This window comes from Chelonia mydas, chromosome 2 (assembly GCF_015237465.2).
Source record: "Chelonia mydas isolate rCheMyd1 chromosome 2, rCheMyd1.pri.v2, whole genome shotgun sequence".
NCBI classification, from domain to species: Eukaryota; Metazoa; Chordata; order Testudines; family Cheloniidae; genus Chelonia; species Chelonia mydas.
In genome coordinates this window covers 182893991-183015886 of record NC_057850.1, presented here as the reverse complement: position 1 = coordinate 183015886, position 121896 = coordinate 182893991, and the positions used below count along the sequence as shown (strand labels likewise).

The 121896-nt window shown below is 39.1% G+C and overlaps 1 protein-coding gene and 1 long non-coding RNA gene across 4 annotated transcripts; both read right to left on the bottom strand.

Annotated features, from left to right (window-relative positions):
* Positions 1–991: 991 nt before the first annotated feature.
* LARS2 (leucyl-tRNA synthetase 2, mitochondrial) lies at positions 992–107887 on the bottom strand. 3 transcript variants are annotated; one of them, XM_037890242.2, is made up of 21 exons: positions 107768–107887; positions 104941–105187; positions 100952–101080; positions 87025–87116; positions 83028–83088; positions 68069–68158; positions 65040–65183; positions 54902–55009; positions 51084–51243; positions 41731–41835; positions 37874–37989; positions 36654–36937; positions 33080–33178; positions 29797–29934; positions 27637–27740; positions 26392–26574; positions 20603–20772; positions 19960–20037; positions 17799–17910; positions 6368–6495; positions 992–2257 (listed from the first exon to the last, which is right to left on the bottom strand). In XM_037890242.2, the coding sequence occupies exons 2-21, from the start codon at positions 105163–105165 to the stop codon at positions 2078–2080; spliced, it is 2706 nt and encodes a 901-aa protein (XP_037746170.1). In that variant the 5' UTR covers positions 105166–105187; positions 107768–107887; the 3' UTR covers positions 992–2077. The 3 variants fall into 3 exon arrangements, with proteins under 3 accessions (XP_037746170.1, XP_037746171.1, XP_043396710.1); XM_037890243.2 differs by lacking the exon at positions 107768–107887 and adding an exon at positions 105702–105824; XM_043540775.1 differs by lacking the exon at positions 41731–41835 and having other exon boundaries at positions 107768–107886.
* Positions 8769–15405, bottom strand: LOC119565378. Its single transcript, XR_005223978.2, has 2 exons — positions 12239–15405; positions 8769–11168 (listed from the first exon to the last, which is right to left on the bottom strand). It is a non-coding gene; the product is annotated as an uncharacterized LOC119565378 (long non-coding RNA).
* Positions 107888–121896: the final 14009 nt, after the last annotated feature.

Genomic DNA, 121896 nt, shown 5'->3' with positions numbered 1-121896 from the left:
AATATGCCAACTGTGCCATATTCCCTTGGTGTTTCACTGTTGAAAAGGACTGTTGAAAGAGAAAGCATTCATCAGTATGGCCCAGTGAACAGGGCAAGCAGCTGGGAACTAGAAGAGTTAGTTTCTGGAATTAAAAATCAGAGACCCAAATCCTATTTGCTAAGGTTGAGATCGGTTAAGATTGGAACTAGTGTGGGATTCTAACTGGATCTATCTGGTTCTAGCCACTTGCGTGACTGACTAGATAATGAACTTGTTTATGACTATTAAACAGGATGATTTTTCTGGTTTCTTTTCAATTTAGGAGACAGACTGTCTGGTTGATGAGTTGGCTCCAGGGTTAACAGACCTTTTTAGATGGCTAGCTGATTTTTTTGGCTGGCTTCCTAGCTGCAAAGATGCCCCCTGCGTGGCTGGTTTAAAAGGCCACTTCATTCACTGCCTGTAAAGAACAAAGGTCATCACACAGTAAACCCTGTAATTTTCTTTTTTAAGAAAACCATTCCAAATGACTGCAGTGCAGACTTGAGGATTCAAATTCCCTCTCTTCCTTTTGTTAAACAGTGTAAACATTTCCTTGTGCATATAACAGTGACGTACCAAAAAAATGGCTGCACTGATGCATGAGAATTACTCTGTATTTTATTAAACAATCTCATTGACTTCAGATTCCCTTAGGAACACAATTGTTTATTTGCACATAATGAAATCCACAGTAAAACAAGAGTTGCCATTTGGGTCCTCATGTGAGAGCTCACCTTGAACCAAGAAAGGATGCTATGTTTGCCTTCACCAGCCCTGCATTACTAGTATCTAAGTAATTATTTTGTACAATGCATCTGACGTGCTCTGAGATTTGTTTTCTACAGATAGCACATTCTATTCTATTCTATTCAGAAGAAACTTTCTGTAGTTTGTAAAATCTGAATAAGATAAATGTAAGGTGATGGAAACAATATAGCAAGCAAAAAGGACACAGATTAAACCAGAGTGTATGAAAAGTATTTTTTTATATTCTTAATTTGTCTGTCAAACATGTCGGAAGTGCACTGTCAGAGCTGCATAAGGAAACATCCACCCTGATGGCCTTCATTAGGGGTTCTCAACCTTTTTATTTTTGAAGCCCCCCAAAACATGCTATAAAAATGCCACTTGTTTTCTGCTTATCAAAGCAAGGGCCAGCATTAGGTGGTAGCAAGCAGTGCAATTGCCTGGGGTCCCATGCCACAGGGGCCCCCCCAAAGCTAAGTTGCTCTGGCTTTGGCTTCAGCTCCCGGTGGCAGGGCTCAGGGCCCCGAGCTTCAGCCCCATGCGGTGGGACTTCCGCTTTCTGCCCTGGGCCCAGTGAGTCTAACACTGGCCCTGCTTGGCGAACCCCCTGAAACCTGTCCGGAGCCCTCTGGGGGGCCTCAAACCCCTGGTTGAGAACCACTGGCCTACACTACCCTAACCACAATCCAGTGCTAACTGATTTCATATTAGTGAACCCAAATGTGATCTCTATCTAGGAAGCAGAGATGACTGGAGACATATTATGGTTTTTTGAACGTGTTGTGGAGCAAGTACTCACTACAGTAGTTTGGCTCTTCAATCACATTTTCCAAAAACACTGATAGAAACAAAGTCAATTTCCTAGTAAGATACATTCTAGAGATTGACCCAGATACCCATGAACTTTAGGACACTTGAATACTGATGCAGACATTGTAGGTTGGGCCCATCTCTAATGCCCTCTTAACTGTAGTTTCAGATATTTTTCCCAAATATCTTTTTCTTTTGCCCGCTCTTCCTTACACTGCTGCCTCCTGTAGCATCCTAGCTCAGCCTGACCATATGGTGAAGTAGCTTCCTTCATTGACCAAACAGGAAACCCCAATACCTTGGCTTTTCTCTATGTTTAAATGAAGATTGACTTGACAAGGATCAGCAGCAATACAGTTTTAGCCAATAAATATTTTTCCTTTTTCTCCATTGTGAAATAGATCTAAATAAGCATAATTGGTATTTTCAATGGGCTTCATTTTGACATTCCATCAGCCACTCACAGGCTAGCAGCCTTAGACGACACATATTCCCACTATTCTTGCACTAGGAAGTTGATGAGGGCAGTTCTTGGAGACAGAAAGGCCTTTTTGATAGGACGTCCCTGGAGGTGTTTGATTCCCAGCTCGCTTTGAAGAATTAGTTCATGGACTTCCTCAGCGTTCCGGGCTACTTGGCGAGGCATACTAACTTTGCCACAAGCTTTGTTATTGATCTGGAAAACAGAGACATGACAGCAAGAAAGGACTGAAGTTACTAAATTGATCCAAAGGACTTCATATCTACACTCCAATCCACCCAGTTACACTTGTAGGAAACAATGATATCAAACCTTCTCTCTTTCTTTATTGACTAGAAAGAAAAAACAAATAACCCCCTAGGTACCATATAGAAAGAGAAAACTCTGATTCACAGTTTATGCTCAAGGAAACTTGAAAGAATGGCAATGTGAAGTTCTCCTTTTCGAAGGCTTCTAGTGTCAGCAGAATATACAACTCTGATATATTAAATGTTTGAGACTTGCATAAGCCGAACAAGGAGACAGCAAATCTAACTGTTTGGCAGATGGAAATTTTTGACAGTTTGCTTTAGACTCTTTTTAAGTACTTGAATGATAAACCACAGAGATTAAACCACAACATTATTTTAAAATAAAACTTGTGACAGAGGAGATACCTCCGAAAGAGATTATTCACAAACTATTTTTAAAAAATGACATCCGTTTATTAACAAGACGATTATCCATAAAGCTAACAGCAACTGCTAGGAACACATCCCCTACGAAGGTAATGCTTTCATTTGTTTGGTTGCTTTACAAAACAACTTGCGTACTGGCTCCCTAGCAGCAGAGAAAAATCGCACACTACTGCAGAATAACATCTACCTAGAGATTTATTTAAAATTATAAAAGGCACCTCCGGGGATGCCTTTCACCCTTTCAACACTGCAGATCATTTCAGCCAATAAAACAGATAAAAGGAAGGAGAGCGGACATCCCTCCTGAACTTCTCCTCCCAATTTAAAACCAAGAGATTCATGACCACAAAAGCTGTCAGATTTGTATGTAACATCTTAATATAATTAATGAAATCAACCTCAATCCTAAATTATATCAAGTAAGGTTATTAGATATTTTTATTCAGTTTAACCAAATTACTTCCCAGTAGGAATGTGGAAGGCCACTTAGGTGATGCAGATCTTTGCCCTTTGGATCAAAAAGTAACATTTTCCATGGAGTTTGGACAGAAGCTACTATTTCTTTTTGCCCGGCTCTTAAAAGGAACTGCTCTCTGTTTTCTAATTCACCTACTTCCCTTAGCTCAGAGAAGGCTTTAACATAAGAGATATTAAATCAATGTGTGCTGCTTCAGGCACACAGACTATTCCATCTCTCTAAAAGACGGGAATTCAGGTTAGGCTGAGGGCACATGTTACTGGGCCCACTCTGGGAATTTTTTACACCACCATTCGTTTTTAAATGGAATATAGAGGGTTCAATAATGCTGACCATTGACAAAAAGACTCACCATGCAACGTGCTCGAAAACAAAGAACAGCCTGGCATTTTGCTGGCTAGCATAAACAACAGAATGAGAAAGGGAAACAAAAGTTGTAATGGTCCCCCAGGTCCCCCCTGCTTAGGCTTCTTTTCTAAACCAAACATGGCCAGTTTTTTTTTTTTAAACTTTTCCTCATAGGTCAGATTTTCTAAACCGTTTAGCATCTTTGTTGCTCTCCTTTGGACTCTCTCCAATTTATCCACATCTTTCTTAAAGTATGGTGCCCAGAATTGGAAGCAGTACTCCAGCTGAGGGTCTCACCAGTGCCAAGTACAGCAGGACAGTTACCTGCTGTGTCTTAGATACATCACTCCTCTTAATACATCCAGAATGATATTAGCCTTTTTCACAACTGCATCATCGTTGACTCATATTCAATTTGTGATCCACTATCACCCCCAGATCCTTTTCAGCAGTACCATCACCTAGCCAGTTATTCCCCATTTTATAGTTGTGCATTCGATTTTTACATCCTAAATCCAGTACTTTGCACTGATCTTGAAGGTGAGGTGTGTATTTGTTTATATTTTTTGTAATTTTCAGCAAAGTCCTTTTGATTGTTTTTGAGTTACAGATGAATGAAAAAGCCATACTTTTGCCATTGTAAACAATTTTAATTACTTTTTTTTAAAAAATAGGACTACAGCAAAAACTGTAGTCTGAAGTTTTTGCCCACTTGGCATTAGGGACTTTCCTTTGCTTGGAGAACAAAATGAGAAACCATAAGCAACTGAAAAGATTCTTCTAAGCACTTGCTAAGGATTTTAGCAGAACCAAAGGCACCATATATCACATTCTGCCCATCTGGATCAACCAGGGACTCAGGCAAGGATAAGAGATTTTGGTCTCAGTCTGTTAACAGAACAATTTGCATGAGGAAGACTATAACCAAAGTCTTCATTGTCTTTTTCAATGTGAAGATACAGTTGTCACAATGCAAAATGATAATAAAACTGTCCACAGCTAAACTATAATGGCAAAAACTGGGAAACTCATGCATCCTGTTCACCCAAATGAGGTGAGGACTTAAGCATATTTATGACCACTCACATGCTACCACTGCTCTGGCAATTTTCCTCCTCCTCCTTTTTTGAAAATAAACAAGGATTTTTAATCCATCCCCAAAATTAATACCAGTGTAAGTCTGTATAGTTAACAACAGACAGGCATTTTACAGAAGTTAAAGATTCCAACAGTAACATTAACTCAGCTGCACTGTAAATATAGCTAGTACTTTCTCATTCTGTTGTTCAGGTTAAATGTGTAGTGGAACAAATTATTGTTCATGTTGCAAAATTTATATCATAAAATACGAACAATGTGCCATGTGACCTTGTTAGAATTTTCACCTGTGCATTTCCTGACTTTTTTGTGAAAACAGTTGTAGAACCTTAATGTCACTTTCATAATATTTTTCTATTTTACATACACACACCCAAATAAAATCTTTGATTACCTGATCACATACTATTTATTTTAAAGGTCCTGGCTCCTTCAGTGCACATGATGGACAGAAACACAAGAGAACATCTTTACATATAGAACGTGTGTGTGTGTGTGTGTGTGTGTGTGTGTGTGTGTGTGTGTGTGTGTGTGTGTGTGTGTGTGTGTGTGTGTGTGTGTGTGTGTATCATGTAAAAGGATGCTCTCTTTCGTGCACTGAGTGAGGCAGGGGTCCTGTAGATCAAATAGTCTGTGACTATATAATTAACAGTTATCGTAATGCATGTGGACAAACGGCTCTAATTATAGTTACACAGGCACCAGAAGAGCTAAGCCTGGGACTCATGGCATCCCCCTCTCTCCAGGGTCCAAGCTCTGCAACTGTTCCCCTAAAGGCTAAAGAGACAGTTGCTGCTGCTATCCCCCAATCTGGAGTTAAAGCTTTGTTGGGTCTGGGAGCATGCTGAGTGCAGTCAGGAGGTTCCAGAGATTTTAGTAGCAAGCTATATTGATCGTGTGCAAATGGGAATTTCCAGAGGCTTGTAACTTGGACAACGCTGGATGGATTTTCCTGGGGACAGCAAAAGGCATTTCTCTCTCTGACCCTAGGACTACTTCCTTACCAAATTCCAAGTGCTTGCTGCAAAACATGAAGGTGCTATAAGTCTGCAAAGCACAACTAGAAAAAAATTTAACACTGGGAGAACTACTTTATTTCCTCATTCCTGGAAACAGTTAATCATGTTTTGCTGAGATCTGCAAAGAATGTCAGCCTGAGGTAGAGACCAAACATGGAAAATTTTAGCCCAGACAAAGTTTGGCTACGTTACAAGCAACTCAAAACAGGGTCTTACAATGGTAAATGTTAGGTAACCTTAACAATAGGCAGAGTAGCCAGTTTTGCCTATAAATATACACTTTTTATATAGATACATCATCATCAATGGATTAATAGATTAAAAATATGTAGGGGCCCCTTAGCTGATATGTTCATAGTTTTTGCTTGAGACTTACTCAGCTTTGCTCTGACGTCCCTGTCCTCAACTGTGCATAAGCCAAACCTCTTAGAGTAGTAGTATCCACAATCATACAGGTATCTTCATACTTTTTTATTCTTGGTTTCTCTTGCAAGACCACTTCATTTATTCATTCGAGCAGTCTTCCAAATTAACCAGCACAATTCTAACTTTAGCTTTCATTCTTTCTAACCTAGCATTGAGTCAATCAGCAATGTAAAACCTCAACTGTAGTCCTCAAGAACAAAACTAGCAGCTAATAATGCATTCATTGACCACTGCTGAAACTCAGCTTGTAAACTCTTACCAGGACAGACATCTCTATGATATCTGGTTGCTGGAGGTATTCTGGGTCCACTTTGGGCCAGGATTGATGCAGCACATCATCATCCCACTTATGATACGTACAAAGTTTATTCTGCACATGTGCCAAACCTACAACATAAAATTGATAAACTGCTGATCGTACTTTAACTCGAACATTAAATCTTTTGAGTTTCATAAATATGTCAAAAGACTGCTTAATTTAAATCTTGTCTAAAGCAAGTCAACTGGGAGGAAATAATATGGTTTAGTTTAGCATACAGCATATTATAAACAGAAAGATACATAGCATTCAGAGCTTTGAAGGGGATTTTCTTATATAATATACAGGGATTCAAATGTGAATGCTTTTCAGATTATGGTTAGAGCTCCAAAACTTTTGCTACTTTGTCATAAGGCACAGATATAGATGGCCAAAACTTACTCTGTTTTAATTTAAATTGATACTACATTGTTACATACAACAAACTTTAATCTTTAATCTTATAGCTAGGGCCCTACCAATTTCACGGCCATGAAAAATGCATCAAAGACCATGAATAAGCCCTTCCATGTGAAATCCGATCTCTCCCTGCTGCTATGAGTGCCTGGGCCAGGGGGCTCCTAGCTCTGGCCATCCCTTGCACAGCCGCTCTCGGGGGAAGATTAGATCCACCTCCACCTCTGGGAACCTCCTGCACCTTCAGGAAGCTCTGTGGTTGCTGCTTTCAGAATCCAGCTCTGCAGGCAGCACAGAAGTGAGGGTGGCAATACCGTGACCCTCCCACAACAGGTTTGTGACCCCTGCACTATCCCCTTTTGGGTCAGGACCCCCAAGGTTACAACAACGTGAAATTTCAGATTTAAACATCTGAAAATGTGAAATCTACAAATTTTCAAATCCTGTGGCTGTGAAATTGACCATAATGGACCGTGAATTTGGTAGAGCCCTATTTATAGCCAGTCAATTCTCTGCACTCTTCACAACTGCAACTAGCTTTTGTTTAAATCATTGCTTAATCTCAATCTCACACCATATTCAATACGATACTCTTCACATTTAAATCACTAACCCCCACTGTGGCTCTGTTTCCCAATCTGTAAAATGTTGTATACCATTATTTGCAAGGCTATGTAAAGATTTCTGTAAAGTGTTTTGAGACTCTCAAATGAAAGTCTCTACAGAATTTAAGTATAAACATTATTGCACTCTTTCACACTCTCTGAAATGTGTTACATTTTTATTTTGTCTACTGCTACAGGTTAACTTTCTACAAATGCTTCCCTTTTTATCAGATAGACTTCACTCTCTCACAAAATACAAGGCAACCAATTCCAGCTCTTCAGTGTAAGTCATCAGTAGATAGAAGGAAACAGTACTGAAATCACTCTTGCATGGAATGAACACTTTAATATGGAAATACAATGATTTAGTTTACTCCTGTTGCAGGATGACATAAAAACACCGATTTCAGTGAACTTGAACATCTACAAAAATATTTGAACATGAAACTGATGCTTCCAGTTGCCATTGTAATTATTTATGTTTCTTATAAAATCAAGGAATTTTCAGATTAAAAATACATCATGTATTTCAATGAGATAACAAAATTCTAAATGTTTTCTTAAACTAAAATTCCAGTCAGAATTGCAAATCCATAGCAACTGATCAGATGTGTAGTTGAAAATGCGCATATCTTGTCAACATACAGTTACAAACTCAAGGTGAAAAAGAGGTCAAAGACATGTATGTCTCTTCAGTGACTCAAACAATAGAGTAAGGAAAAACAATAGTCTTAAGATGCATTGCCCCATGAGATTTGTTCAGAATCAGCTTTATGAAGCAATTAAAAAAAAACTTCACAGAGACAAAGACAGAATCCATGGTATTCCATGCATAACGAATACATTTATCATAGTGATTAGGTAAGGCAAATGTACTGAATAAGAGCAAATGAAGGGAGAGTGGGAGTTTAACTCTCCCAAAATTAAAGTCTATCAGAAAAATGTTGCAGACAAACCATTTCTCTAAGTGACACAAATACTCTAGCTATTTCCTTAATGACTCAGGAGGTGCGTGGATTGGTGGGAGTTATTTCTGATCGCAAGCAAGAACATGCAAGCATTTCCTAAGTGTGACAATGGAGGCTCCAATCTTGTTAAGTAAATACTTTACTGGGGGCAAAATAAGAATGGATTTTTCTGTAACAGGAGTACTGAAACCAAGAAAGCAAAACTAAAGAAATCAAACAGTAGAAATCTTCATGGTGATGATTCATTTTCTCATTGACCTTAAAGAAAATAGCTGCTACAGATTCATCTCTTTTTGGCTTTTGCATGTAGAGATGAGCTCACTTCTTTCCAAATGATCACTTGCTTTGCAGAAAAACATGCATACAGGCCAGGCCACTCCTTATTTTCCTGTTTAAATGGCTTCTTCATACTATTGCAAAAACACCTTCTAAAGATCTGAGACAAGACCTAAAGAGGCAGAAACTGGGTCACCCATAAACCCTGTGGAGGCTGTCAGTCCTCATAAAATAAGCAAAAAGGAAAAGATTCTTCAGCAGATACAGAATATTAACATCGCAAAAAAAGTGTCACTTTTTTAATAGATCCTTTCACTACAAGATATGTCACCAGTTAGAAAGATTGAGCTCGTCTATATTTTAAAAAAATGTGAAAAAAATCAACAGGGCTGGTTTCAGAAAATGCAGTTAGACAGGAAACCAAAATGAAGGTTTCACTTACCTTGCCTGGTTGGTTTCCTGTCTTAACTCACATTCTGTAAGCTCCAGAACACAGAAAATGCAAGAATCATAATTTGTTATATAATTTCAGAACAAAACAAATAAGAATGGAGCTTTCATCGTCACAATCTGGAATTGCTTGTACATTTTTAAAAACTAGCCATCAAAAATAGAAATACAAAATCATAGGGTTAGGAGGGACCGCAAGGGTCATCTAGTGTAACCCCCTGCCATGATGCAGGATTTGTTGTGTCTAAACCGCCCAAGACAGACAGCTATCCAGCCTCCTTTTGAAATAACTCATTCTGCTGTACTATATTAAAAAATATTATTTGAACCAATCATTTGGCATTTCTACCAGACTTATCTTTTGAAATTATTAATTTTAACACTTATCTTTGGTCTTGCTTATATTGGGTTCTCATAGGTGGAGAAGTTACCTGATGAAATACACATTACAAAGAAACATGTAATTTGCTTATATTTTCACAGCCTGTCTTGTTCTGTTGGCTATGCAGTCTACTGCAGGAGAAGTTCCTAAATCCCAAATGTCCTTCTATTTCGTAATTATTTATGTAGGGCCATAAATGTGCATAGATCTTTATAGGCTGGTAAAAGGCAACATCCCTGCCTAAGGGATGCCCAACGCCCTGATCCTGCCTCTGGATCCGCCTGGGTGGTATGCACTCTTACCTCATACAGAGCCATGGAGGCACAAGGGTCCAGCCCTGCAGCTCTAATTACAGGAACAGGGTTCAAGTTAAAACACAACATTGTAAAAGGCAGAAACAAACACTGTTGAGTGTGAAAGAGTGGTTTATGGGGAGGGGAGGACATGGTTTAAAGCAGCAAGATCATGTGAATGCTTTGATTAGTAGTGTAAGAGTCATGAGAATTTAATAAGAATATTACTTCCCATAAAATACTGGTTTTGGTGTAGAAATATAAAGATTATTGCCCACATGGAAAATTTGTTTTGAGGAAGGGCTAAAAAGGGAGGGGGAAGCAAGGCAGCTCACAGATCACATTAGCATGGTGGACCCAAGCTTAAAGGACACATGAAAGAAGGCATAGAGACAAGCATGGTAGAATGAAACAATGGATGCAACTACGCTAGAAAAAATGGTACCTGTACTTTTCCAGCAGTGCTACAGCTGCACTGGTGCTGGAATATGAGTACAAATGTTTCTAGTATACATAAGGGCAAAGAGGGCAACGAGGCATGTAGTGTGGGATGGGGGAGAGGGAGGAGTCAAAAGAAGTTTGCACAGACAGGTAGGCAGATGGTAGCGCTGTGAAGGCAAGGAAGAGGGGTGACTGAATGTGACAAGGGAGGTGAGAGGAAGCCAGTAGAGGGATTTGAAGTGGATGTGACCAGAGTTTAAGGCAAGGGGTTTTAGGCAGAGATATGGAAATATTACAAAGGGGCAGCGCAGAGTGATCATATATAAATGTGATGCAAGTATTTATTATTCAAGGGTTATTTTAGCAATCTCTGGGTTTGGCAGAGACAAAACAATGAGAATCTGCATTGAGTAAAAATACCCTCACACAGACAAGTGAAGCATTCTCAAGCAGCTCTGTACAGCCATTTACAATATTTAGCAGATTTTCATGTTTTATTATTATCCTATTTGCCTCTGCAATCAATTCCAAGTGTATTGTCATCACTCTACTTTGCTCTTGGTATATTTCTGTACTGGGATTTTAAATGGACCTTCCCATTAAATAAAATCAAACCAGAGGAATCTCAGGATGCACATTTGGCAGTACAGGAGGTACATGTCTGCAGAACACATGTGCTATGCTTTGCAACAGCAGAGCAATTAAGTCAATACTACCATAGTTGTTTCCAAACAGCTAGGAGCAAAGCTGTGAAATGTTACTAGTACCACACAAGTGGGTATTCCAAGGCTAAACTTACACTTAGCTGAATACAATTCCATCGGGGATCATTTTGTATGTCTCACAGCAGGAACCCATGAACACCAAACAACTTTATGGGATGCAGGCCTAGAAACTAGAGCCAGAGTTTTGGAATGTTCTCCCATTTAGCTTAGAATCATAGAATCATAGAATATCAGGGTTGGAAGGGACCCCAGAAGGTCATCTAGTCCAACCCCCTGCTCAAAGCAGGACCAAGTCCCAGTTAAATCATCCCAGCCAGGGCTTTGTCAAGCCTGACCTTAAAAACCTCTAAGGAAGGAGATTCTACCACCTCCCTAGGTAACGCATTCCAGTGTTTCACCACCCTCTTAGTGAAAAAGTTTTTCCTAATATCCAATCTAAACCTCCCCCATTGCAACTTGAGACCATTACTCCTCGTTCTGTCATCTGCTACCATTGAGAACAGTCTAGAGCCATCCTCTTTGGAACCCCCTTTCAGGTAGTTGAAAGCAGCTATCAAATCCCCCCTCATTCTTCTCTTCTGCAGACTAAACAATCCCAGCTCCCTCAGCCTCTCCTCATAAGTCATGTGCTCTAGACCCCTAATCATTTTTGTTGCCCTTCGCTGGACTCTTTCCAATTTATCCACATCCTTCTTGTAGTGTGGGGCCCAAAACTGGACACAGTACTCCAGATGAGGCCTCACCAGTGTCGAATAGAGGGGAACGATCACGTCCCTCGATCTGCTCGCTATGCCCCTACTTATACATCCCAAAATGCCATTGGCCTTCTTGGCAACAAGGGCACACTGCTGACTCATATCCAGCTTCTTGTCTACTGTCACCCCTAGGTCCTTTTCCGCAGAACTGCTGCCTAGCCATTCGGTCCCTAGTCTGTAGCGGTGCATTGGATTCTTCCATCCTAAGTGCAGGACCCTGCACTTATCCTTATTGAACCTCATCAGATTTCTTTTGGCCCAATCCTCCAATTTGTCTAGGTCCTTCTGTATCCTATCCCTCCCCTCCAGCGTATCTACCACTCCTCCCAGTTTAGTATCATCCGCAAATTTGCTGAGAGTGCAATCCACACCATCCTCCAGATCATTAATGAAGATATTGAACAAAACCGGCCCCAGGACCGACCCCTGGGGCACTCCACTTGACACCGGCTGCCAACTAGACATGGAGCCATTGATCACTACCCGTTGAGCCCGACAATCTAGCCAGCTTTCTACCCACCTTACTCCAACTGCATCCCTCTGAACAAGGCTGACCATGTTTTTTCCTTCTCAGTTCATACAGATTTATTATTCTTGGTCTGACAAGAAACTGGTGGCAAGGGATTTTTATACTGGATCAGGATTCTTTTGATATTTGGCCATGTTGCTTATTGGGACTTCTGCTTTTAGATTTTTGTGGGGACTTTGAAAATGCACTCAAAGGCCTTCGGGTTTTGTGAGCCATGAAAATACAAGTGCACTGCTAAACAAAGAACATTTCACACACTGCACCTAAACTAGCTTTGCACAGTTACTATTATTGACCTAGCTTGTAAGGTGCATTGTCCTAGGCCATCCTGAGTCATTCTTTCCTGCACAGGATAAATGACTCAGGAATCCTCTGCTCTAGCACGACAACTCCACTCCATTCTCTCTGCGTGGGATGGAACTGTGTCCTGTACTTCTGTGAGACTCTTCTAGGGCATTTATAAAGGGTCAAAATCTGGTGAGAAAGCTCTAAAAGGAGCATAGATCAGATGATGAAGACCAAATATATCAATGGTAAGTATGTGGTTTGTGCAAGGACAAAGCAAAATTACCAGTCCTTTTAGAAACTTTAACGTAATTTTTACTTAGCCCTTATTCTTCAGGTAAAACTCTGTCAGCAGCCAGTGGAGGTGTTCCCTGAGCAAGGACTGAGTGAAAACTGAATCAGGATTTCAGGAATGAGACGATTGTAATGACTCAATTTGTTGCCAAGACAATTATCACATCATACATACCAGTAATTATGCTCAATTTCAATAAATCATGAAAAACTGATGAAGTGACCATGCTTGTTTAACACATATCACATGGCACTTTCACCATTTCATGACAGAAGTAGGTCTAGCACAAATGAAACTTCTAAAAACAAGCAGCTCCACATCCTTGCCTGGATGAGAAAATACCGGGTAAGCACAAACACACAAAAAGAGTCTCAAATTTAGCAGTGGTGCACGTATACTCCTCAGATACAAGGTTTCAGGAAGGAAATAGATTTCCTCATCCTGTTAGTGTTCACAGGCTGCCAAAATGTATGTCAGCCTGATGAACTCTTCCCACACTGAGGGGCTACATTAATTGTTGTTGGTTTGGGGGTTTTTTTGGTTAAACTATAGCGTAGTGTATACTGTGTAACAGAATTAAGCTGACACAAAGACACTGGAAACAGTTCCTGCCCTAAGCTGGAGAAAGGGCCACTTCCCAAAAAAGTAAGATACAAAAATATCGAAGTACAATAACTACTCAGTTATTATTGTTCAACTGCTGAAAGGTAATACATTTATCAGACAGCATTCAAACAGCCTTTCCCTATACTCAAACTGGAAAATGTACTGCTCAGGCCTAAGTAGATTTCTCTGCTTATCCAAAGTTCTGCTTGAAATATATAAACAAAATGGTCACATATAAACCAACAATGAAGCAGTTTTCAGTCACTGAAGTGCAGAAATTATTGGGTTTTGATTCTATTTTACAAAAAATGTTCCTTTCTTGTGCATTATAATCTATAAAAAAGAAGGGTTACAATACAAGGTTAAATATTACACCAAAAGGATCCTGTGGCATCAAACCCAGAGTGCTGATTTTGAGTGCTTTGTCATTGGACCATAAGAACCGGAAGGTGGTGGACTAAAAGCTAAATTATAAATCATCTTTGAGGTGATGCCTAAAAAACCCTTGATAATAGCTAGGCAGTTGATGTCTCATCACACTATTCACAACTGTTTCCACGTTAGCTTGCGCTCTCCCTGCCGATTTGTTGTTTTTTCCTGTTGTCATGTACTTAGATTGTAAGAGATTTGGGGGCACGGACTGTCTTTTCATGATGTGTGTATACGGTGTCACGCACAATGGGGCCCTGATTGGGGAGTCTTGGTGCTACTGAAATACAAAAGAGAGAAAAATGCTGCTAGAGAAATTATTAGAGGATTATTGATATAAAGATATTTTCTTTGTATATTTTGAAGTCTGATATTGACAATAAAGTTATAACTTTATAAGGCTTTAATGTTTTGAATCTTAATGTCAACGGTCATTAAATAATTATTGTCTGACCCCCATAACTTCCTGCAACTGTGAACATTTAAATACATAAAAATAGAAAAAAAAAGCTTAAAAGTATTCAATATCTGTTGAAATTATATATTAAAAAAGGATTTTGCCAAGCTTACCCACAGTCAGTGATGAGAAGCAGCTTAAAAGATTAATGAGATTATACTACTAAAATGTAATACAGCCTAGAAGGCGGCTTATTTACACTGCAAAGTACTATGCAAAACACCCCAACTGTGCTCTCTCCCATTTTTAAAGGCTGTAATGCATTAAATGGTAGGTATATTACCCAATAAACACTCCCCAGTTACAAAATACTATTAACAAAATCCTTTCTTCTCAAGGATAGTTCAAATAAAGGAGTGTAACAAGATGCAGTGTAAACAGAAGAATCTGTTTTCCTGTTCAATGTTGTTCTTAGCCAACAGGAAAAATATCTATTTAATTATTAAGACTTGTCTATCTTTAGAAAAAAATTTTTTCTTAAATTCATTACTGAAAGGAACAAAAAGTAAATTAAAGGGACTGTATCAGATATTTTAGGGCCAAAATTTAGATAGCAAATATATAACTTTATTATTATTTGTATTACGATAGCACCTCCAACTAAGATTGGGGCTCAACTATGGTAGGAACTGTACAAACACAAAGTAAGAGACACAGACCATGCCTTGAAGAGAATACAAGCAAAATACAGGAGACAAAGAGTGGAGAAAGGAAATACTATCATCCCTATTTTATAGATGTGAAACCAAGGCACAGAGAGAATTACCCCTATTTTGCAGATGGAGAACTGAAGCACAGACAGAGATTAAGTGGAGGATTTAAAAATCTTAATATTAATGTTTTCTATCTTTTTAAAAACAGTGAAAAGATTGGTTTAACTGTCAAATCCAAAATCTTATTAAACACTTCTTTTCCAGTAGGTATGATTATAACTGTAATGATAAGGTATACAGATATCAGGTAAAAGATACAGTCAACACAAATAACTTATAACTTTACAAATTATGCTGATATACAAGTGACACAGTGTGATTATATTTAAAATCTTAAAGCTACAGTTCTTGAAATAATCCAAGAATTTAACTCCCCTACCTCGTATACAATGGGATTGAAGAACATGCCTAAATTGCTGATGACTAAGGTTTAGAAGATCAGGAATGCAGACTCATATGTTTGAGAACATTAACCTGCTTCCCTGTTGTTGAATAACTTGGCTCTAGATGGATACTTTTCATAGATGTCTTGATTGAGTAACGACAAATGTTGGATCCTCTCCAAGTAACACAATTTATATACTATATAAAGCAGACAATAGTAACACACACTTGATCTCTCTTGTGATAAAATAGCTTAACTATAGAGTGTAATGATGATCAGGATGATACAGAAAGCTTCTCATGTTCAGTCCATACGCTTCTGAGTTTAGCAATCTAAACAAACTCTCTGTGTAGTTGTAGGCTAACTTCATTTGTGCATGAGGTGGAGTCTCTGGACAACACAACTGCAACCTCAAATATATGTAGCAAGAGAAGAGACCACAAGTCCATTAATTAGTGTTCTTGCTCTGTATTCTCATATCATATATAGGCCAGATCCTGAAAAATGCTGAGCATCCACAACTCCTAATGACTTTAAATGAGAACTGAGGGCACTCCGTATTTTGCAGGCTCAGGTCCTATGTTTGATCAGAGAGAGATCTGAGCCAAGACATGTTGGCAGTTTTTGTCATTTTACCAAACGTATTTCATAATTCTCTATTCATTAATATTATTTGTATTTCAGCAGTGCCTAGAGGCCTCAGTTAGTGTTCCTGCCCTCATTACGCTAGGCACTGTATGCACATATAATAAAAACTCCAAACAGTTGGAAGATCGGATTGTGGCAATTATAGTAATTTCTGTGCAAAGAGAAAAATGAAATTTGGTTGATGGTTTACAGGCAAGAGAAAACTTCCACATAAACAAATAGTTCAGTATCTATTACCTGTAAATCATCAACTAAAATTAATATTTCTCCTCAAGAATCCTTTTCTCTGGCAGTTAGTATTACAATGCTATATGTGGCTCTGAAAAATAAGCTATTTACAGTAGCACCTCAGAGTTATGAACACCAGAGTTACAGATTGACCAATCACACACCTCATTTGGAACCGGAAGTACGTAATCAGGCAGCAGCAGAGACCAAAAAAAAAAAAAAAAGAAAAAGAAAAAAGCAAATACAGTACAGTACTGTGTTAAATGTACACTACTAAAACTATAAGGACAGAGTTTTAAAAAAAGATTTGACAAGGTAAGGAAATTATTTCTGTGCTTGTTTCATTTAAATTAAGATGGTTAAAAGCAGCATTTTTCTTCTGCATAGCAAAGTTTCAAAACTGTTTTAAGTCAATGTGCAGTTGTAAACTTTTGAAAGAACCACCATAACATTTTGTTCAGAGTTACGAACATTTCTGAGTTATGAACAACCTCCATTCCCGAGCTGTTCTTAACTCTTGAGGCTCTACTGTAGTAGCTCTGCTGAGTCAAACAACTACAGCATGAAGATCTTTGCTTCTGAATGTTGCTTCATAAAATGCTATGCCCAAAGTAACACAGTCCATCATGGCCAACTTCAAAAGGGAATATATTCCCATTTTCTCACATATATCTTGGCATTTCTATCAACAAATCATTGACATGATTGCTGCTGACTTCTGAATTTTGGTATGTACATCCCTCACCCTACTGATGGCAACCCTAGCAGGGTTGTAAAGGTTTGGCCAACGTAGGGGTTCAGCCGAGGTAAGTCTTAAGCAAGGTTTTATCTCAAGTCCCCTAAAGGAATTAACTCACATCAACGTGTCCCTAGTTGTCCAGGGTATGTTACAATAGTAGTACTATGAATCCACAACCCTCCATGCTGCTTGGCACATAGCCCCATAGACAGGGGCCCTCTTAGCCCAAACTCATCACAGGGAGTAGGGACCACTCCTATGGTACAAACCCTTCTTTTAAAAGATCTGTTTCCTCCCCCAGGCCCAGCTATCAGCCTTTTCCTCCATGACAGCCTGTACAAGCCCTTCTGAGTGTGGCAGGTCCTTTTTCCTCTCACCCAAAGAAACGTAACCTTTTCCTCACCCATCACATCACCCCCTACAAAAACTACAATGTGACCATAGATATAAATCATGAAAGCAGAAAGGTGCAGAGTGATCGATCTGTAAGACTCAGGTTAGTGTAGGAATTATATGGATGAGGGGGAATGACAGGCATGAGGACATTACTTAACCTGACTCCCTGGGGTGGGAAAGTTGTGTGTTTGGCAGTTATGGTGACTGACTGAGGTCTTGATCTGCAGGCTATTAAGTGCCTAGGAGGTGCATTGTTTTTAAGCTGCTTCTTGCAAACTTATCTACAGTTATTATTATGTAACGTCCTTGGAAATTATTTCCCCAACCTTATCTTTTCTGCAAGGTAATAAAAAGCATTTTATGCAAATACCTTTCCATAGCTCTGAGGCTATGTGCGGGGCCATAGGTGCAACCATAATACAAAGAGTAGCCAAAGCATCTTCAAATTCTGCACTGTGGAGAATGAGAGGTTGAGAGGCTTGCTATGGAAAAGGGGAAGAAAAAGAAACAGGAATTGTAAGTATAAATGTTCCAATAAAAAGGCAGTTTGTAATGGAGAGAATGAAATAATAAAAACATAAATCAATGCCTAAGTCCAGAAAAAGTCCCATTTTACAATGAATCAGAAGCTTAAAAAAGGTATGGAGGATGAAAATGGAAACCATTCCAAATTCTTGCTCCCAGAGTGCACCACTGGAAAGAGCTGCGCACACACAGAGGACCCTTACACAGAGCTCAGGCACCAGCACTCTTATGAAATGGCTACAAACTTGCACCCGGAAAAGGATCAGTGTGACTGGACCCTGTGGGTGTAGGGGGTCTGACCATATGGAAGCCGTTGCAGGATGGGGGTACTGGAATGTGTTTTCCCACCCACCTCCCGAAGTGCGGTGTCCAATAAGTTCACAATTCATCTCAAAAAAACCTGTCACACTATTAAGCCAGACCAGCAATGTAAGCATGGCATGTAACCAATGTAACTGAGATAGGGCTCATCAGTATAGGATCCTGGCCTGGTCTAGATAAAGCTGGTATAGAGTTAAAGAGATCTAAAAAAAAATGTGGGAGTGAAAAACATAGGAAAATCTTTTGTGGTTCAAGTCTTTGTTGTTTTTGTAATAGTTCTTTATAAAGTTCTTGTGAAAGGTGTCAGACCACAGCATATGAAACTGAATTCCCCTGTTTTTCATTTATCTCTAGAAAAGGTAGAACACAGGTGGAAGCTGTGCAAGCTTTCCCCTATTCTGCCCTGCCAGCATGCTTCCACTCTGAGCTGGAGGAACCATCTCCAATGATGAGGATAGTTCAGTTTCTATGTATATTCAATTCTTCATCTTTGTCTGAGGCTTGCCTAAATTTAGTACTTGGTTTTTTCCTCAAATTTTAATTTTCACACATATCCACACTTCCTGGTTTCAGCTGGGATTGAAAGAGGAAGTACTGAAATGTTACAAGGAAACTTGTGCTTGAAAGATACCCACCCTTATTTCTTGACCATAGAATTTAGAGTAGTGTTCAAGTATTTGGATGTTTGTCTGAAGTGATATGAATCTCAGATATGGAGAAAAAACCTCACATTTTCAATCCCATGAACTATGTAGTCTCTAGGATTTTTGCTATTTCAATACAGTATTTGCATATGTCGTATGGGGATTTGTTGAGTTGTAATTTAACCAACAACTGGCTTAGAATCACAAGTTAAAATCTAATTACAAATAATTGCAATCAAAGATGAAAAATATCAATGTTTAATTTGACTTCTAAATTAGGTCACTGTAAAATTAAACAGAATTAATTCCTCAGTCAAGTACAGCACAATAATAAAGGCAACAGTTATTATATCTGACCTATCACCACTTGGCTGATCTGCAGTATGATGGTCCAAATTAGGAGTGCCAAATTAAAGTTATTTTATAAAATAAGAGAATTTCCAGGCTCTCTTAACATCAAAAACTCTAGTGGTGAAAGTAATCTCAGAGGAATAAAAGGGATTTGTGATTTTGCCTGCCAGTAGTAACAATATTTCTTTTTTATTTATTGGAATGATTATAGTAACTAATTTCTTTTAAAAGACTAACTTCTAATTTAAAACAAAACTGAATGTAGAACTCAAAGGGGCATCCTTTGAAATTACTGGACACAGATGTAAATGATGAAACAATCAGATGGTTTGGATCCTTCCTATGTATGTGTGTATGTATCTCTGCATAGGTCCACAAATGGAATGGAAGATATTAAAATTAAATAACCCACTTAGTTAAAAAGTTTTAATGTTAGTCAGATTCCTCTTTAAGCTATTCATGGCAATATATAGTATACCTGATACTAGTGTGCACTTCATTTTAATTGATGTACGATGCAAGTTTATGGGGCCATAAAAGCAATAGTTGTAATAATGGTAGTAAATATTTATAATATGGTATAAGATACACAAAGGCCCTGAGATGCTCCTATTTTGGATGTACAGTTGTATGTCCAGAGATTGAAAAAGAGGTTATTGCATAAGCTCTTTTAGATGAGGTCATACTTACTGAGAGTACGTTAGTGAGGCCCATCAGTCGAGAGATTGCAGCATTAAACAAGTAATCTTTTGTGAAGTAACTTGTTACCTAGTTATACAAAAAATGTTCACTTTCATTAGTTACTTACAATTTCCATATGCTGAGCATTTCGCTTTTTTGAAAAAAAACAACATTAACAATCAGCCGCAAGTTGCAATGTGCATACACATAGAATCATAGAACTGGAAGGGGCCTCAAGAGGTCATCTAGTCCAGTCCCCTGCACTTGTGACAGGACTAAGTATTACCCTTCTCTCAAAACAATATCACAATATATTTATTATACACACACACACTATATGCAATATGCGGAGGTGATATTCCTGTGATAAATTAAATTATGAAGAACCTTGCTTATCCAGACCTCACTTACCTACAGAAGAGTCATGCCCCATGTGGTTTTAGGTAAGTGAAGTCACTTGTGATTATGGACTCCCACTCTCCCCAGGCTTACACAGAGAAAATTTCCCAATTAAAATAGTTTATGATGGAATAACTGAAGACAAACTTTTTGATCTGATAACACAAGAAGTCAGGCACACTGCTGGTGCATCATATAACAACACTAGTAATCTATCTAGTCATTTTCAAAATAGTTAAGATTTCCTTTTAACCTCAGAGACCACAAGGTTCTTCTGCTCCCAGATCTTTTTGGCTTCAGCCTTCTCCTTCTCGTTCAACAGCTGAGGATTGGGCACAATGCTGGAAGTCCTGGCTTCTATAAGTTTGGTTGCTAGGGACCAGAGGCGTGACTGCCATCTTCGTACACCAGGGACAGCATCAGCTGAGTTTAATGACAGATTTCAGAAAGAGGGAGACTTGAGTTATAATGAATGAAGACAACACATCAAAAAGAAACAAAGAAAATTGTACCACAGAGTTCCATACTATTGAACATTGAAGGGGAAATTACATGTTGCAAGAAAAACCTCAGTGTAATTGAAAATAGATTTAAAAAATTGTTAGGTTGCTTTAATGAAGACAAATCAACCCTACTGGAAATCAAGAATATTTTCTAAGTACCATTTCAATGTATTATCCTAACTGTATAATACAATCCACTATCAAGCTAATGTAAGAATAACCTCAGCTGACCTGTCAACTACTCAGGAAAACAGTCTTTTTTTATATGCTTTCATCTGCAAGAAAGATGGGACAAACTCCTAAATGGAGATGTTCCTTTTAAACTTTGTTCTATAGTGATGACAGAAATTATATATAGATACTGTCATATCAATATATAGTGACGGTCATGGTAATGAAAGACAAAGGGCCAGATTACTTGGGATCATCTATTTAGCACCCAGCTCAGTTTAGGGAGCAGGGACTGCAAAGGGCGGCTATCAGCCACCTTTATGTCCTCCCTAATCCTTGGGGTCACCAGTCCAGGCTCTTAAATTGTCTCAGCCTCCAAGGCTTCTCCTCCAGCTGGGGACGGTTTGAGTACAACAGTGCTCAGGCGGCACGTCTATACTTGAGAGGAGGGGAGGGAAGGAGGAGGAAAGTGGCGGGGAATGAGTGGGTGGCACAAGAGCTGCTACACCACCTAGGGATTGCCCATCCTGAGGTGATCCCCAAATGGCTGGTTACAATAGATTTAAGGCTGCTTTACTTCAGTGGAAAAGTGTAAAGCAGCTTTAATGAGGCCAAGTATCTGACCCAGTGTTATTACATAATATTGTGCAGTTTCTTGCCAAAAATAAGCCAATGCTGTGTTTACCAGTGTGGCTCCTTCAGGACGAATGTACATTATTTTGTTACTGTAAGGAGAAGACAGGCTTTCGCCAGTGTTTACAGAAGGCTTATTAAACTGTTTTCATTATCTTTCCTTCCCATTTTCTTTTAGAAAATTTTTTAACTGTTTCTCCAATATTCCCTCAACAAGAGGTGACTCTCAAAAAATTCACTCTCAAGAGGTGACTCTATCTTTCTTTATACTTCTCTGCATTTGACAAGAGACTTGTCTGAATGGCAAAATGCTTTTTTCCTAGCATTGTATAAGATGTCTGTGCTAGTACTTATGAAAGAATGTGTGTATAATAACACCACCAAACTGTAATAATACTTTCATAGAATCATAGAATATCAGGGTTGGAAGGGACCTCAGGAGGTCATCTAGTCCAACCCCGTGCTCAAAGCAGGACCAATCCCCAACTAAATCATCCCAGCCAGGGCTTTGTCAAGCCTGACCTTAAAAATATCTAAGGAAGGAGATTCCACCACCTCCCTAGGTAACGCATTCCAGTGTTTCATCACCCTCCTAGTGAAAAAGTTTTTCCTAATATCCAACCTAAACCTCCCCCACTGCAATTTGAGACCATTACTCCTTGTTCTGTCATCAGCTACCACTGAGAACAGTCTAGATCCATCCTCTTTGGAACCCCCTTTCAGGTAGTTGAAAGCAACTATCAAATCCCCCCTCATTCTTCTCTTCCTCAGACTAAACAATCCCAGTTCCCTCAGCTTCTCCTCATAAGTCATGTGTTCCAGTCCCCTAATCATTTTTGTTGTCCTCCGCTGGACGTTTTCCAATTTTTCCACATCCTTCTTGTAGTGTGGGGCCCAAAACTGGACACAGTACTTTGCAAAATAACACCTTTTATCCAAGGATTGCATAGCACTTACAAAAGGGGGATAAAGTTTCATTATTCTCATTTTCAAGAAGGGGAAACAGCAAAAAGGCTCCGTGTAACATTGGATGACTCACTTAGAGCCTGATTTCAATAAGATTACTCACAGAGTAAGGCATTACTAAATGTTAGCAAGGGCAAGAGAATCCACGAGAGGTGAGAATAGAACCCTTTGACCCTCAGTCTTGTGCTTTCAGGAAAGGATCGTGATAGGAATCTAACATAAAAAATGTTATCAATCCCACCCCCAAAAGTTTGTTAGAAATGTGCTAGTTTGTGTGATATATGGGGGGGGGGGGAAGGGGAGGAGAAGTAGCTCCCTTTGATGGACACCCAGCCAGCCAGTTAGCTGTGAAATCCCTCTTGGTCTGTTCTCTGCTTGCTTTACCTGTAAAGCGTTAACAAGCCCACAGGTAACAGAAAAGGAGTGGGCACCTGACCAAAAGAGCGAATGAGAAGGTAGAACTTCTTAAAATTGGGAAAGAAACTTTCCCTTTGTCTGTTGTTCTTTGGCTGCAGGGATGGAACCACCATGTCAAGGCTGAATACCCACTCTGTCACTCTGAGTGCAGAAGTGGGGGCCTGCAAGGATTTTAAAAATTAATACTTGCCACTCCAGGCTTGTATTACACTCCCAAGGTTACAGCTTTTCTCTGACCTTGGCTTGGTAATCGCTGCCACCACCAAAATGCAAAAAAACCCAAACCCTTTGAACCCAGGAAGGAGCACTTGGGAATTCCTCCTTGTGGGGTACCCTGAAGCCCTTTCACCCTCCTCCGGGGAAGAGCTGAGAAAAAAAAAACAAAGGAAATTAGCTGTGGCTACCAGCTAATCAAACAACATGCACAAACCTCTCAGGACACCAAAAATCCAATCCTGTCCTTAAAAAAGGTAAAAAATTTTAAAAACAAACAAACAAAAAGAAAATACATCTGGGCTTTTGCTTTATTTTAAAAGAGCAATTCCAAAAATCAAGCACCCAAAATAGCTTTCTTGGGGGTTCAGCTTAAAGCTTACAAGCAAACAAAAGATCTGAGGTTAGCACAGAGGAGATCCACAAGCCAAAATAAGAAATGAACCTGATAGCGTCGAGCTAAACATTCCCTATCCAAATTATTTCTTCTGGGTATGGAAAATACTTTTTCGTACCTGGTTCAAGCCTTACACAGCATTCCTGCTTATAGCATTGCTGCTCCGTCCCTGCCGCCCAGAGAACAACAGACAAAAGGAAAGTTTCTTTCCCAATTTTAAAAAGTTCTACCTTCCCATTGGCTCTTTTGGTCAGGTGTCTACTTCTTTTCTTTTACCTGTGGGCTTGTTAACCCTTTACAGCAAGCAGAGAACTGACCAAGAGGGATTTTACAGCTAACTGGCTAGATGTCCATCAAAGGGAGCTACTCCTCCTCACCACCCCATGCATCACAGTTTGGTACAGAGTGAATAAAAAAGGTAAGGATACAGACTAGCCTGAACAGGTACAGGCTGCACTATAAGATGCTGATCAAACAAAGAATGAAGAGGTAGAACAAATCATTTAAAAACATTGATTTTTTAAAACAATGTATTTAGATGTTTTATTGAAGTCCTGCGTGACGAGAAAGTTGCTTTAAAATGCATGCATTTTCCTGTGTACACCAAATAATATGAAGAAAGGCAAACAGAAATCAGAAATTAAAATTAAGACTGCATTGGGGCTGCACGTTCATTTAGAAAAGGCAGAGCCCCATAAGCAAGTCATATTTAAGGGGTGAAACTAGACAGACACTTGTATATGTTTTGTATGTTTGTAGGACCCATTATTTATCCTAGTTTCATCAGTTATGCAACTCAACAGCATACAATCTAAGTGTCTTTATCAGCATCTTTCAAATGGTATTCAGAACCCGTTTGACAAGCTGTGTTGCATAAATGTCTACAATAAATGAAAGCAGCTTAAAGCTCCAAATGGATTCTCCCATCATGAAAACAAGAGAGACTATATTAAAAAGGAGGAAGTGACCTAATCTTAAAATAGCTGCTTTTTAAGTCACTGGTAAGAAGAGAGATTCAGAGACTGGGGCTGTGCACCCTCTTACTGTTTATAAAGAAATTAATACAACAGAAGGTATTTTTTTACACACACCTGATCTTAGCTTTTAAGAGGTTTGTAAGGGAAGAAAGGAGAGAGGTGCTTCCTAAACAAGTCTGTAGCCTAATTAACACTGTCTTGCAAAATTAGCTTCTTAAAAATAGTTCTCAATTTACAAAGTGGACATGTAGCCTAGTTCTGTGGCATCACTATTTTCATAAACTACAAAGATCATAATTCAAATAAGCTAAAACAGAAGGAAAAGACTGATAAAAGGTTGCCTAGTTTTTTCTCTCTGCTTCCATTTCCCACAGTGTACAGAATGTCCTCATAATAATAGAACATTTCTGCAGGCTTTTTTCTGCCTAAGACTAATATTCTAGTGTGCAGCGAAGAGGCCATATTGTTGTAGATCCTTGCTTTCAACATCCTTACAGAGATGTATGCATGCAGTGGTGTAGCCGTGTCTTATCCCCAGGATATTAGAGAGACAAAATGGGTGAGGTAATATCTTTTATTAGACCAACTTCTGCTGGTGAGACACAAGCTTTTGAGCTACACAGAACTCTTCCTCAGGTCTAGGAAAGGTACTCAGAGTGTCACAGCTAAATACAAAGTCGAACAGATAGTTTAGCATAAGCTGTTAACACATATTCTAAGGGACCATTCAAGGTCTCAGAGAGATGTATGTAAAGTTTCCTATCTAGTTCTGCTGCACTACTTCCTATATCTTCTTGGGTAGACTATCAAGGAGCAAAAACTTAAGATTTTTCTCATATGGCACTACAGCAAGTGCATACATCTAAACACTTATCATTTCTAGCCTCTGATAAAAAGCTTGAGGCAGAGGCTATCATTACTACTGAAGAAATTATAGAACCACATCAAAATTCTTTTAACATAGGAACATCTTCCTTAATATTGCCTCAGAGCCTATGCAGTAGCCTCATGTTGGAACACCCTTTATAGAAAAGATTCTTCAGTTCTATAGAAATCTTCCCAATGTAAAACAGTCTTTTCAATATGAAGCCTGGAACAGAATGACCTAATCTAATTTTTGATTATATGTGAAAGTCTGAAGAACCCATTATCAGAAATTAATGACTCCTAGAGAGGTCAATCAGATGGTCCTATTTACTTGCTCCCATAAGAGAAGAACAGGGAACAATTAGTGAAACTGAAGGCAACATATGTAAGGATGATTAAAAGGAATACTTTTTCAAAACATGGCATGATTAACTTGTGGAACTCACTGCTACCAAATATTGAAGCCAGTAGTTTACCAGGATTCAGAAAAGGATTAGACATTTCTATAGATATTGAGAACATCTATAATTATATGAGGTAGGACAATATTTCTGAGAAGTAATATAAACCCTCATGCTTTAGGACTTAAACCAACCACTAACCAAGGGAAGACTGCAATGTCCTCTGAAGCATCTGGTACTCGTCACTCTGAGAGAGAGGAATGTGACCCAGCATGAGACCAGAGGTCCACCTATGTTCCTATTATTAATGTTAAATACATACATAACTAACAAAAGTATCTTTTATCCCAACAAAGGTCCCGTTTTAGAAAGACAGCCAGTGTAATCTTCTTATTACATCAGCTGTTCACATTCAATTCTCCAAATCCCAAACAGCAAACTGTATTTCAAACAGAAATAAACCAAGAGGAGGAAAGAATCCAAACAACTTTACTTACTTTTTGCATCCCACAAGATGTCTTGTTCTGGAGGGGCGGCAAACAGAATGTACAGTCGCATAGTGTCAATGCCATACTGCTCTACTAATTCCTCAGGATCTATCCCATTATGCTTGGATTTACTCATTTTTTCCCATGTAACCTGCAGCTTCTCTTTGGTTTTTATGTGAACTGGTTCAGTCCCTAAATATATAGAACATATACAATAATAACTAATTTAGTTCTACAAACATCTGAAACAGCAGAACTTAATACTAGGTTATTTCTAATCCCTTCTCTGATAGCGTCATATAACTGAAAGAAAAAAAAACAAATTATGAGAGTAAGACAAAAAACTTTTTTACTTTCATCTCTTTACTGAAGTAACATTATAATGTTTCCATCACACAGGAGAAAATTTCTTCCGTTTTATAAAGCTAAATCCAGTATTCATGGAAGCTAAATCTAGTGCATCAGGATTTTTGCATTAGTGTAGCTATCTCAATGCAAACCTCCTCCGCAGATGTGCTGTACTGGTGTAAAATGCCACTTGCACTGGAGCAAATTTACCTTGATTCCATCTTTGGATGTTTATAGACAGCAAGTTTGCAGGTTTCAGCTAGGGTAAATCACATCGCTGCAAGCACCACTTTATCCATCTACATGGGGAGTTTGCAGTGGTGTACATCTACACCAATGCAGATTTCCCTAATGCACACAAATTCTGTCTTTTATACAAGGTACAAGTATAGCACAGGCAGTAGCAAACGTATGTGTTCTTAAACTGCTCTGCAAGGATCGTATGTAAGCATTGGAGAGAAGTTCATTCTATGCCCATTCTGTCTAGATCTTATCTGTTCAGATTGCCAACAATGGTGTCGACTCTGCTAATGGTTTTGTAATGCAGACATCAGCGTACTATGAATGGACTCCTTTCACATGGGCTAGTGAATGGCCTCCATAAAATACTCACTTTTAGTCATTTTTGGACATAGACCAGACTTAAGTAAAAACAAATATAGCAGAAATACTGTGTTTGGTAATGGTTACAGGCATTTGGAGTAGTATTTTCTCTGTATGTGTATTCAGCATTAAGCATGTGAGTCCAGAACACACACAAAAGTCAATCTCCGGTTTAATGATTACAAGAATTCACTCCTCACTGATGAATTTTCCATGCACTATGACTTGTACATCCTTTTTCACTGAACTAGCCCTTGACTTTTCTGGATGCACCTGTGCTGGTCATCCCATACGGTCTCTTACCAGTGAGATCAATTTCCTCTCTCTTCAGATATTGGCTTGTTGTTGTTAGTTTGTATGTCTGACTCTTGATAAGACCTTGAACCAAGAGTTTATAAAAAGGCTCCCTGAGGATGAAAGGAAAAGGAAACCTGTCTGTTGAAAATAGCTGTCAAAAGCACATTTTACAGTAAGCTTTAGAGGCTGAACTCAGTTAGACAATTATTTAATGAAAGAAGAATGTCACACTGACAACTGAAATAGTTGTCACCTGCAAAAGTCAAAGGATATTTTAAAGAGAAACTTTAATGGGGGGGGGGGGGAGGGGGATATTTATGAAAAAAGCGATCTGACCAGTCACTTTCTGCATCCATTTTTCTGTCACTCAAATATTCATGTTTGAACAAATGCCTTCTCTTTTACAAACCTAGGTCCTCTTTTTGAGTGTTCCCACAGCACAGGAACATAGGATTTACAATAGTGGATCAGAGAGAGTCCAGTGTCGTATTTCTGGCAGTCGCCAGCACCAGTCAGCTCAGAGGAAGGTACAAGAATCCCACAGTAGGCATATGTGGGATAAGGGTAAACTTAGAAACCTCTACGTGTTAGTTACATAATCCCTACTATTAACCTTGGTTTTGACAACTACCTAATTTAACAGAATAACACTTTGAGTGTCTTTATGAGCACTTTCCAAGTTGTATTTCATAGCCCACCTGACAAACTCAATTGCCTTCAATAAATTAAAGGCACTTAAAGTGCAAAAGCTGCAACCAGATTCTGCCATCATAAGAACAAGAGAACATCTTAAAAAAAGATGTGATCTAATCCTAAAATAATTGTTTTCCAAGCTAATCATAAGATGAGAGTTCATAAACTGAGTCTTTGCTCTTTATTTCAGGAGAGCAAGTCCTCCCAGACCATCAATTAAAACAGTTAAAAAAAATTACAAAAAGGTGAAAAATGAAATAATTAATTTTCTCCCCCAATATGTATGCCTTTCTTTTGAATTTAAAACAGACATTTAAATAACTACCATATTTTACCAAATATGGGAACATTAACTAAATAATCAGAGTATCAAACCCTGGGTAACTGTCTCAACTGGAAGTAATATTTCAGGGAACGCTTGTCTTTTCGTGACACAGTGTTAGTTCAGGCCATGTTGATAAAAGTTAAATGTAGGAATGTGCATTTGCAGTTTGTTTACAGGGCGAGAGGCTCAAAGATGTAGTACAAAATACTTTACCATATACGGGGAAAAAGAAAAAAGGAAACATATTTGAGTGTAGTGGGAGACTACAGGAGGATGGAGAAATGCCCAAAATCAGAAATGCTCATCCTTGTGAAAGGATCTGGGGGAGAAGGCAGTGCTTATAAACAAATGCAAATCAGTACTGAATTTCGATGAAGTGAGCTATAGCTCATGAAAGCTTATGCTCAAATAAATTTGTTAGTCTCTAAGGTGCCACAAGTACTCCTCGTTCTTTCTGCTGATACAGACTAACACGGCTGCTACTCTGAAACCTGAATTTCTCCTGTTGCTCAAAAGGGTTTCACCCTAGGAACAATGTTGGGATGACTCCATCTGCTGGTTAAAGGAAATACAATTTAAAATTGCTATCAGGTAAAAATAGTTCCTTTGATTTAAAAAAACAAAAACATTTCCAAAGGATTTAGGCAGAATACTACGTTATCCGGAACTATTTTATACTTTTAGCCCCAATCCTGCAAAGACTTATGCAAGTGCTTAACTCTCCACAATGAATACTAATAAATAGTTACATTTAAATTAACGAGACTAGTCACAGTGCATAAAGTTAAGCATGATCAAATTAATGGCTCTACTCACAGTGCATAAAGTTAAACGTGTGTAATTCTCTGCAGGATGAGGGCCTAAGGCAAAATTTTACTACTAGTGCCCTGAGCCAGTGAATATTCACGAGACATATATGTACACAAACAACAAATGCAATATAGACTGTAAGAAACTGATCATTTAGCTAAACTTGAGAAGGAAGAAAATTCAGGCTCAGAGAATGAAATGTAAAATATACCATTGAAAATAATATTGGTACCTCAGCTTCTTCTAGCTCTATAAAATTTCATTGATGCCTGTGGGTGCCAGATGCAGTCTGCGACTGATGCTTGAATTATTTTTCATAGAAATCTAATAATGCTTACTTGTGTTTGGTCATCTTTTGATCATAGCAAAAATGGCTCAAGAATCTAGCATAGTATAAATGCATAACTGCATGCTCCTTTCCCCCAATGTACAAATCCACAGGCATCCAGTAGTCGGCCAAGGCTTTATTAAAGGGCCTAAAACACAAAGTAACAGAAAGCATACATTAAGTACAAAGCAAAAGGAAAAAACAGCTTTACTGGAACAGCTCCAATAAGACGTGACTGGAAATAGATGTTCACTGTGAGCTGCATGTGCATCTTAAACTACATTCTGTTAATTTTGCTATTGGCTTAATTCCTTATTTTTAAAAAGCAATGTTTGACTTGATTAAATTGCAGAAATCTGTGTGAGAATTTTTAAAAGCTATAGAGAAAGATCCACTAGAATATGATTTACATATAATATCTTAGATGTATGACTATGACTTCACATGTATCACCTAAAACTAAAAAAATGCTATGGAAATATCTGCCTGATTTCTATGGAACTTTCATAACTCGGTTGTGGTTATCTGTTCTAGTCTTTTGTAGTTACAAATTGATATTTTGTGGGGGAAAATATATAAAAATGTATATATATGGCTATATATTACTCTCCAAAATATATAACAATAAACCAATTTAAAATATGTCGGAATGATTTCATTTATTTATTTAAAATTGAAGGTTTGTGTTGCCACCATTAGAGGGCAGCATGACATTTATTATAGTGTTTAAAAAGCATATTCAGAATATTCATTTAGGGCATCATAAACTGAAATCTCAAAGATACTGTTTTGGTTTACATCACTTCAAATAACAATGTCTCTTCAGGGCACGTTTTATAGTCCCACTCTTTAGCAAATGTACCTATTGGACTACCTCAACTTGTATCAAAACTGTGATTTTATTGCGTTATACATTAGTTATGCTTCCTTAATTAGAGATGAGACTGGAATAAAACCCTGGATCAGACTTCACATGTCTATAATGTAACTAGTCACAAACCCAAATCTCAACACTGTAGTACATAAAGTTTCAAAAGGCAGATCTGAGCTTTTCTTAAGTTCATTGTGTCCAGATTTGATGTTTGGAGTTTGACGAATAAAAATAAGGGCTTGCCTACATGTTGTTTAACTCAGGCCTTATCTAAACTACAAATGTGTTGGGTGTACAGTTATATCTGCATAGCCCCCTGGTGTAGACGCAGCAGATGCCAACAGAGGAAGTTTTCCATTGGCATAGTAACACCACCTCCCGGAATGATATTAGCTCTGCTGACAGAAACATTCTACTGTTGGCACAGCTGCATCTACACTGGGGTTTTTGTCACATCATAGCTACATTGGCTAGGGTGGTACGGTTTTTTCACACCTCTGACTGACACAGCTATGCTGATAAAACTTTGTATAGCATAGACCTGGCCTAAAGATATGATTTTAACTGATTTAGTTAAACCTGTGCAAAATGCTAAGTGTGCACTCTTATTTCAGTATAAATCAGGCTTATTTCAATTTAATTCACGTCCACTGAGAACACGGTTAAGCTGAAGAGAAATGAGAGTGTCCACGAAGGGGTTTGCACTGGTTTAACTAAACCAGTTAAAGTTCATGTGTAGTCAAGGACTTAGTTTGAGCTATTAATCCTGTTCAGAATGTTGTTTTGGGTCCAGTTCTATTTAAAATATATTATTTCTATAATTTAATTAATTTACTCCAAAGATGTTAATTAATGGTATATCAATATACACCCAGACTGAGCTCAGGGCACAAGCACCACCTGTAAGAGAAAGACAACTAGGACCAATAAATGGAACCCTCTTCATATCCCCAAGTCTTTATAACCAAAACTCTTCAACAACTCCTTTTCCTCCCCCACCACGAGAAGCAAGTGGATATCTTTGCATCTCATGTCAGATAAAAATCACCTAACCAAAACAAACATGTAAATGTTTTTAATGATTGAGTTTGTCTTAGAAAAAGACCCACTGACCAGGTCTTTTTTTTATTATTATTATTATTTAAAGTAGACAACAATTTTTAACAAAATGTGTCTCTCCCGTACCCCATGGAGGTCAGATTCTAAATCAGAAACCTTGGCATGTAAAACAAGACAGATCCCAACAGCCGGGTTTGCCTATCACAGGATCATCACATACTGTACTACAATTCGCTGGACACACTGAAGCCATTCTATCAGACGCTTTCCGTATATATCTGTGTGAAGACTTAGTAACCCAAACAGTGATACTTCTTATCTAATTTATGGCTAGCCTTTTGCCTACAGAACGGCTCATAAAATATTCGAGAGACAGTAATCATAGGCTGGCTGTCCAGCAACTGCAGACAGCAATCTAATCTGAACAGTGTATAGAAAATACATTTTGGACTGTTGAGTCAGCCTTTGTGCAGCCTGCTTTAATGGTGGGTGTGACAGAACCTCCAGGGCACAATCAGCTTTGCTAGCATTATAGAAGATGGAGTAAGTAAACAGATAAATAACTCTGTCTATCTCTCACGCTGCCCTATTTTATAGTCATTAATGCATAGCATATATAGTGTTTCCTTTTGTAATACTGTATTTAACTGAAGTAGTAACATGGCAATAGGCCACTATGATGATACTTTATTTAAGCTCTGGACCTAAATTAGCACGACTCTGGCTAGCACAGATTGGTGGTTTTCTTAATTTCGGTCTCTGGGGGGAAATTGCTTGATTCCTCACTTCTTTCCTTCTTCATCAGCTCTTGCCAGCTGAATGCGTTGCTCTAAATCCCAGAAGAAGCCAGTTAGCTATATTCTTAAGATAATGGCAGAATGTAAGCACACCAGTGACAACAAAGAGAAAATTAAAGGCTCTGTCCACATTACAGAAGTTACACTGGCTGTTTCTGCCTTAGTTGAGGGAAAAGCACCTTATGTCCATACACATAAGAGACTTGTCTACTGCTGGAGAGGACGCAATCAGCTTAAGGAGTAAAAGCTGTGGATCACCAGCTGAGTTTGCAGTCTCAGCCCTTTCATGTCCCGTTAGGGGCTGATAGCCTTATTCCATAGTTCAGAACAGCTCCCAAGGCTACTCTAACCTGAATAGGGCCAGTCAGCATGCAGAGAATCAGGAACTCATAAAGAGGTTCCCAGACAGCCTCCCATCCTGCTGCACCCAGCAGACGGTAGAACTACTAGAGTATCTGGCTGTTTGTTTTTTCTTTTCTTTCTACTTCTGCTATGTAAAAAAGGTCCAGGTTACATGAACACCCATATGACCATGGGCCTGCTTGCAACCTGCCTGGATGCCTTACCTATCAGAGTTATGAGGATCAGTGTATCTCAAGTAATACCAAGATGAATCAACAAATGTATCCATGGTGTCTGTTTCCCTCTTTGCAGGTCCTTTGCACCTGGGGAATAGAAAAATTTCTCAGCACTCCTAGATGAAAAAAAAAAATCACATGCTGATTTTTTTCACATCTTGAAGAAATAAAACAAATCCTATGGAAGTCCAAGAGAAAGGAAAAAGTATTTTGCCATTAAATAGAAGGGTAGAAAGATACTCAAAAACCAGCACATTCGTCTGGTACTATCAGATAAATCATTTATGACCACTTCCAGTAGAAAGAGTAGGGTAGACTTCATTTCACTTGTTCTGGTTTTATAAAATGGTCTGTTTTTCCTGATTATTTCCACTTATTCCCAGGAAAAACAAATTTAGTTTAAGTCCAATTTTCATTGAGAAGGATCACGTCTTTCCCAGTCATTGTAATATTTTAATTCATGATTACTGCTGGAACAAATCAATATTAGCTAGGTAGTATATTGAAGGTACAGACTAAAACAGATTCAAAATGAGAAGTTAAAAGCTGGAACAGTTTTTCCTTCCCCCATGAATAGAAATAATTTACTTATGGAAATGAACAGCAGGAGGAAACTTTTTTAAAACTGTGTTTGCATTTATTGCAACTACTCAGTATTTAAGAATGTATCTGCTAAAAAATGATTATAAATTTATAATACAAATGAAATTTTGCAACCTGCTGCAAACCTGTGTGCACTATATATAACACAAAGAATGTCAACTGGCTGTTTAACACGTACAAAATTGTAACTTTAATCTGTTACTGTGCTTGGAAGCTTTAGCTAGCACAGCACGAGTCTGCCTGCCTGCTTGATAGTGTAAACCATAGACAGCATATTAAACAAGCTCTTCAACAGCAACATCGGCTTCCTAGTCACTGCTCAGTGTGGTGAGTCTTTGGTCTATAAAGCCTTTATGTGACTTGGGTCCTGACTACCTAAGATACCACCTCTCTCGCTGCGTATTTGCTACAGTATTTCTGGTCACCTGAGGCATGTGAGATGCATGTATTTAGAGGTAAGTATCAGAGGACTTATGTTTGAGTGAGATTAATAGAAAATCTTTCCTTTCCTTTCTCAGATGACTTAGACCAAGTTTGCTACCCTGAAATGCATGGTGCAAGGCAAGGGGTTGGATTGCTGTGGTGGTGTCAGGTTAGCAGCCCAGAATTTTCACTTGGTTACTGCTATCTCATGCTCCAGAATCTAAACTTCCATTAAAAAAGTCTCTAGCCTTTACAACTGTGGAGTTAACTTTCAAAATGTGAACCAAATGTGAGTTGATACAATCACATCTGCCTGAGTTTACAAACAGTCAAACATTCATCTCAACAGGATGCTAATTCTGAAGCCAATGATAATTCAGCGTCAACTTTTTAACTGAGCAAAACAAATAAGACAGCAGAGAGGCAATTACACGAATATCTGCATAATTCACCCTGAGTTGTGCCTCATTCTGGCAACATGAGTAGGTGAGCTTGGGTGGCAGGCATAGCTTAGGGAAGTACCACCACTTATTTTCTCTCCAGTCTGATCTCTGTGCAAGGCCCATCTCTTTTAACAAGCTTTTACTTGTAGGAGATAACTGCAGTGGAGGCATCTTGTTTCTAGTTGACTTTTTAGTTTAAAGCGTCAATTATATTAAATACTGCACGTGTGCCAAGAGACTAGGATAATATATTTATCACAAAATAAATAAATATTGTATTATACTATAACAGAATTGTCTCAGCCTATCAACTTCTGGGATACTTTACATAACAGTTATGCAATTCCCTGCACCCTAGTTGGCGACGGCTCATTAACTAGATACGTTTATGGAGGACAGGTCACCCAATGGTTATTAGCCAAGATGATCAGGGACACAACCCCAAGCTCTGGGTGTCCCTAAACCTCTGATGGCCAGAAGCTGGGAATGGATGACAGAAGATGGATCACTAGGTAAGTTTCCCTGTTCTATTCATTCCTCTGAAGCATTTGGTTATCAGACGACAGGATACTGGGCTAGATGGATCATTGGTCTGACCCAGTTTGGCCTTCTTATGTTCTTAACATAGTGACAGCATGCAAGCCACTATACTCTGGCTACTGATAGCCTACAGCTAGCCATGCAGACAGCAGGTATTTGCATATTCACTGAATAATTCTTAACTACTGTGAAGTCATTACGCACAGCCTTCCACTCATGATTGGTTACAGTTTCAGAACTCCACATCTGTATGCCCACAACCACAGCCACCTCAGCTTCCCATCTCTATTCATCCTGTTAATCCACCTAATCCCAGCTATTAAATTCTGCATGTAGATGGAGTATACAGTCTAGAGGAGATCAGAACTAGTGTTCCCTCTTCACAACAAATGCATTTCAACATTTATATCAGTGGAAAGCCTGGAGTGCAGGCAACAAAGATTTCAGTAGGAGTCAAGGATTTCAGACTAGAAGACATTGCTGAGAGCATTACTTTAATATTACAATTCATCTAGTCAGACTGCCTTGAAATATCCATACTCCTTAAGAAGTTACTGTGCAGTGTTTAAAAAAGCCTACCTGAAATGACATTTTCTCTGCAGAAATATGTAGATGTATGTCTTTCCTTTACTTAAAATGTATACCCTTAACAAGTCAAACAAGTTTCCAGTGAGCCACAGAATTGCCCTGTGTAAGCCACCTAATTACAAATGAGAATCATGCTAATATTCTAACCTTCCAAAGTAAGAGATTTACAGTTTCTGTGTTATGAAGAGAGCCTTAACATCACTTTATGTCCCTGGTTCTCCTGCATGACAGCCTGACAATGCCCTACTCGATAGCCTGACAATGCCCTGCTTGCTGGACCAGCTCTGCTGACAGCAGGGTTTCACTATATGCCTGGAAAGGAAAGGGTTTCTCTCAGGGATTCCTCGGGTTCTCTTTCCTCCCCCTGCAGAAGCTGAGCACAAACTCCAACGTACCCGACACTCAACCAGCTCTGGAGACATCTTGCTTTCTCTAATGAATCTGTATCTTTCTAAATCTGAACTACATGCTTCTTCTTAAAGAGCTGGGAAACAAACTGTATGATCAAAATCTGAACCATGAGTGCATACACCTATTAACTACTTCAACCTGAATTATTTGCTGACATGTAAAATGCACCAGGCATGTAAATCTTTATAAGATTCTACTGCAATAGCACCATCTTATCTCTGTTGTTGGACTTGTTAATTAATTGATCAATATGTTAGTTTCCTTAACAAAAGCAAATGAAAACTCAATATACCCTACAATCTTTGCTTTAACTTTGTTGTTGAAAGAGAAAAAAGTCTTGCAATCGATGAAGTAAACGGTACTATAAAGAACTAGAGGAAGAAGGTGAAAAAACTATTTTATTTTTCTCATTTTCTTTCCTCTACCTTAAAAACACTCAACTTTTCCTCCACTAGGTATTTATCAAGAAAAAGAGCTTATATTAAGAAACAGTAAGAGGCCATATTACGACAAGAAGAATTATAGCAAGTGGACAGTATATAATATTTGCTCACCTTGGACATGAACAGTTCATCCACTCTGGGACAGTTTCTAGAGGGGAGGCTCCCTTTCCTGTAAAGGAGGTTATATTGGGCAATTCCACAGGTAAATCCTCATAAGGCACAGGGATTGTGCCACAGGTCTGACAGTGGATTATGGGTATAGGTGTTCCCCAGTACCGCTGTCGCGATATTAACCAATCTCTTAACTTGTCACTTGTTAGGTCTCCACCTACTCCTTTATTTTTGGCCAGCTGGGTTAGGGCTTTTAAAGCTTCCTGCCTAGTCATGCCTGTGAACTGATAAAAAGAAAGACAGACATTTGATATATGCTACTATTGACAATGCTGTAGTAGCACCATTATATTATTTTTCATATGCATTGTACACAAACCTAACACTCAAACTCTGATGGGACGGAGGTTCCAAGCGTTTTTAAGGTTCCCCATTTTTCTTCTGCTTCACACCCATTCATCTTCCAGGCTTCCCATATGTCAGTCACCAACCTTCTGGTCATGAGGATTAGATAAGTCTCCCTTGAAAGCCTATCAAGGTCACTCCCTTGATGGGCTGAATGGGTCATTGCTGAGGAAGGGCTTGTTCGGCACTCCTGGCCTCTGTTGGCCAGTTATCTGCAGTTCAGGTGGATTCTCCTTACTGCAAGGCATCCAGTATATTAGTACTCCAAGGCAGACATTGCAAGAGTATAGGTGGTAAATCAGACCTTCCCTCACATATTCATTCTGGGTGATTTTATACTTCACTTCTTCATATATTTTAAACACTCAATATCCCTCCCAAGTTAGACAGACACAAAACTTGTCTCCTATTGAACAACAATCTGCCCTTCCTCAGATTAATACTTGCAGATTCTCAAGAACTGTTCAGTGTTAGTTTAGAGTTACATCCTTACACAGCCATGAAGCTGTCAAATGGCCTGTAATATAATTTCCAGTGAATACAACCAAGGGGACTAATATATTAACATTTAACCTGAAAAAAGAACAAATGTGTAAATGAAAAACAGAAAAAAACATCAAGCCATTTTTATGACGGAATTTATTATTCCTTCTCTATTGTAAAATTTAGACTATTATAGCATTTTTCTTCTTTCATGTATGTAAAGTTTGGAAGACTAAGCCTCGAAAACAAAATATTTGGTATTTTCCAGGTAGTGGGTTTTCATAGGCACTATCACTGTACTTTAGAAAGGAATGCAGTACAAGTGCACCAACCTCTCCGGAGTTGACTATGGTCTCCAAACCATCTGGTAGTGTTTCAATGACTTCAGAGAAAGAGAGACCTAGATTCTGGGCGACAGCAGCATCTTCTGGATTAGTATTAGGAATTCCTATCCATGGAAGGGGGAAAAAATCAGTTCCATAATTGGCTAACTTGGCTGCTCCTCGTCATTTTTTTGAGGAAAATATTTTCATCTATTGGCACTTATTTACTTTTTTCCAATGGCTTTAAAAAGACATTGGCAAGTTAAATTTTGCCAACATTTCACAAAATTTATAAAAACAAGCTTGTGAAATTTGAGTGACAACAGTTATAACAAAACATTATCTTATAGTGTTTACAACCCAAAAATCATTATCACTGTGCTAGCTCAGGAGAACCTGAAAGTGATTGGGTCTGAAATTGACTAAAAATAAAACTGAAATTGACGAATCTGTTTTCATTTACCAAATTGAGAGAAATGCAAAAGCTAAGCAAATAGCATAAATACATACTAAGTTAGTTGTTTTAAAAAATTTCAATTTTAATAACTGAAGGTGTTACTAAAAATAAAGGTAAAGTTTTTTAAAAAAGAAAATGACTTAACTTGACGAAGTCCTTCAACATTGCTGCCCCCTCTTTTTAAAATCTCGTCATTTACTATCAGAAAGTCATCTCCAGTAATTCCAATTCAGAGTAATGTCAACCTTCCATTCAGAATAAAGCTAGAGAAAGTATTTCTTACTGCTGCCAGAATAAGCCATTCCGTCAGAATATTTAAGGCCACCGATGACACCTTTTCCCACTGTGCCTTATTACCTGGGACAGTCACACATTTTGAATACAAGTCTTTTCTAACCCCCACAGAATTCTTTTTATTGCTGCAACTTACCAATATCAAAAAGTAATTTATTATTTTAAAATAATCCTTGTTCACAATGTTACCGCCTGACAGCTGCAATCTGTCCAGCAACTGCTGTGTTTCACCTACAAGGATTGCATTCTGGGGGTTAGCTAAGAAATCCCCATTTTTATCATATATATTTATATTCAAATATTAATTATATGTTGTTTGACATACTATATAACATGATGATGTATATCTTTCTACATTAGTTTGTTTTCATTTTGGGGGGGTCATTTGTTCTATTTTTTAAAGAAGCTTGCATTACTAGGTTGGCCTTCATCAGCCAGAACAGCAGATTTATTGACCAACCCAAATGTCAGGTTATCTTTTTTCCTTCCTATTCTTGGAAACAACTTTTGATATTACAGATCTAGAGGCTCTCAAAACAAAACAAAACAAACAAAAAAAACCCAAACACCTCCCCCAACCACCTTAGAATTATCACAATACAAACTTGAATTCAAAAGACTGTTTAACATACACCCTTACTCAGCCACAAAACTGCCCATTGTGTTAAATATTTCAGCTGTGTCGATATATGGAAATACAGAAGCAGATAACTAATGCAAAACAAAAACAAACAAACAAAAAGGAAACCAAAATGTGGAATCACTATGAAACTCCACAGCAGAAGCTCCCTATTGCCATTCTTAAACCCCTATTAAAGTATGGTATATCGGTATCTTACTAAGAACCCCCTTCAGTCCACCACAGGTGGTTTTACCATATGCTGCACAAATAGAGGAAAGCAGCTCCCACATTTTAGTCTATTTTTCTTTAAAGAAGAGGACAATGCCACTGTCCTTTATCAAAACTCAACAGTTGGCATCCAGCATTTCCTGGGAAGAGCTGGGAGGTATCCAGCATACGTAAGACCAAAGTACACGCCAGTGAACAAAATAAAGGCTTGTCATCAAAAGTAATATTAGGAAATCTCAATTATTTGGCCTCTCCTATTCCAGAAATAGTTTTGATATACTTTGGCTCCCAAAAATATAATGGCGTATTAGTTACGTACTCCTTGGAGATTAAAGTGGAACTACTTGACAAAAATGTTGAAAGGAACTGTGTTATATCAAATCATCACTAGGAGTCAATAAAGAAGATGACACATGGAAGTCATATTAATACTGATGGTATACCACACCCAAACTAATAAAGATGCAGTAAAATATCCGATCAATACTCAGACAATATTATTAAATTAATTTTTTATTGAATTTAGTTCTTACAAAAGCTCCAGATTAACAGCCTGGAGATTGACTTTCTTTATCTAAAGAAAATTTCAAGATAACTTATTCATTCAAAATTTATGTTTGAAGCGATTTGTGTGTACAAAGCAACTCAAATACATACACAAACAAGTATGTGCTAAAATTCTGAATGTGCAAATTTGGAGACTCTTGAAAATCTGGACTCTAAATAAAACAGCCAAGTTTGCTAAACATCTTGAAGAGGATGAATACCTTAAAAAAGTTACAAGACTTTGTAACCCTGGCTGGCTTTGCAAAGGCTGAGAGGGGGACACCGAAAAGGAAGGCATTGACTGACTGTGAGTGAGAAAGATGGAAAACACAGGAGAAAGACAATACATGGAATCTTTAAGGTTTTAAAAAACACTTTTAGGACTAAGACGAGCTAGGTTTTGTTTGTTTTTTTTAATCTCAAGGAAATTGAAAAGATCCAAGACACACTTTGTTTTGTTCCCTTCTGTCTTCCCTCCTCAATGTCCTCCCCCACACTTGTTCATATACATCTTCCAAACATGTATTAAGCTTTTACAGCTCTGTAAGACTATCTAAAACATTTTTTTGTGAAGGAAAATAAGACGAAGGTAAAAACAACCTAAAAAAATTTCTCACTTTAACAGTTCACATCAGTCACCTACATTTCACTGATTCTAAACTGGGCATAATAATACAGTCTATTATATGATTGGGCTAACGAGTTCCAACCCATGCTGTGAAACTCATAATATCACAGCTTGTAGGCTAGTCATATCACTTGATTTATTCAATCCATTTTTTCTAATAACTGTTCTGTTAAAGAATTTCTAAGAAAATTCAGCAGTTTATGAGAACATAATGAACTTAAAAACTGATTTAAAAAGAACCCACAGAAAGGAACTCTATATTTTATTATTGATTTTTTGTTCAATCAGACCTCTGAAGTAGCCCTTGTTTTCCAGAAAGCTGCACATTTGGGCTAATATTCCACATTTGCCACCCAGCCTGGTCCTGCCTGGTAGGGTAGCACACATAGGATGTAAAAGCAGCAAGGTGCAAAGAAAAAAGCAGAAGAGAGTCTAGGAGAAGTAGCAAGGCAAGACAGAGCTGAGAGCCCTGGGGACGGTACATTCAGATTCCCAGTTTTGAGATCACTGACCATGATCAAACACAATTACTGTATATTCTGTATTTTATTGATATCAAAACAAATACAACTAGATAAAGCCAAATTTGGATTGATGGTTTGATACATTATTGAAGTAAGGCAATTTTTAAGTTATCTTGTTTGGGGGGTTCTATTGTATGTAGGCATAGCAAAACTATACTGTTATGAGTTTGGGTCTTTGGCAAATATTTTTTAAATTAAACATTGATGCGGTTCTGTTTTGGTATGTGTGAGAAATAGACACTCAGATTCACATGTCTTGTATTATAATTCTTAAGAGAAAATGTGGAGGTCTTCAAGCTTGGGGGTCTCACTACAGTCAGCTTTTAATTTTATTAATTTTTTACAATATATTGTAATGAAAGAGAAGAATATTACCCTGTCTCTTTGTATTCAGACCTGTAACAAATTCTGCGTAGCTACCTTTTCTTTCCCTTAATTAAGAAGAATATGGCCTCTAAAGGCCCTAAGACAGCCATTATCTTCAAAGGTTTACAGCAGCAGTTCTGGTACTCCAAAATAGTAACTGAAAAACCTCAATGTTGCTCTTGTATTTTAAATGTCACTTACCTATTTTAGTATCAATATAGTTCTCAAAATCTGATTTTGCAGAGATTACTATAGGAACCTCCTGTCTGGTAAGTAAATTCACTGCTGTCACTGATGTAAGACAGTCTGCAAATACATGTAAAGATCACAATAATTAAAATATGACACCAACAGTGCTAAGAATCTCACTTATTAATATGAAAATTTCTGTGCTTTGCATCCTAATTTTTTATGAAGTAACTCACTGAATCAAAGTACTTTCTTTATTTAAAGGGAGAGGCTCAAGTTAGAATCTAGTCAATTTCAAAATATGAATTTAAAGCTGTTAAAAGCTTCTATAGGTCCCGCTGCCAAATTTTGTGATTTAAAAAACTGTTTTTCTGCTTCCTGATGGCATGTGAAAGATCCCCACAAATAAGAGAAACTAACTCAAAATACAGTAGAAACAGAGGAACAGAGAATGTGCAAAGAACTGATAATGTACAAAGTGAACCAAGTGAAATACATTATTTTTCTGCAGTTTCTTTCAGGGTCACTCATTTTAAACATTTCTTGAAACAACAGTAGGTACAACAATTTCAGACCAAAGCATTATTTTGGCTGACAGTGTCCCTTTAAAATAATAAATTCTAGGGCTGTCAATTAATCACAGTTAACCCACGCGATTAACTCAAAAAAATTAATCACGATTTACAAAATTAATCATGATTAATCACACTTATAACAATAGAATACCAATTGAAATATATTAAATCTTTGTGGATGTTTTTCTACATTTTAAATATTGATTTCAATTACAACACAGAATACAAAGTGTACAGTGCTCACTTTATATTATTATTTTTGATTACAAATATATGCACTATAAAAATGATAAAAAATATTTTTCAATTCACCTCATACAAGTACTGAAGTGCAATCTCTTTATCGTGAAAGTGTAACTTACAAATGCAGATTTTTTTTTGGTTACATAACTGCACTCAAAAACAAAATAGTGTAAAACTTTAGCGCCTACAAGTCCACTCAGTCCTACTTGTTATTCTGCCAATCGCTAAGACAAACAAGTGTATTTATATTGACGGGAGATACAGCTGCCTGCTTCTTATTTACGTCACCTGAAAGTAACATTGTAAACAAGAGGCAGGCAGCATTATCTCCTGCAAATTGTAAACGACCTTGTTTGTTTGAGTGATTGGCTGACCAAGAAGTAGGACTGAGTGGACTTGTAGGAGCTAATGTTTTACACTGTTTTATTTTTGAATGCAGTTTTTTTGTACATAATTCTACATTTGTAAGTTCAACTTTCATGGTAAAGAGATTGCACTACAGTACTTGTATGAGGTGAATTGAAAAATACAATTTTTTTGTTTTTTTACAGTGCAAATATTTGCAATCAAAAATAAATATAAAGTGAGCACTGTATACTTTGTATTCTGTGTTGTAACTGAAATGAATATATTTGAAAATGTAGTAAAGATCCAAAAATATTCAAAATAAATGGTATTCTATTGTTGTTTAACAGCACGATTAATCGCACAACTAATCACAATTAATTTTTTTAATCACTTGACGGCCCTAATAAATTCCAGTCAATCTGATATCTTGCAGAAGAAATAGGTATTGCAGCATGGAGGGATCTGACAAATAGATTTTGGAGCTCTCTCATATCTTTTTACTGAGATAGTTGAACTAAGTTATCCTTCAGAGGTCAAGGGTTTTACCAGAGTAACTCCTACCATCCATCCCTCACAATGAGAGATGTCACAGGAAGTTGCTCACTTTCCCTCCCAGGCAGCAGAATAAGCAACACACAAAAGGCCTGGTTGAAACCAGAAATTTGGTATCTAAGAAAAATTTCTCAAGCAGAATAAGGGATTATCACGAACTCATATGAACTAGCATTAGGTTGGGGCCAGAAACAAGAGAAAAGACAGTTGTTACCTTTTCCGTAACTGGTGTTCTTCGAGATGTGTTGCTTATGTCCATTCCACAACCCACCCTCCTTCCCCACTGTCGGGGGGGGAGGGGGCAATCCCCCTTATACCGCACCATGCGGGCGCCACTCCAGAGGGTGCCAGAGCCAGTCCCCTACGGATACTGATGAGGGAAAAACTTCCGGCACTGGTGCATGTCGCAAGCACACACACCTAATATGGAATGGACATGAGCAACACATCTCGAAGAACACCAGTTACGGAAAAGGTAACTGTCTTTTCTTCTTCGAGGGTTTGTTCAGGTCTATTCCATATTAGGTGACTCCCAAGCAGTGCCAATAGAGGTGGGTAGGAATTTACGGACGTGTAGATCGCAAAACAGCTCTGCCAAACCCAGCGTCATCTCTGGCCTGTTGAGTAATGGCATAATGAGCCGTGAATGTGTGCACTGAGGACCACGTTAAGGCTTTACAGATATCCTGGATAGGGATATGTGCCAGGAAGGTCGCTGAAGATGCCTGAGCTTTCGTTGAGTGGGCTCTGACAATTGGTAGTGGGGGAACCCCTGCCAGGTGGTAACAGGTCCTTTATACATTAGGTGATTCAGTTGGAAATCCTCTGCGAGGACACCGGAAGGCCCTTCATCCTGTCTGCTATAGTGATGAAGAGCTGAGTTGATTTACGGAACATTGATTTATGGTATGTTCTATGTTGATTTATGGTAGGTTTTAAGTAAAAAGCCAAGGCCCTTCGGACATCCAGAGAGTGAAGACCCTCTCTTCACTGGTCTCGTGCTGTTTGGGACAGAATACCGGAAGATGTCCTGGTTTAAATGGAAGGTGGATATCAACTTCGGCAGGAAGGCTGGGTGGGGCTGCAGCTGAACTTTGTCTTTGTAGAAGACCATGTACGGTGATTCTGAGGTCAAGGCTTTTATCTCAGAGACCCATCTCTCTGACATCAACATCACCGCCACCAGGAACATGACCTTCCATGACAGGTGGGAAAAGGAGCAGGGACCGAGCGGCTCAAAGGGCGGGCCGGTGAGCCTAGAGAGGAACAAGTTAAGATCCCACTGTGGGACAGGAGCCCATACCCACAAGAAGAGTCTCTTGAGCCCCCTCAAGAATCTGACCGTTATGTCATGGGAAAACACTGTCTGTCCTTGGATCGGCGGGTGAAAAGTGGAGATGGACGCTAGATGCACTCTGATACAAGGGTTCTCAAACTGGGAGTCATGACCCCTCAGGGGTTCACGAGGTTATTACATGGGAGGTTGCGAGCGGTCAGCCTCCACCCCAAACCCTGCTTCACCTCCAGCATTTATAACAGCGTTAAATATTTTTTTACAGTGTTTTTAATTTATAAGGGGGGGTCACACTCAGGTTTGCTGTGTGAAAGGGGTCACCAATACAAAAGTTTGAGAACCACTGCTCCAATTGAAGAGTGCGCCAGCCCCTCGTTCCTCAAATGGAGCAGGTAGTCCAGGACAGCCTGTATGGAAGAACGCGAGGGAGAGATGCCACGTTCGGACCCCCAGAGGAAAACCTCATCCACTTGGCCAGCTAAGTCAGTCTAGTTGAGGGTTTCCTACTCCCCAGGAGGACCTGTTGGATGACTTCCGAACAGGCCCGCTCCTCTGGGTTCAGCCACACAGCATCCACGCCGAGAGGTGGATGGACTCGAAGTTGGGGTGTAGGAGCTGACCGTGGTCCTTTGACAGCAAGTCTGGTCAGTTGGCCAGGGAGGGGCCGCTGACAAGTTCATGAGCGTGCCGAACCAATGCTGGTGAGGCCATGCCGGGGCGATCACGAAAACCTGCGCTTTGTCTCTCTTGTTCTTTGCCAGGACCCTGATTATGAGTGGAATCAGAGGAAATGTGTACATCAGGCTCCTTGACCATGACAGGAGGAAGATGTCGGAGAGGGATCCCCTGCTCAGACCTTGCCAAGAACAGAACGGATGGCACTTCCTGTTTCCACTTGGGGAGTTCCCCACCTCTGGAAGATCATGCAGGCTACCTCCGGGTGGAGAAACCACTTGTGAGAGGAGAAGTCCTTGCTAAGCTGGTCCGCCAGTGTATTCTTGACACTGGGAAGGAGACAAGCTTCCAGGTGGATTTCGTGGCTGATGCAGAAGTCCCATAGACAGAGTGCCTCCTGACAGGGGGCTGACAAGTGCGCTCCCCCTTGCCTGTTGATGTAGAACATCGAGGCTGTGTTGTCCAACAGGACTCGTACCACCTTGCCCAACAGGTGGGGCAAGAAGACTGCACACCAGCTGGACTGCTTGGAGCTCTTTGATGTTTATGTGCAACTTCGCCTCCTCCGGGGATCACATCCCCCTGTGTCTGGAGGTCGCTGAGATGCGCACCCCAGCCCAGGTCTGAGGTGTCCAACTCCAACTCAATGGAGTGAAGGGGGTTGTTGAACGGAACCCCCTCCAGGACTGTCTGAGGTCGGTCCACCATCACAGTGAGGTAAGTAACACCTGGGGAATGGTAATGATCTTTTCCAGGGGGTCTCGGGACTGGGAATAGATCATCCCCAGCCATTGTTGCAAGGGCCGCAGCCTGAGCGTGGCATGGCAGACCACGTAAGTGCACGCTGCCGTGTGACCCAGCAGACACAGACACACCCTGGTTGTAGTCAGAGGGAAGGCGGAGACTTCTGCAATGAGGTTTGCCAACGCGTGGAACCTTTCCAGCAGCAGGAATGTTCTGGAGCAGGTCGAGGACCTGCTCCGATGAACTCTATCCTCTGCGCCGGCACTAGCATTGACTTTTTGTCGTTAACCAATAGGTCCAGGGATCGGCATGTGGCTTGAAGCACCGTGACATCCCTTTGACTTCACTAGGACCAGGATGTTACTCCAGTTCCTCTATGTATAGATATACCCAAATATATAAGTAAATGGCACGAGTGCATAGCTATACTATAGTAGAGGCGTGTGGCACTCTACCTCAAAATAGTACCCTGGAACCCCCATATTGACCACTTTGATATAATTATGATATGTTTTGTACACAGTATGCCTTGTGAGGTATCATTTTAAAAGTCTCAATCCGTTGAACATTACTATCCTGTTGGATTGTATGTACTATCATTGTATGTGAAGCTATGAAGTATTGCTATGTGTTTGTTACTGAAATATGGGGTAAGTGGAAAATGCCCACAAATAGCTTTTCAGTGGCAACAAAGAACAACTGACATGACAGATTTACATCAGGACCAGCCAGACATGTGTTGATTGCCCATCAATAAGAATCCACTCTCCCAGAGACTCCTCAGAGAGGGCATGTACCCAATGGGGGTTACCTAGCCCCCAAGTCGCAAAGGCTGGTGCATGTCCACTTTCCTTTAACGAAGTGGCAAACTAATCGATGAGCTTGCACGGTTCAAGGGACGGTCTTGGGCTGCGTAAAACAGTACATTTCTGGGGTGCAAGTCTGGGGAAATTGGCTGGGGCCTCTCGCTGTATAATTCATGAGTGGCATACAGAGCATTCATGCACCTTAGCTGGGTGTGTCCCTGCATGTTGTTGACTGCGTGATCACAGCACCTGGAGGGGTTTTGCTGCTTGTCATTAGCACACTGTAAGAGACAGCCCAGGGAGGAGAATTAAGGGACACAGTGGTCCCACAGTCCAGACTGTATCCAGAGGGTGTGTCACAAGGTGTGTAACTATTTCCATTTTAAAGGTTCTTTTCAATTGCTTATAACTTTCTCAAACTTCATTCTGGCTGAAATTTTCTATATCTGGTCTCGTGGGAGGGTGAATTCCTTTGGGCAACTTGAAGCAACAATGATTCAACTATCTGTGTGTAGGAAATGTGTAAAAAATACACTTTTGCCATTATAAAAAGTAACATGTGATCTTTACTGCACAGCTTTTGTGCTCCAGTCGTCTGGCATAGGAATATAAAAATTGGCAAGGATATAATCCCTAGAATGCAGCTGTGCCTTTCCCTGGGCCAATGAAAATCTGTTTTGATTTAGCTGAGTTATAAGAGCTTAACATGCATGTCTCACAGGCACAGTAGTTTTTAATAATACAACAGAATCCCTCTGATATCCCAGCTCCAGTTTCTCCTGGCTCCCATGGAAAAGGCTCTGGATAACCAATACCTTCCAGTTTCTTCTGATTCCGTATGAAAAATATCAAGGTTGTAAAAATGAACCATTCAAGTCAGGAAGTACCTTAACTCTGCTCCCTGCGCATTTACATTATGGCACTATCTTTAATTACATGTCACTTTTTTTTTTCTGTAGGATTCCTTCCTCATTCCCTGCAGAAGTTGGAGGGTATGAAGTTAATGAGGCAGAGCAATGAAGATAAAAATAATTCTTGAACAGCTGCCTCATTCTCTAAGCCATGTATTCTGTCATTGAACGAGGTGGAAAAAGCAGCATGCAGTTATGTTAAAGACATTGAGCAAGATTCTCTGGTCAGTTCTGTCCCTGTGCACAATGGTGCAAAAGGTATGGAATCAGGCTCCATCTTTCCTGTTGGGGATATCCCCCATGTGGGCAAGTCTCCAATAGCTATAAACCTGGCATAGCCAATTCCTATATCAGTGTCCCTATAGCATTCATTTCAGTGAGCATGTCACAGGTGGGGAAGATTTCAGTGGAGCAGTCATGTTAGTCTGTATCCACAAAAAGAAAAAGAGGACTTGTGGCACCTTAGAGACTAACAAATTTATTTGCGCATAAGCTTTCTTGAGTTACAGCTCACTTCATCGGATGCATTCAGTGGAAAATACAGTGGGGAGATTTATATAGACAGAGAACATGAAACAATGGGTGTTACCATACAACTATTACCAGCAGGAGAGCGGGGGTGGGTGGGGGTGGGGACTTTTGTAGTGATAATCAAGGTGGGCCATTTCCAGCAGTTGACAAGAACGTCTGAGGAACAGCGGGGGTGGAGGGGTGGAATAAACATGGGGAAATAGTTTTACTTTGTGTAATGACGCATCCACTCCCAGTCTTTATTCAAGTTAATTGTATCCAGTTTGCAAATTAATTTCAATTCAGCAGTCTCTCATTGGAGTCTGTTTTTGAAGTTTTTTTGTTGAAGAATTGCCACTTTTAGGTCTGTAATCGAGTGACCAAAGAGATTGAAGTGTTCTCCCACTGGTTTTTGAATGTTATAATTCTTGACATCTGATTTGTGTCCATTTATTCTTTTACGTAGAAACAGTCCAGTTTGGCCAATGTACATGGCAGAGGGGCATTGCTGACACATGATGGCATATATCACATTGGTAGATATGCAGGTGAACAAGCCTCTGATAGTGTGGCTGATGTGATTAGGCCCTATGATGGTGTCCCCTGAATAGATATGTGGACACAGTTGGCAACGGGCTTTGTTGCAAAGATAGGTTCCTGGATTAGTGTTTTTGTTGTGTGGTTGCTGGTGAGTATTTGATTCAGGTTGGGGGCTGTCTGTAAACAAGGATTGGCCTGTCTCCCAAGATCTGTGAGAGTGATGGGTCGTCCTTCAGGATAGGTTGTAGATCCTTGATGATGCGTTGGAGAGGTTTTTGTTGGGGGCTGAAGGTGATGGCTAGTGGCGTTCTGTTATTTTCTTTGTTGGGCCTGTCTTGTAGTAGGTAACTTCTGGGTACTCTTCTGGCTCTGTCAATCTGTTTCTTCACTTCAGCAGGTGGGTATTGTAGCTGTAAGAACGCTTGATAGAGATCTTGTAGGTGTTTGTCTCTGTCTGAGGGGTTGGAGCAAATGCGGTTGTATCGTAGAGCTTGGCTGTAGACAATGGATCGTGTGGTGTGGTCTGGATGAAAGCTGGAGGCATGTAGGTAGGCATAGTGGTCAGTAGGTTTCCGGTATAGGGTAGTGTTTATGTGACCATCGCTTATTAGCACCATAGTGTCCAGGAAGGAAGTCCGAAAACCAGTCGGAGAACACTTCAAGCTCTCTGGTCACTCGATTACAGACCTAAAAGTGGCAATTCTTCAAAAAAAAAAACAAACTTCTAAAACAGACTCCAACGAGAGACTGCTGAATTGGAATTAATTTGCAAACTGGATACAATTAACTTAGGCTTGAATAAAGACTGGGAGAGGATGGGTCATTACACAAAGTAAAACTATTTCCCCATGTTTATTCCGCCTCCCCCTGCTGTTCCTCAGACGTTCTTGTCAACTGCTGGAAATGGCCCACCTTGATCATCAGTACAAAAGGTTTTCCTCCTCCCGCCGCTCTCCTGCTGGTAATAGCTCACCTTACCTGATCACTCTCGTTACAGTGTGTATGGTAACACCCATTGTTTCATGTTCTCTGTGTATATAAATCTCCCCACTGTATTTTCCACTGAATGCATCCGATGAAGTGAACTGTAGCTCACAAAAGCTTATGCTCAAATAAATTTGTTAGTCTCTAAGGTGGGGAAGAGTAGCTGAAATGCACTGTGCTCCAACTACCCACAGCAGGCAGATGGCCCCTTAGGGACTATTGTGAGCTGTGGCAATTTAGAGTAGCCCTAAATCTATACCCAAGCCAGACATCAGGAAGAGAGTCAAGGAGATACAACTGGTTCTCTGATGGTCTCCCTTATCTGCTCCACTAAGCATAAAAGGAGCAAAGCAGAGGATTTGACCTTATATTACAAACACATGTACACAAGGTAGTTGTATTTTTATTAAGTTGAAAAAATATTAAGTATTAGCAGAATGAAATGGAAATAAAATATGTATATTTTCTACTTAATCTGCTTTAAGGCATCCTGTTACATTTGGAAACTCACAATGATATGAGTAACAAAATAATGGGCCATACCTCTACTTAGCCCAGGTGAGTTCAGTGTCTGTTAGGAAGTCAGTTACAACTCTCTTACCCCGGAGGAGAGTCTGTGCCAGCTCCAGAATAAGTCAAGGCCAGCCATGGGGCTGCTCTAACTTACTCCATTGGGATGTTATGCCAGCTGAGGATCAGCGTGACAAAGCATATCTTAGCCATGCTCCCTCCAGACTCCCAACTTTTCCCACATGTCCCCTACATTCCAGGGATTGGGTAGAGCAGAATGGGGAGGTATCTGTGGCTGACTCTGCCAGCTTTATGCCAATGAAGAGGCAACGCTCCACCCGGAGAATTTTCCACTGGGCAACTACAGCCACAGTCTGGAGCTTTCTACCATTTTATGGGAGAAAGGGCCGAGAACAGAAACAGGAATATGTTCCACTGTTTTCATGCAACCAATTGACTTCTTTAAAGGTTTTACAACCATTATAATACTAAGACTGATATTCCAGCTATTGTCATCACACTGTCCTTGAAGTCAGGGTGACGTGCAAAGAATCAAAAGGAATTGTTCCTCCTCAACAGGAATTTTCATGCTCACTTTTTTTTTTTTTTTTTAAGATTAATCTCTAAAACTATCACAGTTTCAGAATAAAATAAAATATGAACAAAAACTCACCTTTGCCTGGGATAAACTCACTCTGCAACACTTCCCTCAGACTACTATTTCCATGCAGTAGTCTATGATTAGGTAAAACATATAAGTGGGAAGCTCCATAAATGGCTTCAGGTGTATAGGTATAGGCAGCTAGCTTCTCTCCTGTTTCTTGGCCATTAACCTGATAAAGAGCAGAAAGTATTCCAGAGCAGGTTTATTGCTAATTTTCTCCATTAAAAGGCCATTTTTAACTTTTCCTTCTGCTGTGACAATTGGTCTATAACTTTTGCCTGCTTAGGAATAAACCATGGAAAGTAGATCAAATTATTTTCAATAAAGAATGTTATAAACAAGTGCAAGAGAAACAGACAGACAGACAAAATTAGTCCAAACAGAAAGTCACACACATATTGATATAATCCAAGGACTGTTCAAATTATGTTTGTTAAAAACATATGACGTAGAGCTGGAAGTTAGTGCACCAAAACTGCTGTATTGGATATTAGGACTAATGGTGTGCAAAATAATGTGGGTCTGGGCTATTCCATCAATCACTCCTTACTAAAAGAAACAGACTTTAGGGGGAAAGAAAATACAGAAAGAACTGACAACGTGAAATAACAGAAATGGTGGTTACTGAAGCAAGCTTCACCTTCATGGCTTCCACTCCCATGATCTCCTGGGACCTCGGGCCTTCATTACCCTAATCCTGAGATGTCCTGACCAGACTGGGCAAGAGAAAGGGACCCAGATAACATCGCTACCTCTACTGGCTCCAGCTGGCTCCCAAACACCACTTGGGAAGAAAGGGATTGGACTTCAACAGCAGCAGCAGAAGCAGCAACAACTCTAGCCCATCACAACTAACTTCCCTTTTACCCAAAAGGATAGTTATTAATACCATCTAAGAGACTGTCAAACAAGGGTGTTTTTCCTTCTAAAAACTCTCTAGCTAAATGGAACGGGAATAAGGGATACTGTTAATACATAATACTTTAGATTTCAAATGCTTTAGCTATTTTTCCTTCTTTTCTGTATCTTTAATAAAAGGTTATAAGGATTTTTAATGATTGCTGTGGTACTAAGCTGGCCGAGGTCTCTGTGTACCAAACCCATGACCTTGTTTAACACGGTTTATTGTTGGACAGGGACTGGGGTTATGTTAACACCTTTGGCCTATATAGTCTATCTAACTTAATACAATACCACGCCTTCCTTTCTATTCACATTAAAGGCCCAGTTAATCTATCAGATACACAAGGATAACTCCCAATATCACAGCCAGCTGTGTATCTGAGGGCAGCCTTAGAGGCTAACTCTCCAGAGCTCTAATCCTGACTCAGACACCATCTCTCTCTGTGGCCTTGGAAAAGAGAATCTTCGTGCCTCTGTTTCCCCATTTGTAAAATAGGGATAATCATACTTAAGAACCTCTTTGGGTATTTAGCCTTATCCAATGCCTACACAAGTCAATGGAAGCCTTTCCATTCACTTCAATTAGCACTGTATTCAGACCCATTGTGAGATCATCATAATTAATGTTTGCAAATCACTTTGATGTATTATAAGGAAATGACTAACGACTTTATGCACAGTAAGCATTATTTAGGGACTGGTGTATTCCGTGGCTACAGAATTTACCATGAAAATCTATTCCTTGCCACAGCCTTGTGCTCCAGAAGCTAAACTTCCATTTAAAAAACAAAAAAAAATTATGGCTATGCCCCTAGTGGTAATGAAGATAATCTTGTTTTTCTGAGTCTGCAGGCATCCTGTGACAATAGTTCTGACAGAAATTGCCCCATTATTCATCTAAATGAGGTGCTGAATCTGAAATCCAAACAGAATTTTAAACTGTTTCCATCTCCAGCCTCCCCACTGACATTTCTACAATGAAGTTAAATGATGCAGATTTTTGCACTTACAACACATAATGAAAACTGGAAAAGATGGCAAAATACAAAATAAATTAAGTGTAATATGTGACTAACACTGGGGACACTGTACTGATATTTATTTTCATATTTTATTAATTAAAAACCTCCTTTTTAAAATTTAAATGAAGCTACTGCAGAATTGCTACAGAAGTTTGGTCCAGGTAAATGCTCTAGCACATGGAGCCCTCAGAGGAGATTTTCATATGCACATCGAGGCATACATTTACAGAAGCCTCTAACTAAGGTAGCCTCTTTTTCAGAAGTGCAGAGCCCCTTTAAGGTATTTCAGTTTGGGCTCCCAGAAATTAAAACAAACACCTAAAGTCATTAGTCATTTATGAAATGTTAGGTCATAGCAATTAGGCACCTAACTCTTACCGAAGTGATTGGGAGCTAGGTACCTAACACCATTTGTACCTTTGAAAATCTCTCACTTGATCATCATCATCGAGTCATTTCACTTTTGCATCTTTCCAAAAGGATGTCAAATATTCTCTTTTTTCTGTGAACAGAGCACAGGGCAAAGTGTACCTGTACTTTTCTTAAGTTCTCCTTACCTACCTACCTATTTTATCCAGCACTTTTCTTTAGGTTCCTCAGTATCTAGTTTGCATTAAACATAGTACTTACAATAAATAGTACTTTCAATATAAAGAGGCTCAATTTAGCACAGATTTCCCAAGAGTGGAGTTCTTCCATTGCCAGTGGAAGAAAAGAAAAAACAAACAAATCTCTTACCCCTGTTGCTCTACTGATATCTACAGGTTTGAGGGGTATATATGTGCAACCTCAACAACCCCTGTTGCTTTAAAAAGTTTCTGTGGTCATGCGGGTTGGCAGGACTCAATGTTAGGAAGAAAAACAAATATTAAGCAAAGAAAGCTTCTGTACCTAAAGCATTTAACCAAAAATAGTTTTAAAGACTCAGCTGCAAAATACTACTGGCTTTTCTTTAGTCCTACTAAGAACTAAAATAGTTTCGTATGGTTTTTGTCCCAAGAGCTAACAACCACATTAGTAAAAACACTTATACTTGATGCAGCTGGCTTTTCTTGGGAATGGCTGGAGTTGAAAGTTAGATATGTATAACTTCTCAGCACTCTTCAGTGGACTTTGTGGACCCTAGGACACACAGACAGAACTGAACAGCTACAGGGTTCCAAACTGCTGAACTCAAACAACAAATTTTGGTGAAGGATTTCAGTTTCTTGCTTTTTATACTAATGAGAAGCTACTAAAATGTTACTAAAAAAAAAAAAGGAGCACTTGTGGCACCTTAGAGACTAACAAATTTGAGCATAAGCTTTCGTGAGCTACAGCTCACTTCATCGGATGCATACTACCTTTCTCCCATGAATAAATTCCAGTACAATGAAGAACAGGAGCTTTTAAAATGTGACTCATGAAGCTGATATGATCATTACCAGAACCCTCAGAAACATAGCTCAACATACCTGTCCTCTTTATTTTATCTTAACCCTACATATCTGTTTTTTACTCCATCCAGTGGTTAAATGTAGTCTCATGACATTAGATTTCCATTAAACCTGATATACTTAAGTAATCTCACATCTTAATTTGCTTTGGGTTAGAATTGTGAATTCTGATCAGCCATAGATTTGGGTTATTAAGTAAAAGTTCACTTACAAAAATACTAAGGTCTGCCACAATCTTTCTGCAGGAAATCTTCAATGAACTTTGAATGTTATAGTGCAGTAAGAATAAAAATGATGCAAAGTGTTACATTCAATAAACACATCTATATAAACACACACATAAACAATATGTAATAGTATCCTTAACTTTCAAAAGTCTTCTAGATATTAAGAGAAATCCCATTATGCATTTCAGTCATTTTGCATAATCCACACAAAGAAAGGGATGGTCAAATTTCTGACTCACCTTTAACATGAAGTCAAGATAACATCCAACACAATCACCTATCCAGTTTGCTTGCATTTCCTTTATACCATACCACTCAGGGAGATCAGACAAAGAATCAAGCATGGCCTGGCACAATATAAAGGAGGAGGTGTTAAGAACTATAGCTTATATTAAAACACATACATTAACACTTTCAAATTTAGTTCTATAAAGAGGCACAGTAGTAGAGCTGCAGGAGTAAAAACATGAACAAGGTGTTCTTGCACTATAGCTCCCCTCAATTTCATATCTTTCAAGAACTAGTGGAACATGGCAAAGGCCATAAAAGTGGTGAATCCAATTGTTTGAGACATAGCTTCCTTATGGCAGTCTTAAACAGCGAACACAGGAACACTAGGAAGAAAAAGTAAACAAGGAAAGATACCACTTTAAATCTGTGTTAATTGTAGTCCTGATCCTGAAAACATGCATGTGATTGGTCCTGTTGAGCACAACAGGACTGTTCATATGCATGTGTGTTTGCAGGACTGAATGCTATATTTGGACTAGTTCTCTAGCCAATAGCCTAGAAATTGTATTCAGATAGGTCACATTTATTTATCCTAAATTTTTCAAACTCAACTAGTTGTCATACTATAACAATGAGACTGACGCTGTCCATCAGTTTTACATACCTTATGAGATTTTTGTAATTTTATTTATATTTTACCTAGCACAACAGGCCCAATTCTGAATGGGACGGACCTCTGGTTGCTATTGCAATACAAATAATATTAACTGACAATAATGGTGTATATTAAATGTAAAATGTTATGTTAATACAATATTACAGATAAGATTCTACCCACATAACAAAGAAGAAATTCACAGCGATGGTTCCCACATTATCCATTATTTTCTTCCCATCCATAATGTAGCAGTTTGCATTAATGTAACTTGTATGCAGTTTGTGTACATTTATATAGTCAGTTATAGACATATTGCTTTCTTAGTGTGTGCGCTCAGGCACACAAACAGCATGGCAGCATTCTGATTGCTGTTGGAAGCATTGTGTTAAATCTCAGAGTAACAGCCGTGTTAGTCTGTATTCGCAAAAAGAAAAGGAGTACTTGTGGCACCTTAGAGACTAACCAATTTATTTGAGCATAAGCTTTTGTGAACTACAGCTCACTTCATCGGATGCATCCGATTACAGCTCACTTCATCGGATGCATTCGATGAAGTGAGCTGTAGCTCACGAAAGCTTATGCTCAAATAAATTGGTTAGTCTCTAAGGTGCCACAAGTACTCCTTTTCTTTTTTGTGTTAAATCTGCTCATTTTGTCTACAGAATTTGCAAAGGTTTTTTTAATTAAAGAAACACAAAGAATTTAAACAAAGGGGGGTATAATGGAAACCCCATCTCAATCTATACTTCATAAGATTTGACATTTTTGCTAAGAGTATTCCAGCACTGTCCAAATCTTTTACCTTGGCAGAAATACAGCTGGAGGCATGAGTCAGACAGAAAGACAGTTGATACAATGTTCAGTAGTTAATTTCTAAGTAGAGGAAGTCAATATGCTGTATCACTTATCCTTAAATTGCACAGCTCCAACATGAAACATGAAAGCCTTTTATTATTTTGTTAATTTACAATTACCAGGGAACATGGATCATTCATACTATATGTCACTAATTAGGCTCCACTTCACAGAATATAATTACTGAACACACAATTTGCTCTTTTCAATTATTATATTTTAATTATACTAAAAATGTCAAAAATTATATACTTAAAACATGCTACAAATGCTAGTTGCTGGCTACTGATGTTTTTACTATGATTCACTCTATGATTCACAATATAATACATTTTCGTCATCCACACTCCATAGCTAAATACTGTTTTGGATTATTATTCCTTATTAGATTAACCTTCTTTTACATCCTCAACTAACCACTTCCTTTTCTGCTGATTTATAGCTATAAGAATGCCAAGCTGCTGCTGCTTTTAAAAAAAGTTATGTAATAACTTTAGTGAAATATAAACCAACAATTCCTTTTACTATTCCATGTACTGTTCTAAATGTTCATGTTAAGACTATTTACCTTGCTTAGTGTCCTGTTCCAAAGAATACTGGGCTCTATCTACAGTGAATACTGAGTGCTTACATATAATAACCCAATGCAAGGAATGCGGAGTACAAACCAATGAGTGGATAATTTCTTTTAAAATAATTATATATAAATACATTTTAAGAGTGTGCAAGTAGGTCAACAGACACAGGACAGGCTAGACAGATACTGTTCTCTTCAAAATCCACTGCATGACTATTAGGATTTTCTTTATAATTTTAACATAGCCCCTAACTCATGTCCATTCCACGCACACAAACAGTCAACCTGAGTGTGGTAGAGATTTTAACTTGTGTTGGCTGGCCCATCAGAAAATATAAACTACAGATCAGGTTAGCACAATTCCTCAGATGATAATCACTTTGTGCACCTAATCCAATCACACTGTGCAGCCTGTTGCAGTGTGGATGGCCTCTGTGGGTACATCTACAATGCAATAAAAGACCCATGGCAAGAACACAGCTGACTTGGGCTTGCAGGACTTGTGCTGCAGGCTATACAACTGCAGTGTAGAGGTTTCAGGCTGAAGCCTGGGCTCTGAGACCCTCCTCTCTCACAGGGTCTTAGAGTCTGGGATTCAGCCCAAGCCCGAACATCTACACTGCAGTATTATAGCCCTGCAGCCTGCGAGGCCAAGTCATCTAACCTAGCTCTGAGACTCAGTGCTGTGGGGTTTTTATTGCAGCATAAACATACTCTGTGGTATGTCTACACTGCAACGTAAGTTCCGGGTTAGTGGGACTCAAGTCAGCAGACCCTTGGTTTGAGAACCCTGTGCTTGAGCATCTACACTGATTGCCAACGAAAGGTTAAGAGTTTTTTAACCCAAGCCCAAACCTGGGGCTCCAATGGTCGCACTGCAGTACACAGATCTGAGTCCAAGCTACTGTATCCCAGACATCCCAAAGTCCTCCTGAAATGTGGCTGCTTTAGCCCCTTGTTCATGGTGCAGTGTGGGAAAATTTGACTGTCCACACCGCATGTTACAGGAAATTTGGACAGCCCGCCAACACAGCCTGATGAGTTGTCATTTTGGTCTGTATACTCCCAGCTACTGGAGCCAGCAATATGGAGGTATCGCTATTTCAGAAACTTCTCTTGCTCGGGCTTTTGCTCCTGTTTCAGGATGTGGGCAGCACTTCCAAGTGATGCTGCTGGTCAGTTTGGCAGCATTTTCTGACCCACCAAAGGCACTTGACAGAACTAATGATGCAGCAGCAGCAGGAAGAGGAGGAGAAGAACGACGACAGACATGGTAGACTTGAAGTGGGTGATGCTGCTCATGACACTCAGTATAGCCACTGATGCCCCCCGACATAGAACACTACACTGCAAAGCATTAGGGCTCAAACCCTGGGTCCCACATTGACTTGGGCTTGGACCCTCCACTCTTGCAGAGTCCTAGGACCCTGAGTCTAAGCCAGAGTCTGAGATATGTGTGTGTAGACGAAAGGGGGGTTAGAGCTTGAGCATAAGTCTGAGCTCTGGCTTGCACTGCAGTGGAGACATACCTTCTCACTCAATCTAGACTAACTTGAGTGTAAATAACTAGAGTTAACTCTGCAGTGAATACATAGCCTTATACACTTTGTGAGCACAGAAAATTCTTCACATAAGTGTGTGCCTGCACGGTGCTCCGCACCACTGAAAATCAAGACACTTATTTGGGTGCCTGAAATATGGATTTAGGAGTCGAACTTCAGGTACCCAAGTTTGAAAATTCTGGTCCCTCACTTTGTTTTCAAACAGGGAAGATACAATTTGGAACCATAGAGAAAATATAAATAAATGTGGCCAAAAGCTAGTTCTGTAATTAGATTAGACACCAAAAACAGCAGGGAAAATAAAGGCATCCCCTGGCAGAGCAAAGTCTGAAACAAAAAATTGAATAAAATCAAATGCAATAAAGTGACAAACAGAACGGACGCAAGGAGAAAGGTTAAGTGACCTAAGACAAATAAGGGTGTAACAAAAGTTTAAACTTCACTCTGGCAATACACACACTAACAAAATGAACAAAGAAATACAAATCAGGAGTCAGGGTATGTCTACACTAGAAACGCTGCTGTTGCGCTGCTGCATAGACACTGATTACAACAACAGAAGGGGTTCTTCCATCGCTATAGTAAATCCATCTCTCCAAGAGGCAGTAACTAGGTTGACGGAAGAATTCTTCCATTGATCTAGCAATGTCTACACAGGGGCTCAGGTCAGCTTAATTACGTCATACCAGGTGTGAAATTTTTCACAGTAAGCAATGTAGATAAATTGACCTAACTTTGTAATATAGACCAGCCCAAACATAAGTAAGGTACCAAAGAACCAAACAAAGATTAAAGAATGATCACATTCATAACCAAGAAAACGACAGAAATAAATCTACATTTGTGGGGGGAGAAAAAGGAAATAGTAAAGAATATCAGTACCAGATCAGAAAAAGTGACTGAGATATGAGAGCATCTTCCAGGGGTGGACATGATCTGAATATTTTTGAGGAAAGTGGTGAGAAAGGTAGGGGAATGATTTGGCAGACATTTTTTAAATCTTTCTCAGAAATACTTGTGATTTGTAAATAAGCTAATTTAACACATATATAAGAAAGCTAAGAGATCAAATAAACTACACACTTGAATCTCTAACCAGCCGCAGAGAAGATCCTGGAAACTCTAGTCAGAGACAGAATGCAGAAACACTTAAAATGCTATCAATTTATTAACATGTTTCATACATTTGTAATCTTCCCACCCTCCACCACAACACACACACACACAAAATCACAAATATGTATATATTACATATATTTGTGTGTTTTAAATATATATATAAAGCTATACAATTTCATTTAAAGAGGCAATTGTCTAACTTGTTTAGACCTGAAACTTTCCTGATATTATGGTTGATATAATCCAGTGTGGAATTTCCTGTAGATTGTAAAATATCTCTTTAAACTTTAAATATCATTAACTCTGTTATGTTATTCTTACTGCTGATACTTAAAAAAAATCACTGCCCATTTTGTTGGGATTCCTTAAATAACATGGAACCATTTTCTGCCCTCAGAAATAAGTGTACAGCTCCCACTGAAGCCAACAGCTTCGTAGAATTTGTTAACTAGCTACTAGCTAACACTAGAGAAACAACCAACAGTAGTAGGTCCAGCACACAGAGAAATAAACATAACAGCTATCATACTGACTTCTGCAAAAAATGAAAAACAGAAAATACTATTTGCCAAATGGAGAAGGATAAAACTGGCAGGGAAATAAACTCCATCTTCACATTTAAGAAGAAGCTTTTAAAAGAGAAACTTGAAGAAAATAAGTAGCAGATTCTCTTTCTAGATGGAACTCTCCCTCCCTTTGGTTGGCCTAGAAGGAAGGAAATTTACAATACAGATACAGCATCACAAGAAAAATAACTCTCTAACACCAGGAAGGAGGAGTACAGTAAATGAGATGTGAGTAAAACAGAAGGTAAATGAGATCAAAACGTTAGAATAGTGCAAGTCCAAGGAAGGTTATGGAAGTCAGAAGGGCAGATTTAAAGGTCAGTGAGAATATCATCCTTTGAGATGGTCCCACTTTCAAGTAAGAGAGTAGCACCATTCTGTGACTTTCTGAAGGTTAAAAGGTACCAATTTTAAGCAGATCTAAAAGAAGGAATTGTAATAATTGACATGGGAAATGCAAGGCATGAATAACAATCTTCAATAGAAACAAAATCAAAGTAAAGCCAGGTCAAATTTTGGTAGTCTAGCCAAGAATTATACGGTAATAGAGCCTATACATAGCGATCTATTCAAATAAATTCAGGGTACAGAGACTTAAAACAAACTTTTTCCCAATAGTTTCCGAACAAAGAAGAGATCCCTCCTCTGTTGCACTAAAAGGGATGAGCTGGAGTGGGGTGACAGATTTTAAAATAAAGAAAACTGAATCTCTATCTGACTTTAGGGAAATATGAATTTTATGACAGATGGATGCCTGATATCATATCCTTACCGATACAAAGAGTTTCAATACTTCAATGACAGTAAATGAAGTAAACAGACACTTCCTACCCTATGAGGAAATCAAAACTTAACATGTAAGATGTAAAACCAAAACTTTATTCTACTTACAGATGACACTTATGAAACTGGATGATTGAACTGCTCCACGAATATAAGAGAGGATAACACAAAGAAGTGGGCAAATGATTTTACTTCAAAAGTATTCAATTTATTAACAAACAAAAATGTCTTACACTTAAACACAAAATAGTGGGGAAAAGTGCTGGGTTTGAAATCACATTAGTAGGAAGCCATGGGTATACTCAAGATCTGTTAAATTTAAGCTGGCAAAATTTAAGTTCTTACCTACATTTACCCATACTCCCAATACAGTAACTGAATATAATTCAAGTATTATGGTGCAACAGAAAGTCATTTGCTATAATTTAACACACAACAATATGGTGGCAAATAAAGATAACATTACATATATTTCATCTATTTGATACTCTACTGAAGTATTTCCAACTCGTCTTTTTTTTTTCTTACAGAACTGGATTTTTAATTATTTTTCCCAATCTCTTATTATTTTATTCCTCTACCTTCAATTGCTTCTTTCTACACTACTATAGGTCACACTTAAATCTTATTTCCCAAGTGTGAAGTATCCTGAAAAAATATATATATATACACACAAGGAGAAAAAACATTGGTACTGTACTGCTTCAAAATCTCACTAGCAAGGGCCTCAATTCTCAGCAGTTTTTGCCTCTTTCTATATTCTGTAACTGGCTGTCAATAAACACTGCTGCCTGACCAGATACAACTGAGATAAATAAAAGACAAGATAATTAAGTTCCTAAAATAGTCAGCTCTCTCTCTCTTTATGTCACTGAAGAGAATTTTTTCCCATATTCTTTAGTCACAAATGTACCACTTGGAGAAAACTGGAAAAAACAGTCATATTCATTCTACAAATCCGACTTCAAGCACTGCAATAGATTAGTTGTTTCTATTTAAAAAAATTAATCCTGAAAGTCCATTGCTTTAGTTACTATTATAGTAGGAATTTAGATCTATAGTGTTGTAGCATTTAATGCTATACTTTATTTATATTAAGCCTGAAAGAACTGCCTGGCCTGGATGCCTACAAGTAATTCCTGTGTTGCTGTGTGGGGGATATAGGTTCACTCCTTGCGTTAACAAGTGCCAAGAGAGCTGTGGAGACAGTGCTCTGGGCCCCTGTATGGGAGACAGTGCTTTACATGACTCAAGAGTAAGGGCTCCAAAGGGATTTGTATCCACCCCATTCAGCCAGAGGGATGGTAAATCTGACAGAACCTTAAGTGCGGGAAGCAGAAAATTCCAGAGTCTGAAAAATTAAAGATTAAAAGGCAACTTTTTTATTCTCCTCATGACTGAGCCTTTATCTTACATTATGCACTTTAGCTGAGATACTGCCAAGATCCCTTCTCCACTAAAAGGCAGTATTTGGTTTTATTTTATTGTGGAGTAAGGAGGCAGACATTCTGCACAGTACCACAGAAATAAAACAAGAAAAATATTCAAGAAACAAGAAATCAGGACACACAAGACTAGTTATATACTGCAATACTTTTCTATGGCATAACAAACCATTAATACAAGTTAATCAGAATTTGCTTTTAATCTGAGCATTCTCTCCTTGTAAGGATTTTGTGTTAATTATTAATCCCACCTGTGCTCATCACTCACAAATTTCACTTTTTTCAGCATGAAATGCTGTTCTAAATACTGGCAAATAAAATCATACAGTAGGAAATAAACATTTTTTTTTTAAATCTGTGATATTTTTCAAGATTTCCTTTGTCCTTGATATTAACAGCACAATCAAAGGTTTTCCATGGAGCACAGAATTCTAATTCTAAACGCAAATCAATATGGGATTTAACAACACTGAAATATTTCCTTCTGTTGCCTCACTCAAATTAGACAGTTCCTCAGTTGCCTTTTTCTTCATATCTGAGATGTAATTTATGCACTTTAACAAACCATATGCATCCATGAATACATTCACAGTGACACCCACTTAGCTCTCTACCTCAAAAAGAGGCAAACGGAGGGACAGCAGTGGAACTCCCATGATTCCACAGTGTGTGGATGTTGGTAGGGCTGAATGCCTAACCTCTGGCCAGAAGGTACAAACTCCCGTGTGCTGGAATCCTTCTTTGAGGGGTTTCCTTACACAGTGCTGAGAAAGGGACTGTTAGGTGTAAGGGCAAGCCAAGGGAGAAGCTGAAACTGAGCTGGTAGGTCCCTTCACTGACCATTTCTCCATCCATGGGTTGGGTAGGAAGCTATGCCTAAAACTTCATAATGTACTATCCAGCTACTCAACCTATATACCACAGGAAGGATGTGCCTCTAAATATCTGTTTAAAAAACATGCACTCAGAGAGATCAATTCTCAGAGTTAGCTATAAACTTAACTGTGGCAGGATTTTGTGGTTCCTGCCAATTTCCACACTTTTAAAATAAGTATAAACATATTACTCTAGAGTCGGACAAAAAACAGGGATATGAATTCATGAAAAAAAAAATTGAAGTTATTTCTGTTTTGCAACATTTGAAATGTATCTATTTTCTGCTCTTTGGTGATGAGTTTTTAAAACCAAATATCAAAACGTTATTGAAATTTTCGTAGCACCCCTTCAGGAGAGGGCAGGGCTAACAAAGGCCAACCTTACATATCATGATTTGAAGACTTAGCTGGCTGTGCATAAAAAATAACTATACCATTTTACAGTTGTATACAGAAATAACTAATAGATAGCTTTTTCAATGAATCTGCATATAGTCCTAGCTGAGTAACCATAGTAACTAAATATTTTGGTGTAAGATTCTAAAATGCACAGATAACAGTTTGAATAATAATGCCATCAGTTAAGCCCATTATACTTTTACCAAAGAAATTTGTCAAAACAAAAAAGCTAATTAAAATTTACTTTTTTTAAAAAAAAGAATCTATAAATGTTACTTGACAGTATCTAAAGTTTACCAATAGTTTTGAAAAATGAGAGAACATGGGCATGATTACTTAAAATAGTATCGGCATAGTCAACAAATAAGGGTTCCTGCTACAAATTTAAAGCATTGTCACTCTTTCTATGCTTGAAAATGTGTCATCACTGGTGAAGTGCCATATGAGCAAACAGCATTTTTGTTCAATTTTTGTTTTCTTTATTTTAAGAAATGAATGAATATAGGTGCAGTAACAATAACCAATTCTAAAAACAAACCAAAAAACTCTCTCCTGACATACTGGAAGCCTAAAGAACGTTATGTGCAGAAACAAGGTACACTTGATTAATGCAACATCCAAGGTGACTGCATAACACATCATTGACCCTTTGTGCATGATTGTTATGCGGTGGGTTACTTAAGCACATACTTGGAGGTTAAGCAAAGTAGTAGCCTGGAGAAAAAAGGGAAAAACATAGTAACACAGAGAAAGCAAGTGGATACAAAAGAGGAGTGTAGATAAACAGAAAGATGATCTACCTATAGTATGTGCCTTGATTGTTTATATTAAATGGGTAATGATCAAATATTTTGAAGAAGCTTCAAGGAGGAAAAAGAATTTAAAAAATATAATTAATGATTATTCAGTCCCTGTTGTTAGCTGAAGATTCACATGACAAGTGAAGGGAGAAGACACTCTGACAGGGTTACTCAACTCAAATATATTTTAAAACACTGATCCTTACCTATAAGAAGCACGTGTGAAAGGCAAACCTAATCTTCCTGATTGGCCATATATGAGAAAAAAATAAAAACTGGATATAAACAAATAGCACCTAATGGTGAAAACAAACCATTCCCATTTTTGACTTTTCCACTGCTGAATCCTAAACCAGTTATTTAGATCTCTTACTTTAGAGGAGGAGGAGAAAGGCAAATAGGAATAATAGTGTCTGCGCGCATGCATGCATAACATTATCCTGCTAGCTTGATGAAGACCTGAAGAAAGATTTTATGGGGTGAGGTCCAAAAACCTCATACTCTCACCTTTGCATAAACTGTAGTTTTGATAAACCACTGTCTGAGGTACTTCTGTTCCACTTTTGCTCCTGAACGCCACGAACAGCCATTTTCATCAACCTGTTCATTTGCTAGAACTGTCTGATCCACTGGGTCCCAATTAACCATGGCCTAAAAACGTTTCAGGAAACAAAGTACTAGTTTTAGTATATGTGTCACAAAAAGTGGATCTAACTTCTCAGATATTGACAGTACTCAGTACAAAGATAGTTTCCAAGGCTTCCAGGATCTCTGCATAAAAATGTCCATTAGAGTCATCTCCATGAATTGAGACTCAACTGAGGATCTGTTGGACACTGTGCTCTTCAGAACTCAAAGGCCAACAGTGAAGCCTGCTACCTTTCTACAGAGTTAAGACACATACAATTGGATTGATTGTACTAACAGGGGGTATACTAACCCAAGGGCATTTGTTATCTTCAATAATGAAGTTAAAACACTACTGAATATCATTCTCATTGACTTTACAGAGCAAGAATATAGTCTGAAATTAAATAGGCTGGTACTGATCCAAAAGCTCTGGGGGTAAGTATGAGGAAAATTTATAGCTAAGGAGCTCTAACCTGAGAGGATGAAGAATCACATATAAAAATGTTCAATAAGTAATACTGGTCAGCTGTAAATATAAGTAAGTTAAACAGAGTTAACATTTCCTGCACTGAATTTGACTACTCAATGTAGGTTATTTTAGATATCACGCTCTCCTATTTATATCAATCCAAGTAAACTAGAAAATACAAAATGGTACAGTGGAGAAAATATCTGTCTTCAAGTCCAGCCTTAATCACATGTATGCAATTTGTGTTTCGGCCTAAATCACAAATACTGCATGTTATACACAGCAGAAAAAGACATGCATAATTTTGAAAGATTGGAACCTCTACTGTTTATAATAAGAGATTGAAGGAATCTCATGGCATGGTAAATGAAAGAGATATGCTAACAGGCATTTATTTAAAAAAAAAAGCATGAATGGAAATTTAAACAAGAAAAGAATAATAGCAACTGTGAAAATCAATCCACCATATAAGGCATCATTTAGTAACTTCAGCTGAGCTATACAAAGTGACTTACAGTCAAACTGAAAAAAAGCTCTGCTCCACAATGTTTTATACATTAACACATTATTTGAAATAAATTAAATAAACCTATTATGTAGGGGGAAGACTCAAAATCTCAGAATTTAAATAAATAAGGATTTTCTCTCTCATGTTACTACATTTTGAATATTTATCATCATTATCCTTTCAAAATATCCCAATTTCAAAACTTTTTTTTTCTTCTTAAACACAATGCCTGTGCTTGGGAAGCAGCAAAAACCACTTCACAAATTGTGTGAAGGGAAATACTGTAGCATGTAGCTGCTTGATTCCCTTCCCCTTAGGAATACTATTGTTAGTAACAGTGACTTTTTATGCATCATCTGATTGCCTGCATTGATTTATACAATATAAATGATGACAGAATGAATTAAATATAGATATTTTTGATAAAAAATTTAAATTCCTATCTTCAAATCACGCTCACATGAATACAAGTATTTCATGAGAATTCATGCTTAATGTGATTCAGCTACCTTTTATCTTTAACCTACTAATAAGGTCAAACTTTTTTTAAATTAAGAAGATACTTAATATCAGACCATGCGAGATTAATTTATTACAATCCATTTTCAAAGCCAATCAAAATACATATCTTCAATAATGGTATATCACATTGTAAATGTGACTCTAAAAATAGTGACCATTTGATTTATAAAGAACTCCCTAACAAGATGATTAGACCACTGCAAAGTTAAAATAAAACACTGATGAACATAAAACAGACAATATTAAAAAAATAATAAAATGCTAAAAAGCCAAAATGAAGCAGTATCAGTATGAACTAGTTTTCTTTTGTTAAATAACTATGACCCAAAGCGGGGAAGAAATGGGATGATTTTGGTTTGCTGATATTGAAGAGAAGCATATATGTTGAAATCTTGGATTATGATTAAATTAGCCATGAGACAGTGGTGTTAATTAGCACTACTACACAATCAAGAACTTTTCAAATAGGAAACTCCATCACAATCAATGAAGAAAAAGATAGAGCAACAACACATGTAAGTCAGTAGTTGAAAGTCATAATCAGGGATTTAAAGCTGTGTTTTGTCCCTTCTGTCTCACTACTGCATCCTCTCCACTTGTGTTCAGAACTCATGCAGTCTCTCACTTTCGAGAAGAGACAAGATTCTGTCGTGATGAATATAAACTGGGTTCTTTACAGAGGCTGAAAGACAGAGACAGACTCTGTTAATTTTCACTGACTCCAGCTCCCAGACTAATTAAACCATGTGTAAACTGGTAATTATTAGCCTGGCATTCCCAATCATGGAATGGAGCTCTACATCCATCTTCGCTCAAGGCTACCCTTATAGCCTTAGCAAAGCCACAGTTGGTCCTCTAGTACTCCATTTATAACTGCAATAAATGATACTTCAGACTTTTTAAGGCATATCTCAAGTGTGCTGGAGGCAGAGCTGAAGATGTGCATTAACTGGTGTCAGCACAGATTGAAGAGTCTTATTGCTGATGAGGTCAATCCTGATCCCATTTAAGTCAATGGTAAATCTTCCAATAACTTTGCTAGGAGGAGGACAGCACCCTAAGTAAGCAGGAGTCGTTCTATGACATTAGGAGCCATGAAATAAACAAATCCAATCTACATCAATCATTTGGCATACCAATATTGCATATAGGGCCACTATATACCACTTTGGTAATAAAGATAATTGATTTGCCTTGCCATTATACCTAGCAGTGGAAGATAGTTACCCATTAACATTTTGTTATCTTTTACAGTGATATACAAAAGCACAAACACAGTAATGCAAATATCTATCCCCTTAATGAATGTGAACTGAAGAGCCTGAAAGACGTTATTATAGTATGAGTGACTTAGGACATTAAGTTTAAGGTATATGCATAATTTTATAGGTCAATGTTTGCACTTACCTCCTTTTGATAGACTAACCCAGCTTCAAATAAGTTAATAAAGAGGTACTGTGTCCATTTATAGTACTCTGGCAAACAAGTGGTTATTTCCTGTAAAGAAAAAGGAAAAAACATTCTATTATCTTCCTGCTACATCATAACTCAAGGGATTTACTTAATAGACCATATGAACAATTGCAACCTGTAGGGAAAATATGTACTGTATTAAATTAATTTAGAAAATGTGCACTATGACTGAAAAGCGTACATATGCATATGTAGAGAAATCATGGTTTGTGGGAAAATGTCCTTCAATACCCCCAAACCACAGCCAACCCAGGGAGCTGCAACACAGTTTATACAATGCTGCTATTCCAGCCCATGGGGTGGGATGGGATGGATTTCATGGTGGATCTGGTTGATTTTTCTTGAGGAAGAGGGGGTAAACCAGTTTCTCAAAGACAAAGGACAAGCTGCCACCTCTAGCCAGGCGTCATCAACGTGCATTGGCAATCACCCATCAAATGGCCATTCTTTGGCAACGAAGTGGGGCAGGAACAGATCAATCTGCATTTTAGCAAACAATAACATGGAACCTCTTTCACCATGAGACTCCATATCTCCATCCTCACAGCAAGAAGGAAATTTATCTACAGGTAACCCTCAGGAAAATGCATTTCAAAGGGTGACTGGACTCTAAAAGTGAGGAGCAAAACCACCCCAGGTTATCTCTCTCTCTTTCTCTTAAGATGACACAGGAACCAGCCCACTGACCTTGGGGGAGTTCCTGTTCTGAGAATTTGGTCAGCAATGGTGCTGGGAACCTGTGGTACGGATTTTACCTTGAACCAAGTCTAGTTTAAGTTTTAGCTACTATAAAATGTTTTATATTTATTTCTCTTGTAACCATTTCTGTCTTTAATACATTATACTCATAGACTCATAGATATTAAGGTCAGAAGGGACCATTATGATCATCTAGTCCAACCTCCTGCACAATGCAGGCCACAGAATCTCACCCTATTGTAGAATCTCATCTACAATAAACCTCTCACCTATGTCTGAGCTATTGAAGTCCTCAAATCACGGTTTAAAGACTTCAAGGTGAGGAGAGTCCTCCAGCAAGTGACCCGTGCCCCATGCTACAGAGGAAGGCGAAAAACCCCCAGGGCCTCTTCCAATCTGCCCTGAAGGAAAATTCCTTCCCGACCCCAAATATGGAAATCAGCTGAACCCTGAGCATCTGGGCAAGATTCACCAGGCATATACCCAGGAAAGAATTCTCTGTAGTAACTCAGATCCCACCGCATCTAACATCCCATCACAGGCCATTGGGCCTATTTACCATGAATAGTAAATCAATTAATTGCCAAAATCATGTTATCCCATCATACCATCTCCTCCATAAACTTATCGAGTTTAATCTTGAAGCCAGATAGGTCTTTTGCCCCCACTGCTTCCCTTGGAAGGATATTCCAAAACTTCACTCCTCTGATGGTTAGAAACCTTTGTCTAATTTCAAGTCTAAACTTCCCAATGACCAGTTTATATCCATTTTTTCTTGTGTCCACATTGGTACTGAGCTTAAATAATTCTTCTCCCTCTCTGGTATTTATCCCTCTGATATATTTATAGAGAGCAATCATCTCTCCCCTCAACCTTCTTTTGGTTAGGCTAAACGAGCCAAGCTCCTTGAGTCTCCTTTCATAAGACAGATTTTCCGTTCCTCGGATCATCCGAGTAGCCGTTCTCGGTACCTGTTCCAGTTTGAATTCATCCTTCTTAAACATGGGAGACCAGAACTGCACACGGTATTCCAGATGAGGTCTCACCACTGTCTTGTACAGAGTGTCTCACCACTCCTTATCTCTACTGGAAATACCTCGCCTGATGCATCCCAAGTCCGCATTAGCTTTTTTCACAGCCATATCACATTGGCAGCTCATAGTTATCCTATGATCAACCAATACTCCAAGGTCCTTCTCCTCCTCTGTTACTTCTAATTGATGCGTCCCCAGCTTATAACTAAAATTCTTCTTATTAATCCCTAAATGCATGACCTTACACTTCTCACTATTAAATTTCATCCTATTACTATTACTCCAGTTTACAAGGTCATCCAGATCCTCCTGTAGGATATCCCAGTCCTTCTCTAAATTGGCAATACCTCCCAGCTTTGTATCATCCACAGACTTTATTAGCACACTCCCACTTTTTGTGCCGAGGTCAGTAATAAAAAGATTAAATAAGATTGGTCCCAAAACCGATCCCTGAGGAACTCCACTGGTAACCTCCCTCCAGTTTGACAGTTCACCTTTCAGTATGACCCGCTGTAGTCTCCCTTTTAACCAATTCCTTATCCACCTTTCAATTTTCATATTGATCCCCATCTTTTCCAATTTAACTAATAATTCCCCATGTGGCACAGTATCAAACACCTTACTGAAATTTAGGTAAATTAGATCCACTGCATTTCCTTTGTCTAAAAAATCTGTTACTTTCTCAAAGAAGGAGATCAGGTTGGTTTGACACGATCTACCTTTTGTAAAACCATGTTGTATTTTGTCCCATTTACCATTGACCTCAATGTCCTTAACTACTTTCTCCTTCAAAATTTTTTCCAAGATCTTGCATACTACAGATTTCAAACTAACAGGCCTATAGTTACCTGGATCACTTTCCCCCCCCCTTTCTTAAAAATAGGAACTATGTTAGCAATTCTCTAGTCATACGGTACAACCCCTGAGTTTACAGATTCATTAAAAATTCTTGCTAATGGGCTTGCAATTTCATGTGCAAATTCCTTTAATATTCTTGGATGAAGATTGTCTGGGCCCCCCGATTTAGTCCCATTAAGCTGTTCGAGTTTCGCTTCTTCTGCCTCAGATATGGTAATATCTACCTCCATATCCTCATTCCCATTTGTCATGCTACCATTATCCCTAAGATCCTCATTAGCCTCATTAAAGACTGAGGCAAAGTATTTGTTTAGATATTGGGCCATGCCTAGATTATCCTTAACCTCCACTCCATCTTCAGTGTTTAGCGGTCCCACTTCTTCTTTCTTTGTTTTCTTCTTATTTATATGGCTATAGAACCTTTTACTATTGGTTTTAATTCCCTTTGCAAGTTCCAACTCTACTTGACTTTTAGCCTGTCTCACTTTATCCCTACATGTTCTGACCTCAATAAGGTAGCTTTCCTCGCTGATCCCTCCCATCTTCCACTCCCTGTATGCTTTCTGCTTTTTCTTAATCACCTCTCTGAGATGCTTGCTCATCCAGTTTGGTCTACAACTCCTGCCTATGAATTTTTTCCCCTTTCTTGGGATGCAGGCTTCCGATAGCTTCTGCAGCTTTGACTTAAAGTAATCCCAGGCCTCCTCTGCCTTTAGATCCATAAATTCTTCAGTCCAATCCACTTCCCTAACTAATTTCCTTAATTTTTGAAAGTCACTCCTTTTGAAATCAAAAACCCTACTCGCAGATTTATTTTTGTTTATCCTTCCGTTCAGTTTGAACTGAATTAGCTCATGATCACTTGAACCACGGTTGTCCCCTATAACCATTTCTTCTGTGAGGTCCTCACTACTCACCAAAGACAAATCTAAAATGGCATCCCCTCTAGTCAGTTCAGCAACTACCTGACGAAGGAATCCATCAGCTATTGCATCTAGGAAAATCTGAGCCCTATTATTATTACGAGCACTTGTCCTCCAGTCTATATCTGGGAAGTTAAAGTCTCCCATGATCACGCAGTTTCCATTAGTATTTACTTCATTAAAAACATTAAAGAGGGCTCTATCCATATCCAGATTAGATCCCGGAGGTCTATAGCACACCCCAAGTACTATCACAGGGGAGGCTCTAGTGGTTTTCTTCCCAAATGTGATTTTTGCCCAGACAGACTCTGTCTTATCCATTCCATCGCTTATTTCTTTACATTCTACCTCATCATTGATATACAATGCTACTCCACCACCTTTACCTTTATTTCTGTTTTTCCTAAACAGCACATACCCTGCAATAAATGTAGTCCAGTCATGACTACTATTCCACCATAGTTTTTGTTATCCCTATAATATCTGGTTTCACTTCCCGCACCAGTAGTTCTAGTTCCTCCATTTTGTTACCTAGGCTCCTCGCATTGGTGTACAAACATCTTAATTTTTGCTGTTTGGCCTCGCTCACATTCTTTGCCCGATTAGGCACGGACATTCTACAACAAGTATGACCTATTAGACTGGTATCCACACTGCCCTTCCTCCTTATGTCCATTCTCCTACACACAGCTGTATCCTTTCTTACTTTGTTTTCTTCCCTCCCAATGCTAAAATCCGGCGTGGAGATAACCTGGACATCTCCCAACCATCTCCCCCAAACTCCTAGTTTAAAGCTCTCTTAATCAGTTGTGCCAGCCTTCATCCTAGAAGTCTATTTCCTTCCCTACTCAGATGAAGTCCATCCCGAGAGAACTGTCCTCTGTCCATGAATGCCTCCCAGTGGCCATACATCCCAAAGCCCTCCTTATAGCACCACTGCCTGAGCCATCTGTTGATAGTCATAATCTTGTCACACCTTTGCTGCCCTTCTCTAGGAACAGGCAGAATCCCACTGAAGATCACCTGAGCCTCGATTTCCTTAAGCGTCTTCCCCAGCCTGGCATAGTCTCCCTTGATACGTTCCAGCAAGAATCTACCGGTATCATTTGTTCCCACATGAAGGACAATCAGTGGATTCTTTCCCGCTCCCTTTAGGATCCTTCTCAACCTCAGGTCCACATCCCGTATCTTAGCACCTGGAAGACAGCTCACCCTTCTATTCTCTGGATCAGCTCTCGTTACAGGCCTGTCTATTCTTCTCAGTAAGGAGTCCCCGATCACATAGATCTGCCTTTTCCTGGTGACGGTGCGATTGTCCGGTCTATCCCCTGTTCCCTCTGGCTGCAAGTTCTTTCCATTCCTATTCTCCCTTGTAATCCTCCTCAACCCATCCTGTATCCTCCTGGGGCTCATATTTGGTGTAGTCTCCATTGACTCTTCCCCTTTTCCTATAGGACTAGCTGTTCTTCTCTTCTTCCTTGCCCTTCCACCTTCGGTGACCATCTGCTGAGCCCCTTCTTCATTTTCCAACTCTGCAAACCTGTTCTTGAGCTCTATTTCTCCTTCACAAGCCTGTCTTTTCCTCTGCCTCATTCTCTTTGTCACATGCTTCCACTGTCCATTTTCTTCACCCAGCAGTCTCCCCTCAGAATTCTTCAGTCCTGCTTCCATCTGCAAGTCTGAGCTTTTCCCTTCAGCTGCCTCATATCTTTGCTCCATCATCCACTCAAACCCCCTTCTAAACTCAACCAGACTTTCCACCTGCACCTCCAATCCTAGGATCTTCTCTTCCATCAGCTCTATCAGACGGCACTTAAACTCTGACTTTATAGTTAAATAAACTTGTTTTATAAATCTAAACTAATACAGTGTTGTAGTTAAACTGAACTGTTTGGTTACTCCAGTTAGAGTAGCGAACTGTTGCATATTGACCCCTGACAGGGGCAACGGACCTATAATATTTGAACTGTCCAGGAGAGGGCGGGACAGTGCAGAATACATATTTTGGGGGAAATTCAGGATGGGGAGCGTGTTGAGGTCATCCTGAAAGTATTAACCAAGCCAGAGCGTGGCTTGTGTTTGCTAACATGCTGCTAGAGCCAGGACTGCAACTATACACAGACACTCAGGGGGTGACCTGCATGCTATTTGGCTGTTTGTGAGTAGCCCAAGTTGGGAGCTACAACAACAAAGCAACGTGAGACACCTAAGGTTGCATGGCAGGTGATGACAACCATTCATTGGTCTGGACTGTATCCTGGAAGGTGACAGGTGGACTTTACTTTTGAAGAGAAGGGTAAAAGTTGAGGGTAGAGGAGAAAGTGGACTGAAGGGAACCATGGAAGTGAGGGAAAGAGAAAAGGAAAGGGCTGAGAAGTTGTACTTGTTGACAGACTGGAAGAATATGGCGGAGAGGTGGTGAAAGGGGATGAGCATGCAATGTTCGTTGAAGGAGATAAGATAGTTGCTGAGGAGATCTCATATAGAGAAATCAAAGAGGGAGCAATGCTTTGTGAAGATAAGGTCAAATAAGCTGCCATTTTGGTTAGTGGGCAAAGTGATCTAAGATTGAAAGTTGTATAAGAAGTGACAGCAAGGAGAAGTGAGACTAAGGGGTCAGATAGGAAATCACAGAGCTGGGGGATTGTGAGGAAAGTGAGATCAAGAGCCACGTGTTATAAGAAGATAGAGGAGGGGCAGAAGTTAAGAGGAGAGCAGATGACATATCATGGACAGCCTTTTTTTTTTTTCACCTAAGACAATTTTCAGAAACTTTTTGCACTTCACTGAATAAAAACAATCTACTTTTAAATAGTCACAGCTTTGCCTCATTCAGGATTAGTGCCTTTGAAACATTGGAAGAAATATGGTTTGGAATTAACAGAAATGTTAGGAAAAGCACACTGCACTTTTAATATATGTTATACAAACACACACCTCGAGATGTGTGCAACTCAGATCCCAATGTTTGTGCTACGGAGCAAGACTAATAGAGCTATAAATCATTCTCCTGATGGAATGTGGTGTTGGAAAATAAAAGTTTAAAATGTAAACTTAAAAATATTTATGCAAGAACTCTATACTCAGTAGAACCAAACGCTTTATAATGTCCAATCTTTTGTAAAACAGTAGTTCTAAAAAAACTTCAAAGACAAAAAAATGTTTCAGGAACATGGACTAAAGGCCTATATTGTTGTTGGAAAAAGATTAAAGTGGGCTGAAGGGCTATATTTTCTAAAGCTGTGCATGCAAATCCTAGTTTTTTGTGAAATAAATTATAGATGCAATGGATACAAGCATGTTTTCATTGGCATGGCCAGTTTTTCAAGTTTGGCCCAAAATGAAAATAGCAAAAGAACTCTGTCAAACTCTGTAACTATATACAAATGGCACCTTCTTGCACAACAGATCCATTGCCTGGGTGCTTTTAGATTCATGTGTGCTTGCTTAAGGGACACAAATACATTTTTACTACTTTTCCTTCTGTTAGCCTTGCAAAAACAGCACAACAATGGAAGTGTGAGCTGGATTCTGTTCAGGCTCCCATAGTGGTCACTAAGCCAAAAAACATATTTTTGATTTATCAGATTCCAAGGTTGGCAATTAGAAAAACACTAGCAACTTTTCACTTCTAAGCTGAGCAAATGTGATCAAGAAACTCCTAAAAATGTCAACAAGCATGGACCATAATGCCTTTTTTCTCCGTGTTATAGTTGTTGTGGCATGACGTGTGTAACATCACCTGACATTCAAAGGCCTTTGAAATACCTCTGCTTAATAATTTTGTTTATTTTCTACAATTTTAACATTACAGTATTGACATGCAGCTATGAACAATACATTTTGTGCAAATATGTCTCAGCACCGAAAATAAGTCTTTAAAGACCAAAGAGAGACATTTAATGGTAAGTTTTCAGCAGTGTGTGAAGATTTAACAACACATTAACTGCATACTCTGTGCTGAAAATGGACCACTTGATAAAAACCCTGACTTCCGTGTCTCAGACAATACAGTACACATTTGGTATTATTTGCATATTCAATTAATTTAGCCTGGTTCTCCACTCTGTGATGCCAGTTTTATACTGGCAAAACTACACTGGCTTCACTGGAGCTATGTCCATGTAAATATCAGTGATGTAAGAGAGAGGAGATCAGTCCCAATTGAACTTTTTTTTGTATATCAGGATAGGATAGTAGCCTCACACCCATAAACCAACTGAAACAAGCTATCAGAAAAGGTCAAGATAAAGTAATAAAATGGACAGAGGCTCATCTCTGATCCTGATGGGCAGGTTACCATTTGAAACTACAGGAGATGACATTCTCAATTTAAAATGGTATAGTTCGCATACTTAGAACTACACAATACAAATTCAACTGGTGCAAACAGAATCTCATTTGTTCTCTCTCCTGTAGGTGGTGACCTGGCTTGCCATTCACAAGGAGATGAAGGAGAATAGATCACTGAAAAGGATGTGCTCTCAAATCACCAAACAGCAAAGAGATCAGTCAAACCCATAATTTAACATTATAACTATAAAGGACTAAAGTTACATGTCACGAAAAAGGTACAGCAACAACATCATTACAGAGTCAATCATTAAGAGACTTTCTAAAAATGAACAAGGTTTGAGATCAGCAAGAATGTGTGTCACTGCAAATGATGACAAGCCAAGAACCACCCCCAAAGACAATGTGAAAATATGATCCTTCTGCCTTTAGTTTAGCACATTAAGACTTACAGAGGAAAAATTTTTTCTCATATTTCCCAGCTATAAAACTCTACAATTATCTTTGGAAATATCCTTTTGTTACCTTGTTAACATTTTTAATTAAAGACAAATGTGTATTAAAGGTTTTATCTGTGCTGCCTCAAATGATCCCAACACAGATTTGAAGGTCTTGACCTGTTCTGATACAAAAAGCCAGAAAAGCTTTCAAAAAATGAGTCTGCAAAACTAGAAGATGGGATTCTTCCTGCAGTCTATCAAATTTAGCTCCTTTGCTTGTGAGCACAGTCCTCCAGTATATAGTACATACACACAATCACCTGTTTGGCAGTGGGGTAGGGCAAAAAAAAATTCCATAACACAAAGCAGTTCAGGTGAATGTGTTTTGACCTATTAGAAGACTAGCATTTTTGCTTCTGAGATAGAATACATGTTAAAACACCACCATATTTACAAAAATGAAATATTCTTTTCATTTGCCTACTGAATGTGTTCCTCAGTGTCTGTGACAGATTTAGAGACAAATAGCCACCAGGTTGTTTGACAAGTTTTTTGAGGGGAGGGATTCCCCCCTCTTCTTTCTTCCTCCCTCTCAGTTTTCCATTCCTCCTTTTGTCCACTGGCTAGTCACAAATATATCTGTTACTTTCACCAAAAAGTATCTTTATCATTGTTTATAGTTAATGTTACTTTGCTGTCTCAGGGATGACATTCAATGCTACAAATATACCACTGTTAAGACTGCTGGACACAGAAGGAAAAATGTATTCTTATCCAGTAATTTCCTTTCTTAGGCCCTTCATGCCCACCCAGGGAGAATTATGCTGGAGGAGTTAGTATAATTAGTTAATTGGCAGCTTACCACTATTGTCTGAAGTTCAGTTAAAGGTTCTGTTGCAAACAAATTCTCAATTTAAACAAATAAAAGCATTGCTAATTTAAAGTTGAGTGCGGTGCAGCTTTGGAAGCTATTGACTCTGGTTAGGGTTTCCAAGAGGAGACTTAGACTTCGTCTACACAGGAATAAAAGACCCGTGGCACTGTCACAGCTGGCCCAGGTCAGCCTACTCAGTCTGGCGGAGTTCAAAATTGCTGTGTAGACGTTTGAACTTGGGCTGGAGCCCAAGCTCTTGGGATCCGACAAGGGATCCTGAAGCCCAAACATCTACACAGCAATTTTTATCCCCACAGGCTTAGCCAGCTGACCTAGGCCTGCTGGGGGTCTTTTATCCTTGTGCAGACATACCTTTAAAGTCCAGCCCAGGTCAAAATTCTGGCCTGCTTCCAGGTGTTGTGGGAAGAAGAGGAAATCCACATTTAAGATTGCTGCATATGCAAGGATCTAAAGAATTCTGATGCAAGATTCAGTTCATAAGTAAAGGACGAACTGATTTTCACGTGCCTTATTTTATAATGTAATAATCTGTAAAGTCTTCTATACACGTACCATTTTCTATTACTCAACCACAAACTTAACCAGTTTGCATTTAAAAAAAAAGAAAGAACATTTCTGAAGTTTACCTTTAAGCTATTTCCATGGGTATTATTTTTTAATATCAGCAATATATGGAGCCTGAGAGAGAGAGCTAGGTTTTGTGAATAATACATAACTTGACTAGAGGGAACCCAATTCTTAATTTATTAGTAAGGAGTCTTTTCTAGCACATCCAAATATCAAGACAGTTGCACTGCACTTGCACTTCCTCTTATTAAGGGGAAACAAACAAAAAAAATCTGGATGCATTTCTCCAAAACATTAAAAAAACAACAACAGTTTTTAATACATTACCTGTCCATTTGGGCATCATATGGCTTTTCTGAAACCCAAGCAGAAACCAGATTGCTGGAAGTAAAATAATTTCCTGGTTTTCACAGATCTTTAGGTGATTGACCAAACTACATTTCCTACCTAGCCATTAAATATTTGTTACTGAGGGACTTGCAACTTACTTTTTCATGTGTTGTTTACATCGTATGCAAAGATCATGCAGAATGCAACTCTGAGCTATTTTACTCCCATACTAAAAGCTGCGGAGTGTCAAGAGTTTCCTTTTCTATTCAACCATATATAGCATGATTGTTATCAAACCAACATTTCTACAGCAGCATTTCATCCACTTTCCAAAATGATTTACAACCTCATAAAATTATATTTACATTACAAACCCAATATCTGTAAGTAGCCCAGCTTGAGTAATAAAGGCCAGATCCTCAGCTGAAATCAAAGGAACTGTGCTGACTTAGCTGAAGAAGTGACTCTAAATCTTTACATGGATATAAAGACACAAGTAATGACCAGGATGGAGAAGAAAATTAGCAGGTACTGCATGTACTGTTAAACTTTTAACTGTTCTTCAGGCAGTAAACAAGGTCATTTTAAAATGACCAAACTACAGAAAAATATCAGTCAAAGAATTACTGTCTTTTAAAATTTACTATGAGGAGGAAAGAAATATTATTTTTACATGAAAATTATATGAAAATTCAGCATGAACAGGTTGAAATGGTTCACGAATAAGTTTGCATGGAGAGTGTATTCTAGGATAAAGAGAGTTACAATTTGATAATTTATCTAGTTGTGAATTGGTGGCTTGATGAGAATGTGCATTCATTTGATGGAACCCAAGATGGAAACAGAGGGAGTTCTGTCATAAAGTCTGTATCTTTTGCTGTTGGTGATGTGTTTCTCTGTGAAAATTTTATTGACTAGTTCTTAAAAAGAAAATTTTTAAAAAGTCAGTTTATACAGTGGCAGGAAGTTGTCTGTAAGTGGGAGGTAGTTGTCTAGTATAATGGTATTTTGGAAGAATCTTATTGCCAGGAGTCCCAAAACTCTGGTTACTTTGACAACAACAGGTAAAGCACAACTACAATGCTTTTGACTCTTTAAATTTCTTTAAAGTCTCGTAGAGAGTGTTTTTCAAACATGCAGCTTTTGAACTCTTGGTACTCTGACAGATTGAGAAATGTTATGCTCCGCATAGGTTTCCAGGGTATTCTCTCTCATCGTTGCCAAGCTTTGAAGACAGTGCCCTTACCAGCAGCAGGACAGAAGTAACCCCCCTGCAACAGTCTTGAGATCCTCCCACACTGACCGCCTTTTGGGTTTGGACCTACATGTTTACAACAGGGTGAAATTTCAGATGTAAACATCTGAAAACATGAAATTGACTAATTTAAAAAAAACCCTGGCCGTGAAATTGACCAATATGGACCCTGAATTTGGTAGGTCCCTACCTATGAAAATGCAACTAACAACTATTGTGTCATGCCCATTACATTCATTAGAGCAATGCTAGAATGAAGAACACAGGTTCACCAGAATTATTATGAAAAGGATATTATCCTAAAAATGCATTTTAGGCACTCTATATCTAAAATTCTAATATCCAAATATCTTCTAAAATTTTGAGCTTTAAAGTACCATCAACTTTATATAATGACCTATATTTCCAAAATGACTAGTGATTTTGGGTGCCCTGCTTGCAACATCTTAAAGGAGCTCAATTTTCAGAGGGCAGGTGCTCAACATCTTTGAAAATCAGGGCTCTAAATGTCTCAAATTGGACACCTAATAACTGAGGCATTTAAAAATCACTAGAAACTTTTGAAAAGTTTAGACCATTACTAGTATTCCACCAATTCCATTAATTATTTTGTTTAAAATACAGGTAATATACTAAGAGATCTGAGTTATTGGCTCTCTGAAATAACGTTGCTAAATTTTGATAATGTTATAATGCTTACCATGAGATCCTTCTGTATTCTATCTGTACAATTTTGCTGACTACAACATGCAAAGCAAAACATTAAAAGGTATCTTTCAGGTTGTGACAGAAACTAATAAAAACAAGAATACAAGAGGTTGACCTCTGGCAGCTAGTCGCATAGGAAAGCTCCGTATCTACTTCATAGCTCAGTTCAATAATAAAACCACATCTGGGTTCCACTAGTCTTTGACAGGAGTTTGTAGCAAAGCCAAAGATAATTTTATATTTAGTCAGCTTCTTAAGCACAGCCATGCACATTAAGTATTAAAATTCCATTTTTATTAACTTATTTTTTACCATGCTCTTCTAGTGTATATTATGTGTCATGCTCTATTGAAATTAAGTAGGTACATATTTAAGCAAAATCAATAAATTTCCACTAAAAAAATGGAAACTCCTGTTTTGTCAAAGAGCCATGGATAGCTTGATCAACCCATGATAAAGACACTTTCCCCATCATTTTCAGGAGATGAGTCTCTGGCAATGTCAGCTGATTTTTCCATTAAATAAGTAAGTATCTTCATTTCTAAGCAGCTGTTCAGGCCATTAACATCCTAGTTAAATATTTGCAAAGGACCAGCCATCTGAAATTAAGTAAAAACAAAATAGTGAACTCACCAGCTTGCTTTCTTCTATGTAACAACTTCTCTATGAATTTCAATTAATTCTTTTTAGCCTGTTTCAGAAAATGTCCCTAAAACGTTTTAAATCACCCCATCAATGCAAGGGTTAAAATAGACTCTATGCCAGTGTCACTGACCCTGCCACAAATATTTAGAGACCTCTGAAGCATCAGCAATTACCAAGGGGGCACATATTTAAATAAGCTGTCCTAGGAAGGTGAGGGCAAAGCTCACAAACTGACCACACCAGGAAAATGCGATGGGACTCACTTTACTCAGTCTGACAACCCTATCTCACAACAATCATATACCCTTCCCATTTCAGTTTCCAACATCCCAGAAATAGCCAGTTTTATCTATTAGCCAATGTCTTAAAGTTATATAAAAGATCTAAATAGTAGATGAACAGTCTTTCAGGAGAGGTAAGAACATCTGTAATAACTCTTTAGGATACACTACAGTAGGCCCACAAAGGTTTAATGATTTGAAAAGTTTCCTCATTACATGTATAGAAAATCTCTCTCGGACATGAGAAAGCTTACAAATGCATGGAAACATTTAGATATGAATCATGTGTTGGGTGAACTTTCCTCTCCTAGACTGTATAACTAAGCATCCTTACCTCTAAGGCTAATGAAAACAGAAGGCAGGTCTTATACTGGCATGCAGAAAACAAATCCTCTCTCTTTTCAGAGCTATAGTCCTGCCGTAAAAACCCAAGGTTAACATCTCTGCCTTTCTATGCAGAATCATACTGAAGTAATAATCAAAGTTTACCACTGAGAATACAAAGGTAGTGAATAACTTCAATCTATTGGTAAATGCAATAATCCTGCTATGTACGGTGCTTCAGAAATAAATAAATTTTCATTCTTATCTCCATAATTGCACAGTCTTTTGATTGATTTTCTTTACCTTAAAAGCCTTGGTAACAGCTGCTTCTCAAGCACTTCTGTTTTAAATAGATCTTCCAGCTTCCAATGTGCTTCCCTCCTACCCTCTCTCCCATGATGATATAGACAACTATAATAATACAGGCTAGTGCTTCACAGTCTCTTAAACAACAGAATAATCCAGCATTTAAAGAGACTATTTTTGAACAGTTTCTTCACTCCCTGCACATGATAAATATGTGCATATTAAGAAAGCACATCTGAAAATATACCTCTTATAATGCACAGGAGCCCTGCCTGATTCAATGCACACTTTATGAAGTGTGCATTGGGCCATACACAAATCTGTGAACCAGACTGATACATTTTATATATTGTGCAAGGCCATACATACATCATATAGTGTACATTTCCAATGCACACACCTAAGACAAGAGAGAAGAGGCAGGGTTAATAAGCAAAAATGTCTTTCTAACTTTTCCTTTCCATCTCTGATCTATCATATCTTTACATACTTTTAAAAATTAAAAACACATTAATTCCTATAAGGAATTTCATACCACAAACTAGTATCTGAAAAATATTTAAATGGAAAGCCATTTATCCAACAAACAGAAAAGGTTCCTACGAGCACTTAGGTTTACTATTTAGATTAATTTTAACATATTTACTGAAATATGTAGTACAAGTCCTTTTAACAATTTTTTACCATACATGGACTTAGAGCCAATTTATGTATTAGCTATTTTATCCTTCTCTTCCACAGTGCCATATCATAGAAGGAACTTCACTTAGCACACTTTACGTTATAAACCAAAGACATCATTTAAAAAATTTAGATAGCAGTGTCTTTTAGAAAAGTAACTTTTTGTTTACTTTCTGATAACCACAACCACAGAAAAGGGGGAAAAAAACAGAGGGAGTGCAAATATGGCAAATTTCTGCTTACAGGTAATATTTTAGGGCACACAAACATAGGGTTTATAAAAGAACTATTGATACAATGCCTTAATTATGGCATTGTGAAGTTCTACTGTAGATGGGCAAAAAAGCAAAGGGAAAAATTATTCTAATGCAAAACTGAGATGAATGCTAAAAGAAAAGGAGTGTTTCCTTCATCCCCCACATTATGCAGAAAAGAGTGGTGTCAGTGAGTATCTCAAAAGGGAAAAAGCTTAGCAACTAAGTTTTCCAAATTTGTTTCAAGTATAATTATGGTGTGTAACAGTCTGAAGCAGTGACCATCCCAGATTTACGTATTACCCAGTTTCTATTTTACCTAAAATTACATAGATTCCATTTTGAATAGTTTTCATACATAAACAAAACAAGCATACACTTAAAGAGAAAAAATGCTTACCCGTTCCCAGCTAAAAGACAGACCTAGTGCATCAAGCTGCTCCCTCATGTGTTTAATATTACTGCAAAAGAAGAAAAATATGAAACAATTAAGAGTATTAAAAATATTCCTAACTATTTTTGATTATGTAATACATTTGTTATCAGATGCCTGTAAAGCTCTTTGACCCACATAGGCACTACAGAACTGCTAAATATCATTATCCTATATATGCAGTCCAACTGAAGTAGTTGTCTAATAGGCAAATCCTTCTTATGTGACCACTTTAAAGGCTTCCTGTGCATTTTGGTTCAACCTTCAATGACCACCTATACTACACACTGATTTTTGCCATTACCTTGAGCGTAATTGAAGAGAAGAGGACAACTTTTAGTTTTGGAGAACATGCTTTCCCATTATTATTTAGTATATGTATTGCAGTAGAACCTAGAGACTCCAGTGTCACAGTGCTACAGACTGTACACATACCTTACAATAAGACAGTCCCTATCCCCAATTGCTTAATCGAAATATAAGACAAGACCTATCAGGAGAATACAAGAAACAGACAGAGGGAGCACCAGGTAACAATGAGACTACAGTGATAAGTGTAATGTGTTGTGACATCTTCTTAACAACTGCCTTACCACTGCTGAGTGATTTGTAGGCATCATGGCAGTCACATTTTAAGGAGAGATTTGAAGGTAGATAACGTAGTGGCATTGTGGATATTTACAGGCAGCTCCTCCCATTTACTAGGGGTGGCATGCGAGAAACTGCAAAGGAATTTCTTGAAAATTTTAACTAATATTGGCATTATTTGCTCTCAAGTCTTTTCACTGAAGAGAATTACCATAATATCCTCCCTTTGATGGTGGTCAGTACACTCCCCCCAGTGCATACAGGCCTGCACACCAGTATCAGAACACAACTGCTCTCCACCAGTCCTGGCAGAGGGAAGTGAAGGAGGATTCCCAGATATGCACCTCCTACATGGCATAACAATGTGGAACATAATTGGATGTTCATAAATGTTTATATTTCTATGGAAATTAAAGGTAAGAATTAACATTTTGGAAATTTTTAACTTTTTATTTTGGTTAGGAAATACTCTGGTTTAGTTAAAGAGAAAGGATGGGACAGTGGCTAGGGTACACACCTAGGATTGGGAGACAGCCACACCAGGGCATTTGCTGGTATAAAAGTGTCATTAAAAAATTACACCACAACCGACCTATATACAAAAGTGTAGACCTGGCCTTAGTTTGTTGTGTTTTTTAAAAGAGGAAAAGAGACACACACAGTAAACAACTTAACTGAGGTTCATTTTTAATTATCTACATTTAGTAGTTTTATGATGTAGTACAAATAAAAACAATAGGAAATACAAATGTGGTTTTATTTTCAGTGTATTACTGTAAGCAGTTTCAACAATGAATTGTTAATTTGCTTTAAAACAGTTCTGTTATAATAGTCCTAGAGTGTTTAAATATTAAACAAGTTAATAGCACACATGTTTCAGTATTAAAGAGATTTATGGGATTGACTACTTTGTCAACAGAAACTATTAGCATATGATGTGAGGGAAGTCAAAAAAGCAATAAATCTATTTTTGAACCAATAAAAAAGAGACTAGATAGTGCAATGTTAAAGTTGCCTATTTAGTCCTGATATCCCAAGGGGGAAGGGGAAATAAACTAGGAAATGCTAAAGATAAGGCTTCCATAACAATACTAGGACTCTCACATTGAGCTAATAAATGCAAATATGTGCAGTTATTTTAAATGTATAGACAGCTTACAGATAGTATACACAGTGTGGGCAAATTAATGTTATTACAAGAGGCTTAACTGTATTTTTTTCTGAGATTTATGGACTCAGCTACATAAATACAAAATGCTTCATTAGCAGTTTACTCTTAAAGGAAAAGAGAAACAAAAACTGCCCAGGCTAGGTTATTAGGGAAGAGGCACATCTAAAAATAAGAGGGCAGCAAAAATAGAAGAGACCCAGGTTCAATTCTCTGATCCACTACAAACTTCCTGGGTGATGTTGGGCAAATTACTTAGCCTCTTTGTGCCTCAGTCCTCCATCTGTAAAATGAGGATAATAATAACTTCCCTACCTCAACAGGGGTGTTGTACATTAAAGATTGTGGGTACTCAGATACTACCATGATGGGGGCCATGTAAGTACCTTAGACAGCCTTGCTTTGAATTCAGGCTACAGTAGGTTTAGCGCAGGGGGTGGGAAGAAGATGGTGATCACCAATTTACTGCCCAGCTTCCTCAGAGATAACACAATAAGTAATCTACGGTAATAATAGATACGCATTTTCCCAGAGGGGACACACTGGGCAGATATAGTAAAGCCAAGTGTATGTGCAATGGTTCCATGAGTTCAGCAGTCTACAATTTCCTCTGAACTACCTTTATGTAGTACATAATTGACTGTCTGCCATGCATTACATATAAGGCCTTCTTTTGTTCCATCTCTGGAGAATAAAAAGAACAAAAGCCAATTCCTAGTGTTTTGCTAGATGGTAATTTGTTTTCTTCTATATTCTCCTCCAGACAATGTAGAAAGAAAATGCAAGCAATAAATATAATGCAAATAGCATAAATTACCAATGCATAGTATTAGTTATTTCTAACAAAATCAATTTGACTTCCTTGCCTCCTCTAATATTTTAGTGGGCAAGGAATTAAACAATTTCAGTATCTGTCCAAGTGAAAAGGTACAGGGCAGAGGAGGTTTTCAGAGAAGGGAATAGGTCAAAGAAGAAAATGAATACATGGCCAAGTCCACCATACCCTCTAGGTGGCAAACAAATTAATTGCAGATAGGAGATCTGTAGACATATCATTTACAAAAATTAATGTTGATTTAGTCAGAGAAAGTTCCGCTCAGTATTATTAAAACTAACAGTCAATAAGTAATGGGAGAAGGAGAACCCAATTTTGAGAGGTTCTGAACATTCATAACTCCCACTGAACTTAGTAGGAAATATAGATGCTTGTCACTTCACAAGGTCAGGCCCAAACGAAGGGCCAATCATCTTCCAACCCCAATTTGATAGTGAAAATGTCAGCAAATCCAGCCAGAGAAGTCATCTTCCCTCAGTTATGTACTCTACACCAACAGTTTTCTCCAGTATAAACAGGTTTGGATTTATTCTTATCTCTCTCTGATTTCAGAGTTTGGGAAATGTCACATTTATAATTAGGGCCCTACCAAATTCACGGCCATGAAAAACGCATCACAGACCGTGAAATATGGTCTCCCCCCATGAAATTTGGTCTTGTGTGTGCTTTTACCCTATATTATACAGATTTCAGGGGGGAGACTAGCGTTTCTCAAATTGGGGGTCCTGACCCAAAAGGGATTGCAGGGGGGTTGTGGTATTGTCACCCTTACTTCTACGCTGCCTTCAGAGCTGGGTGGCTGGAGAGTGGCAGCTACTTACTAAAGACCAAGTTCTGTTGACAGCAGTGCAGAAGGCAAGGGTGGCAATACCATACCATGCCATCCTTGCTTCTGCACTGCTGCTGGCAGTAACTCTGCCTTCAGAGCTGGGCTCCTGGCCAACAGCCACCGCTCTCCAGCTGCCCACCTCTGAAGGCAGCGCCGCTGCCAGCAGCACTGAAGAAGTAAGGGTAGCAGTACTGCAATCCCCCCCTACAGTAACCTTGCAACTCCCCCATATAACTCCTTTTTTGAGTCAGGACCCCCTACAATTAAAACACCGTGAAATTTCAGAATTAAATAAGTGAAATCATGAAATTTATGATTTTTAAAATCCTATGACCATGAAATTGACCAAAATGGACTGTGAATTTGGTAGGGTCCTATTTATAATATGCAGCTACTGTGTCTTCTACAACTTGCGATCTGGAGTAGATCACATCTTGAATTTATAAAATCACAGTGATATACTTTCGCTTTTAAAATTTAACCAACTGACAGTTCATTAGGTACTTATCAAAATCACAGTATAAATAAAGTAAATAAAAAATACCTGTGTGTCCAGTTTGCTGGGTGCAGCCCATGTTCAATTGCAGCATTTTCTGCAGGTAACCCAAATGCATCCCATCCCATCGGATTTATCACCTGTAACAAAAATGAAAAATGTTATCCTTTGTCACTCTCTGGAATGGAGTTAGTAACACCTTCAGGGCTCAAAATAATGAACTGTTTCACACTTCAACATTTGCTTTCCCTGATTTGAGTCACTCCAAAAAGGGCCACTGGGACTAGTTCAGCTTTAATGGAAACATGAGATATGTTTGCCTGCTGTAGTTTGGTGACATAGGAAGCATGAATGCAGTAGGAGTAGTTAATCTATAGATCACTCACATAGTGCATCACGGTCACTATTTCAATAATGGGTTAACAATGATATCAACCCTCTGTAATTTGTCTAATGTTCTAACTATACCAAAACACAAAGCAACTGACATTACGAGTCTGAAGAAGCTGTTGTAATACAAATCTTTGTGCTAGAAAAGGGTGAAAAGATGAAGAACAAGTGCGTTTGGACACAAATTCCCATATCTGAGAACCTGTTGCATAGCTCTAGGTCAGATCCAAACTGGAACATGCCTGTTAAACCAAAATAAAAAAATTGGATTAAGTGAGAAATGGGGAAGGGAAAAGTTTCAAATAGCCCCAAATAATACAGGCAAAATAAAACACAGAGAGACCCTAAAAAGTTTTCAGTAAATTTTGTGAAAACAATCTTGGGAATTTTGGCTGAAGATTTTTATACATATTATTTTAGAAAGATGACAATAAAATGACAACTGAAAAAAAACAAAACCCACGGTTTACTACAGAAACAAAAATATTGATTTAAAGTGGTGCAACCTGTACATAGCTTTCCTACTGATAACTAACTGATTAGTAAGCCAGCAGCACAGTATATTCAAGCAGCATTTTTCTTTTCCTGAATATATGGTAATAGTGTAAAAATGGTTTAACTTAACACCTCAGTAATGTTGCCGTTAAATGTATCTAGATAGTACAGTGATAGGTGCTTTGTAAAAGAGACAGAGTTTCTTACCATTTTAAATGTTACCAAATTCAGTAATTATGACCTATTACATATAAAAGATTAGCAGCGGCAGATGATAAGAATAGTATTTAAAAGGTTTACAAGACATAAAATTTGACCTCCCTTTAATAATCATTATGTAAAATAATCATTATGTAAAAATCTCCCTGTGTTATTTTAGAAGTCTGTAAAAAAAAGGAGGAACAGTTAAACAAACAAGCCAGTAGTGTAAATGCCTAGTGAAGTGACTCAGGAACCTAGCAATGATAATATCAGAAGCTGAATATGAAGACAAATGCTAATACCTTTACCCGGAAAAATTAACTAATTTCTGAGGTGCAAGCACTCCTTTTCTTATTATTTTGAGTTATTTATATGCTTAATTTGACATAATCCACCAAACACGTGAACAAAAAATGATCTCCTGACTTCAACTGTGGTTCTTTCCCATTTGAAACATACAAAACAAACAAAAACAAAAAGCACCCCCCTTAGATAGTTATATGGTGCCTGCAGCACCACCTCAGTATATAAGCATCAACATTTAACGGCTATTGTCTCCCCAACATTCTGTGTTTTAAACACTGATTAAAAACTAATATTGCACTATTTTATTCCTCTGTTGGTGCACCAGCTCCATCAAAGACATTAGAAGCAATGTGCTCAGTTCTGGAAAGAATATTTGTTCATTAACTGTGACTCAAGCTAGCACAGGGAGTTCCAGAGCATACATTTACACAAAAAACAATGCACTAACAAAGCAATAGGTAGTGTATTTTTTGTTGTAGCTTTTCCAGTTACCAAGCAGATTTTTAAACTAGGGCTGTCAATTAATCACAGTTAACTCGCACGATTAACTCAAAAAAAATTAACTGTGATTAAAAAAATTAATCACGATTAATTGCACTTATAACAATAGAATACCAACTGAAATTTATTAAATATTTGTGGATTTTTTTTCTATATTTTCAATATTTATTTCAATTACAAAACAGAATACAAAATGCACAGTGCTTACTTTATATTATTATTTTTATTACAAATATATGTACTGTAAAAATGATAAACAAAAGAAATAGTATTTTTCAATTCATCTCATACAAATACTGAAGTGCAATTTCTTTATCGTGAAAGTGTAACTTACAAACGCAGATTTTTTTTGGTTACATAACTCCACTCAAAAACAAAACTGTGTAAAACTTTAGAGCCTACAAGTCCACTCAGTCCTTATTCTTATTCTGCCAATTGCTAAGACAAACAAGTCTGTTTACATTTACGGGAGATACTGCTGCTTATTTCTTATTTTTAATGTCACCTGAAAGTGAGAACAGGCGTTTGCATGGCACTTTTGTAGCTGTTGTTGCAAGGTATTTACATGCCAGATATGCTAAACATTCATATGCCCCTTCATGCTTTGGCCACCATTCCAGAGGACATGCTTCCATGCTGATGATGCTTGTTAAAAAAATAATGCATCAATTAAATTTGTGACTGTACTCCTTGGGGGAGAATAGTACGTCTCCTGCTCTGTTTTACCCGCATTCTGCAAATATTTCATTGTTTTTGCAGTCTCGGATGATGACCCAGCACATGTTGCTCATTTTAAGAATACACACACTGCAGATTTCATAAAACGCAAAGAAGGTACCGATGTGAGATTTCTAAAAATAGCTATAGCACTCGACCCAAGGTTTAAGAATCTGAAATGCTGTCCAAAATCTGAGAGGGACGAGGTGTGGAGCATGCTTTTAGAAGTCTTAAAAGAGCAACACTCTGATGCAGAAACTACCAAACCCAAACCACCAAAAAAAGAAAATTAACCTTCTGCTGGTGGCATTTGACTCATATGATGAAAATGAACATGCATCAATCCGCACTGCTTTGGATCATTATCAAGCAGAACCCATCATCAGCATGGAAGCATGTACTCTGAAATGGCGGTTGAAGCATGAAGGGACATATGAATCTTTAGCGCATCTGGCACGTAAATATCTTGCAATGCCATCTACAACAGTGCCATGCGAACGCCTGTTCTCACTTTCAAGTGACACTGTAAACAAGAAGCAGGCAGCGTTATCTCCTGAAAATTGTAACCAACCTTTTTTGTCTGAGTGATTGGCTCACCAAGAAGTAGGACTGAGTGGACTTGTAGGCTCTAATGTTTTACATTGTTTTATTTTTGAATGCAGCTTTTTTGTACATAATTCTACATTTGTAAGTTCAACTTTCATGATCAAGAGATTGCACTACAGTACTTGTATGAGGTTAATTGAAACATTTTTTTGTTCTGTTTTTCACAGTGCAAATAGTTGTAATCAAAAATAAATATAAAGTGAGTATTGTACACTTTGTATTCTGTGTTGTAATTGAAATTAATATATTTGAAAATGTAGTGAACACCCAAAAATATTTAAAATAAATGGTATTCTATTGTTTAACAGCATGATTAATTTTTTTAAGTTGCTTGACTGCCTTATTTTAAACATATCCAGAAACAAAAATACATTCTCCACTTCCCTGAGATTACAACCATTTGATGTTGAGACACATTTTGGGCCGACACCACATAACAACAGCCCTTTAAGCATGCTGGGGCCATTCAAAAAATCAAAATGGCTGGTATAAAATAGATTAAATTAAAATTTTGCTTAACTAAAAATTCTGTTAAACGGTTTTTAATGGGGTTTCTTTTTTAAATGGGACACTGAAGGTAAGCATCCTCTCATCAGTTCTTCCTGACTTTTGTTGAAATGTTGAGGGATTTGGAATGGAAAGAGCTGTTACATTTGGTGAAACCGCGTTTTATTCTACAATTCTCTCCCACCTCTCATTATAATCTCCATCTTTCTGTACACCTAGAAATGTGCCTCCGGTACACTTCTGAATAATTGCTCTGGGTTCAAGGGCCAATCTATATCTGGCTCTGTAAGGGCGTGGAAGGGCAGCTGAGCGGGAACAATGACTCTTTCACTCTTTGCTTATGATCCCCAAGTGCAAGGACCAGGAAAATTTAGCTCCTCTGTTGGCTAGACTCCCCAGAGCGGCTGTGTGATGTTCCTGATCAGTGCAGGAAGAGGGAGCATGTGCAACATTCTATTAAAAGGGGGTCACAGCCATTGTTCTTTCATGTGTTTTTCTCAGTGGCCCCAGAAACAGTTTGGCCGAGCTAGCTAGCATGGAGCCCCCTCCTTATACATCTTGCTTAACAGCCACAGCATAACCCTACATTTCCATTACAATAAATATACCAACATCCCTCACCATGACTGCATCGCTGTCTGTCTCATATATCAATAAGACAACGGAGAACACTCAGATATCCACCCCAAACATCGCTAAACTCATCCATTTCATCCTCACCCATAACAACTTTACATTTCACAACAAATACTTTGTCCAAACCATGAGAACAGCCATGAGCAGTAGGATGGCTCCCAAATATGCTAACCTGTTCATGTGCCTCCTTAAGGGAAGAATTTCTGGAAAAATGTGCCAGGAAACCTATGATATACCTGAGATATATTAATGACATTTTCATCCTCTGGACAGACAATTTAAACTCCCTCATAGATTTGACCACTTCAACATCCACCGCCCATTCATCAAACTCTCTCTAGAGTACCCACACACCAGCATCAACTTCCTGGACAGCATGATCAGCTTCCAACAATGGAACCCTATATACAACTATATACAAGAAACTCACAGATCCCCACACTCATCTCCACAGATCAAGTAACCATTCTAGACATAACAAGAAACCTGTTATCTAAAGCCCAGCACTCAGATCCCACAGAATATGCTCCAAGGAGAAAGTCCAGTATATATAATTCAGCACACTTAAAACTGTCTTCACTGAACAAGGACATTCCACCAGAAAAGTAGATTGCATCATGCAATGAGCCACCTGGAAGAATAGGCTTTAACACAGAAAACAAAACAAAACAAAACCACTGACCACACACACCTAGTCCTCACCTACCACCCCACACCCGATACCCCATACAGGGTATCACTGAACAATTACAAGCCGTACTTGATGGGAATCACATCCTGAAAGAAATCTTTCCTGAACCCCATTTTTTGGGCTTTAAACAAACTCTCAGCCTTGCCAGCTCATCATCAGAAGTAAGCTCCCAACAGAAGACCAACTCAAAGCGGCAGCAGACCTTGCAACAACAACAGATGCAAAACCACCAGATATATCTCTACTGCTACAATGATCAATACCCCTCACAACAACACACCTTTCAAGATCTATGGGTCCTATACATACCTATCACAACATGTGATAAGCCTCATCAAATGCCTCAACGACAACTATGTGCGTGAAACTAGACAATCATTACATTCTCGAATGAACTCACACAGAAACATGATAAAAGACAAAAACATGCTATTACCCATGGGCGAACTCTTTTCACAAAGCAGGTTTCAGAGTAGCAGCCATGTTAGTCTGTATTCGCAAAAAGAAAAGGAGTACTTGTGGCACCTTAGAGACTAACAAATTTATTTGAGCATAAGCTTTCGTGAGCTACAGCTCACTTCATCGGATACATTCAGTGGAAATTCATAAAGCAATCACTCTATATCTGACCTATCAGTCCTCATCCTCAAAGGAAATCTGCACAACACCCTCAAAAGATGAGACACGGAACTTGAGTTCACTACTCAGCTAGACTCTAAAAATCATGGACTCAGAGATACTGGTGTTATGACTCATTACAACAATCTGTAACCCACTAACCCTTCCTTGTCCTGTGCTTGTCCTAATTGCCCACGTCATCTTAAATGGTCTCTTTCAGCATGTATTTACTCCTAATACTTAACCATCTGCTCCACCTGGTATTTAGCTATGACATTCCGATTACCTTTTTCGGACTGAAGAACTCTGTGTAGTTTGAAATCTTGTCTTTTTCACGAACAGAAGTTGGTCCAATAAGAGATATTACCTCGCTCACCTTGTCTCTCTTACTACAATAACAAACATGCAATCACTGTACTCTGTGTCTTCCTACATAAGTCTATCAACTTTGGGGGGAATTTAATATTTACCTTTCTGAAGATGGTACAGTACTGATATCTCCTCACATAGATTTTTTTAATCAACTTCTGGAATGTCTATTAATTAGGAAATCAATTTAAGAATTTCACCAACAAAAGATATTTTACTCTAACAGCTATCTAAGGTGATCCTAAAATTAAAGGACTGAAGAAATATTTACATTTGAGATTTCCTAATGGAACCTTAGTTTAAATAGACATTAAAAATATCCACAAGTCTAACTCCAGAATAGATGTATCTATGTAGTTGCCATAGAGACTAATGTAGCGCACACAATATATTAGAGAAAATAATTTCAAGTTCACTGTCTCTTCTACCTCTATAGTGAGAATGGATTTGAAAGGTTTGTGAAATGCAACTGTCTAAAGGGTAATATGTCTGTTTCTTCTGACCAGATTTAGGAATATGAATCACCAGATAAAATGCAGTAGTCCCCACACAGCTCTCAATACTATACTTAAGGTCTACTAAGTTAACATGGACAAAGCACAATAGAAAGATGCCTATTCATCTGAGAATGATTTCTATAGTACTGAAATACAGGGTAGAAATCAGGGAAGAATGCATGAAATACACACATTACTTGTATATCAGAAGATACATCAAATTCAAATAATACTGAAAAGAATACAAGGAAAACAAAGAAACAAGGACAGGAAGAAAACAGTTTATAAGACATATGTGTATGCAAATCAGTTCCTTAGGTACAGGCAGTGATTCAGGCACCATCAGAAAACACACTATTTCCCCCAGCATTACAGATGAACAAATGAAATGCAAGAAAGTCAATCACTTTCTTATATTTTGACTTGACATTGACTTAAGACAAAGGTCACTACTTCTTGTGGTTATACAACCAACAGACCAACTCTGCTCACTTGGACATCCTAACAAGGCTTCTCAGCACAGATGATAGTTGTTCCCTTACCCACAAGGTAAAGACAAAACAAATAACGGACCCCTCTTCTAGCTCACGCTCTTCTCTGTAAGTCTCAGGATGCCTAACACTTATTCATTTGATGGTGAGAGAGTCAGCAGAAAGGACATTTAGAGACAGAAATAAGTTAGTTCTGAGGGAGCATCATCAGGAACGGAATAAAGCTCTTAACCAAATAAGTACGCCCCTTTGCTCCTTTTGTTCCACATTCCCTCAGCAGAGGTTTTAACCTAACAAACAGCAGGTGAGATCATATAGAGAAGGGCAAGCACAACAAGCTTGTGGCCAAAAACTACTCATATTATTAGGAAGCAACAGCTATTTAGAGACTTGTATTTTGCAATGTGCATTTGATATTTTATATGAGGCCCATGAAGTTACAACAATAAAATGGTTACTTCATACTGTGTTCTTGACTATTACCCCACACAGTCTCTAGCCTCTTCTTTCTAGAAAAGATCCCTGAAAAGGGCGCAGTTGGGCCAACTCCAAGAGAAAGTGATATCTTGAAAGATTTTAGATTCCAAAGAATCAAGCTTAACATTAGGTCATGGCACAGCAACTGTGCTAGTCTCTTGATGTGGTCCATGTTGTCACGACAATGGACAGAAGTCAGATGCTCAGTGACTTGTCATTGTTAGCCAGGAGGCCCTGTTAACATGACTACAGAACTGGAAGAGGAAGATTTAAGATAGTTCCCTCCATTCCTCTCAGAGAGATCTCAAACCCTTTCTCTCAGAAGGTTTTCAACTGTGCAATCTCTTTATGTTCTGCCTTGTCAGACACCTTATTCCATGTATGTGCGAGACTGCTGGGTGAGATCAAGTAGTGCTACATGATACAAGATTAACAATATTCTGATAATATTCAACTCTATGTCTCTATCAATCTGACTAGAGAAGGCATGAAAAGCAATTGAAAGACCTTTGCTTAATTGCTAAAAGGAAACAAAGAGCTTGTTTGCATTTTTGGAGTCTTTGTTATATAAGGAATAGTGTGTCACAGAACTGTAATATCTCTTTCATGGTGTGCTGCATTCCATTATGAAGACTGAAATTTCTTAAAGTGCTCAGACTCTACAAAGAGTGCCAAAAAATACACCCATTTAATAAACTTTATATATTGGTTTTATTTATTTTAAAGCTGGAAGGAGAAGACATCATCAGGCAAAAACAAAGGGTCTTGTTTAAGCGATAAAGAATTTGAAGGACCAGTGGTCTGGTAGGTTACGACAAATCCTACATTCCTCTGTTTACCTACACATTAGGGAGAGAATGAAATTTTAAAAACAAGCTTGCCTTCTGAGCATGTTCCCAAAGTGCCTTTTAAATTTATCAGGTAATAGAAACTGATATGTAACAGCTAAAAGTCAGGCAGGCAAGGAACAACTGGAAACATTAAAATTGTGAATATTTGACTACTATATACAATCTAGCAAGCAGCACTATTTCAATAATTCTCTGCAACAGAGTGCTTCCTATTAACATTCTGCTAATCTACTGCCCAATTTAAAAAAAAAAAAAAATCAACCCACAGACTTCTATCATCATAACAACTCTGCTTATGTAATGCTCTAATTTATTTCTATTCTTGTTCTCAAAAGAAATAAAAAATGCAAAATTATTCTGTGTCTTATGCTATGTCCACACACAACCAAAACTGCTTAGACAACACAATGAGGTCTCACATCCTTAATCTTTTATGTTCTTATGTTTAATTGCATCTCCAACGATTTCTTGCGAGTCAGCCAGCTAATTAACATCTTAGTTATCTGCCTTTGGAAAACTGGATTCAAATTTGACTCAGTTCACATGAGATATACACGGTGCTATAAACTTAATCTGAAACACATGAACCATCTAACAATTTAACAAAATGGGCAACATTCCCTCAGGAGAAGCTAGTAGAAGTAAAAGCTAATGACGATCAGAACTGAAGTGCACCAGTATAAATTGTCATGGTGACAAATGCAGATATACTTATTCCATGATTTAAATCGCATTAATAACTATAGCATGGTGCAACAGAATTTTTTTCCTCAAATGGAGGCAGGTTGGATGACTTTGAAAAAAATGTCAGGCATATTTCTAGGGTTTGTAAAGGACTCATCACTCTCAAAATAAAGAAAAAATATTTTAAAAAATACAGAAAAGAAAATGTCATAGGTTGCCACAAAGTTTTTCTCTTTGAACTTACATAAGAGTATGTGTAAATTCAGGGAGACATGAAGATAAAGCAGTAACTTAAGATTTATTTTGGTTTGAAGTTAGTTTATTTAGGGAGTGCTTTTCTTGTAAGTTAAATCTACAAACTGATTTTCCATAGCATATTTTTAAATTAAGTTTTGTAACAAGATTTGTAATTAACACTACATATCTGAAGATCTGTTTTAACTGTACTTGTACCTGGGAAACATCAGTATTATTACTTAAGCACACATTTTTGGAAACAGTATAGTTTGTGGTGTTTGCGCTAAGATTTTTGTCTTCAAATTTTGTCTTCAATAATTAAAACATAAACAACTTGTCCTTTAAACAGATATGTTACACTAGAAGTCATTTATTCAACAACCTATTTCAGGTGCATGACAGGGCTTTAGGTTTACATTCAGTCCAGTGAGAAAACTGTGGATAAGTGGAGCCATTCTCGATGGATCGTGGGCCAGATGCTCAGGGGACATAAAATGGACTTCAATAGGGCTATGCCAGTTTACACAAGCTGAGGATTTGTCTCTGCAGGTCTCACAAATGACTCTCCATACATTACAAAAATACTTTTTGATAAGTAATATAACGAAACCTTGTTATTACATCATTCATCCATATATTCAAATGTGACTATATATTCATATGACATTATACTTACACTTGGAAAAAACATATGGAAGTTAGTTTTTAGTGTTGCTAGTGTTACTATACTGCAATTGGACAAGACTGTTGCTAGTGAAGCCCTCCTGCCTGCTTGTTCATATTAAGTACGACACGTCATTTGCACCACCTGGTGCTCTATGATAAAGTGAAATCCCAAAGCAACAGAGAAAGAAAGAGAGCAGCAAATACACGTTCCCCCAAACCCCGCCCCCAAATTTTTGTTAAGATGAAATTAAGGTTTCAGGCAAATATTACTGGTTTACATTAGCGTTTAAATTTAAAAAAAAATCAAACTTTGGAAATCTGGAAAGATGAAACACTGAAGTCGCACTTATCCAAAATAGTACCCAAATTGCTTAACTCTGTCCCCATACAGATACCAGCCTACCACCTACCTGAGCAAATTATACAGATTTATTTACATAAATTGATTTAGTAACTAATTTAGTTAAATACATGTAATTCCCTTGTGTAGACACTCGTTCTTATTTAAGCATCATATTGAGCTAACTTAAGTCCACTTAAGCTAAATCAATATAAAACCAATTTATCTAAATTAGTAAAATTTTCTCCTGTAGATAATGCCTATATAAGCAAGCAGCATTCCCACCCTGCTCTTAACTCAATATAATGTCCAAACTAAGTGCCTTTTTTTGAGTTTTCCTTTATTGAAAGTTAAACGACAACATAAATCTCAGTCTCAGCTTCTCCCCAAGCACGGCCATGTCTAGGATTTCTCACTGTAAACCACACTGGCACTCCGCCAAGTCCTCTATTACCTAAGAAAGAGACTCATCTGATTTATATTCTGGGTTAGAGCAAGTGGGACCTATCTGACTTGTCTGACAGGATCAGACAGAAGAATAGTTTTAGATCTTTATGCAGAGTCCTTAAATGTGACATTGTTTCAAAGATTATCCATTTCTTAAGGAAAGCAACCAAGTATAAATGGCATTACTCTCTAACTTTAAAATTTGCACCAAGAAAAACATTTCAAAATAAGACTTGCTTTGAATATCAAAATTATGAATTTCTATCTGGAAAATAAGAAATTCAAGAATGTATAGTCCTGCAAAACCCAAACTTACTTTTTCACTGTATGAAGTACAAAAAAAATCTTTCCAATTCATACATTCAAAGATCTATTTTGGTCTGTTATTTTAAAAAAATGGTCATTCATTTACTGCATATTCAGTAAAATCCAGTCAGGTAAGGAAATGAAACTATTTTTCTTGCGGTTTTCAAATTCCACATGTAATAAAACCCCCAACCCCTTGTCTGTTGTAATCATCATACAGAGCAAATCTGTAGAAGTTTAGAAGCTGAGACACTCTCTTGAAAAAACAGACAAGGATTCAGAAATTAATCTGAAAGAGAAATTCAAGAGTAAAGGCATTGATTCCTACACTGTAGGAATTAGCAAGGCTAGTAGCTTCAAAAAGACTTCAGAACTTATCTTTTCATATAAACATTCATCATGACACAACAGCTCTGAGTTTGACACACAATGAAAATCATTTGAGAGACTGTTTATGTCTGTTATGGCATGTGAAGGCTGAATTCTTTGGCTGCCCATCATTATTCATAAATAGATGTTCAAGCAGGTTAACACAAAGGAAAAGATATGCCTATTTATAGATCCACAGGAAATTCAGAGTGTTCTGCAACTCCTGCTTCTAATACACTTCACAAAGTCTTTTCTCACGTTAAAGGTAAAAAGAAGTTGAAAGGCAAGGCCTGAAACTTTTATCGCATATGAAAACTGGTTGGGAGGAAAGCCTTTCAGAACTCCTCAGACAATGAAGTGAGGCAACCTCAGAAATAAAGACCAGCTTTTGTAATGTAAATGAGGTAACCTCAGACCATGCCTACACTACAAACTTTGGTTGATGCAAGTTACTTCATCTTCTACCACCAAAGTTTGTATATTGCTCAGGCATATGAATACTTGTGGCTGCTTGCATCAGAGCTGTGTACAATCACATGGAGTGCTCGTGTCAATACAAAGTGCAGTATACCATAAGTAAATATTTCAAGTGCCACATGCCACCATCCAGTGCAATGCCTTTTGGGAAATTTTCACCTGTTGTGGAGTAGAAATGACTCATCCAAGGATTTCTGAGACCTAGGAGGTGAAGTGCACAGCACGCAACTTTCTCCATCCCAAAACGCCATCCGTACCCCATTATTTTCATGCATTTTTAAAAAAAAATCCCACAAACTCGTGTGGCACTTGTTGCTGTCCACCATCTTTGACAGACGCATGGAGCCTGCAGAGCTCTGCACTATTCTCATGAACACTGCACATACAGGACACATAATTATTCTGTACGGACAGACCCACAGGAAGTACCACAACAATGGGGGACTTGATGGTTTCTTTCAGGACAGTTTGTTAAGGGATGTAGCAAAAAACATTTCAAAGTTATTGGTGTTCATGGAGCAGCTGCAAGTGATGGAGCACTGCTTCTGGGCCCGAGAAATGAGCTCTGACTGCTGGGATCACATCATAATGCAGGTTTGGGATGATCAGTGGCTGCAGAACTTTCAGATGCGAAAGGCCACATTCCTGGATCTGAGTGATGAGTTTGCCCCAGCTCTCCAGAACAAGGACACCAGAATGAGAGTTGCATTGACAGTGGAGAAGCGACTTGTGATCACACTATGGAAACTTGCAATTCCAGATTGCTACTGGTCAGTGGGAAATCGTTTTGGAGTTGGAAAATCTACAGTGGGGACCGTTGCCAAGGAAATAGAGCCATGAATCATTTCCTGCTACTGAAGACTGTGACACTTGGCAACGTGCAGGACATAGTGCATGGATTTGCAGCAACGGGGTTCCCAAACTGCGGTGAGGCAATAGACAGCATGCATATTCCTATTTTGACACCAGCCTACCTTGACACAGAGTACAGAAAAAGACTATTTTTCTAAGGTTATGCAAGCACTGGTGGATCAATTAGCACACTTCAGTGTTATCAACATGGACTGATCAGAGACGATGCATGTGACACTCACATTTTTAAGAACTCAGGACTGTTCAGAGAGCTACATGCAGGGACAGTCTTTCCCAGTTGGTGGATTACCACTGGTGATACTGAAATGCCAATATTGACCGAGCCTGCCCCTTGCTCCCCTGGCTAATGAAGCCAAAAACCAGCCACTAGATAGCTCCGAAATTCAACTACCAGCTCAGCAAGTGCAAAATGACTTTTGGTAGATTGAAGAGATGGTGGTGGTGTTTACTCACTAGACTGGATCTCAGTGAGAAAAATATTGTTATGGTTATAGCTCCCTGTTGCGTCCTGCACAATATCTGAGAGACAAAGGAGTACAAGCTGTCACAAGGATGAAGGGCGAAGGTGGAAAGCTGTCTACTGAGTTTGAACAGCCAGACACGAAGGCCATTAATAGAGCCCAGTGTGGAGCTATGTAGTTGCCAGAGGCTTTGAAAGAGCACTTTAACAGTCAGCAAGAGCAGTGTTCTCTATTTGTGTGTTCTCTGGGCCTGAAATTTTGGGTGCAGCTAAGAACTGAACAGCACTTGCCATACATTTATAAATATGACTGGGTGTGCTCCTGAGCCTATGAATTACAGTAGAACCCCAGAGTTATGAAGACTAGAGTTACAAACTGATCGGTCAACTACACACCTCATTTGGAACCATAAGTACGCAATCAGGCAGCAGCAAAGATAACAACAAAAAAGCAAATACAGTACAGTACTGTGTTAAACATCAATTACTAAAAAAAAATAAAGGGAAAGTTTAAAAAAGGTTTTGACAAGGTAAGGAAACTGTTTCTATGCTGGTTTCATTTAAATTAAGATGTTAAAAAACAGCATTTTTCTTCTGCATAGTAAAGCTTCAAAGCTGTATTAAGTCACTGTTCAGTTGTAAACTTTTGAAAGAACAACCATAATGTTTTGTTCAGTTACGAACATTTCAGAGTTACGGACAACCTTCATTCCCAAGCTGCTCGTAACTCGGGGATTCTACTGTATTGCAAATCTTTCCTTACCTGCATCCCTCTCATTTTCTGGAACCGTGCTATTGTGTCACTGATGGTATAGACACGAACATGGCCCATGTGCAGCTTTCCAGAAGGGTATGGGAACATTGAAAGTACGTAGAACTTTTGTCTTGATTTCTAGGAAGAATAAAAAAAGTTAAACCCAAGTAGGTTAGCATTTAATTTTGAAAAAAAAAAAAAATCAATATGCACTTTATAAGCTACACAGTCTCTAAAACTCCTATTAAGCAAAACAAAGTCATGTTACAGCAGGGCAAAAATAGGGTTTGAATCAAAAATATCCAAGTTAAGTTTGCTGGTGTTATAAACTGGCAGGGCTCCAAACTTCAATTGGGTTGTATCAATTTACATTAACAGAGAATTTGGAACCTAGTGTTTTATCTCAGAAGTTAACTGCAAACATTCATGGGGATTTTGTGTATACCTGTTTTTACAAAAGATTATTTTACAAGATAACAAAAGGGGGGAGGGGGGAATATATGGCTGTTCATTTAAAACTGTAATTTGTGCTATATTTTAAAATGGTCAAGTCAAAACTGCCCCGGATTTTAAGTTTCATAAAAATCCAAACCTAGAGTAACAGAAGTGTTTTAATTTTTTTTTAAAACAGTTTTTAAAAGCAAATGAACATGCCTCTAGAGTGTCTACAACCCAATTACTAAAGCACTGAGCTACTGCATGAGAATGTGAAAAGTTAAGGTGACTAAAAACTGACTACAAACTAAAGTGAAATTGATTGCTATATTCCTTCTGCAAAAGCTAAAAATACAAAAAGTCAGCCTAAATAGTGAACAGTGGGTGAAAATACTTAAATTCTAAAATTTTTAATAAAGTAATATTTGTAACATTATGATTTTTTATTTGTAACTTTAATCTTCCCTATAAATTGATCACAATCTTATTTTGGTCACTATACAGATGATTATATCCACTGCTCAACAATTTACATGCTGGTCCATTATTCTTTACATGCTGGTGTTACAAAAATACTATGATAGCTTTTAAAAAATACAGTGGAATCTCGGAGTTACAAACACCTCGGGAATGAGATTGTTCATAAGTCTGAAATATTTGTCACTCTGAACAAAATGTTATGGTTGTTCTTTCAAAAGTTTTTAACTTAACAGTGACTTAATACAGCTTTGAAACTTTACTATGCAGAAGAAAAATGCTGCTTTCCCTTTTTTATGTTAGTTTATGTTTAACATAGTACTGTACTATTTTTGCCGGTGGGGGGGGGCGGGGGGGGGGGCGGGTCTGCTGCTGCCTAATTGCATACTTCCAGTTCCAAATGAGGTGTATGGTGGACCGGTCAGTTTGTAACTCTGATGTTCACAACTCTGAGGTTCTATTGTACTATGAATATTACTTTGTATTCCTATTTAATAAACACTTTCTTCTAAAAATATTTTCCCCTACAGATTTTCCTTTTTGTTTCCCCAGTAAACAGCAAAACTAAAGAGAATCGAAATGGTTTACTGGGGTAGTAGAGAACTAGCACCTTAACACTGGATTTTATTAAATGTCACCTTAATACCAGGAATGGAACAAAAATATTAAAAAATAATCCTATGAGTTTTGCATATTTATGTGTGCTTTCTAGATTGTGGTCTCTTTAGTCATACTAAAAAGGTATGCATTTAAACCAATTCTTTCCCTGGCACGCACATGCAATTCTCATCTTATTTTCCTTCTCCATGCAAGTCAGGTCACCTCTCTATCTTTGTGACAATATAATGACTTCTATTTTCTGCCTGAGGAAGGACAGGTACGGGGAAAAGAGAAGCAAATGAGAAGGAAGAATGAGATTTTATAGGTATGTGACTGAACATAGATAAGAGTGAAAAAGAAACATGGAATTGTATTAGAAACAGAGTATATACTAAAACTGTTTTTCAAAGATCTTCACAGTGTGGGGAGGATTTTTTTTTTTAAGACATTCATTGTTTCTGGAATGCTTTCAATTTTAGAAAAACTCTGAGAAACAAGCCTCCCTAAATATAAATTTATCATGCCACATTAGTGGGACAACAGATTTAGCAGTTGGTCAGTGAAGCCAAACTGCCCTTTGAAAACTGATTCCTTACAAAGTTTACAACCTCAAAGGGCTTTTTTCATTTTTTGTTAATTTTTTTTTTAAGAATTCAGGGGAAAATGATTTACTTTAAAAATGGCTCCCTCATGGGTGAGACCCTCAGGTATTTCCCAATCACAGAGCTATGGAAAATAGGATCTTAGCTTTACATCACCTAAACCATTCTGCTCACAATCTAGGATTGGTTCTTACCAGTAGTTTTTTTCATGCTTTGTCCAAACCAGTTTAAAAAAAAATCTCAAACAATGGAAGTTTCCGCCCTTTCCTTTGGGAGACTATTTCACAGCAGAATAGATACTACTTTTAAGAAAACCTCTCTCATAGTCAGCCTAAAATATAACTCATTTGATTTTACCTTGTATTAGTACCGCCCTAAGCAATTGCTCTCTCTGTTTAGGGCTGTTCTACACTGAAAACTTACATTGACATAGCTACATCTCTCGGTGTGAAAAATCCACACCCGAGTGACACAACTATGCAGACCTAACCCCCGGTGTAGACAGCACTAGATGGACAATTCTTCTGCCAACCTAGCTACTGCCTCTCAGGGAGGTGGATTAACTACAGTGACAACAGAATTGTCCCTTCACTGTAGCAAGTGTCTACACTGAAGCACTACTGTGGCGTTTTAAGCATAGACATATTCTTAGTGTTTGCGATCTTCTAACTGTTGCATTCAGTTACCATAGTCACCTTTCAGCCCCAATCCAGCAACACTTATACATGCACACGCCCACACCTTTATGTATGTCAGTAGTCCCGGTGAAATTAACAGAACTACTTGTGTATATAAAATTAAGCACATGTTGTAGGAATTACAAGAATCAAGGCCTTAGTCATCATTTTACCAATTGTAGATATTTAAGTCCTAACCTAGAAATCCGATCACCATGGATGAACTCCTATACCTCAGTAGAGTCCCTCTAAAGTCAATGAAAGTCCCATTTGCGTGGGAGGACTCCTGCACTTATGTTCTCGATTATAGCATCGAGCTTTAGTTTTTAATCTTTCCTCATACAAATTCTCCAAAACCTGTAATTACTTTCGTTGCTTTTCTCAGATTTTCCTCCACTTTATTGGCATCTTTATGATACTGAGAAGTTCCCCCCCCCCCCAAAAAAAAAATCCAAAGGGGCTTTTTTGATCATTGTGTGAATTACAAGCTACATGACTCTCTGTTCACAATCACCTCTTATTCTCATTAGCTTTACAACTTTACAGATATCACTCGCCCTTCCTCTGTAAAACTAATCCTAGAAGTGATGAAAAACTAACTTCATAAAGCCTAGAATGATTGAAATAAATCTGAACATGAATAGTCTGAATACACATATTTAGACTTATAGAATGAGTAACTATTTTTTTTAGAAGTTGGGGAAAGAGATTTGTTGTACGAATCACCAAATTTATTGCATTTCCTTGTCCCTAGCCAGGAAAGCTGTGTTCTCAATGGTCATTTTAAGACATCCAGTTTTCTTTTGAGAGTGGTCTATTGGTATTTATCTGTTGGTATGCTATTGCTTCCACTATACCGCACCACAGGAAGTTTTTATTGCTACTAGCATGAAAGTAATATTTAAAAAAAACCCAAACAAATATTTTGGTTTTACTGCCAGTGACTATTTTATTTAGAAGAAAACTATTAAATTGGAGCCATACGTTTAAAAATTCTTTTGTCTGTTGTTAACCATGTTGTGTCCTGATTCACTTTTCTTATTATAACTTTTTCAAATAGTACATTATAGGATATATTTTTGCTAAGTAGGGGATAACACTGTTTAAAACATCTATATTAAGTACTCCAGACTGATGCTCTCAAAAATATTTCACCTTGAGAAAAAAAAATCAAATATTAATTTTTCAAGTTTTTCAAAATGCTTACATCTGTTTCTGAAGTTTTGCAAAACTGTTCCTTCATTCTTGGAAGCCACCACTTCTCAACTTTCTTTCTTGTTTCCAATCCATAGTCTCTTTCCCATTTCCCCGTCTCACTGTAAATAGATCTGATCCATCCTGGAATCAATCTCCTTTGCCATTTAATTAAGTCATTTAGCTGCCTTTTCAGACATGAAGAACAAACTCCAAATCTCTGCCAAGCAGACTGCATTTTTTAGGATACAATGGTTGTTCTGAAAAATACAAATACATAACTTTTAATCTAAGGTCAAGCAATGAGTACTACAGTGGAAATGTGTATGACAATTCTGTTGTAATGAAACATACTTTAAGCACAGTTTAAACAATATTTGTTTATTTCCGATTGTACTTGCATTCTATTTCTAGTGTGGGTTGTTAAAGCACTTAACTTTAAAGAACTGGCTCTGGCCCTGGGAGGGGCACCAACATGAAACTAGTTTGGCAGTTTTAGATTATTTCCTAAAGGGATGAAATCATTCTACAATCTCCCAGAAAATGAATATCAACCCCCCTGAGATTACAGACATTTGAACTGACAGAATTTGAAAAAGGTTATTAAAATTTTTAATAGCTATTTGGGGTGAAGGCAGGGGAAGGTGGGAGTTATTTCAAATATAGTCAATTAGTCTGTAACTGCTGAAAAATCAGGGGGTGGACTATGGCCACTAGATTTCAGATTGACATTCTCTGGTTACTCCCCTGAACAGGATTAGATGGAAAACTCACTATTAAACTCTTCAGTTTCGGATGTGGTTCAACAAGTCAAGACAAAGATGATAATGATGAGCCCCAATTCTCTCAGACAATGGGCAAGTTATGGAAACTTCTCTTCACAAACTTTGGGGGGTCTCAATCTGGTTATCACAAAAAGAAGTCAGAGATGGTAAAGACCTATTAGTCCATCTCTCTGACAATGCAGGATTGTTCCCAATAGCACTGTTGCTAGTGCTGGCAGCTTTTCCTACTTCTATTAGGAGAATATTACACAGCCTTAAAAAAATACATTTAAAAAAAGCACCTCACTGGCAGGAAGATCTTCCTGCGATTCATCCTAAATTTCCCTTTTTAATCTCATCCCATTACTCCTGCTGATATCCCCTGCAGCATGCCAATTCTTCTCCATCCTTAGACCAAGTCTTCCCTTGAAAGTTGTAGTGGTATAACATTTCAGTTAGAAGTGTAATTTTTTTATATAGAAAATGGCTAGGGAGCACTGGACTCAAGAGATCTGGGTTCTCCTGACCTTCTGGATGACTTTGGGCATGTCATTTCACCTTCCCATGCCTCAGTTTCCCCATCTATAAAATGGATAGAATGATACTGACTTCCTTTGTAAAGCAATATATATAAGAGCCAGGTGGTATATTACCACCACCTCATTCCATGATGTGAGGTCTCTAACTATGCAGCTCAAAACTACATAGGCCATTTTGCTGATCTGTTGCACTGCAGACTATTTTCTCCTCTCATCCCCATGGGTGGTCTTCTTTAGCATTACTGCTTCACAAATTTCTTCCTCCCACTGAACCTAGTGTAGTTGAATCCTTCAATCAAAAGAGACAAACCATTTGTGTGGAATGGAATCAAGACCCTGAAAGATTTAACTTACAGTGGGGTCTCTAAGTCGTTCATTGGACTAAAAACAAAGTTCCCTCCAACTGAATAACTTTATTGCAGTGTAATACAAATAATAATGATTAATAAATCATTGAAAGTCATTTTCTCTTTATTCAATTCTGAACAAAAAAGGATGAAACCTTGTGAAGCCACTCTTCGTGTAGTGCACTGATGTGGGAGAGCACATTGTACTGAGTGAGCAGCTTGGGAGAGAGGAGTTAGCTACACAGCAGTGCTTGTCACCAGAGTGGTGATGAAAGGGGATGTGGTATGCTTTAGAGAGAAAGTAGTTTTAGGAGGTTCTGTGTTAGGATGTGGCTTGGACATGCTTAGGGTGGTAGTTAAGGGGGTTCTAAGGTAGGGTTGGGGGTTCTAGGTTACAGATGGGGGTTCTGGGATGGGGATGCTTTGGGGAGGTATAGTTATGGGGATTCTAGGTTGGGGTAGGAGTTCTGGGAAGAGGACACTTTGCAGAGTAGTTATGGGAGGTCTAGGCTAGGAGATGCTTTATAAAGGAATAGTTATAGAGGTTCTAGGTTAGAGGAGGAATAGTTATGGAGGTTCTAGGTTGGGTGGCAGTGCTGGCATTGGAGGATGCTTTGGGGAAGGGGGAAGTTATGGGGGGGTCTAGGTTAAGGGAGGAATAGTTATGCAGGTTCTAGGTTGGGGTGGCAGTGCTGGGGTTAGAATCATAGAATATCAGGGTTGGAAGGGACCTCAGGAGGTCATCTAGTCCAACCCCCTGCTCAAAGCAGGACCAATCCCCAATTTTTGCCCCAGATCCCTAAATGGCCCCCTCAAAGATTGAACTCACATCCCTGGGTTTAGCAGGCCAATGCTCAAACTACTGAGCTGCTCTGGGGACGGAGTACTTATGGGGGGGTCTAGGTTAGGGGTGAGGGTGCTTTAGGCAGAGAGTTGTTGGGACAGAGGCTGCTTGGTGCAGGAGGAGTACTCGCTGCACAGTGCTGGATAGGGAGTTGCTACAGGCTGGGCGATGGTTTCGGCAGGAAGCCATTACGGGGAGAGCTGGGGGCTCGGGGACGGTTGGGGCCGTTACGGGGAAGGTCGCGTGGGGGCACTATGAACTCGGGGCCGTTATGCCGATGCCGAATGAGGGGTCATCGCGAGCCACGCCTGTGCGCGCGGATGAGAGAGAGGGAGGATCGTGTTACCTGCGCGCGAGCCCCGGCGGCTAGCGTACACCCCCCTCACGCGCTCCCGCTGACTTCCGCTTTCACACTGGGCGCCGCCATGTTTTTACCGGCTCCAACGCAGATACCGCCCCCACCCCCGCAGCTCGCCCCGCCCCCCCGGGAGGAGGCGGACCGCAGGGAGGGGCCATGAGGGAGGGGCGGGGTTCTGGGGTCGCTTTTGGCCCTGAGGCGGCACGGGCTGGGGGTTGGGTGCCCATGTGGCCTCTCCAGCCAACCGCATCCAGCGGCAGGACCCCGCCATTCGTGTCCCGCCAGGTGCAGGCTCGCGCCAGGCCGTGGGGAAGGCCACGCGGCAGTCAGGACTCGGAGCCCCCTGCTGTGCGCCGGCCGTCTCCCTGCCCCGCCGGGCGCTGATCCCCTGGGCGCGCCGGGGGGGCGGGGGGGGGGGGGTAAGGGTATGTTTTGCTGCCTGGCCCCCGCTGCTGCAGTCGCTGGGCAGTCGCGCCCCACCCCCAGCTAATGCCGCGTAGGAACCTGCCACCTGAGCCGCCTCACCGGCTGCCCTGGGCGGGAAGCTCCGTGCCGGCAGGTTGCTCCGTGGGTGTAACTCTAGAGACGCTGAGCCCCTGCAGAACCAGGCTTGCCTCCGTGCGACTAGAGCCTGGGGTGTTCGTTGGTCTCCCCACCGGGGGAAATCCCCCTCGTCTCGCATCACACGGGCCACTGGGGTGTGGGACTGGAGCAAAAAAAGTCTCACAAGACAGGCCCTCAGCCAGCTGCGTTTGGTGTTTAATGGTCAAACCCAACTACTAAAAAAAACCCTCTGCTCCTTATTTTGTACTTGTATTTATTTTCTAAAAATAAATGCTGGGGCCTCATAGTGCCCAGGTGGAACCTGGAGAAAGCAAAGCTGTGCTCCCAGCGCTCTTTTACCCATGCAGGGGCAGAATGCTTAAATAAAATAAGATCCAGCCTCAGCCTTCACCCAAAACTTTACCCACAAAGGCCTTGTCTACACTGGCAAGTTACTGCGCAGTAAAGCAGCTTTCTGCGGTGTAACTCCCAAGGTGTACACACTGCCAAGCCACTTAGAGTGAAGAAACTCCTCAGTTGCAGCATTGCAAAAAGAACCCACCTTGACGAGAGTGGTCAGCCTTAAAGCGCAGAGGCTCCAGCGCTGTACTGGTGTGTAAACACATTGCAGTGTAGAAAGCAATCAATTGGCCTTTGGAAGTGTCCCATAATCCCTCCAGCACTGCTCTGCTCATTGTTTTGAATTCAGCTGCCCTGGAGATATGCACCCCTCCCCTTTCAAAGTTGGCTAGATGTTTTTAATCCAAAATCTAGTTGTGAGAGAGAGGGCACGTTCCTGCAGTAGCTTTGGGCGCTCTTACTGAATTAAGTTTAAATAGCTGTGGAGTCCATTGTCTGATAAATGCAAAGTTCATGTATTAATGTGGAATTGTACACAGCTTCTCTCAAGGAGATATGTGGCCAAAGTAAATCCTGGGAAGTGTTATGAGCATCAGAGGACTATTTGAAAGACTGTGCCAGACAAGAATGAATTTTTGAGACAAAGAGAAGCAGGTTTCCTATGAAATAGCTGGGATGAGGTAAATGCAAATTTCCACTTCTAGACCCAGCTTCTGAAGGAGAGAACCATTGTCTGGCTGATTACCTATTCAGTCTCTGGGTATCAAAAACCCCAGCTGTATAATGGAAAGGCTAACATACACATAGAACTTCTTGTTCAGAGCAAAAGCTGCTATGAACTTATGACCACAGAAAAACCCCTTGGTAGGGTTTGAAGGACTGAATCCTACCAGATCCCAAGATTGGAGCTGGGCTGATCTCTAGTAAGCTTATTAGTATGTGTGTATGTTCTTTTATTGTTTTTAATATGTTGGTGCCATAATACTTTTTACCTTAGGAACAATGCTGAATAAAGCAGCTTTATGTATAGTTTAACAAATGATACAAAAAACAAGGGAACTAGCTGGTAACTGGATTGGCTGGCTATATGGATACTTAGGGCAGCTTGCTATTGGATAAGTATGCTGGGAAAAAGGATGTATAAAAGCCTGTGTAACTTCCTGCTCTGTGTGCAGGATTTGAGATTCTATTCTCCCTGTACCTTGTTTGCAGCTGCAAATAAACTTTTCTGCTTCTCCACTCCGTTGTGATTATTGGGGGACGCACACCGGGTAACGAACCCCTGCTGTTGTTTTGCCTCTCGGCACTGGGTGCCGGCAACAGTGCCATAATACTTTTTACCTTAGGAATAAATGTGCTTGCTTAGAAAGGGTTGTGTGGTAACTTATGGCTGCGGACAATTATATTGTTACTTCAAATTGTAAGCAAGGTACAGATGCTGGCCGACTTAGGTTGGCTTGCTGGGGAACTCATTGTGTAGGAAGATGTGACATAGAGGCCCATTGGTGCCAACTGGCAAAGGGTTTGCTGTTCTTACAAGAAACTCCTACACCCAATACACCACTTTCATGGTATTTATCCATAAAGGATAGCATGTGAGATCTCTACTGAAAGCTCATAATTTATTGTGAGATGTGTGTACAAGTAATATTAAAGGAATAATGTAACTATACAGAAAATTATGCCCTTATGGTCCTGGAGTGAAAGAGAATCACCAGGGAATCATGTGTCTTGGTGATGGCGTATTCAAACAGGAGGGAATTATCACCCTGCCCTGGCTAGCTGATTACATAATATATTAATCAATTGTCCACTGTTTCATCAACCCAGAAAAGTCAATGGAAAACCATCAAAAACAAAGCATAAGCACTGAAACTACTTGGACGTAAAAAGGGATCACCCTGTCTATGAAAAAAGACAAAAGACTGATTCACTATATCACAGGATGGAGAAAGACACTGGGGGAATTCTGCATCACTGCACACATGCAGAATTAATCTCTCGCACAGAATTTTTTTTCTCTGCAGAAAATATATTCTGCTGGAGAGGTGCTGCAATTACATCTTTCACCCATCAGGGTCTGCTGTGGTACCATAACAGAGCAGCTGCTCCCAGGCGGGAGCAGCCCCAGAAGTGGATAGGGAAGAGAAAAGGCTGTGTTCCTCACAGTGCCCTGCCCGTGGGGCCAGATCAGGAGGCACAGGATATGGGGGGACTGACTGCATGGAGCTGCTGGGGGGGGGTCACAGACTGGGGTTCAGAAGGCTTAGTGGGGGGACACACTGGGGCAGGGGCTGAGTGGGGGCTGCAGGGATAGGGAGGATGGGTGGCTGAGTGGGGGTGCAGGGCCACATGGGGATGAGCGGGTGGCTGGGGGGGCGGGTGCAAGAACACATGGGACAGGGGCAGATGTGCCAGACTGAATGAGAGAGGCTAGGGGTCAGGCAGGATCTGCATGGGGGAGGCTCCCTAACAATCCCTCCCCACAAAAAAACTCTGTTCCATACTTCTCTCACCCACACACTCAAGTTCACACCCAGGCTTCTTCCCAGCAATTAGTTCCCTCTACTTCAGCTCCTCCATTACCCCAATTCCCCCAAACCTTTGCACTGCTCCTGAGAGGTGTGGGAAATACGTTTCTGTATTGTAGTTTAAATGAATTATTACTCAAAGTTCTGTATGAATATGCCTAGTACGGAATCTATTTGTCAAAACACATTTCCTGAATCTGTATGTTACAGACATTTCCTGAATGTCTGTATTGTTACAGACATATTTGCTGACAGGTATTTTGAAATAAATTACCAAAATAATTGAAACTGGTGTGATTATATTGTGTTATTTTAACAGATAAAATATGCAGAATTTTAGAATATTGTGTGCAGAATTTTTAATTTTTTGGCACAGAATTTTTTATTTTTTTTGTTGCAGAATTCCCCCAAAAGTAATCCATTCACTAGAGGGGTAGGTACCTTGATGAGAAGGAGGTGCTTCATGAAAAATTTGGTCCTGGCTTCTGGCACTACCAAACGCTGCAAAAGACTGAACTTTGTGGTGAGAATCTACTTTATGAAATAGGAAAGGTACCTAGTAATAAGTGTAGGCCCAAGTTTGCATTTTATTATTTTGTTTTGTATGTAACCATTTATTTCTATTGCTCTCACTTGATCTATTTGAATCTTTCTTGAACCTTATACTTTCTTAAATGCCCTTGTTTTTACTACAATCAAACTCAGGTGCCGTGTGTGAGACAGAAAAGCGGTGGTCTAAGGAAAAACTGGTAAACTGGGTTACACTGTTCCTTTGGTAACGGAGGATCTGGGATTTCTGTGGGTATCCAGTGATACAAAGAGGGGACATTTTAAAGGGACTCAGGTGTATCTATTGTCCACCAGTATCTGTTGTCATTCAGAAGAGAGTGGTTGAATGGCTGACAGGCTGGTTGTGTTAGTGAGCTAACAGCTAGCTGGAACAGGCAAGGCTCCCTCATGCTGAAGGCAGTTGACAACAAGATGACTTATAGCCCTGGCTGCCCCAAGGGCTTCACAGCAGGGAACCTGGAAAAACCCAGGTCAGGAGGGAGAGAGACAGGGTCTCCTCCCAAGAGAGGTGATGGGTGAGGAGCCTAGAGTGGATGACCTTGCTGGACCACGGAGTGGGAATATAGGGGTATATGCCCTGAACTGTGACACCAGTGACAGAAGGGGAGGGGCAAAAAAGTGTCTTCAGAAAATTACTGAAAAATATGTTTTCTTGCTTAGTACCAATCACCACAGTAACTAGTGGCTTTAAATACAGTTTAAAAACAAATCACACATTATGTACACAATCCATCACACATGCTGGCATTAAGAGCCCAGCTAAACTACCACCTTGTCTGGGTAGTTATACTGTAGTTCCTTTTAGCAGTGGAAATGGGACCCTAACCATGTCCCCAAACCATGCTAAATCTTTAGGTCCCACTCTTACAAACATTTCTGCAAGTGTTTAACTTTACACACTTGAGTAGTGTCATGGAAGTAAGTTACTTACCTGAATAAAGATATGCACATGCATAAGCATTTGCAGGATCAGGGCCTGGACAGTTCGAGCGCTGCTGCAACTAAGCTACCATCATATTTATTAGGAATCCAAATGGGCCCTATCACAGCATATGTAAAATATATCTAACTATGCAATACACAGCTGGATTTTTATAAAGTTTCTACGTCTCCTTTGTGTTTGCCTGGCAATAGCCCAGAAATAGTAATTGTTTTATTAAAAAACTGAACTAATGAGGAAAACACAAAAGTCCATAAAGACAATCTAAAAGCAGCATAATTAATTCTATCTCTGGCTGGAAAATAAAATCTTATCCAGTTGTCTAAAGAAGTCAGTTAATAATTGTTTGTAATTACTACGAAGAACAAGAAATACTTTTTTCTGTTGATTGCACCCTTTTGCTGTTGGCAACCATTGACTGTATTTTTTACCCTTGTGTTCAAGTGGAGTAAAATGAACAACTTCTGGTTATGTAATACAGTGCTTAGAGCTGGGTGATCTGTTATTTCTTTGTACATCTGGGTGTCTTATATCATTAAAAATAATTTTTACCAGATATAAGCCTTCAGCTTTGCTGTGTACATCTATCAAATATACTTCAATTATAACCTCTGTGCCACAGAAAATGAAATAAGCACGGGTCTGATTCTACCCTTTCTTACATGAATGTAATTCCATTAAGGTCCATTGGAATTATGCCTAATTTATCACAGCGTAAGGAGAAGCAAACTGATTCCATTGCCTCTGCCTGGCTCTTCTTAAGTGATGGTAACTGGAGTTTCTCAACAGCTTTTTCCATCCCAAATCTTTGCATGAATAAGTTACAGTGTGGCTATGTGAATTTTCAAATCCGCTGCAGATTGTCAGGTATCAATCAGCTGTCTGAGAACAGTTGGCACATTCCACTATTGGGATCCAGCATCAAGGCAAACCTTAAAATGATGTACATTAGGGTTTTTTTGTGAAAAATAACCAGCATTAGGAGCCACAGCTGCTTAAGTTGCTTTGGAAGTGTAACTTTCAAGGAACTGTCATGTTAATCTTCTACGTAGCTGTCTAGATTGAAGCTCAGTTACTGTTATCAGTGTGAGGCCCAAAGTCACTAGGAGTAGCAAACAAGATATACAGTACTGGACCTGTCATTTGTAAAAGCAGCCCTCCAATGCGGGAATGATCAGAAAACAATGGCTCTTATAGAAGGGCAAAAATACATAGAAATAATCTCTTTGAGTAGAGCAGGACAAATGTATTAGTTTAAAGAGGGGCTAGGTTAAATAGGAAGGTAAACTGAATGAAAGTAACTTTAGTTGTGTCCAGATTCCAACACTCTTAATTGACCTTACTTCACCAAAGTCAACGAGACTACTTGTGAGGTAAAGTGCTATTCAGTGTAAAGTTATTAGACTCTGGTTCTTTATTTGGTTTTCAACTTAATATATTGGCAGCAACTGAGAGACAGATTTTGCCTCCCTCGCTCACACTGAGTACAACCTTACTCTGTGAGTAGTTCCATTCATTTTAAGAGGATTACCCGCAGAGAAGGTACTAGTCAGAATGAGTAAGGGTGGCAAAATCTGGCTCTAACTCAGAGGGTGTTGTGTGTGCTACTAAGCTGTAAGAAACATTTTAAAAATGTCAAACCACAACCAGTTTTTATACAGAATATTTGGTGTGTTTTTTAAACACATGAATGTCTTAAAACTGTTTTTTAAAAGTATTTTTCCTGAAATATACTGACCTATATTTTTTCCAAGCTTGTCATCAAGATTACAGCCAATCACTTAGACAGACTTTTGTCTTATCTTTTTAATCCATTCATTGCAGGAAAAATCATTTTTCTCTTTCTGAAAATCTACTTATATATTTCATTTGCTTATAGCAAGAGATAATCTGGAATAACACTGAACTAATCGAATCGCCCTTTAAAATGCTTATGGAAGAGCTATGTGCTAAACAAATATGTAGAGCCATGTGCAGATACAAAATTTGTGTCCACATCTGATCCAAAAAAATTGATATTTGCAGGGTTCTACAAATATGCTTTTACGTTAGATATAATTAAAACTCTTCTGTTAATTTATTAGGGGAGGATGTGAAAACAAAACACAGCAGTATTATTATTTGTTGCTTTATCATCTAAATTTCAGATGATAGCCTGATAAACATTCTGCACATACAATTGCCCAGTCCTGCAAACATTTACTGCGTTGGGTGGTGCTTACTACAATGAGAACTTTGCTTTGTAGTAAGGGTTAGATTCACAAAAAGATTTAGGCACCTAACTGCCACTTTAGGCATCTAAATCCCAGAATCAGGCCCCGCTGGGATTCATAGAGCCCAGGCACCTTTGTTTCTGCCACTGGGCCTTCCTGCTGTGGCCCCACACCAGGCATCCAGATGCCTAAGCCCTGGAGAGATCATGAACGGGGAAAGATGGACATTCCCCTGCCTAACTCGCTTGTGGGCCCAATCTGGTAAGCATGCTCAGAGTTTGCCTTTCAGGCTGGGCCCCTATAGCTGAGTTTACACTAAATGGCGTTGGGTGGAGGAGAAGCTCTCTCATAATTTTTAAGCAAGTGTTTAGGGTACTTACTTGGGATGTGGGAAACCCCTGGGTCAAGTCACCCCTCACCGCAATGAGAAGGGATTTGAACTGGGATCTGCCACTCTCAGGGGAGTGCCCTAACCATCAGTTATGGAATGTTCTGATGTGGGGCTCCCTCAGTCTCTCCTGTGGAAGCTGTTCCCACACTGAATATATAATTTAAAAAGTCTTCGGAGCAGGGTGACTGGATCCTGAGTCTCCCACCTCCCTCGTGAGTGCTCTAATTACCAGGCTACAAACTCTTTCCCTGTTTTGCCCAATGATTCTTTCATTATTTGTTCACTGTGGAACACCTTCAACGGAGAAGACTGAGTCCCCACCCCACATCTGACTATCCCATAGCCCTGTGGTTAGCGCACTCTTCTGAGAGGTAGTAGATCCCTGTTCAAATCCTTCTGCCTCATCAAAAAAATGTGATACCAAAAAAAATGTGATAACTGCTAGACTCGGCTAAGAGATCTGGGGGAGCGCCTTTGCCTCCTCCACTGCCAAGAGAGGGTTTCCAGCTGAGAATCCCAATCAGAGGGAGGCACCTTCCTGCAGCCCAGACCTAGTACCTATATCTGAAAGAAGGGTGGTGCTTAGCACAAACCACTCAGCTTGGCATCTCTCATTGGCTACCTTAGGTGAAGTGCTTCCTACAATGCTGATTTTTGAGAATCCATTCTATGACCTGGTCTACACCTAAAAATTAGATCAACCTAGCTATATTGCTCACGGCTGTGCAAAATTTCATGCCCTGGGCAACATATTTAAGTCAACTTAACTCCCAAGGTAGACTAGGTAGGTAGATAAAAGGATTCTTCTATCAACCTAACTACCACCTCTTGGAGAGGTAGATTAACTACAGGGATGGAAGAAAAACTTTCTGTAGATGTGGGAATCATCTACACTACAGCGGCACAGCTGCAGAACTGTAGCTGTGCACCTGTGATGTAGACATGACTGAAGGTGCCTATCTCTCTCCATTTATTGTACAGGGAGCCTAGGCAATGAATTCAGGCTTTGTGAATCCCAGTGATGTTCTAGGCACCTAAGAGTTAGGCATGGTGATGTTGAATGTCACCATGCCTAAATTTCTTTGTGAATCCAGCCCAAAGTGTTTGGAGGAATGGACCCCATTTGGAGCATCCAAGATTCCACTTCTCACCAGACTATGCAACAATGCCATCTGGAGAAACTTCTTTCAGTGTCTGACACAGACACAGCTGGAATCCCAAGTTCTTCTCTGTGGTGGGAAGGAAGATGCTGAGGAACAGGGTGGATGTCTTCTTAGAATCACACAAGGCTGCAAAGTCTTGCCCATGTACTTTCAGTTGGCAACCACTATTCTATACCTTGAAGAAAACAGTAAAAATAAGGAACAAGGACTGTTTCCCCCTACCATCTATCTTTGGGGCATTGCAGACAGTGTGATTCTAACTAAGTATAGCTGAGAACAAGCCAATAACATTCAGTATAGGCATACAATGATATAGCTATTGTATCATATACAAGAATATAGAGAACATCTTACATCAACAATAGAGACTTAATAGGGAGCTCAGTCCCTACGCACAGCATAAACCTCTTTATTATCCATTAGTTCAATTCTTATTTTAGCCCATTTAACTATCTGCAAATTGTGTAACAAAAGGAAGGCCAGCCAAGGTCAAATGAAGTTAACCAAGATCATCTGAAAACCCATATTAAATCTATGGGTGAACTGAGGACAACTCAGAGACAAACACTTCAAGAGATAACAGGAAATACAGTCGTCTCATGAAAGCCTGTTTTAACCTTAGGGACAATTACATTACTGAGTGCATGTTAATTCATGAAAATCCAAGATATTAACTGTTATTTAATGCTGGGCATGCACAACACCACTTAATGCTACAGGACTCATTCCACAGCCACTTAACATTTTAATTCTTTTGCATCAAAACTAAAATTTCTTCCAGTGAGATCCATTGTCAGCAATGAACCCCATGAATAACCACTGCAGCAGTTACCACTGTGGGAGTCTAAGAACAGGGGCCTAGGCATTCCTGAGTTCTAATCCCATCTGTGATACAAGCTTCCTTTGAGGGCTTCAGCTAATCACTTAACCTCTCTGACACAATTTCCCCATCCAAGAAGAACAGTATCTAGAGCATGATTTCTCCTTCTCCTGCATACTACCTGCAGATTCTGATGGAAAGGAAAGTTAGCCAAGAAACAAATGAAGCTACCTCATTTCCTGCATAATATAACAAAAGCACATAAAACAGGAAAAAAGGAAAATACACACACACACACACTTAAATAGTAGAGAGCCTGGGATATTATTGAAAATTATGGAAAATGTTCAGGAAACATGCTACTGGTACATTCCTTAATTTTTGTGAAACTGAGTAGAAGAAATATGTTAGAGTTCCTAGCCAGCGGCTGTGTAGCTCAAAAAGGGAAGTGCGTTTTTATGATTTTTCTCAGGTTATGCAAGGCTGCAAAGCTCTGTTTGCTTGACCCCCTTTTCCCTATATGGAAGCAGTGATATAATGCAGTTTCTCTCTGAGTCAGAAGTTTGGTAATAAATTATTTCACAGGGCCTAATTTTAGCCTTTTTTCTTCAGGATTACACAGAATTTACACTAATTTGTTCATTAACATTTTTTATCTACACAAGGCTTGTAAAAAATTCATTATTTCTACTGTGAAGTATCTTGCTGAAGTGCCCCTGTATTCTGCCACAGAAACAGACATGCTTCAGAAATACCTGTGCAGTCTTATAATTTGGCCCCAGCTGATAGTTATCATAAATACTTACATTTTGCTCTCCTAGCATTATTCTGCTGATTTGGTATATAAAAACCATGTTTAGTCTTTCCTCCTATGCCATAGAAGAATAAGTTTAAAAAATCAGCATGTGAAATGCAAAAAAAATATTCGCTACCCAGCACCACTTCAAATTATAGCAGGAAAATTCTTTCAGGTGACTTTAAGGAGTCTGCCTTTTCCATTCACCTCTTTTAGGATAGCGCTTTCTTCTGACCTTTACGGTTTCCTATGTGGATAAACATTTATTGGCTGTCTCTCCTTCTGTTCACCCCACAAAGTCAAGCAAGTAATGCAGAGGACTGGATTAAGCAGTGATGTAAAAAGTATTTTAAAAAAAGGAACTGAATTAATAAAATAAACGTAAAAAACCGCAAACCCTACCCCCAACTAGAGTTTTGACCCTGTAAAATAGAAGTGCCAGAGATTCCATGATAACTACTCAGGACTTTGCTATTGCTATTGATTAATATGGAAGACACTAAGGCCCAGATCCTCAGAAGTACTGTGATGGGTTATGTTTCATGGCATACAAACAGAGAAATTAGATAAAAATCAGAAAATCCTCTTGCTGGAAGCTTGCAATATAACACTTCTTAGAATTCAGAATCCTAACACACAAGAACACAACAACAGAGAGAGACAAAGCAGGCTTCTCCTAAAACAGAGAGGCACAACTCATCCCACCTTACTCTAAGATGACTATCTGCAAATTGACCCTGATCACATGCTTCTCTACAGAGCCTCCTACCTGCAAGCAGAAGCAAGAAAATGCCACATAATTTAAAGTGACGGGATTACAATTTTAACGCAATTTTCAATACACTGCATATATTACAAGTGATGTTTGGTGGGTAAAAAAATAAACTGAATGAGGTGTTATTTTCAGCAAGATGGGCTTGATTCAGGAATTACTGGATAGGATTCCATGACCTGGGTTACGCAGAAGATCATACTAGATGATCATAATGGTCCCTTCTGGCCTTAAAATCTATGAATCTATGCTGGCTGTTTCATTCACACGGAATGAAGCTGTGTGCAGGTTAAAGTTGAGCAAGTGGAACTTTACTAAACCTGGTAGACTGCTCTGTCCACGTGGCTGAGTTGCTTCCAGCCTAACTCCCAAGTCTCCACATTTCCTGTTTTTCTGATTACCCATCAATAAGGTCCTCCAGGGAACATGTGCCCACCTCACTCCAGTTTCACTGATCATGATACATCTTACTGTTTTTACAAACATCTTAAATATAAACATTAGGAACAAATAATTGATGCTCAGACCCCCACCCCATGTCCCTTCAGCCAGAGGTTGCTAGCACACAGCTGAGTTGGAGTCTCATCTTTACCACAGACTCAGCTGGTTTGGTTACATAATCTTTGAGATAGTTTGGTCTCCTCAACCATGACCACACCAGAAGTGGCCTATGTGTGTCTTCCTGTCACCTGACTCAGAGGCCAGCAAACTATCTCTCTGTGGAGTCTTCTCCCTCCCTGTGGGGTTGGCTTCTGGATGGTTCTCTGTCTCTCTGTAGGTTCTCTCTCGGTGTTGTGTCCGCTGGCTCATAAGTGTCTTCTGCTCCTTTGGATCACTTATCCCTCTTGCAGTCACCTCGAATGACCTGGGTGCCACTGCACCCCTCACCACTCCTTTAGTCCGCTCTCTCTGGCGTCTCTCTAAAGGCTGAATCCTCACAGGAGTGCCTGACTCCAGGGCTGACCTGTCGTATTCTAGTACGTGCTGCAGGCCTTGCTGGAGCCCTCGGTATAACTAACAGTGTGAACCAAAGGCTGTGCAGCAGTATCGATGCTGTAGCATCAGCAACACTCCGCAGCACTAACAATACCTGCTTTCTCTGATTCTTGGCCATCTCCTCTCCTCAGTGTCCCCATCCATCTGGCTACAACAGGTCTCCCCTCATTGATAGCAGGGTTGGTCCTTTGTCCCAGCAGTGCCTGCACCAGCCTGTTTTGGAACCCCAGTAATGGGGTGTTCCTAGGTGCCAAAATGCTAATAAAGAATCTGAACCAGAAGAAACAGTCTTGTGTAACAGTCTCTTAGCTATTTACACACCTGCTTCCACCTTACCATTACTCTGTGGGTATGCTGGGGAGGTGATGTGGTTGTCAAACTCCCATTTGCATGCAAATTACTTTAATTTTTCTGGGGCAAACTGGAGTCCGTTGTTGGTGAATACAGTGTCCGGAATGCCATATCTCACAAAATGTTCCTTCAATTTGCCAATCACTGACTTGCTTCGTGTATCAGAGAGGGCACCAACCTCCCAGAAATTTGATTAGTCATCCACTGTAATCAAGTACTTCTTTTCCTTGAAGGTAAAGTCCACTCTCACCTTTTCCCATGGTCAGGTGGACAGCTCATGTAGTAACAGAGTCTTTCTGCTGGTGGTAATCACACGACTGGCTGGTGTCACACCCTTCTATCAAGGAGCAGAGCTGTGTGTTCATTCCCGCTCAGTAAACACGCTCTGGAGCCCGTCTAAGTCAGCTGTCAATGCCCAAGTCTGCAGTACATATTTTTGCATGACATCCTTATGTAATGAGGTGGGGACAACATCTCTCTGTCCTCAAAATATGATTCCATCGTGCACACTCAAGTTATCTTTGATTTGAAAAATATGACTTTGCTCCTACTGGTAGTTGGCTCTTGTCTTCTGGCCACATAGCTAGTATAGATCTCAACAGCCTGTTGTGGGATGCCCTTTTCTGTGGCCGCTTTGAGTTCCACCAGCTTTGCTCTTGAAACTGGGAGATAGTGCAGCATGTGAATGGATTCAATGTCCTGATTCCCTTCCCCCAACTTGCTGATACTGGGTACATATGCCTTGCTCACAGTGTCAGCTAACAACAGTAATCATCCTGGGCTGGATCCGATCTCCACCTGGTAGCACTGGAGATGCATCAACATGCACTGCAATCTCTTTGGAGCACTAAGAAGGGACTTTGCCATGATTGTCTCTAGGGGTCTGATTGCACTCTTACTGGGTGGCCATAGGTGTACTGATGGAATCGGTCCACTCCAAGTACGACAGCCAGAAGCTCTTTTCCTGTTTGGACATACTCCAGTCAGTTTCTGAGAGGATTCTTATGGCATAAGCAACTGGCTACTCCTGCAAAAGAGCTACACCCAGTGCTTTCTCTGATGCATCACACTGTCAGTGTGCTCTCCTGGCTGGTAGTACTTCAGGACAGGGGAAATCATTACCATTTGTTGTCAAATGCTTGCTGTTGGGGACCTGCCCAGACCCACTCCACATTCTGCCTTGTGAGCTGACGTAAGCGTTTCACTGGTGCAGCCAGGTGTAGCCAGAACTGGGATGGAAAATGTTTCATTCCTGAGTGCTGTACCCCTTTAACATCCACTGGAACTGGCATGTCTTTGACTGTCTTGATGTTTGGGATGTGCTGTGAGCAGATGTCCAGTGTGTGTCACCTTACACTGTTTGAGTCACAATTTTTTCCACAATTTTTTGTTATTGTCCCTGCATTGCTGTGGCAAAGCTTTCAGTCTTCTGTCAGTCTCGTTCAGCTACGGTGTCATTGCTCCCTTCACCTACAGTGAGAATATCACCTGCAATTATTTTCACCCCAGGCAGTCCTTCCAGTACTTGGGTGAGTGTCCTCTGGAAAACCTCTGGTGCTGGGCTTATGCCCATCAGTATGTGCCGCCGTCTGTAGCGAACAAATGGTGTCAGCAAAGGTTATCAGCAGGCTGGACTCTTTATCTAGGCTTCACGTGCCCAAACCCATTCCT

Excerpts from the sequence above, each read along its gene's own strand:
- LARS2 (XM_037890242.2), bottom strand. The coding sequence starts at position 105,165 with ATGCAGTCTGCTTGGCAGAGATTTGGAGTTTGTTCTTCATGTCTGAAA. Across the intron at positions 36,938-37,873 it reads CCATAGTCAACTCCGGAGAG|TTCACAGGCATGACTAGGCA; the intron begins GTTGGTGCACTT and ends TCTTTTTATCAG. Across the intron at positions 29,935-33,079 it reads GATCCTCATAACTCTGATAG|GCCCTTTAATAAAGCCTTGG; the intron begins GTAAGGCATCCA and ends TTTGTGTTTTAG.